The 143,547-nt window shown below is 48.4% G+C and overlaps 2 protein-coding genes across 2 annotated transcripts; one reads left to right on the top strand and one right to left on the bottom strand.

Moving 5' to 3' along the window:
• Positions 1-66,799: 66,799 nt before the first annotated feature.
• Positions 66,800-67,564, bottom strand: HMGB4 (high mobility group box 4). The gene has a single exon (XM_012928799.3). The coding sequence runs from the start codon at positions 67,404-67,406 to the stop codon at positions 66,840-66,842; it is 567 nt and encodes a 188-aa protein (XP_012784253.1). The 5' UTR covers positions 67,407-67,564; the 3' UTR covers positions 66,800-66,839.
• Positions 67,565-98,627: 31,063 nt separating this feature from the next.
• LOC131479659 (CUB and sushi domain-containing protein 2-like) lies at positions 98,628-142,329 on the top strand. The gene is made up of 8 exons (XM_058661035.1): positions 98,628-98,670; positions 101,176-101,253; positions 105,865-105,952; positions 106,656-106,780; positions 115,623-115,744; positions 135,938-136,041; positions 139,068-139,180; positions 142,274-142,329. Exons 1-8 carry the CDS (start codon positions 98,628-98,630, stop codon positions 142,327-142,329), a joined length of 729 nt encoding a protein of 242 aa, XP_058517018.1.
• Positions 142,330-143,547: the final 1,218 nt, after the last annotated feature.

Here is a 143,547-nt window from a genome sequence, read left to right as displayed (position 1 = left end):
ATTTGGAAGGCACAGTGACAGACAGAGATGGGGTGAGATAGAACAACGAAGAAATCCCCCATATGCTGGTTCGCCCCCGATGTGCCTACCACATCCAGGATGGGACCAGGCTGAAGCTAGAATCCAAGAGCTTCATCTGTGTCTCTCATGTTGAATGATGGGGCCTACGTGCTTAGCCCATCCTCTGCGGCCTTCCCAAAAATGCCTGTCCTGTGGAGATTGCATTGCGGCAGTGTGAAACAAATGAATATGTCAGGCACAGTGTATCATATAAGGTCAATTATATGAAATGCAGGAGATATTAAAATTGAAGTACACTATACATCAATTTAGAATAGTGCACAAGGTATGTATTATGTGAATACATAACATACTTAGCATAGATGCATATAGTACGGAATGTATACATATAAATTTATATAGAGATTAGAACATAAGCTATCATGCATCAAATATATTATAGATTACAAATATGTACCAGCAAGGTGCAGAGGAAGTGGAAACAGCAATGGTTGGGTACTCTTTGGGGATGGAAATAAATGCAAAGCACTTGACACTGACAATGGCCCAGAGTCAATGGACAATAAATTATGTTTAAAAGGCCAAGCAGCTGAAGAGAAAGGAGTCTTAAGAAGTGAGTGAGATAATGTGGGATGCAGACATGCCTCTCCCAGAGCTGCCTATCAGTGCACAGTGATTTTTATCCCTCCCTCCCCTGGCCCTATCCACTGCTCCTAGTCACATCCATGCACGCACACCTCTAGCATCAACCCTCCTCCTGGTGAGGGCTGAATCCTCTCCCCCAGCTCTCCAGCTACTTTGCATCAATGGTGTGGCCATGAAGCTGGAGCCAGGAGCTTGATGGGAGATAAGAAATCAAAACATATGGAGGGTGCTTGTCCAGGGAGCATAAATGACTCTTCATTATAATACGGGAGCCAAAGTCTCAAATTAAAAATAAAAGAAAGCATGAGGTAACTTTCACTGCACGGCCGTCACAGAGGACAGTCATTGTCATGCAATCGTCAAGAACATTATGTTGATTGGCAAGAGCCAGGCTTTGTAGAAGGGACCAACTTCCCCACAGCTAATCTGCAGTGGAATTGTTCAGTGTTAGGCACAGCGTTAATAATATTGTTCTGGGCTGCGCTGGATGTAAATATCCCACTCTTCATTTTGTAAGCAATCAAAGGGACGCTTTGCAGACAGGAGCGTGTGAACGGTTGTATTATCTGTGCCGAGAAACACATGGGCAAGATCGGGAAGATCAAAGACGGCTATGGTTTAGAATGCCTTTGCTTTCTGGCTTGTCTCCAATCTCCTATGTCTTCCCAGCAAGTTGCATATTAAACAAGTAACAAAAGACCACACTTTCAATGTTGCCCTTGACACTATTCAGATGTGCAGGATTTGCAATCAGACTGGAGAAAAATGAAAAATGTTCGATCTGAACAACCAGCGATTAACCTTTGTCTTGTCGTGGTTCCTTCTCTTTGATGAAGTACCTACTATGTGTTTCAGCGCTTTGCCTCCATCAAAAGCGATATCCAATGCTAATCAGAAGTGCTAAATAATGGGGCCAGAAGACCCCCATGTGTACCTGTGGCTCTGCCAGTTTTGACCTTGTTGTGGCTTTGGAAAACAAGTTCCTTAAGCTCTCTGTGCCTTAGTTTTTGGTTTTGTTTTTCTCCTATTGGAGAATGATGCAAAACTCACAGCATTGTCTTGAGAATTAGTTCTTTCTAGCCCCTTCCACATATGGCTTTATTTGGAAATAGGGCCTTTGCAGATAATCAGGTGGTGACAACAAGACTAGGATGTGCCTCGTCCACTGTGACTGGTGGAAAAGAGGGACTTTGGGGCCAGAAATAGGGTGGGAAAGCATCCTGTGGACACAGAGGCTTGGAGTGATTCACCTACCAGGCAAACAGTGCCAGCAGCCACCAGACACTGGGACAAGAAAGCAGAGCCTCTGCTCTGCTTCTGGGTTTCAGAGGGATTCTGGCTCTGCCACCACCTTGATTTTGAGCTTCTTGCTTCCACTAACTATGAGAGAAGAAGTTTGGGTTGCTTTCAGCTGCCCAGTTTGTAGGAGCAGCTCTGGCAAACTAATGCAGGAAGAAAAGTATGCTCATTGTCAAGTGAAAAATTCAAGCTCAGAGGTATAATTTATGGCTCCAAAAGCAGGCAAGGTGGACCTTGAACCCCCTCCTCTCTGAGCCGAGGTCTCCCCTCATTCCATTCCCTGTGTGGCCTGCCAGGGGCAGGACCAGGGGCAGGCAGGGCACTGAGACAGTGGATTTGGAAAGGAGTGCCCTCGGAGTCCCCTGCATTTGTGTGGAGACAGGAGGTCAGAGGGCTCTGATTTGGAACAGCTCATTAAGTAAAGAGCAGTGAGCATTTGAGAGTGACTTTTTAAAGAGTCGACTTTTATTTATAGTGACGTTCCAGTCATTAATTTCGAAAGAAGAAAGCCCAAAGCAGAAGCAGGTTCATTAAAAATTTGACATTAGTAATTTAATTAAATTGGGTCTTTGCGTCTCGTGGTGGAAAATGAAACGTTAGTTCTACACCGGTTCTCAGCCCATCTCCCCTGGCTGGCCCCCTCCCGTCCCCTGAGCTTGTTTTCTTCTCCAAATGTTTACCTGAGCAGCCCCTCCCACCCTTAACACTCAGTACACAGGCACGTGTGCACACACACATCACACTTACTGCTTCCACTGTCGACAGCAGCAGGGAATCCTGGGAAACACGAAGTGAAGCAGGGGAGCATGGGAAACACCATGTGACCCAATGGCAGAAGATCATGGAAGATTCTGGGTCCACAAGGTGAGGCAGATAAATCTTGTCAAAGGTGAAGACTAGGTGGGGTGGAGAAGAGCTCTTTGGTCCCCCATAGGAAGTAGGCCCCTCAGCACAGGTCTGGCCCTCTTTTACATTCCAGTACTAAGCACTGTGGGCTCGTAATAAATGCTTGTTGCCAAGGGGATTCACACACACTATAACTCTTTAAACTACTAAGAAATGAGCCCACAAATATGGGGTCTCCAAAAAGTTCATGGAAGGGAGTTGGTATTGTGTTGTAGCAAGGAGAGGCCACCGCTAAGACACCGGTATTCCATATAGGTGCAGGTTCCAGTCCCGGCTGCTTCATTTCCAACCCATCTCCCTATTGATGCAGCTGGGAAAGTAGCAGAAGGTGGCCCAAGGCTTTGGGTCCTTGCACCCATGTGGAAGATCCAGAAAAAGCCTTTGGCCTGACCCAGCCCTGGCTGTTGTGGCCATTTGGTGAATGAAACAGTAGTTGGAAGATTCTCTGTTCCTTCCTCTCTCTCTGTAACTCTTTCAAATAAATAAGTAAATATTTGAAAAATGGTTGGTGAAAAATGCATACTAGCTAGTCATTCCATTTTCCATGAGTTTTTTAAAGTTCCCTCACAGATGCCCGTAAGTGCCAGCTGCTGCCAAGGCCCCTCCCTCATGCCTCCTGGCTCTGTGGGAGAACATCTGCACATTTTGAAACATCACATTTTTGTTTGGGAGGTAAAGAGAACATTCTGTCATCTGCTGGTTTACTCTGTAGATGCCCACAGTGGAGAGGTGTGGGCCAGACTGAACCCAGGAGCTAGAATGCAGTCTGGTTCTCCCGTGTGGCTGGCAGAGACCCAGTGACTTGGGCCATCAGCTGCTGTTGCATTCAAAGGCCCTGAATACAGAGCAGAATCCAGCACTTTGGTATGGGACATGAGTGACCCAGCTGGTACCTTAACTCCTGGGTCAGAAGCCTGTGTGGCTGCATGTGTTGGGCACCTGCTGTGTGCGGGCGCCATGCTGCCCTGCAACCCTGGTTATTAGAACCTTTTCAACTGCTGTGTGCTGTGTGCTGTGTGCTGGCAGAGACCCAGTGACTTGGGCCATCAGCTGCTGTTGCATTCAAAGGCCCTGAATACAGAGCAGAATCCAGCACTTTGGTATGGGACATGAGTGACCCAGCTGGTACCTTAACTCCTGGGTCAGAAGCCTGTGTGGCTGCATGTGTTGGGCACCTGCTGTGTGCGGGCGCCATGCTGCCCTGTAACCCTGGTTATTAGAACCTTTTCAACTGCTGTGTGCTGTTGTCCTCACTCCTCTCTCAGTGGAAGCAACTGAGTTTGCATGACTCAAGGTATGCAAAACGACACCGGGGCGACATCTGACCTTAGATGCAGATCAGGCTGGTTCCAAAGTCTGCCATTTCCCTCCACCTGGGCCTGTTTCCCACCCAGGTGAGCATGAGGAGGAGATGCGGGTGAGACGGCCTTCTTTGTCGGGATGCTGGGATGCTCAGAGCTGATAGAGTCCGGAAAGGCAGGCTCCAACAGGACCATGGCCAGAAGGAACATCTGCGAGGGTTGGAGAAAGTCCAGTCTGCCCATCCTCTCTTCCTCACTGTTGTCAATCCACCCTCGAGCCACAGGCTCCCTGAGATTCTTGATTTCTCTGACCCCAGTGCTTTTGCACATGCTTTTTTTTTTCACTGCCCAAATGTTCTGGCCTTGCTAGCTCTTGCTAATATGTCAAAATCTTGTAAAGGTGTCACTTCCTCTGTAGAATACTTCAGCCCCTGCTGTCCCAGACAGGGTTTGGTCCACTGCCTGATCTGTTTTAGCACTCACCAGAGTTTTACTTGTGTATACCTTCTCATGGCATACACAGGGTACTCCAGACTGTAGTCTGAGCCCTGTAACTACCTCACCTTACTTAATTCTCATTACAACCCCACGAGAATGACACTCTTGTGGTTCCTGTCTTACCAGTGTGCCTCATTCCTAAGGCCCAGAGAGGTTAGTGAAGGGACGATTGGCGGCTCAGAGCTGGGGAGCAAGCTGTGAGGCTGAGAGGTGAGCCAGCCACGTGGCACCCAGGTCTGTACTGCAGACCTGACTGCTCGGCCTTTCTGAGACATCCTTGCTGGGTGGATGAAGGGAGAGACACATGGACAGTAGTCTGAGTTGGGTGGGACCCTGGTGCTTGCTCTTTGAGGCTGCCCTGGAATGGGGGGAGGTGTGGCCTTCAGGGCATAGCGGGTTCATACTGAAGGAAATGGCATAGCCAAGGGAGCTAGGTCAGGTGGAACAGAGGACTCACGGGCCCCAGGAGCCACATCCTGTATCCCTGTGTTCTTCATAATTGGCGGGTTGTGGTGCTCTGGCACCCTTGCCAAGGCCGTTTCCTCTGGATAATGAGAGTGCTCTCCCAGCAGCCGTGATTGCCCTGGCTCTGACCACAAATGGTACGCTGTGTTCCCCAGATCCTAACATCCCCCTCTCCGTGTGCAGTTCAGGCTGATGACAACCTGGGTTCATCTCTTGCCTCCTCACTGTCCATGGCAGTGTGAAAGACCTCTTTAACTCTCTTGACCTCCACCAGATAATAATAGTAATAGACACTTCCATTCTGGCAGCTAGATGGGCAGACCATGCGTGATGGAAAGGACACGGGGTTTAGTGAGCATTTGTTCTTTCCCATGCCCTGTGGTATCAGGGAGAAGGAGTGTGGAGTCTAAGACCACACCCAAGAGACGGGAGTCAGTTCCCAAGGACGAGAATGGACGTGATTCCAGAGCTGCACAGTAGGAAAAGCATTGACCTGAATTGTCACATGCAGCTCCCTTCTTGGGGAATTGGTGGCTTTAAGACATGAGAGGTCTAGCTAGCTCCTGTCTGGGAGAGGTGGATCCGAGGCCCCACGGCCCAGGGAGGTACTGCTGGGAGCTGGGAGAGGGGTGCAGCCCAGCTCACAGGTTGCCTTCTGTGTCCTCACAGTTCTCCCCAGTCACACCTGTGGGAACCCTGGGAGGCTGCCCAACGGAGTCCAGCAAGGCTCAACCTTCAACCTTGGCGACAAGGTCCGCTACAGCTGTAACCCGGGCTTCTTCCTGGAGGGACACGCCGTGCTCACCTGCCATGCAAGCTCTGATAACAGCGCCACGTGGGACTTCCCCCTGCCCTCCTGCAGAGGTAGGTGGCCACAGAAGTCCCCAGAGCAGCAGCAGCAGCAGGAGAGGAGGCTGAGCTTCCAATGGGATCCTTCCTGGGGACTGGTGTGGAGGGGGTGTGGGATCCAGCAGAGAGCCACACCCCTCTACCTAGCCAGGTGTGGGGTTTCCACTAGGGGGAGCCAACTTCCAGGTCACGCTGGGTATTTGGTGGATTTCAGGGTATTCCAAGGGTTGTTCAGTCACACCTGAACTTCCAGCTAGCAGGTACGTTCTCCTTTGGCTTCTTCCTTGATGGCAAATGACATCTTTTGGGCCATGCTGCGCCCCTGTCCCAGAATAGCCAGTTTCCCTGGCCATTCCAAACCACCTCTCCTGGGATGTGCCACCTCACACCCAGCCATGTCCTCACCCCCTCACCTGGTGATTGGACTTCTCTTTGCCCTATTTGCTCATGTGCTCACCTACCTCATGGCTCCTTCCTCTCAGCTTCCAAATATGCTAAATACCCATGAACCCCAACAACTCCACTGCTACCTCCCATAAACACCTGTGCCCAGTGCCGCGTCAGCCTCAGCCCCCTGCAAGGACCTTCTCCCAGGACCTCCCCAGTTCTATTACTGGAAGTTCTGTGCTCTAGAAACTCTCCAGTCCCAAACAAACCTGAACAACTGGTCACTCACCTCTAGGCTGCCCTCTTACTGCTACCCTCACTTGCAACAGCCACACTTATTCCTGAAATAATTTCTGGGTGGGTGTTTGGCACAGTGCACAACATGCAGCTTGGGGATAGTAGGTCCCTGGGTTTGTGTCCTGGCTCCAGCCACAGTTCCAGCTTCCTATCAATGCAGACCGCAAGAGGCAGCAGGGAATGCCTTGATGCCACCCCCAGGAGAAACCTGGGTCGAGTGCTAGTCTCCTGGCTTCATCCTGGCCCAGCCCAGGCTGTTCCAGGCATTAGAGGAGTGAAACAGTGGATAGATCTCTGAACTCTTTCTTTCTCTCCTCAACCCTTCTCTGGCCTCTGTCTTTCATATAAAGTAAATAAATTTTGAATCACTTCTGTCTGATGATACAATTCATGTATGATGATTTTAGCATGAGCAAGAATAGGAAAGAGTAAAGGGAGAAATGAATCTATTCTAGCTGTAATTTTTATGGACAGGTTGCACATCCATTCTATGAAAATTTAAAACCTGAAATGCTCCAGAATCTGAAACATTTTGATGTCCCAAGTGGAGAATCCCACTCCATGAGGCTTTGTTTCATGCACAGTATTTTTTGAGATATTGTATGGAATTATCTTCAGGTGACATGTATAAGATGTGTACGAAGCGTAAGTGAATTTTGTTTAGGATTGAGCTCCATCCCCAAGGCATCTCATCATGCATATGTAACATACTCCTAAATCAGAGAAAATTTGAAATCCAGAATACTTGTGGTCCCAAGCATTCTGGAAAAGGGATACTGAACTCGTGTGTCCTGCCCATCTTTTCCTGTGCACATGGCACAGTTAGTGACAAATCGGTACATGCATTAGGATTATAACATGGGCGGATTATGTTTGGCCGCCCTGGAAGAAACCTCGCATGGCATGTATGATGTTCCCTCGTTGGCCTCTGAGCCCTGTATCTCGGCAGCACCCTTCAGCCTTGGCCTCTTCCCTTCTGTCCTGTTCTCCCCTGTTCCTCCACCCCCCATATTTGGCTTTATGTTACCAAATCCCATGTGCGTTTACCACTGACTGTGCTTTGCTTCCTGAAACTCTTCATCTTTCGACTCGGTGGATCCTGGGACACCAGAGAGGGACCTGAAGAGCGTTTCCAGGAACTGAGAAATGACAAACGAGGAACTCCTCTTCTTACTTTCTATCTTCTACTTTCCTCTTGGAGGAAGTTTCTCTGTAATAACGATCAAAAGCTGAGCCCCTGGGATCCACCGCGCCTCCTCCCACCATATGCGCTCACTTTCTCTAATTGACAGCAGGGATGGAAATTACTTGGCATGTGCACCTAATCTCCCTCCCACTCTCGTGGCAGGCATAATTAATTGATCATATAGCACCCTTTCTGCTGGAGTCCAGACAAAGCTGAATCCTCTTCCAATAGACAAGCCACAGCCAAGCAATCGAGTTGCCACTTGACTCCCCCTTGCTTTACCCTGCTCAGCCAATAGAATCATCCTTAGTCATGGTGTTCCATCTGGGTGGAGCCCAAGAGAACTGTGTCTGGCTCTGGACCTGTCTGCCTGCAGGAGATTGACAGCAACAATGACCAAACCAATCTGGGGAGCTCACAGCGGGAAGCTGTCTTGGCTCAGAGCATCCCTATCCACCTCCTGCCCTGCGGATGTCACTCTTAACATTCTGACCTTGCCGGGAGGGGATCCCAAACTGTGACATGACAGCAGATCAGGAAAATAAGATCGCAGGAGAAATCACATATTAAAGTGAGGAAATAGAAGAAGCAGTACCCTTTCTTTGTGTGGCACTGTCTGTAGCATGCTCTCGCCTTATAGATAGAAATTAAATACAGATCGTCCAAGTGGCAGAGGCAGAGATGGCATCACACTGTCCTGGGATGTACAATTCACATCAGTGTCCTAGGCTAACACAGTGACCCCCACTCTCACCTCCCAACCTTCAGGAATCCTTTCACACCCTCTGGATCTTGAACTCGCTTCCCCAGGTCTGCTCTGCCAACCAAGGCGGGGAATTTGGTCCATTGCTCTTAAGCCACACACAAAATCAGCTTTCTGCCGGACAACCCACGTAAGGTGTCTGCAGCTATGCAGGCAACTTTGGTCCCTGCAGGTTCCACTCCTGACCCTCAAAGCCCATTCTCCCTGTAAGCTTCTCTCTGACATCAGCCCTAGGGGCTCCAGCTCCCCCCCCCCCCCCGGTGGTGTGGCCTGGAGCCTATTTTCTGCCAACTACCTCTTGCACCTCGGCCCCATCTTAGATTTTCCCTCACTTTCCTGGGCCGAGAAACCTATGTTCCACTTGGTGTGACCACCTCACAGGGTTAAGGGAACATCTAGCCCGTGGACCATATAAGACTAGAGAAGTCCTGCCAAGGCAACCATAGACAGCACACGGAATTCAGTACAGCCCTAACAGGCTCATTTGTGTGGCCCATGAATGGTGTTGCAACTATCTGATTGGCCCTTGGCAGTAAAACAATTTCCTTATGTCTGCCTCTGAAATCTTTGGGGCCTGCCCCAACAGGCAGAGCTGAGCCACGCGCTGAGCCACGGTAAGATCATGGCATCCATATGTTGAGCCATGGGGTCAGCTCGGAAGGGGTGAGCCGACTCAACCTGCATCACATTGCAGTCAGACACCATGACCACGGGGGCCTAGAGCTGCCTCTCAGATCTCCCTGGTTCTCTCGCAGCTCTGACCCTGAAGACAGTCCACCCCTTCGTTGTCTTTCCCTGACTTCACCCCATTCCTTCCCTTGCAGTTTCTCCCACCTCTTAGTTTCCCACCTCCTGTTCTGATTGCCACCTGTCTCCGATCCCACCCCCCTGCCTGAGCTACAGGCCCATGTGGGTGTTGGATGTTCTGTTTCCTTCTTGAGACAGCCAAAATCAACTCCTGCTGTCAGCCCAGACCCTGTGCCTTCAGCCAGGTGCCGCAACTCGGTGGGGAGTATCACCACCCAAGGTGATCCAGCCACACAGCAAGAGCGTCATTCATGCTTGCTGTCCTTATTCTCTCTGTGCCAGCCCAGCCTGCCCACCTTGGCCACTCTTTGGGGGGTGGCATATCCAGTAACCACCGCCTGTTCAGCTGTCTCATCCCTCCCCCTTCATCACTGACAGTCAAGTTCAGATTCCTTGGCATGGAGCATGACGGTCCTTTCAGATCGCCAGTCTCCCCATGTTCTCTGAAGTGGCATCTGAGTCACAGCAGAGCCCCAGGGATGCCTGCCGTGGAGGTAAAAACTGGCTTTCAGAAGGCCTGGTCCCTGGAGGCTCCCTGGCTGGCTGCAGGGTCAGCAGCTGCTGCTTCTGCTTCCTGGCTGATGGGAAGCAACAGGGCTGTGCCAGAGCCACCGGGGCCCCAGCCTGCTGCGCCCCTCGTCTCCAGCCCACTGCCTTCTTCTCATTCTCGTGAGCTGCATGAATTCCTCGAGAAGCATCCTCGGTGTGGACGATGGTATTTCAAGACTGATTCTTTTAGGTTGTTCTTCTTTAGGAGTCCAAACTAAACAGGAGCTCCCTGTGCACACCCTCCGTGCCAGGAGCTGTGGCCATGCCAGGGTTAAGGGCTTTGTGCTCAGGGAGGCTTTTGGCCTGTCTTCCTCTCTAGGGCTGGCATCTGTGAGAGAATAAACCTCATCCACTGGGCAGTGGTCCGTAAATATTTGCTGAATGAGCGGCTGGCTGGCCGACTGGGGCTGACTCACGCCCAGGATCGTGCAGGCATTGGCGCCCAGAAGGAAAATTACCAGCCTGAGCCACTCCACCTGCTCTGCAGCTCTAGGAGGCCTGATTGCTTTCAGTCTGGAGTTTCTTGGAGTGTCCGTGAGAGCTGTGTGCCTCTGTTCCATCCAGGAAATGCCAGGTGCCCTGTCTGGGAACATGACACAGACTAAGGACACTCTGGGAGCCACTGGAACTGGAGGCAGAGTAGGTGGGAGGTTGAACCCCAAGGGAGGATCCTGGCCCATGGATTCCCAGTCCAGCTGGCAGCAGGCAGAAAACAGGGCTTCTGACCTGCGTTCCCTTTGTGTCACTCCAGGCACCTTTCCAAAGGCAGAGGTTCCTAGGAAGTGCTGGCTTTGCGGTGTCTCTTTGATGCCCAAGAAAGCAGACTGTGTGGACCTCAGCTGCTGGCCTCTTACTCGCAAGGGGCACTGGCCCTGCAACAAAGAAGGCTGCGCAGGGAAGGAAGACAGCATGCAAACTTGCTGGAGGCTAAGAGGCAGGTGGCAGAGAGGACATGGGGAGAGCTGGCAGGAGTGGGAGCTGCTTGGCCACGGAGACTCACACTGAATACCAAAGGCTGACACCAGGCCCAGGGAAAGGGGACATTTGGCCTGCGGGGGGGCGGGGGCTGGGACTGCAGGTGTCAAGCTGCATTCCAATTTTGTTGGTCCTGGGGGAATGGCCTGTGCACTGGATAGCAGCAGTGACATCAGGTATGGGCAGCGTACAGTCAAATCACCTTGGTTTCAGCCTCATCCAGGTTGGCTAGTGCTGTGTGGTCACCAGCATGTGGCTAAACCTCTGGGAGGTTGAAAGTGGAGAGGGAGCTGATTATTCACTTACTCATTCACTTAGCAACTCGGGCAGCTTTCTGCTGAGCACCTGCAATGCGTCAGTCAAACCATAGACCCAGTGATTAGTTATCAACAGCCTGTTAAGTGGCAGATATTCCTAAATACAGAAAAGCAAGGGGGTGATCCAGACAGACCCATCCCAGAATCTCATGGAGTATTTGTTCTTGCAGCCAGGAGGCAACAAACCAACTACTGAGGTGAACACACAGAAGATGGTGTCAGGAACTAGTTAGGAAACAAAGTTGCCGATGGAAGACTAAGAGGGTTGCTTAACAAGGGCTGGTCAAGGGCCCTTGGGGAGGTGACAGTGTACCAAGGTATGAAGGCATCTGCCATGTGAAGATCTAGGAAAGGGCTCTCCTGGCAAAAGGAGCAGCAAGTACGAAGGGCTGGGGTGGAAATGAGACTCCTGGGTTAGAGGAATAATGGAAAGCAGGTCTATGTGGCAAAGTGGCTTGAGAGATGGAGAGAGACCAGGGCTATGGGGTAGTGGGAAAGTGGCTAAGAATTTGGGTTTCCTTTTTTTTCCTCTTGGTAATTTTATCTCACTTAACATTTTTGATTAGCAGGTAATATTGCATTTTTGTGGGGTACAATGCAGTATTTAAGTGCGTACACACCAGATGAACCAGTCAAGTTAGCCAACCAGCCTCTCCTCTTGCTTCTTCTCCAGTGTTCGGCAGCTTCTTCTCCTCCAGTTCTTTGTACTGCATAGCATGCAGTGTTGCAAACCATGTCACCCAGTGGGCCATGGAGCACCAGAGGCCAGTTCCTGTATCTGACTCATTGTCTAGCTGCCCACTCCCCTTCCTGTAGCAACCACTCTTTGAAGTTCAGATCTACTATTGTTTTTAGCTTCCAACTCTGCAATGAGACACACAGTGTTGGTTCGTCTGTGTCTGGCTTATTCTGCTTAATATAATACACTCCAGTTCTGTCCATTCAGCTGCAGTCAGGATTTAATTCTTGTTTATGACTGAATAATACATGTGTGTGGAGGGGGTTCACCTGGTCTTTATTCATTTATCATCAGTGGAAATCTAGGTTGTTTCCATAGCGTGGCTGTTGTAAATCGAGCAGCTATCTCTTAGACAAGCTCATTTCAGTTACTTTGGATTTTCTCCCCGAAGTGGACCAGCTGAGTCATATGTAGACTCCATTTCTAAGTTGAGGAGACATACAGGGGAGAGGCTGAAGCAGAGATTTGGCTCCATGTAACTCAATATTTGAGAAAGATCACATTGGGTGCTGTGAAGGAGGGGGACTGCAGTTAGGCAAAGAGGCATATGGGGAGGCTGTCAGAAGGCAGTTACTGCAGATGTCCAGGCGGGAGAGGATACTGCAGGTGTCTAGGTTAAGGTTTTGTGGTGGCTATGGTCATGGCTGAGACGAAGCACTGTAGGCATCGGATCAGGTCTGCAGTTACGAGGTGCGTCTGACAGGTCTTTGTAACGGGTTGGAGTTGGGTGCTGATAGAGCAAAGGATCTGGGTGACTCCTTGTCTCTGTCAGCAGTGCTGGCTGGGTCAGCGTGCTGACGAGCACAATGGCAGTGATGGGATGGGGACCATGAAGAGAAACAAGATTTTTCCAGGTAAAGTTTGGGGTGCTTGGGGGTACATCCAAACAGGAAGCCTGGAACAGTCCTGAGCTACGTGGATCTAGGAGAGGAGGGACATGGGGCAGCAAGCAGGCTTATACACCCAAGAAGGACTGTGGGTCTGGCATGCCTGGCCCCATTGCCTGAATCAGAATGAAGAATACACAGAAGTCACAGGACACTGTGCCAGGCACCACGAGGACCCTGAGCGGCTCTGAGCACTGAGGCCCTAGATGCCCACTGCCACTTTGTTGCAGGCATCTCTGTTACTCCTGGGATCACAGCTGCTTCTCCTCCCACCACTGTCACCACAGCAGCATAAGTGACATAGGAGCTGGCATCTCATCTCTCATATCCCCTGGCTGAGTGGCTTGAGGCCACTTAGCCAACCATTCTGAGCCTCAGGTTTATTATCTATGTAGGAACCCCTGCATGACTGAACTCCAGAGGTGGAAGTGAGGTTCAAGTTGATAGATGCTAAGCCTGCAGCAGGGGCCCTTGCTCACGGAACCCACTTGGTGAGATTTCACTGCCCAGTGTTGACTGAGTCCTCATCATGTCCCACTCTGTCATCTAATTGAATGCTTACAAACATGTTCGGAGGTTAAGGCATTGACTTTGCCTGTGAAAAAACAGGGCTGGGAGAAGTGAGCTGCTTTGCCTGTGGTCCTGCAGCCAGAAGGAGGTAGAATCAGGATTCAGCTCTCATCTGTGTGCCTACCTTTAGGCATAACTGTTTAAAAAACTGTTTATTTGAAGGTCAGAATTACAGATAGAGTCGAAGAGTCTTGCATCTACTGATTTACTCTCCAGATGCCCCCAAGGAATAGGGCTGGGCCAGACTGAAGCCAGGAAACAAGCAGTTTATCTGGGACTCTCAACTGAGTGTAAGGGGGTGAACGCGTGGGCCATCTTCTATTGCTTTTTCCCAGACCATTAGAAGGGAGCTGTATCTGAAGCATGCAATAGCCAGGAATGAACTGGTTCCCATATGGGATGCCAGCACTGCAAGTGGCATCTTAACGCACTACACCACCATTCCGATCCAAGCTGAGAGTGTAACATCACAGTGTAAGGCAGGCAGGGACAGTGGCCCATGATCTGTAGTGAGATACTGAACCACAAGGACACTGGCTTCTAGAACTTTCCCAGCCTGGTGGCGCAGGACTCACATGTATCCCTGAGGTGACACAGTGACTTCTTCATCTCCCATGGTTCCCCTTGACCTTCCCCTTTCCCCTGTGCCTCGAACACTTTGGGAGAGAAGTCCCCAGGAAAGGGTCTGAAGTCATTCTGTTGGCAGAGTCAGCTTCAGGGTGTGTTTGGAACCAACCGAGGGGCTGCTGTGCCTACTCAGAAAGGGGGGCCAGCTGGAGGCTCATCCCCCGGCCTCCCTCCAGCTGACTCAAGCATTACATTGGTCAAAATCTGGGAGGCAACAAGTACCAGAGGACTCCGAACAGTTCATGGAGAGCAGACTATAAAGCTAGACATATATTGCTAGTGCACCAGTTTCATGAAATCCATACATAGTTTTTTCATTAAAAAAAAATTTATGAAAAATGCCTGTGATGAAATGCTGTGTTTAGAAGCTGTTTTGCACCAAAATAAGCTGGAAGTGCCCTACGAAGTGTTCAAAGTCCCCTCCTCGGAGCTGGATGTGGCAAATGCGTTGAAGCCAGCATTTCCTGGGTGGAATCCTGGCTTCAGCATTCCACATCTTTGGAGTCTTGGGACAGTTCTGTCTGAAAGCTCCCTTTCCTCATATGTAAGTAGGGATGATCCCACCTTCCCTTCCAAAACGACTGAGGACTATAGGAGAAGGAGCAGGCACAGCAGGTGCCACGCCTGACCTGGAATGACAGCTCCACAAGAAGCTGCCTAGTCCAACACCTCCCCTGGCGACATTCATCACCTCAGAAGGAGATCTTGGGGAAGCATCTGGGACAGAGACTATGTTCTCCTGAGACGGGATTTCTTCTGTTGCAGAAGCAAAGACTTTGATAAAGCCAAGGAGAGAGGAGCAGAGCCCAGAACTGCTCCCTGCCCCCCCCCCCGCCCCCGAGAAAGGGGGCTGAGGTGGCTGTCAGGGCACCAGCAGGGAGAGGGGCTCGGAGCTCCATGGTGCTAGAAAATGGGAAGACTGCAGCACTGGGCATCGAAGGCCTGGCTCTCCCAGTTCTGGCCTTGAGTTCCAAGATAACAGCTTCTCCTCCAAGACCTGTTGGCGTTTTGATGGGGAGGTCAGGCCATGGGCAGATTCCCAATGCTAAGAGGCTTCGTGTTTGTTCTGGGCAGCCACAAAGGTGCAGGAGAGTTGGCCTCAAGGATGTGTGTGTGTGTGTGTGTGTGCGTGTGTGTGTGTTTATTGGTGTCAGGTGGGAGAAGTGTAAGGTGCAGCCCCTGCCATCCCCAACTGAAATCTGTGACTGGCTATAGAGTTAGTAGCCATCAAAGGGAACTGTAGGATCCTTCTCCAAAAATGATGGTTAAAGTCTGGAGACCTTAAAGCCGGTCGTAAATAAAGCCATAAACTCAGGACGGCTGCTATGGGCTTCACACACCTACGACTTGGAATATGCATGACATCACGGCAGGACTCAGAGCCCATTGCCAGGGAGGGCTAGAGCATGCATGCGTATTTTAGTCTTGCAGTGTTGGCTGAAGGTTATATGTTATGACTTTGGAGTTGTAACCATGAAATACAGCACCTTATTTAAAGTGGGAGAGAATCTCCAAACAGCTTTTACAGCATCTTCCATCACAGCAGGACAAGGCAACTAAGCAAGAGCCGGGGTGGCAGAGTGGGCCCTGGGGGGCCAAAGTACATCTTCGGAGCCAAGTGCTGACCCTCAGCCACAAGTCTCAGGCTCCTGGGTCCTTGTCGCTGTGCATGGTCTACACGTGAGGATTCGAACATCCAAGTTAGCACCCCAGTCGGCTTTCAAGTGGTACCTCGTGGTGCAGGAGACTCCAGTGAATCCCAAGCCAGCCCCTTCCTGGTTGTCATGGGAAAGGTTCTTAACCTCTCAAAGCTTCCATTTCCCATTTTGCTGTCCAGCAGTTGCTGACTGAGTGCCCAGTTTATCCCAGGAAGTGTGCTCGGTGCTAACAACAAAACTGGTATGCAGAGTGAAGGCATAAACCAGTTATAGGAACAGTGGTCTTCTGACAGCATCGGGGCAGGGGACATCCTGTTTCTAGAAAGATTCTTAAAGAAGTGACCTTTAGATTGAGAAGTGGCCACCAGGTGCAATTAAGCCGAGGAGAAGGTTCCAGAATGGGAAAACAGCACTTAGAAAATTCCTCCAGCAGGGGAAGGTTTGGTGCATGTGCTAGGTGAAGGTCCGTGTGGTTGAGGGCGGCCAGAGGCTTCAGGAGGTGAAGGTTTGTGAGGCCCCTGTCAGCCACAATATAGCCTATTGTCCACTGACTGAGCGTGGGAGCTACAGAAGTTTCGTTGAGAGGGTGGCCTCACTGGGTCTGTGTTTCCCAGGATCACTCTGGGCTCTGTGTACAGGATGGATCTGGGGAGATGATATCAATGACAGCTGATGTGATGCCAAGTGTGGCTCAGAGGCCAGCAGGAGCAAGGTCAGGCGACAGGCTCAAGAGTGCCTGGGCAGGAAGGGACAGGGTGTGTGAGAGGCCGAGGGTGTCCTGGAACTGTTGCTGCTCTCTCCAGGAAGGAAACTCCAGGAGACGGGGCAGGTGCAGTGGGAGGAGAGGGTGAGAATGGTCTGGGTTGAGTTGAGCTGCTTCTACCCTGGACTCCCCATGTCCTATCTCCTGCCATCCCCCCTGCCTGGTAGAGCCCACCCCAGTCTTCCTCCCAGGCCTTCTCTGATAGTCCTTTTCTGTGTTTCTCTTCCTCCCCTGTGCTACTGCTTTGTCGATGATTCAAACTCTCTGCTCTCATCATCATCCCTGGGCTCCCCACCACATCTGTCCATGGCTGGGGGCCTGAGTCATCTACCAGAGATATACCAGGGCCTCTCCCTGTCCACCATACCTGCCACAGTTTCCTGCAGATGGAACAGAGACCTGCAGGACAGAACCCAAACCCTCCTCCTTCTCCTCTTGTGTGTCCTGAGCTGATGTGACTGCTGTCACTACAGCTCCCCTAGCCCAGTGCAGCTGAGATTAAGCCATCCTAGCTAGGACTGCGGAACGTTCCACCTGCATAGACATGACTGCTGGCAGGACTACTGGGGACTGATGGACCAGGGCCTGCTGGGAACGACAGTGACAGGTCTCCCTGCTACTGAGTGGCTCCTGTAGCTTATCTCCCTGGTAATGCTCACAGCACAATTATTTACATCAGGACACAGACTCTACCCCAGATGTCAGACTGCATAGCCTCCTACCAGGTACATACCTAGGGTGAAAACAGCATCCACCTGATAAAGCAAATAGTACTGCTGAACTGAACTGAAGGCCAAGCAAGGCCAGTCTTGTTTGTCTTCCTCCAGGCCTCCCACCCGAGGCCAGGGTACCTGCACTAGAGGGTGGCAGAGGAGAACAAAGCCTCAGCTCCTGCAGGTGGCACCACTCAATCTTCCCAGGGCACCCAGGCCTTCCAGCCTAGCCCATCTCTGTCATCTCTGCCTGTCCCAGCAAGATCAAATGGTCTGGCTTCACAACACAACCACCCCTGCCAGCCACCAGGCTGCTGTCCCCCCTCTGTCCTAGCCTCTTCTGCTCCAAGGCTGACCAGGGAGATAACCCTGTGTGTCCTGCCGCACAGTTCCAAATGCTGCCCTGCAACTCTCACCTGGATTGGAGTGATTCTTGGGTCTGCTGTGAGCATGGCAGCCACAGAGCAGGGTCCTGCTTCTACGCAGCTCAGATCACATCATCCACCATGCTCAGAATCCTACAGCGGCTTCTCACCTCTCTCAGAACTAGAGCCTGCATTGTCATGGTGGTCGTTGAGGGTTTCCTTGGTCCCTGTTGAACTTATCCACTTCTGCCCTCCTGGTTCTGCTGCTCCAGCATCTTTGTTCTCTTGATAGTCCCCTCACCCCTTTGTTTTAAAAAAAGATGTATTTATTTGAAAGGTAGAGTTACAGGGAGAGAAAGGTAGAGACAGAGATCTTCCATCTGCTGATTTACTCCCCAAACGGCGACAACAGCTAGGGCAGGATCAGGCCCTGCAAGGATACTGGTCCTCTGCGCACCTGGACTCTCATACCTGTTCTTCCATCTACCCAGCTTGCTCTTCCCACAGATAACCGCCTAGTTCCCTCTCATCGTCATGGCTCAAATATCACATGGCACTGCGGCTTTCCCTGACATCCCTTTCCGGAATGGCCATGTCCTCACCCCATCCCCCTTGAACTCACCAGCACCTCTCTTTACCTCTCTGAGAACAGGGAGAAGTGATACTATATCCACAGTTGAGTTTCCATCACATCATGTGTCACTTTATGAAAAGTCCTCTGTTTATTTTAGACTTGCCTTGCAGTTTCGCCTTTGTGTGGTTAGCCATTTGGGGTCCCTCCTCCTTCATACACTCCTATCTCTCCTTCAAAATCCAGCTCCCATGGTCCTTGCTCTGTTCAGCCTTCCCAAACTGACCCACCCAAGAAAAGCTATCTGCTGCTTTACGTGGATCGAGTCTGATATTGTGTTCTCAGGAGCTAAAAAGCCACATTAAGCAATAGAGCAGCTCTCAGAAGACTGTAGAGCTTTAGGATTTGGAATTAAGTTACAATAAGCTGCATCAGCTTTGGCAAGGGAGCGTCTCATTGTGTTTCGCTTTCCTCCTCTGTAAAATGGGACTGGTACTTTGCAGGTCAGAGCAAGGATTAAACCCACTTTTTCCACACCACTGAGAGGCATGCCTGGTATACCCTAAGCACTCAGAAAGTGGGACCCTTCGTTGCTGCTACCTGCTACCTCTAAGAATTCTGTTAATACTGATTGTATCCCGCCTTCCTTCACATTGTCATAGCACACGCTATGGTGCAGTGTAATTATTTGCCTGCAGAGCCCAGAGAAGCAGGCTCAGAAGACCTGAGCAGCTTAGCCTGGGTCACCAGGTGACCCATGGCCAAGGCAGTATCTGCACTAAGGCCCACTATGTCCCAAATCCACATCTTCCTGGGCTTGTTTCTTCCACAGTCTTAACTGGAATTCAGGCTGCAGTGGTAAGGGAACACCAGTTTACACTTCATGGGGAAAGCTGGACAAGGGAAGACAGACCTGTGACCACTGTGGGGCCCTAGGCTGTGGTCAGAACTCATCACTATGACAGCAGCCACTCTGAGCCTTGGCTTCCTGGATACACTATGGTATCTAAGATCCTCAGAGCCAAGTCTAGTATACATGGTCTGGATCCCATTGGCCTTGACAATGTGCCTTCTTTCAGGACCCTTTCTGCCTCTGTTAGATGAAGGCCACTCATCCAAGCCTCTCACCTCTGTACCCACAGCTGATGACGCATGTGGTGGGACCCTGCGGGGCCAGAGTGGCATCATCTATAGCCCCCACTTCCCTGCCGAGTACCACAACAATGCTGACTGCACCTGGACCATTCTGGCCGAGCTGGGAGACACCATCGCCCTGGTCTTCAATGACTTTCAGCTGGAGGACGGTTACGACTTCCTAGAGGTCACAGGCACCGAGGGCTCCTCCCTGTGGTAAGTGTGTGCTTCCCACTCCCTGCTTTCTACCTGTGTGCGGCTGTGAATTCCTGGGGTGCACGTAGTTTCCTCAGGGTGAAGACCCCTAGCTCAGAGTCTCATGGCTGCTCCCCTCCACCATGCCCTTGGAGCCCTTAGTCTCATCACAGCAAGAAATCACGGCCTTTTTCCCCACACCGGGGTAAATGTTATGCTCATCTTGCTCTCTGATTCAGTGTGTGTCTTTGGCAGACTTCTGTATGGGTCTCAGTTGAGAGACTGGCATCGGGACTAAAAACGTTCTAATCTCAAGGCATGGATGGGGTCTGGATTAAACCATCTGAACTGGTTGTACTTCTGAAAGACACATGTGTAACACCCAGCAGAGGGACTGGAGCCCTAAGGAGAGGTTGCCAGGCATAAAGTCTGATCTGAAAAGGGAAAGACCAACCTCATGCCACCTGTCCTGGCTTTACTAGAAAGTGCTCACTCTTCTATGGAGTACTCTGATGCAGAAGGTAGAGGGGGGAGGTGGTGATAGAGGACTTGGCACCCTCATTGCGCATGGTCTGTCTGCATCCTTGGGATCTCTGGCAAGCGTCCAGTTTCCTGGTTACCCAGTGGTGGTGTGGCATTTGGAACTCTGTCCTGGATCTCTCTGTGGCTGTGAAGGAGGATGGATCTCACCAAGTGTGTGAGGAGGATGAGAGCATCGGGGAAGGCATTGGGAACCACGTTCCAGGCCAGGAGGATGGTGTGTCCCGATGTGCCTCCTGGGCTGCTGCTATGTGCAGAGGCAGGGAGTCCTCAGTGTGTGGGACTGGAGGGTGCAGATGGTGTCACAGACAGCTCTGGGCAAAACAGGAAGTGGGGGCTGCAGGGGCCAAGCAAGGCAGTGCCAGGGCAGGCAGGGGCCGGACACCAGAAAGAGAGGAAGTGAGCAGGGAAGGGACACTTTGATTGCATGCCTCCCGTGTACCAGGTGTGGGATGATGGCAGAAGCAGCAGTTGAGGAAGATACGGTTCTTTGAAGAACTCATCATCTATCAGGTGGTTGATTCACACAAACTCCTGGTAGGAGCCAAGTGTGGCTATTGAAATGTGAGAAAGGAGCATGGACTCTTCCACCATAGAGACTCAGGGTCAGGGGCCACCGTACCCCTGGTAGGTTTGCTGGCACAGTGGAAGTCATCTGACCTTTTTGGTGTGCAGGAGTCTGGATACATGACTGTGATTTCCTCTTGGGAGTGGGATTGGATCATCTAGATGAGCCCTCACTAAACCAAAAACCCTGTGGTCTACCCAGCCTGAGCCTCAGCCCTCAGTCCCCTGCTTCTTTGGGTAAAAGACTTGTGGTAGAAATACACACAGCTGTGGAGAAATAAATAACCATTATGACAGTTCCCTGCACTTTCCCTTGGCCTTTTTGCTTAACTCCAATCTGGTTAGCTGGTTTCTTGGCTATGTTTTAATATTAGAGTTAGGATCTTAATATATCATTAGTCATTTATTTATTTTTTCCACCTAGCATTGTATCATGAAAATTGTTCTTGTGTCTTCATAGAGGCTTCCAAAATAGAATAGGTGTGGTAATAGTATCCTTTATTGGAGCATTTACTCTCAATATATGCCAGCCAGTAAATTGTTCTTTGTAACTAAAATTTCATTTGTTATCTCCCTAAAAACTGGGTAATCTGCTTTTCCTCCTCCACAAAGTGGGGGATGAAGCCCAGAGAGGGTATGCAACATGCTTGAGGTTACACAGGAAGGAGCAGGGCTGGGCAAGGGGCAGAGCTGGGCAGCAGGCTGTCTTAGCTGCCATGTCAGTGATGGCCATGTCAGAGCTGTTCACCAGCTCTCTTCCTGGGCTGTCCCCAAGCTTTCACATCCATATCCGGATGCCAGGATGAATGTCATTCCTATTCCGTCTCCCCAGTCCCTAGTCCTCCCGTCACTCACTTATTTATCCCGGGCTACATTGCCTCTCACCCCTTCTGCTCCCCACCACCCAGAGCGTGAGTCTTTGCCTTATCTGAACTTCTGGACTGAAACAGATCTGAACGAGTATCCCCTTTCCTATTAAGTCCGTCAGTGGGGAAGGAGTGAGGCAGAGGAAATGGTTTGGGGAGTTCTTCTCATGCTTTGCTGTAAGATTAAATTATAATTATTTACAGGGCTGGGGTCTCCCTTGCCAGGCAGGGTGCATTTGTGTTCTAATTTATACCTGCCTGGCAATTACAGATAAACAAACTTAGAGGCTCAGCACGGGGGCGTGGGAAGAATCCCCACACTTTCTCGCTCAGCTCCTTGATGGATCTCAGGATTCCTGTGAAAATCCAATGCTGCAGGCTTAGGAGGATCCGGCTAATAAAATAGCAGCCATTAAGATTCCAGGCTGTTCTCCTGGTTCTGTGCCAGGGTGCCGAGAGCCCGCAGATCCTGTTAGAAAGATGGATTGGAATAACCGAGCATTTGTTTACCTGTAGGGAAGACAGGAACTCCCTAAGCAGAGAGCAGATGCACACTGCTTCCAAAGGGAGAGCAACACAGCGTCCCTGACTCAGTTTCCACATTCTTTTCCTCCCCAGCAGGACAGCTTTAATTAGGACCTTCCACTTGTTTGTGTTTCACGAACCGGTGATAAACTAACCGTAGTCACATAGAGTTGATCCTTTTTTCCCCCACCAAGCCAGGCTATTAGAAGAAAACCTGCCAACTACTCAGCGCATTATTTCATAAAACAAAGGACAATTCAAAGCCAAAACTGTGGCAGGGGATAATCATGTGATAACCTTGCATTGACACCATGCAGACGGCGGGGGGGCGGAGCAGGGAGAGCACCGGTCCACGGGGAGCCTCGTGACACGGACATGGGCCATCACCAGCCTCTGTCGCCCAGGGGTGCTGGCCCGTGGCTGGCCTTGGGGGTCCACAGTCGGTGTGTTGTGCTGAAAAGGGCTGTTTCTATGGTGAGCACTGAACCCTGGAGCTCTGACATGTTGTGAGAATTCCCTAGCATGTTAGATTCACTCTCCCTAAAGTTAATTGCTTTTTTGTGTGTTATTGACCATGAGCGAAAGCCAGCCTTGAGCGAAGAGTTACGATCCAGAGAGTAGATTTAGTGTTGCTCTCACACTCGCCTCATTCGCTGCCCAACCACACTGACATACAGGCCACCAAGTCACAACTGTATTCACATCACCAAGTACATATCCCATGCAGGCCTTCCCCCACCGACACACACGTGCACACTCACACACTCATGAACACACATCAGCTCCAAATCAGCAAGTCCCTCAGCTCAGCAGAGGAGCCAGCTCTTCTTCCTGACCCTCTGTGATGGAAGATGTCTCTGCTCTGACCCTTTCAGTGGGTTCTGATCATGACAGGACCCTGCCTTCCAGCCGATTCTCCCCATTGCCCAGATCCTTGTGGCAGTCCTGGTCTGTTTGCAGAGGTCTGGGACTGGGGGCAGGGGATGCAGAAGACCGTTTGAATCCACAGGGGTTCGGTTCCCTGGAAGTTAGCAGGTTTAGGTCGCAACAGGCACAATGACTGTCAGCCCATTCCAGGGCCAGGCTGTGTCAGGGGAGAAGATCAGCAAGGTGAAGGCCACTGAGAAGCCCTCGGCTGGGGCTTCACCCCTCCCACCGCTGCCACCTGCTCAGCACCTCTACTTGAGTGTCTCTGGGATTCAAGAAAGGAGAGGACCCTGAACTCCCCTCTGTGCAGCCTCACTAGGGTCCTTGGCATCTTGTGTCTTGATGTCTGCCTGGGGTGATTGAAGGCTTGGGACTCACAGAGACTTGAACATAAGCCCCTGCTACGCTTCGTAGTAGCTGTGTCATGTAGGAAGGCTGACTTCCTTCTCAGAGACTTAGTCTCCACATTTGGAAAATGGGATTTGTCAGGCCAACCTAAGAAGCGTGTGAAGAGGGTGACCATGTCAGCTGCTGCGTGGCAGTCCTCGTGGGTTGGGGTTGGACTACCATCAGGGGTTCTCTCTTTGAGGGGAGCAGAATAAGGAGAGCCACTCCCAACCTCCTGGATGCCATTCATGATGTCCCACTGAGGCCATCAGACAAGTTTTTTAGCTTAGTGATATCTCACCTGGTATACACACAGAGCCCACCAGCCCCTGTGAATCCAGAGTCCAGGGCAATCGCCTGGCACCCAGGTAGAAACATTGCTGGGGGGCCCTGGGCCAGACAACAGGTGCCCTTGCAAAGGTCTGAATGGGGGCAGTGGTTTTGATGCCTTGCCTTGCATGTCGTGAGCAGCAAGGTTCTATGCCAGAACCCGCCCATGGTGGATTCAATTAGAGAAGCCAAAGAGAGCTCCAGCAGCTCCGGCTGCCACTGGTTGCTCTGTGCAAGGCAAGAGGTAGGGGAACTCAGATCAAGTCATGGTGTAAGGGGCCGGCAGAGTAGAGGAAGTGGGCAGGGATATGGGAAAGTTGTTCAAGGGGTCAGAGAGGGGCCAGGGCTCTCTGCCAGGTCCCCTCGCAATTTGTGGTGCCTGGGCCTACAGGGCCCCACTGACCTTTCCTCCCACCTCTTGCCTGTTCCCACCCCCACCTTGTACCCCCAGAAGCATTTTCTTCCTCCAGTGCCTGCCAGAGCCTGACCTATGTTCAAGCATCATAGCCAGTCTTGTCCTGGGGGAAGAGCCTGCCTCTGGGGTGCAGTTGATGTGTGGGGACAGAGGGGCTCCAAAGCTTCTCCCACACATGGGATTTCTGTGGAGACCCCAGTACCAGCCCCACTTCCACCCACCCCTACCCATCTTCTCATGATTCCATCTTGGCCATTGATTTCTCCACCCCCTGCAAGCTACTTCAACTCTGTCTTCCATTGCTTCACGCTGATCATCCAGGTTCTGTGGTGGTTCTCAAAGTGCCCTGAGCCTGCCAGAGCTGTGACGGGGAGGCCTGCCTCCACTCAACATTGGAAGTGAACACCAGGGCTCCAAGTGAGGGCGTTGTCTTATACTGGGGGCTACAGCTTCAAGTAGAAGCTGCACATGTGCCAGGCCTCCAGGAGTGCCTGGGAGTCCTGATACAGACAATGAGGGGACAGGGACAGGGACAGAGAGGGCAGTTGCTGGAGCTGTCGCAGGGTGACCAAGGCATATCCTGGAAGTGGCCCCAGGTGTTTCCAAGGGAACATGCTCCCTTCTGTGCCTCCTTCAGGATTCTGGGGTCAGCCTGAGTGTCTGGGCAGTTCTCTGCAACTGGGACTAGAGGTATGCCTCCTGTGCCTGTCTCTGCTTCGCTGCCCCACCCCTGCCCTAGGCAGTTGTCTTCGATGGGGGCTCCACCTGCACACTGACCGTTCCACATTTCACCCTTGTAAGTCCCCATCCCATCATTGCTCATTACTGCATCAGAGGTGTAAGTAATTCCATTCCAGTTCATTCCATTGTGTCTGCTTGCTTAGGTCAACATATAGGTGGGAGACATGGAACCTCTCCTCAGTGTCCAGAAGTTCAGTCTGCTGATTTTGCTGGCAACGCCTCTGTCTGCTCTTGAAAGATTTCTTTGTAGTTATTGGGCATATTGCTGTACAATCTGAGCCAACTAGAACCAGTAGATCATAATAGCAGCCATTAAAAATTATTGATTTTGAAAGTCACTACAGAGGCTACAGAGACAGGGGGACAAACAGAGAAGGATGTCTTCCATCTTACTGGTTCACTTTGGGAACACTGACCAGGGCGGCCAGATGTCATCTCTGGCTGCACTTGGGGAGGTTGTTGTTGGTATGGGAGTCATCTTTATGGGCCTCCTCTCCCCCTTGTCCTTATGGTCTTACTACTCTCTCCATCTCTGGGACCAGTGCCGGCCCATCTCAACTGCCTCACCCAGCAGACTACTCAGCTCTGCCTCTTACGTGTCACTGCCCTTGGCCCTTGGAATAGGACAGTGGAAAATACGAAGAAGGCTTCTGCCTTCCTGGCCTTACAGTCTGATTGGGGGAAGCTGGACATTGACAAAATAATCACAAGACAAATGCAAATCACAACCCATGATGATAGCAGGCAAGCATTTGATCGGGATGGGGAAGAAAAACAGTGGGGACCCTGTGATGGGGTGAAGGGATCAGAGGAGAGCTCTGAGGTTGTAGTGTTTAATCAGAGACCCAGTTGGGGAGAAGAAATCCCATGCGGAGAAAATGGGGACCTTTAGTTGAGGCACAGGGAGCCACAGATGTAAAGGCCCCTGATTCCAGCATCCTGTGTTGCCTTTGATCTTGAGACATCAAAGTGGCAGAGGCCTGGTGTCTGTCCCCTGAGGTTCCAGCCTCTTTGACTATCAGGAGCAAGGCAGGGCCACGTTCCATAGCTAGCAGGTGTGCCCAGGAAGCAACTGGCATGATGCATGCTGAAGGATATCAAACTCATTTCATGAGCTGGTGGGCAAGTGGGCTGGGATTCACAACTCCCTGCTCGCTGGAGATCTGGGTTACCCTTGTGTTTCTCCCACAGTCAGCCAGATCATAGTGCTTTACCCACACCAGGAAACTCTTCGCTTCTGATGGAGCCCATGAAATTACATCCGGATCCAGGCCGTAATTAACCAGTTTTTTTTAAGATTTATTTATTTTTATTGCAAAGTTGGATATACAGAGAGGAGGAGAGACAGAGAAGATCTTCCATCCAGTGATTTATTTCCCAATGGCCACATCGGCTGGAGTTGCACCAATCTGAAGCCAGGAGCCCGGAACCTCTTCCAGGTCTCCCATGGGGGTGCAGGGTCCCAGAGGTTTGGCTCATCCTTGGCTGCTTTCCCAGGCCAGAAGCAGGGAGCTGGATGGGAAGTGGGGCTGCGGGGATTAGAACCGGTGCCCATATGGGAATCCCGGCGTGTGCAAGGCGAGGCCTTTAGCCACTAGGCTACTGCGCTGGGCCCTAACCAGCCTTTTTAAATCCTATCTCCATGTCTCTCTCTAAGTTGGAAATAACATCACAAACTCAGCTGCTCAGCTACAGGAAAGGATCAGTGATTTGCTTTCTCTGACGGGAGCACATCTGCCAGGCCAAGGGCTAGCCTCCTGTGCTCTCCACGGAGGATCAGCCTGACTTCCTTGTTCCTGTGGATGAGAACTTGTCCTCAAGAATAAAACAAAAGTCACAGTAAGGAGAAGAAAGGCATGAGCCTGTGATGACCACAGAGGACATGATGGCTCTGTTGAAGCTTGCAACTCGGCAAAATTCTATACATGGGAAGCTGGGACTGGGCAAGCAACCTACAGCAGGCTAGCGCTGAGCATCTCACCTGTGAGGCTGCCTGGACCAGCACAGCTAAGGGCACCAGACAAGGCGCTGGCCTTCACCTCTCGGGAGGGGCTGCCAGACACTTGATGATGCTGCTAAGACAGTTGTTCTGGGGACTTCCGGAGGCCCCTCCCGCAGGCAAGACCTGTTCCCAAAATGCTGTTAGTTCATCAGGTCTCTGTTTCCATGTTTGACCACAAATATTGGCCTCACTCATTCTTTGCTTAATGGAAATGGTGTTTTATGTTGGTGTTGTCGCTGTTTTGCTCTTGCACAAAATGGACACGGATATGGAAGGCAAGGCCCGGCAAGAAAGATGCTGCAGGTACACAGTTGCCTTCAGGAACTTGTGTGCAGCCTGTGAGAGGTCTTGGGAGGGCAGTGCCATGACACCAGCAGCCACACCTGCGAAGTTTGGCCTCCATTCACTTCCCATATTGCTAAGACTAACCCAAGTCCTAGGTTCTATCCCTAAGTCCACACTTCCTTTAATCTCAGCTTCTCCTCCTCCAGGGCCTTGGGTGTGATATCCACAGGCTTAGCAGGGAGGACAATGTTTCACACCAGAAACTAAAATTGGGCCTAACTGATGATGAAATGGTAAAAACAACACCTTTGGACTTAACCACTGGGCAAGGTTGATCTAACAATACAGGGAGACTGTATGAAGCAGGTGGACCCCTACTGTCTCTGAAACTTTCTCATCCCATCCTCTTGAAGAGGGGTCTACACTGCTTGCTTCTAGTCTTTGCATCCACTCCTTGCCTGCTTCACCCTTCTCTCTCCTCCATTATAGCCATCAACTTAAGATTGCTGTCGGGGAACCACTCCCACACCAACCCCAGAGTAAACACTACCTCGGCTCATTGCCAAGTTGTGAAGATACTGTTCTGCTGTCATGCTACTGGAAGCATGACAGCACTTCACAGGGTGGGGCTCTGTTTTGTGCTATTTTTCCTGTTCCTTTCTCAGCCCCTCCGGCCACTCCTTCTCTGTCTCCTTGGTGGTTGCCAAGGCCCTCACTGCTCACACTATGTATTCTCCCTGGGCAATCATTTCTGACATCATGGCTTCAGATGCCACCTGTTGGGGTTAACTCCTAAATTGGGTTCAGCGTCACCACTGAGCATCAAGCCATAGAACCTGCTACCTATTGGGCATCTCCACCTTGATATACCACCAATATCTCCAACTTGGCTTCCCCCAGTTTTGCTCACAACTGACCCCTCCTTAGTTTATGGCATCAGCTTCTACCTAGTTACACCCAATAGTGAGGATTATCTTGTTTGACTGATTACTCAGTTAATGTTAAGTTCTCCAGTGTCTCTCCTCTGACATGAATTTCCATCCTTACTACGATTTTCTAAATTCAGTCTGCCATTGTTGCTTCTTTGCGGGTTGCAGTAGCCTCCTCCTGATCTCTCAGCATCTTGGCACTCTCCAATTCATCCTCCCCACTGCTGCCAGAATGGCTTAATTAAAATACACATCTAATGTGCTAAGCTTCAGGCAAAAGCTTTCAATCTTCTGTTGCCTACAGAGTAAGATTCCAGCTCTTAATAGGACATAAAAAGCTCTACTAGATCTAACCTTTTCCCACCATCCCAGTTTCATCTCTTGCCACTTTCTTCTTTGATTATCCCTAAGACTCAGCATACAGCACCATAAAGTTAATTTCTTGCTCATGTCACCGTGTCATAGGTCAGAATGTCAGGATGTATAGCTCTGATCCACCTCTGAGAGCTCCAGTTGAAGGGGGTTCCACCATTCAGAATGTGTGGGTTTCTCCAGTGCCATGGAAGGGAAAGTGAGTGGAGAATGCAACATGAGCTTTTCATGATCCTGCCCCAGATATGGTTCACATCCCTTATAACTCATTTTTTTTGGACATTTTACATTTCTTTTTTTTTTAATTTATTTATTTTTATTACAAAGTCAGATATACAGAGAGGAAGAGAGACAGAGAGGAAGATCTTCCATGAATCATCTTCCAATGATTCACACCGCAAGTGAGCGCAACAGCTGGTTCTGTGCCGATCTGAAGCCGGGAACCAGGAACCTCTTCCAGGCCTCCCCGCGGGTGCAGGGTCCTAAAGCTTTGGGCCGTCCTCGACTGCTTTCCCAGGCCACAAGCAGGGAGCTGGATGGGAAGTGGAGCTGCTGGAATTAGAACTGGCGCCCCATGGGATCCTAGTGTGTTCAAGGCGAGGACTTTAGCCACTAGGCCATGCCGCCAGGCCCATAACTCATTTTTCACTCATCAGAAATTATTCTATGACCCAGCCTAGCTGCAAAGGGACCAGTAATTGTGGACGAGCAGATGAAATGCTCAGTAAATCAACTTTGTTTCACACTTCATATTTCAGCAGATTAGATGTCCAGGATCTTGTCAAAGGCCAGCCTTTAACTGTGCTCCGGACAGCATCTTTTCCACTAAATTAATTTCTTCTTTCTTATTTAGATTATTTAGATTTTTTTTGTCTCTGGCAAGAACTCTCAAAACCCTGGAGGCGTGTTCTAAAATAAGCCCTCTAAAATCGAAACCATAGCACTCATCAACGCCTTCATTGCTGCACCCCATCCAGCTACCATCCCATTGTTCAACCCCCAAGTGCTGAAACAATCCGCAGATTGTTGCTCCAACTGGCCACCAACAACTGACCTTGCTGTGGCTTCCATGACATCCGTGTTACCAAAGCCAGAGTCTTATCTCCATCTTCCTCTGACTGGGCACCACATGCTGCTGGTCCTGTTCTTGAACCATCTGCTTCTCTCAGCTAATGTAATATGATCTAGCTAGCTACCATGGCCATTCCTTCTTGGTCACCTTATTCACCCACTACTCTAACCTCTGTCCAGTCTTTACATCTGGACTGGCCCAGGAGATCCTGGGACCCTCCCCTTCTCCATTGGTAGCCTCAACTGATCACAGGTTGGTTTTAATATCTTCTACATTCTAATAGCTCCCAGTTTAATCTGATGAATCTTCCATGTATATTAACAAGAATCTCAAAATAAACATGTTCAAAGTAGATTTATTTTTTAATGATGTAAAATTATATATAACATAAAATTCACCATTAAATCATTTTAAAAATAATAATTATTACGTGAAAGTCAGAATTATAGAGGAAGAGGGACAGACAGACAGACAGAGACCTTCCATTCACTGGTTCACTCCCCAAATGACAGCAGTGGCCAGAGCTGAGCAGATCTGAAGCTGGGAACCAGGAGCTTCTTCTAAGGCCCAAAGGCTTTGGTTCATCCTCTGCTGCCTTCCTGGGCTACTAGCAGGGAGGCGGATTAGAAATGAAGCAGCTGGGATGCAAATTGTCACCCATATAGGATGCTGGCACCCAGGTGGAGGATTAGCTTGTTATGCTACCATGCAGGCCCCACCACTTAGCCATTTTTTAAATGCATAATTTAGTAGCATTAATGATATTGTCTACTGGACCCAGAGTGATAGTGTAGCAGCTAAAGTCTTCACCTTGAATGTGTTGAAATCCCATATGGACGCCGGTTCTAACCCCAGTGGCCCCGCTTCCCATACAATTCCCTGCTTGAGATCTGAGAAAGCACTGGAGGACGGCCCAAAACCTTGGGACCTTGCACCCCCATGGGAGACCCAGAAGAAACTCCTGGTTCCTAGCCTCGGATTGGCTCAGCTCCAGCCATTGCACTCACTTGTGGAGTGAATCAACGGACGACAGATCTTCTTCTCTCTCTCTCCTCCTCTGTATATCTGCCTTTCCTATAAAAATAAGTCAATCTTTAAAAAAAGATATTATCTACTTAATAGGCGCATAACATCTCTGTCCATTTATTCATCACTAAGCACTTTTTTTCATTTCCCAAACTGTGGTCCTCTACCCATTGCCTTTGTTGACAATGAGTCTGATGCTTGTAGCTACCTCACATAAGTGGGGTCATATAGTGTTTGTGCCTTTGTGTTTGGTTTCTGTAACTTTAGCCTGTGTTATCTAGGTCACAGCACGTGTCAGAATGCCATTCGTTTTTGTGGCTGAATAGTACTTCACTGGATGTGTACACCACATTTTGTCTATCCATTTGGGGTCCTTCCAATGAGTGCTCTTCATGACTCCCAAGAGGAGGAAGCTGCTCCTGTGCCACCAGCATCTTTGGGATGCTCAGGCACTCGTTGCTGTTGCTTCTGCTGCAAGTTTTCCACACACCAGGCAGAGCATCTGATGTTTGTAAATCAGGACAGTTGTCTCCCCTGCTTCAGACTTCCCCTCACATGTAAAAAAAAAATCCTGCAACAAGACTGCCCTATGCAGCCACCATCTCTCTCTAGCACATTCCTGCGTCACTACTTCACGCTTCGCCTGTCTGCTGAGCCCCAGCCACACTCGTCTCCATCCTTTTCCTTGGATGGCCCAAGCAGGTTGCCTCTTAGTACATCGGCACCGCCTAAGATCTGCCTCTGTAAAAGTCTTCACATCCTCTTCCTTCAAAGTTTAAAAAAGAGGCAGAAAGGAAATAAAAAGAGAAAGACCTGGCTTTTGTGAAATGCAGGGTCCAATTTGAATCTCTACTGCTGAATAAAGCCTCATTCTAAAATAACCCTTTGTTCTCATCCCAGCATCTTGTTGTATCCGAGGCAGTTTTCAGTACCTGATCTTTTCTTGCTTCCTTCTACAGGAAGGATCTTAAAAAGTTTATGGGAAAATGCATCTTAATAAGAAGAAATACATGGATTTCAAAACTTTCTGCGCTAGCAGTTGGAGTTTTCATCCCATTGTCCATGCATTTTTGCTGTATTCTCTTGTTTGCCTTGGTTCTGTGCCCATTCCACCACCGCCCCCTGCTCCCACCAAAGTGGGAATACTGAGAAGTCCTGGATGCAGGTCTGAGGACTTGGTCAGCCTCCCAGGCTGGTTCGCTTGCCCTGGGCTCGCCAAAGACCGCGGAGTCCTGTGGCTGCTGGCTTGGCTTCACAGAATCCTCTCCACCAAGTATTTTAAGTGATAACCTTCCAAGGGGACACTTGCAAATTAGCCCTGACTCTCGCTGATTACTCATCCTAAACTCAGTCTGATTAATAATTAATCAGCAAATGGCATGGCCAGAACAGCTGATCCGAGCTGGAGAAGATCTTAAGTTTCACTTGGCCATTTGGGGGTGAAGAGGGAGGAAAAAAGTAAGAGCCCAGCGGTCTCGGCAGAACTGTAGAGGTTTGATTGCAACGCGAACGAGGTGAGGTTTCTCAGTTGTTTGTGTTTCTTTTTTTTGTCTTTTTTCTTCCTTTTGACTAAGAAATCAATTAGGCTGAAATTTGCACAGAGAGAGACTGGGTAGCACAGAAATAGAAATGTGTTAAGCATCATTTTCCTTTTTATTCCTTCTCTTCTAAAGGGTTTGTGTCCGGGAGGCAGAGGTTAAAACCAGCCAGTTCGCTTCGAAAGTGCCTGTCTGGCACCCCCAGTCAGTGTCTCCAGCTCCATCCATTTCAACTCTCCTCATTTCCTCTGAACAGGCACTCCCTGTGCTTGCCAACAAGGAGGAGAGAGGCGCAGTAGGCATTGCCATGATGCTGGTCTCTGGGACAGAGGGTAGGACTGGTGTGGTCAGCCTATGCACTACCCAGAGCCTCAATGGAGCCAACCTGGTGACAGAGCAGTGCCCCAGGATGATGAGTCAGGAAGCCCAAGGCAGGGGACCAGCAGGCATCAGTATTTTTTTAAGCTGGCCCTGGGGTCCCAGTGTACATCAAAGTGGGGGACATGACTGATCCAGCACAGGAGAACTTCAGGGAAGAGATTGTAAGGAATGCCAAAGGGAAGAGCAAAAATCAGGCTTTTCATTAGTTGACTGTCTTCCCAGGAACCAAGACTAAGGACTAGCTGGCTCTCCTGGGATGTGCCAGGTTCAGAGAGAAGAGGTGGGCAGGCATGCAACTTCCAGGAGCTGCACATCCTATGTAATCCCTCCAGGGAGTGGCATTGGGCCACAGTGGGTTACGCAGCCACTTAGGACACCAGCATCCCTGTGGGCTGGTTCCAGACCCCGCTACTCTACTTCTGATCCAGCTTGTGGCTGAGGCATCTGAGAAAGCAGCAGAAGATGCCCCAAGTGTTCAGTCCGCTGCCATCCCTGTGGAAAACCCAGATGGACTTCCTGACTCCTGGCCTTGGCGCGGCCCAGCCTGGCCGTTGAAGCCATTTGGGGAGTGAACCAGCCCTTGGATGGCCTCTTTCTCTGTCACTCTGCTTTTCAAATAATAAAGTAGATTTTTTTTAAATGTGCCTTTTAGAACTTACCCTGCATTTCTGCTTGGGATGCCAGGCCTTGCTCAGAAGACTGGCCAGAAGGGTGTTTCACAATGCACATTGCTGGCTCCTGCCTCAGACTGTTAAACCTGAATCTTGCATGACAGTTTAGTCCTTCTCTTGGGCCTGCTGAAGCAGAGGGGAGTCTGAATGACATCCACAGGGCCTAATCAGAGCTCTTCCCACTGCAGTACTTTGGAAGCTTGGTTTCATTGTTAGGACGTGATCTGTCTTCTGGTGAATGGACGGTGTATTGGATTTCTCAGCGTGAAAACCCTCCCAGCTGTATTTAACACATGCTGGGCTAGGATGTATGTACATATTTGGGTAAGTACTTCTATTACATAAAACCAAGCATACCAATTCCTAACACACATGACTTACTGCATAAATATCAATGTCTGCCTCATCTGGGTCAGTGTCCATGATAGACCTTGAGTTGCAATCTGCCAGGAGCCATGGGAGCCTACCCAGCCTCACCTGCTCCCCCAGTTGGCGTAAGCCCATGCAAAAGAAGGCTTTCACCTGAGACCTGCAGAAAAGACAGTTTCTCTGGAGCCCAGGCCTCTTCCCCAGGCTCATTCTGTGCTACCTCTAACTGCCTCGCTTTTCTAACATCTTCCTGCTCCTGAAACAAACTCTCAAAGAGCATGGGCTTTACCCATCGTCTGTGAATCCCTAGTGATCAAAGTGCTGGTACAGACAGATACACAGTTCTGCTGACGCTTGATTAGATATAGCGTCTCTGTGTCCCTGCTCCTAGTCTCATCTCACTGCCCCTGGAAGGGAAAACACATGTCCCTTGGCTCCCCTAGCCTGGTCTCAGTACCCCTTGGCCACGGGACTGATATCAGCCTCAACTCTCTTGTTAACTGTAGTCCTGTGTTGTACATTGGATCTTTGTAACTGTCCAGCCCATGCATTTGCTACTTTGCCTCCTTTGACAGTCTGCACTCCTCCCACTTCAACACTGTTTACAAATGCTGTGTTCTCCATCTCTGTGTGTCTGACCTCTAAAACAGCATCCAGTCCACCTGTAAATGAAAACACGCAGTGTTTTTCTTCCTGCATTGGACGTGTTCTATGGGGGTGGGGCTGGGACTAAAATACCGAATTCTATGTTAACTTGGTTAATTGTTATAACCATTTTTCCGTATATAGGGGAGCTTTAAAAATTACAGAAATGAAACTAACAGATAAGTTTATTTAGGTATGGAAAAATTTTAATCCATAGAAATAAGGGATCTTCAAGTTTATGCAAACTGTGTATTATGAAAAATAATCTCATTTTCACAGCAAACCAAACTTACCTTTCTTTCACTTTCTTGTGGAATTCAGTCCCCTCATATGTAACTTACAATGCCATGCTTATGTGCCACAAATATACATGACGAAAGGTATTTTCTAGAAAGATTGATACAAGGCAAATGAGTATTGCCTGCTGGTAGGTTGAGACCTTCACTTGGCCGGTGGCGCAGCATCACCACAGCCTTTGAGTCAGGTGTGGGCATACATATCCTGCTGACAAAGAAACAGTCTCAGAGATGACCACTTCCTCTTCGCCCGTACTCACGCCTCTCCTCCTGGGATTTGCCCGTCTCCTCCTTCATAGATGCTAAGCCAGCCCTTTCTAGCCCTTTACCCTTAGAGCCATCTAGCACAGGCTACTGGGCCTCTTGAAGTCTCAGATCACTGCCTTTACCCTGCTTTAAATACCTTCAGAGGGGCGTGGTCGTCTTGAAGAGAAGCTGTGTGGCAGGCCCACTCTGAGCATTGTACATGCAGTATCTTTCCACATCCTTATCAAACTCAGTGGAAGGATGTCGCATCGCACCCAATTCTCAAGTACAAAAGCTGAAACTCCCAAGCGATACAGAAACCCACTAAATGTCATACTGCTGGTAAGTGTCTGGGCCAGAAATTAGGCTCCTGGCCCCTGGACTCCAAACCCTGAACTTCCCCTGCCACCTCCCGCTCCTCCGGCTCTGATGGCATCTTCTGGCTCGACACCAAGGAGGAAGGTGTAGCTTGGCTTTCTGTGTTCTTGTCACAGTCAAGTGCTGATTCTGCTGTCATGTGCTTACCTATGCTGTCAGGGTCTGATGGAGTTACAGGAAATGAGTTGGCTCAGAAGACATTGAACAAGCCCAGCGTCCTGGCTTTTACAGCCTGCTGGCATCCTTCCTGTTGACCTTGCGTGGTTGTAGCCCCGGTTACCCTCCCACCTCATGCCAGCACCTCCCAGTGTGTGCTCTGTGCATGCGCTGCATGCTGCTTTCTCCAGAGGATTCTTGGCCTCCACACTGATGAGGCAAGCAAGCAACTTCAGGCTGGTCCAGGGTGGAGGCCGCAGCAGGAGACTGCCATGTCTGCCTGGGCCAAGCAGCTCTGAGATGCTGGTGTTGCTTGGCAGTCCCCTGCAGGCATACAGAACAAGTCAAGTGTTAACAATCGTGGCTGAGTCTCTTCCTCCTGTGCAAGTCACTCAACTTTGTGAACTTCTGTTGCTCAATTTCCTAAGGCAGGTGATAGATCCTTCCCACCTCAGCCCTACGTGCTGGGAACTTGGTGCACAGAGACGTCAATTCGTTTCCTTTCTAAGCACAGCCCCACAGAATCCCTTGCAGCAGGAACTTCCCCCTACACTGCACTCTTGTCTGGAACCAGGAGAGTTCAAAGAAGGAAAAATAGTAAGTGTAAAGTAGCAGTTACATACCAGGCTTATACACCAATTGCATCTTCAAGCATCTGTAAGAATCAGACAGCCAAGTCTCGTGCACATGGTCACGAACTCAGCAGTTGCAGGGTGAAGCCAGGGCCCGTGGATTCCCATTCTCACACTCTTTCTCCCCCCCGGGACCTTGGGGTGGGAGGACATGGAGAAGGTGCTCCAGAGCCCTGAGCTCTGGGCGTCTACTCTGACACCTGTTGTTTGTTGTTCCCTGGGGTTGTGTGACGCTTTGAGCTGGCCTTACAGACAGCCAAGCAGCCGGAGACTTTGCCTGCCATGTGCTGCCGGCTCCCTAGAAGCCAGCTGCCCTGGTGAGCATGGCACGGACTGCTGAGCGCCCTTGTCATTGCAGATAAACAGCCCGAGTTGTTCAGTCATGCCCCCTCTTTGTCCTCCTCCTTGCCGTCTGTGTCTGAAGTGCTCTGGATAACCCTTCACAGTTAGTAGGGCTGTGATGGTGCCCTAAGCGTGGCCAAGCCCTGACAGCCCAGCTTTCACTTCAGTCAAGATGAGTGGACACAGGCAAAGGCCTGTTCTGGGCCACCGTTTTTTCCTACTCAACATTCAACAGTGATCAGAATCTGTCAGGCCCCTCAAGGGACATCTTCACCTGAGGACAGGTGTCTCCTAGGCTCTGCTCTGGGCTTGGATGGACAGCGACATCCCAAGTGCTGACAAAGCTTCTGTCCTTCCAGCTGCTGTGTGTCTGCCTGACTGTGGTCTAACAATGTCCTCCCGAGTTCCTTGCCACTGCCCCCAGGTCCGCTCCAGCCCTCTGCTTCTCATTCTCCTGCCCAAAGCACCTTCCCCAGCTCCACCTTCTTTGAGGCACCCCTGCAGAGCAGTTCCCTTCCTTGGGGCGTTGACAAGCCTCTGGCGACTGCTAGTCCGGCTGGAGAAGATTCATTATTTTGTATCTGGAAATAACCAGCCCCATCAACTCACGGCCGGAGATCGCACCAGTGTAAAAGTTCTCCATTCAGGGGAATTAATTAGGATTCCTTATTAAAGATCCAATTAAGCAAAAGGGCATTTTTTATCTGTGATAGTCAGCTGCTCCTCTTTTTTTACAAAGCCATAACTCCCAAGATTTCTTTCTTGAGACAGCAAAAAAGCAAGGAGCTGCATTTCTTTAGAACAATTCAGTCTTTCAGTGTCAGTTATGTCTTCATCAGGATGTGAAAATAGATTTTCTCATTCAATTTGCGATGCTTTATCTCTTCCCGGTCTGGTAATGACTGCGCTCCGTTCCTCAGGCGAGGACCACAGCCTAGATGCGGTGAAACATGGAGGATTTTAGCGACCTGGTTGCCACGTGACGTCTCAGTGCACCGGGGCGTGTCACTTCACCTGTCCCAGCTTCCATGTCATCCTCGCTATTGTGCTCCCCTAGAGTCAGGGTAAGATCAGGGTAAGATCAGAGGGAGCTGGTACAGCACTGGAAAAAAAAAAAAAAAGTAGTCAAGAATCCAGGCCATAGATCAGGGCTACCTTACACCAGCACTTACAAGCCCCATGGCCTTAACCAAATTCACCTGTGAAGTTCAGGTTCTTTGTCTGCAAGGGGGGTAGGAAATCCCCCTCCGCAGAGCCCCTGGGAGGTTGTGTGGCAGGGTGGGGCAAGTGCATAAATGAGATGTGAAATGTGAGAGCACCAGCAACCTGGTGCCCTCCTCATCCAGGCGCCTCCCCAGACCTTCCGCTCTCACCTTCTGCACGTGCCGCCGCTGGAGTTACCATCCCAGCCTGTCTTCCCTGCCCACCCACTTAAAATGACAAGCACCCGCCCCGAGGCCTGCAGATGGTCACTTTATTCTCAGCCGGATCGTTGGCTCTGAAAGAGGGTCTGCATAGAGGAAGCCTAAAACGTATCAGGTCCTAACCTGTGTCCTTGATGTAGTCCTGGAAGCTGTTGTTTGACAGCCATCATCTTCCTCCCCTAGATGATGACACTGAAGCGTGGGGTGGGGGTGTGACTTGCCCTCCTCATCCTGGAGCCAGTGTCACAGGAGTGACTGCACTCCTGTGATCATAGGACAATGGGATGGAAAGTTGTACTTGTGGACTTACTTGTCTCTCTCTACCTGGCCTCTACCCTGCTGGCCTTGGAATTCCAGTGGGACCTCACGAGGCTTCACCAAGGCCTCTGGGATGTGTCCATGTGCAGGAGCCACATCACGGAGAAAAACTGCTCTGATGCAAAAACAGTTGCTGGAAGAGGATGCAGCCTGGGCTGAGAACCAAGAAATCCTCTCCTCCCCCTCCCCCGCCTCTCTTCCTCCCCTTTCCCCCCTGCCAATTCCCCCATCAAATAATTCCTGATAATGAAGTTAGGATGATTCATTGGTTTTCTGATGAGCGTGAATTCATCATCAAAATCTACATATTTCAATCCCTTGATATGTGCTCTCAGATTCCTAACCTGATTAATATGTAAAGTGCTTTATCCTGTGACTTAACAAGAGAAAAATCCAGCTTGGTTTTAGGGACCTGCATGGCTCCCAGACTCTGGAGTTCAGTGCAGTGTGGGAGCTGCTGCAGTCTCTCCATCCAGGGAGGTAAAGGAAGCCCCGCGAGGTGGTCACGGTGCCAGCATAGTCCAGGTTGCTCAAGGTCAGGCTCTGGTTTGCCCAAACACTACAGCTCCAGTCTCAGAAAGATGTGGCTGCAGAGTTGCCCAACCTTTCTCCCTCCCACAGTTCCCTGGATCTGGGAAAAGCTCCTGGGCCCTGGTGCGCACCAGCAGAAGCCCCTCTGAAGCAGTTAGCCGTCCATGGCTGTATTGGAGCAGCCAAGGCAGGTGGTGGAGAAAGACAGGGAGGATTGTTAGCTCATTGTTCCCGAAATTCACAGATGTGGTGTTAGGCACAGGCTGAGCACTGGTGAGGGCCCTCTTGGCTCAGCTGTGTGACATCATCAGGAATGGCAGTGGCAGAGCGATGTCCGAGTCAAGGGTCACATCTCACACCGGAAGCCAGAGTGACTGGGTGGAGAACCAGGCTCAGCTTCTGTAGCAATCCTCTTGGGAAAACTCACCAGAATCCCTGTTGGTCTAGAGGGATTTACAGTCAGAGGGGAGTCCACACCTCAACTCTGGGCCTTGTATCAGCTGCTTCACCTCTCTGAACCTCTGGTTCTCTATGTCTACCGCCAGTAGTAAGTTTAAACTTGTGAATTTCACAGATTCACCAAGCTGAGCATCCAGCCTATAGGTGACACTTAATATTATAGCCATTCATTGTTTTCATAGCTACAGGCTGACAGGGCAGCTATTGCATCTGTTAGGTGGTGGGGTCAGGACACGGTAGACTGGATTGTGATAGCACCTGAGAGAAAAGGATTTGGGACCTGAGAAGATGGGGTACCTACCAGTGTCCAGGTGGTGATCCCTGAGTCCCAGAGGAGGGCTTCTTCTTGGCACAGCATTGGCTGATGATTGAGTGCTTGCCCTCTGGCATCATGGTATTGCCCTAGTTTGGGTTGTTCATAAGCACATTTGAGACCAGGGTTTGAGGTTAAGCACTTCGTCAGGAGGTGTGGGACGTGCCAATGGAGAAAAAAGAGGACAGGACTGGGGAGGAACAGTAGCTGGTTCAGAGTGTGTGTGTGTGTGTGTGTGTGATCACCCAGTTAGGGCACGCAGGGCTGGGATTACATGCTATAGGAATGCCCTGTGAAATTCCAGTGCACAAAACTCAGGTCTTGAATTATCCCAGTTGGTGCACAGGGAGCTGGGAATCCTAAAAGTCATTGAATAAGGGCTGTTCCTAAGGCAGGTGGTGTTCAGTTTCTCAGCCCTTCCAGTATGCTGCAGTAGGACGTGGGGGATAGGAAGAAAGCTCCTGGACAAGAGGGACAGGGATGCTGGCAGCTAGCAGTCAGCAGGCCCATTTTGAAAGATCCAGGGTTTCAGGCAGTGCACTAGCTGCACCTGCCACAGCCATGAATCTGTATCAGGGCAGCGTGCAGCAAAACTGCAGGTCTGTAACACAGGGACTCCCATGGCATGACCCTGGGGAAGAAATATCTTTGCTTCAGCCTTGGGAAACCCTAACACTGGGGCAAATCCAAAATTACCTGCAGGGGATTGAGATGGCTGGGAAGCAGGGGCAGATGACAAGAGTCAGTTATTCAGGTTGCCCCCTGACTGTGAGGCTACGGCCCTTTCCCCATCACCATTGCGAGACTACGACGCTAAAGACTTCCCAGGACCAGAGAGGTGGCAGACCCAAAGTCGGGGTGTATTTGGGATTGCTGCCCTTCCAGCAGGCCGCAGCAGCTGGCAAGCAGCTGGACTGTTTCAAGGACTAGTGTTCTCAGCCCCTGGAATCCTGGGGGAAGGCTAAGCTGCTTGTTAATGTGGCAGTCAGGCACTGAGACTCAGAAAATCAGGGCTACATGAAGTTCTGCAGATTTAGGTCATGTACAGACACACACACACACACACACACACACACACACCAATTATTCCCTGAAATGCAAGAGAGAATGCTGTCAACATGCTAATATTTTTAGAAAGTTTCTGCTTCTGTGACTGTGCACTGAGCGTCACAGTGTTATTTCCCCGTGTTGTAAGAACCAGGGGTGCAGAGCTGCAGGGCTGATGAGGGACGCCCACGGGGGTGCTGTATTTAGAAACCCCCAGAATTCTCTTCGTCGCTCGCTGAAGCCTGCCTGGGAAGGTTCAGACCTCAGCCTGGGGAGAAGCAAAGGGCTCGGAGTTAACGTGGGTGGAAGTTCCGCCGGCTTCACTTCGCCATCCTCCCTCTTCTCTCCTCTGCCTAGAGCCTGGTGGCAAGAGCTGCAGAAGCCCTCTTCTGCTGGGCATCCTTGGCAAGTGGCTCATCTCTCAATCTTCCCATTTGTGAAGCGAGCGTAACAGTGCCCCCCCCCCCCCCGCCACCACAACCGAGTGGTGCTCAGGAGATAAGCTGCACATAACAAATGCCCAAAGCCACTCCCCTTTGCTTTTATCTAAGCAATGTTTATTTTTTTTCTTTATGTATATATCTGAAAGGCAGAGTTAATACAGAGAGAAAGGAAGAGACACAGAGGTCTTCCATCTGCTGTTTCACTCCCCAGATGGCCACAATGACCGGGGCTAAGTCAGACTGAAGCCAGGAGTCAGAAGTTTCATCTGGATCTCCCAAGTGGTTGCAGCCCAAGCAACCATTTCCCACTGTTTTCCTAGGTGCTTTAGGAGTGAGCTGGATAGGAAGTAAAGCAACTGAGATTCAAACTGGTACCCATTGGGATGTTGGAATGGCAAATGATGGTTTTAACACCATAGACCACAGTGTCGGCCCCATTCTCTCTGTCTTTATGCCCCTCCCTTCCTCAGAAGCTTGAATTGTACCAGGCAGAGATGTGATTAGGGTGTGGATACTGGCATGAGGACTAGATGGATAGACAGCGTGATGATCCATTCACCATCATTGTAAAGCAACGTCAATTTATTACACACATGCTATTATGCTGGGAACATCTCATTAATCACTTCAAATGAGGTATTGTGAGGCCTTTGCCAAACCCCTTTGTTCTCGATCTTCTCATCCGGCCATCCACCTCCTACAAGCGCATTGTTATCAAATGCCCACCCCTCACTTTCTGCTTCAGAATCACCCAACCAACATCTGTGGAAAAGAAAGAGTGATTATTTTATGGAATTGGTTTCCAGTAGAAAAAGCAGGCAGAACTTAAAATCAAAAAGAAAGTGTGCATTTTTTCTTTCCATTATAAATTGAAGGCATGATCATCAAAGATAGTTTCCCTCCTTTTACAGGTATTTTATAAATTTGAAGAGCTTTGTTCAGAGAGTGTTATGTGTATGCCTATGTATGAATACATACATGTGTGTATATTATGTGTGTGGGTGTATGTACACATCCACTCCCCCTTATATACATAAACATACACATCTCCATCTGATTTTGCGGTTTACAAAATAATTCCAGCTCATGGTGAAACCTTCAAAACATCCCCTAGAATACAGATTTCAGTGTCAGAGTCTTCTGTTTGCGCTTCTGCTCTTGCTGCTGTCTTCCCAGAAACTAACATGAAGGGGTTGGTCGATAGCCTTATAGGTCTGCATCCCCAGGTGTTCATTCACACACTCAAAGGACGGGAGCTTGAACAAAAACGTGTGAGGCTACAGCTTGCTTTGGCTCTCTTAAATGTATATATTAGATATTTTTTGGTCAGGGTGTGTATATGTGTATCTATATACAGTATCATTTTTAGTAATTGCTTAATGTTGCATTGCTCCAGTATTTCAAACATTGCTAGTGTTGATATCATCATGAATATATCTTGGTGCACATTGGGGCCTTTCTAACTTGGCTTCCTTAAAGTGGGATTTCTAGGTCAGAGTATATATTATTTTTAAATTTAGAGTCTGCCGAAGGATTCTCCAAAAAGACTGCCTTCAGTCATGCGTGAGACTGGTTCTTTCCCTGTGTCCTTCCTAATGGAAGGTTTTGTTACTTTTATCCATTTAAATGGATGAAAAATGAACCTGCGCTCCTTTGATTTCCGTTTCTCCAGTGATTAGTGTGGTTAATGGTCCTCCTGATTCCGCAGTGCTGTTTGGCTCTACACTGCCTGTGCTCTCTCCTCCCCCTTTTCCTGTGGGGTTGTAGGTGGTTTTTCTTTTCTATTGATTTGTGGGAGTTCTTTGTATCGTACAGGTATTAATATGTCTATATGTATATATATATACACAAGATTTATTTACTTTTGAGATTTATTTACAAACACACACACACACATATATATATATATATGATTTATTTACTTTTATTGGAAAGGCAGATAGATATACAGAGAGGAGGACAGAGAGGAAAATCTTCGAACCGATGATTCACTCCCCAAGTGGCCACAACAGCCGAGGCTGAACTGATCTGAAGCCAAAAGCCACGAGCCAGGAGCCTCTTCTGGGTCTCCCACACAGATGCAGGGTACCAAGGCTTTGGGCCATTCTCAGCTGCTTCCCCAGGTCACAAGCAGGGAGCTGGATGGGAAGCAGGGCCACTGGGATTAGAACCGGTGCTCACATGGGATCCCAGACCATGCAAGGCAAGGACTTTAGCCACTGTGCTACTGCAACTGGCCCCAGTATATATGTTTTAATAATAAGGTTTGTCAAACAGTAACTTCTCTCACTTTGTTTTTTCTTTCTCTTTCACAGCAGAAATGTAAACTTCTATGTGATCACATGAGCCGATCTCATAATTCGATCACATAAGTTGCCTGACTCTCGCATCTTAGCTGCAAATATCTCCTCACTTGGAGATCATAAAAATAGTCTTCTCTGTTTCTTCTAGAACTCTGAGCTTTATATTTTACACTTGGCTTTTTAATCTGAATGATGTTTTTGTACCAAGTTTGAGCTATAGGTCTAGCTTTATTTTAGCTCCCAATGAATAATGAATTTTTCCCAAATCTATCCTTTCTGATTTGAAATAGCCCTTTTCTCATGCACTCAGTTCACATCTACCCATGGTTCTGTGTCTGGACTTTCTCCTCTACTTAATCGGTCTCTTCTATTTCTGTGATATAATTGTATAAACTCAACTCACCCACTATTGGATGCCATTTTTTTGTCTTCAAGTTGGAAAAGACTTCCCTCATTATTTTCAGTTTGAACTTTTTTCTTAGTGATTCATTTTTAAGTTTCTTTTAAAATATATTATTTTATTAAAAGAGAGAAAGATGAGGAGAAAAGAGAAAAGAAATCTTCCATCTGCTTGTTCACTCCCCCAAAACCAGCAACAGCCAGGGCTGGGCTAGGCTAAAGCCAGGGGCATCATGCAGGTATCCCATCAGGATGGCAGGATTCCAGGTATTTGGGCCATCATTTGTTGCCTTCCTGGCGTGCTAGCAAGAAGCTGCACTCCAAGAAGGGATTTAATCCATTGTGCTCCAGTGCCTACCTCGGTGTTGGAAATTCTTTTTCAAAATGATTTATCTACTTAAAAGGCAGAGTTACCTGGTGGAGGGGAGACGAGAGACAGAGGACTCTTTCACCTGATGATTCACCCCCTTATGGCTGCAGGAGGCAGAACTGGGTCAGACCAAAACTAGGGACTATGAACTGCCTGCCCAGGTGAATTGGTAGGGAGTCAGCTTGGCAGTGGAACAGGTGGGACTTGAACCAGTGTCTCTATGGGATGCTGGTTTCGCAGGTAGCAGCTTTACTGGCTATGCCCCAGTGCATTTTATGCACCTAACTCTCCCAGATGAAAATTAAACTAAGTTTCTCAGGCCTGCTGCCCAAAGAGATTTGGGCTGGAATTTCTCTGAATCAGTAGATGAATTCTGAGAGCTGACATTTTTACAACAGTGACTATCCCTCTCCTGGACCCTACCATGCCTCTCATTTTTCAGGTCCTGTTTATGAAGTTTAAAAAATTTTTATAGCTTTTATCATGAGGGCCTGATAAATTTCTTGTAAGGTTTACTCCTAGGTATTTTTGATAGCTTTTTGTTTTCTTTGCTGTTGTGAATAGAATCACTTTTCTGTTGCATTTTCTACTTGCTTATTGTTGGCAAATAAGAAACTACTGCTTTGGGGACATTTCCTTTGTAGCCAGGCATCTGATTGGATGAACTCTGTCTTTAGCTCTAATAATTTTAAACTTGATGATTTTATGTTTTCTGGATTAGACGATCAGATAAGTTGCAAGTACAAGAATTCTCTTTTTTCCTTTCCTGTATGGATTTTTTCCCCTGAGCTTTTTATAAGCAAGTGCTTCCTAACCTGTAATAAAGAGAAGTGAGAGAGACCAGCATTGTAATAGAGTGGGCTGAGTGGTCTAAGCTCCTGTCTGTAATGCCAGAATCCTGTGTCAGAGCACTGGTTCGAGTCCTGGGTGCCCTACCTCTGACCTAGCTCCTTGCTGATGTGTCTGGAGCAGCAGTGAGGGGTGTCCCACGTACTTGGGCACCTGCATCCAAGTGACACCTGGAAGGAGCTCCAGGCACCTGACTTCTGCCTGGACCCCAGCCCTGGCTATTGATTTGTGCAGTGAAGCAGCAGATGAAAAGATGGAAAATCTCTCCTTTGTCTGTCTCCTTCAACTAAGTAAGAAAATATAAGGAGTAACAGCTTTGGCAGTGCCAGGATTTCTGCGTAAGAGGAATCAAATGTGACCATACTTTACTAAATTCTGTATTGCAGATCAATAAAATACCAGATTTTCTAGAGACATTTTTATTTGGAAGCCATAGGTTGTACACATCCAACAATGTTATTTTTTTAAGAGATTTATATTTTTGAAGGGCAGAGTGACACAGTGAAAGGGAGAGACAGGGAGCGAATGAGATCTCCCAACAGCCAGGTCCATGTTAGGCCAAAGATAGGAGCCAGGAACTCCAGCAGGATCTAACACGTGGGTGGTAAGGACCCAATGACTTGAGCATCACCTACTGCCTTCCCAGGTGCATTAGCAGAGAGCTGGATCAGAGGCACAGAGTGACCAGGACTTGAACCAGCACTCTGATAAGGGATGTGGGTGTCCCAAGCAGTGACTTATCCCACTACATTATGGTGCCCTCCCCAAATGCTATTTTAAAACTTCTCCATTGATTTGGAAAGGAAACCCCCATGGCTCTGGGGCACTACTGTTGAGTGGTGGTGTGTAGACCTTTGTCCTGATAAACTGGGAGTTTTGACACAAGTGTTCCTTCTGTTTTACACTCTTGACCTCACAATATGGCATTCCCTGGATATATCACAATTTACTTAACCATTCCTGTTTTGGGTCCCGGGATATAAATATTGCTGTGAGGAACACTGTTGTGTGTTAAGCATTTTTTCCCTATGAATTTATGATTATTTCTTTAGGAACAATTCCCAGAATGAATATGTCTTAAGACTCTTGATTCTTATTGCCAAATTGCTTTCTAAAAGCATTCTGTCATTTTACACTGCCACTGGCAGCGTGTGCCTGTCTGCAGAAGTGTGAGTTAAAAATTAAAGACTGTGAAATATGTTGTAGAGAGAAGAGAGTGGACTTTGGCAGGTGGGGAAAGGAATTGACTCCTCCACTGAAAAATGGGGCTTGCCCTGGAAATGAAAGCGCAACCCAAGCCTCAGTTATCTGGGCTCTGTGATCTCCACAGTCACGGTGAAGGGTGTCAGAGAATGAACTGATTTTGGTCTAAAGTGGCCCTGAACCAATGGGCGTCCCTGCCCTTTATCCTGTAATGGTGGTTAGAGGGATTTTTTCCTAACCAGCTCTGGACGTTCCTTGAGGAAAGCATGCTGCCCTTCAGAGCCAGCGCTGTGCCTTTTTGTTTTTTTAAGGTTTATTTTATTTTTATTGGAAAGCCAGATATACAGAGAGAAGAGACAGAGAAGAAGATCTTCTGTCCGTTGATTCACTCCCCAAGTGGCTGCAATGGTCAGAGCCGAGCCAGTCCAAAACCAAGAGCCCAAGGCTTTGGGATGTCCTAACTGCTTTCCAAGGCCACAAACAGGGAACTAGATGGGAAGCAGTGTTGCCGGGATTAGAACCAACACCCATATGGGATCCCAGCACGTGCAAGGGAAGGACTTTAGCCACTAGGCTACTATGCTGGGCCTAGCACTCTGCTTACTCACAAGCCCATCTGCCAAGGAAAGGATGAGGTCCTTGGCTGGTAACTGACCACAGACTGAAGTCCCTGAGGCCTGTTGTGTAGACCACTTGCCCGGGGCTGCTTACCATGCCCTGCTCCAGCTGTAGCCAGAGCTGAGGGAAGAGCAGCAAGCCCGGTACCCCTGACTAGAGCTCCACGGAGGCCATGTACACCCCCCTGATTCTGCACTGGATCCTGTCCCGTATGAACACTGCACAGAGCAGGGCATTTGTTGCCTGCTGCCCGCTCTGGTTTGCTCAGTCCTGACGCTTTGACCTCCTGGGCATCTTCCCCATCTGTTCCTTCCTTCGCACCAGCAGTCTCTGGACCTTGGGCAAGTGCTATCATTCCTGCCACACTGAAGTATCCTCCTGGACTCCAGAGTTTCTCCCTGCCGTCCACACTCTACCCTGACTCCTTTCCCTGGCTCTCCCATCTCCCTTCCTGGACCCCCCAGGAGGGCAGTACAAACCCAGAGCTGAGTGTCCAGGGTCTTGCAGTAGGGACTGCATCCCCTCCTTCCAGAAGCATGCGTCATGTATTAGTTAGTGTTAGGGATTACATCTCTGATGATGTTGATTTTTTTTTTTACCCAAGTACAGCATAAAGCTGACACTTTCTGCACTCTTTCTAGACCCTGAGGGTTGTACTGAGCACTTCATAGGACTGAGCTGTCTCCATTATTTCAGTATGCCTATGAGGTAGACATTGTTTCCAATCTGCTTTTTTTTTTTTTTTAAGATTTATTCATTTTATTACAGCCAGATATACACAGAGGAGGAGAGACAGAGAGGAAGATCTTCCGTCCGATGATTCACTCCCCAAGTGAGCCGCAACGGCCGGTGCGCGCCGGTCCGAAGCCGGGAACCAGGAACCTCTTCCAGGTCTCCCACGCGGGTGCAGGGTCCCAATGCATTGGGCCGTCCTCAACTGCTTTCCCAGGCCACAAGCAGGGAGCTGGATGGGAAGTGGAGCCGCCGGGACCAGAACCGGCGCCCATATGGGACCCCGGGGCTTTCAAGGCGAGGACTTTAGCCGCTAGGCCACGCCGCCGGGCCCATCCAATCTGCTTTTAAAGATGGGCAAACTGAGGATCAAATGTTTAGCAGCCTGTTGACCCAGGCACACTGGGAAGAAACAAAGCTGTCTTCTCCACACTCTCAATCACACTTCAGTCCTAATTGTTTCATAGGTTTTATGCCACCAAACTCCCTACAAAACTGATGGTATCTTCGTCTGTCTGCATAGCTTATAAGAAACACAGGCATGGAATCCACAGTTCTAATTAGCCACTAATCGCAAGACTTGCCTCTGTCCAGGGACCAGCACAGAAAGTCAGCAAATTCTTATCATCCTATGTGCTCTACGATTGTGCACAAGGTTCATGCTTTGAACCCCAGTTCCCAGCACCCCAGTTCCTACCTGGGTTCATTATGAATTTCCCAAAGAGCCTTCTGCCTCTCTCTGGACCTTCCATAGCCCCAGTCATTACAGGGCATATGGTGGATACCCTATAACTGTACTCTCTTTAATTGGATTGAATTGACCCAAATTAAATTCAAAAACAGAGATTCTCCAGCGGTAGCTGGGATTTAAGTTCATTGTTGTCCTCATCATCTTGTGGTAGAGAAGGACGGCTCTTCCGTGAACCAGGCTAAGTGCTTGGAGTTTTGAGGACGGAAGTCTTAACAGGCTTCCTCCTGGGTGAACAGCTTTTTCTACATAGATCACTGGAAACAGATCTGATTTGTGCATGGTTTTTGATGTAGTTTTCTGATGCATCTGAGAAGTCAAGCAGTCTGGGCTTAAGAGTCCTCTGAGCCACCGCCATCACTGTAAGACCTTGGGCAAGTTGCTGACCCTCGCTGGGCTGCAGTTCTTCTTCTCATCTGCCTTTGTCGCAAAGGGGCAGAGAATTGAGGAACTGAGAGTCCAGATCTTAACATGGACGACGCAGAATAAGAGCACACAGGTCTGGGCAGGGCTCACCACTCCGTCACATCTCAGGGATAAAACTGACTGCTGGGAACACCATGAGTTCATGCTAACACCATGGGGTGCATTTCCACAAACCTGCAAGGCTGAGCCTACTGCACAGCTAGGCCCACTGTCATATCTGTCATGCCTGCAGTTTGTCATCGATGGAAACAGCATGCGACTGCAATCATTTTTCTTTCCCTGTCTCTCCTGCTTGTGCTGAAGGGGCCAGTGGTGTGGATTGGGGCAGCAACAAGAGGGAAAGGACAAAGGCAGAAATCAGAAAAGGTGGTGTTCCCGGGGATACGTCAGCCCAGGGCCCTGGGGGAAAGTTCCCAAGTCCTATGCCCGAGAAAGGAGTGAAGCAGGTGAGAGGGAATAGATCTGGCAACTTAGATGGAAGACTCATTTAGGTTATTCTGTGGCCAATAGGAAGCCTCTCAAAACTGTATAGCAAGGGGGTAACAGGGCCAGCTTTGCAGTTTTGAAAGCCCTTTGGTGCTGCTAGAGAGCAGGGTAGAGGGCTGGTTGCAGGTGCAGACACAAGCTGCCTGTTGCTACAGCCAGAAGGGAGTCAGTGGAGACTGAGGAGTTGATGGAATTTAGGAGCCCAGAGAATGTTATTGAGTAATACAGGGGCCAGGTAGGAAGGAGACTCAAGAGGGCTACCAGCTCTTTGCTTGGGTGGAAGATGGGTAAGATGACAAGAGGTGGAGGAGGAGATGCTCACATCTTCAAAAACTTGAGGGAAAGGGAGGACCCAGACTGAAGCTCTATTCATTGGGAGTTTGAGGGAAGGGTATGAGCTGTCAGCAGTAGATGCTTGGGAGTCAGTGGTGCTAGGGAACATGGGAACAGAAGGTGCACGACAGGACCTGAGGACACACAGGACATCCTGGAGGAGTGGTGGCTGGTCTCACCAGCAATGGTGAGCGATTACCCAAGCATTTCTGCTGTCCATGCTGTCTATCGTCTTCAGCTCCCTGCCTGGCCTGAGAGCCCGTGCCCCGTCCTGCTCCACCCAGAGGCAGAGCCGTCCCTTGCAGCCACACTGGAGATTACATTACAGACACACTTTAAACCCAGATCTATTTCCAGCTCCTCAGTTCTCTCCTGACCCCACACTTCATGTCCCTTAGCAAAGCGAGGCTTCTGGGAGAAAGCCCAAGAGTGAGCTGCTTTGAAAAGGGGACCCCATCTCAGGATCGAGGGAGCTCTGGATTGTGGACCCCTCTCCTATAGCCTTGGGGAATTCCCCTACCACCCTGCCCCACTCCTGGGTGTTAAAGGACTCCTGACAACCTGGCACTGGGATGCTACTCCGAACTTGGCAAATAGAACCCTCTCACTGGAGGTGCCTAAGTAGAGGAGGGCAGGACCCAGTTGCCATCCCAGACACTCGGCCCAGGTCCTTTTAAAGCAGTGGATCAGACCACCTTTAGGAAATGCCAGCTGGGGTAGAACAATTGGGAGGGAACTCAGCATCTAATGGTGCCTTAATATTTATCCCACCATTGACAGTTTGCTTTGTCCTCACTACTCTGCACTTATGGTCCAGATCATCTGAGCCTTGGAGATATTTAGGAACTTTGCCCAAGGACCCACAGCTGATTGCCAGGAGTAAGAATTGAAGCCTCAAGTCTGTCTGGCATTTATAGAGCAGCATATCACCTGCTAAGAGGAGATGGCACCTGCTTTTAAGCTAGGGACAGGTCCACACCTGTGGAAACTAGCAGAAGCTGAATTCCTGGGTGGTTGCAAGAGTGAAGCCTTGTGTTTCTAATAGAATTTGTCTAATAGAAGGCAACAGCTTGCTGGGGTAGGGCAGTGTTGGAGTTGAGTGACAGCAGCAAGGGAAGCATCATAGAAGCATTATGGACTGGAGCTAGTGTGCCTGGATTCATCCCAGGCCTGTGGTGTCTAAGATGGGGAGCGTTGATGGGTTGCCCCCCCCCCCAAGTAGGGTTCTTGTGTTGGCCTCAGGTGTGTGTGACTTTATTGTGTCTTGGACAGAAAGAATAGAGAGAAGGCAGTCGTGAAGGAAGGGGCGATGGAGTTAGATTACCGTCCAAGGTGACAGTCACACACCCTGAAGCTTGGCTCCTTCATTTTCTTAATTGAGGCGACTGAGAACACAGCTGGGAGCCCCGAGGGTTGAGAGCACCACCAACTCACCCACCCCCATTTCCCTTTTCCAGTTTTGGAAGAGCCAGTAAGTTTTCACACATGCCCTTCTTGCAAATGCCTACCCAGTGTCAAGAAAAGCCATGACCCAAGCTGACAGAGGGTGTGAAACCACATGTATCCCATGGCTGCCAACCCTTTCACACTCACTAAACCACCCATCTTCTCCAGAGCCTACTTCCTCCTCCAGTTACTTCTGGCCATGTCCCCACCACCACCCAAATTTGTCTTCAGCCATCAGGAGTCGATGCCCACGTTGGCATCCCGGTCTCCACTCACAGGCTGTCAAATCTGAGCCCAGTTTCTTGACCTGTGTGACCTGCAAGCTCTGGGGTTATAAATTGGCATCACCTTTTTGGAAGGTAATTTCAACAGTAATGACCGCAAGATTAAAAGGTGTGCATTGTGTCTAGGACTTTACACTGAGGGACAAGAGAGGTAAGGGGCGAGCATCTGTACACGGATGTTCACTGCAGTGTTATTTATCGTAGTCAGGAAAAGGGAAGCAGTTTACGTCCAACATAAATGGCTCAATAAACTGTGCTGCCTGGGGCTAATAAAACATGTGGCAATTAAAATTGTAATTTCTGAGGGTTTCAGAGAAACTGGAAAATGCTTAATATATGGCCATAAATATAAAAAAATCAGCATACAAAACTAAATGTACAGTATAAGCTGAAAATTTTATATACGTACATATTTACTCGTCATAAAAGCGAAACGTGTTAACACGCTCAGCTCTGAATGGGGGTATTAATGTACTTGCGCTTTACGTTCTTGTGTATTTTCTGAAAGTATTACTTTCTGGGTACAGAAAATCAATACCAGTAAAAATGCAGTTTGATATTTCTCACCACAGAACAAACTTTCTCATGGAAGGTTTCTGGAATCGGACGCATCCTGCTCCCGTACATTTGTCTGCTGCCTCTCTCTGCTCACCGTTCTCCCCACCCTCACCATGCCCATGCGCCTCGCCATGGCCACCTCCTGTTCTCCCTACATCACAGCCATCCCTGCTTCTTCCTGTTCTCCCCACCTGGCATGACCTTCTCCACACTTCTTAAGAACCAATTCAGGCATCTCTGCCTCTCCCCTGACAGCTAATTGCTTCCTGCCCCATTCCTCTACAGAACATTTGCTGTATCTGCGATAATTACTTATGTGGTAGTTGGCATCCCAGCTTGACCTTTCTCTTAAGATTTTTTTTGGGAACCCCAAGGAGGGATGATTAACTCTGTCCTGGAGAGGTAGGAAAGGATGCACAACGCAGAGTTCCTAGTGAATGAACGGAAGTTTTTCTGCTAGACAAAAGTTAGTGGACGCTGTAGAACCCATCCCAGTTAGTAGGCTCATGCATGCATTTCTCCCATAGTCCTTATCTCACTGCACAGTGCCCTGTGCGTGGGTACATGTCTCTCTCCCACCAGCCAGGGAGGCCATCGAAGACGGAAAATATACCTGTGTGCCTTGGTGCTGTTCAGCACATGCTGGGCAGTTGAAGTGCAGTTCTGCCCCAGAGTAATGAAGGTCTGAAAGGGTCAATAAAGTGGTTGCTTTTGTCCCTGTCTTGGTGTGACTAGGGAAAAGATCATATTCTTGTTATTACCACTTGTCATGATTTCAAGTATGCACCCAGAGATACTGAAAAATCTTTATCAATAGGCTGTTGATGTGAACCAAATTGAAGAAGTTGTCCACCTGGCAGACATTATAAGTATATTTTGCTGCATTTGGACTTTATTTCAGTATAGGAATTTTTACAAATATGAGCTTTGCTTCCCCTTTAAACAACAAATCCCGGTTTCAGGGTGATGCCTTTGAAATAAATCCTGTCTGAAGAATATTTCTGTTGGACTCATAAAATCTTTATGGCAAACTTTCTCATCTCATAGACGACATGAGAAGGGAGAGAGAGCCAGAATCACTGAGCTGGAAGTGGAGAATGCAATATTTTCTCATATATGGGCCACATATTTAATGTGAATAGTTTTAAAATGCAAATCCAATACTGACTGCATTTTAGCTCCAAAACCACAGCTCTGTCCAAAGTTCTGAATTCATGAGTTAAGATCTCACAATCTTTGGTTAAAGAATAGGTGGTATGGAAAGATATCCATTTGAAAGAAAAGGTTTGAACATATTAAAAGACTGTTAGAAATAAGGCAATGAATGCTCCTATGAGAGAGAGAGAGAGAGAGAGAGAGAGAAGCAATAAGTTAATAGAGCTGAGCACTCCACCAAGGTATGCAAAGGGTTACTGACTTTGGAGGCACGTAAGCATTCCGCACACATTTTCGAGCACCCACCATGTAATGAATACTGTATTAAGACATTAAATTAGATAAATTGTAATCATTGGTGTCCATGAGGTCATAATCAGTGCTGGCTCAATCACTGAGCAGCTTTTGATACTGAGCAATCTACTTAGCCTTTGAAGCCTCCAATTTCTCATTGAAGAATCTGGGATCACAGGAGCTCACAAGATTATTGTACAGATTAAATAGAGCAATGCTTGCCAAGTGCTTCGCACAGAACTTAGTAAATGGTGAGCTCTCGATGTCCGTAACATGTTAACATTAGATGAGATGCACTGTGCTAAGTTCTTATCTGCATCATCTCATTTACTGTTTCCTGTATTCGACACCAGGCATGTTAAATACATTTTAACATTCCTTCACATGGGAGAGGTAAATGCGTCACTGAAGGATGGGATCTATGAGTTGCTAGTAATTGTAAACAGATTGCACAGACAGTCCTTTGATGCTGCAAAGTTGGATGATGGAGCATGTTGATGGAGGAAGTAAGATGAAACCTGTTGTCATTAAGGCTGACTTTTTCTTTGAAAACATAACAGTCCGGGGGAATGAGGTGGGTGCAGGACTCAGTTTTACGTCTGAGTTGTTTGTGAGTTAATAGCAATGTAGAGGGTAAATCCCAACTGTCCAGGGAATGGTCCATAAACCCAAGCATCCAGGAGGAATTTTACCAAGGCTTTCAGCCTACAGCAGAGTGATGAGGGAGACCTGAGCCTGGAACGGAGCAGCCAGGCAGATGGGGCAGGCTTAATTAAGGGCTTCACCGCTAAGGCTCCGGGGACTCAATCCCTTGCCCCATGCCATATGAGATTGGGGTATTGGGGGAGAGGAACAGACTCCAGAATCCACTTGACAAGAGAGAAGGAGGCCCAGGATGAATTGCCTGCTGGAGACTCTGACCTTGGGGATGTGGATAAGCCAAGGTTGAGCATAGGTTGGCATTTTCAATGCCACTATCCCACACAGTGCACTTGGGACCCTTCAGCTGTACCAGCTCTGCATTGATACTGTGTCTATGGAGCAAGGACTGTAGGGGATCTGAACTTGTGACAGTACCTTGCTACTTTGATAATAAGAATGAGCTTTTCTCTTACCCCAAGCGCCGAGCTTCCATCCTGCAGACAACCAGAAAATTCTGTTCTCTTTGCTTCCTTCCCTGTAGGAAACACAGGGCTTACCCCTTTCTCTTCCTTTTGGCTGCCCCACAAACAGTGGGAGCTCTTTGGATTCCTATGATTGAACCTGGAAGAGCCAAATCTCAAGAGCATCTTTGGGGTTTGCTTTTATCATCTGTAGCAATCCCGGAATGTCTTGAGCCCTCCCCAAGGTGTCCTTCCCAGCTTGCTCTGTATTGGCCAGCGAAGGGGCAGGCAAGCGGATCAATGTGGGCTATTATGTACCTGTGCCCCCTGGGCCTGCCTGTGGCCTTCAGCCCTTTCTACTGTTGTCAGATCAACATGGGGTACAGGTGACTGTGCTTTGTCATCACAAGAGAGTCTCTGCGGGAATCTTGCTCAGTGCTTTTCCTTCAAGCTGGGGAGATTAGGGGGCAGCTGTGCTCAATACCCCAGCAGCTCCAGGGAAGTCCACGTTGACCCCTCAATAAAGTCAGGGGTCTCAGGAATGGCCAAGGCACTGATGGTCCATGCAGCAATGATATTTTAGCCTTACCTCCATTAGATGTGAAGTGTAGCTGATCCCATTGCATACCCAAAGACACCAGGGGATGCTGACCTTGTCTTGTACTGCAGCCAAAGGGAAGACATGTATCCAATAAGACAAAGCTGCAATCTACAGTTATCTTCTTGCCCCCATTTCCATACAGTAATGGCCTCATGAGTTGACTTTGGCCTTTGGAGTCTATTTATAGAAGAAACACACAGGGCAGAAAGTGGGGTGTGCCTCATCAGGTGCTGCAGCTACTCCTCTTCTCTCTGTTTGTCAAAATGCATAGCCCCTGTGCGACACTCCAGCCCCATGAATCTACCTGACCTTGAAGTTCAAGGGGGCCCATTCCACTGAGTCCTTCACTACATTCCTTAAGTCAGATGGCTGAAGAACAACTTCAATTGACTGTGCTCATTGGTCAAGTGTTCCCTCCCTATTCAGTCAACTGATGCTCAGTATAGGCAAGTTCACCCAATGCAAGAACACTGAAGGGAGCCCATCCCTTAATTTGCTGGAAAGAAAAGACCAAGGCAGTTGCGAGCAGGGGGCACAGGTGAATGAGCCAACCATGGCCACCCCTCCACTTTCTCTGGCCTCTCTCACTTGGCAGGTCATGGAAAAACTACTCTTTCCGCTCCCCTCCTTGAGCTCAACCAAATAATATGGATGAAGGGCCTGAAGTTCTGTGGAGAGAGAGCTTGAGAGTCATTCTGGGCTATTCTCGCCTGTGGTGTTGTCTTTGGCGCTCACAGTCTGGAAAGGGGATCTCTGCAAATACCCAGGATTACTGAGATTGCCGTGAATCCCCTAAGCGGCTCAATTTCCCAAATTCTGCACGTTGTAATGCCCTGGGATTTAGAGATATAATTAAGAACAGACGAGCCACAAAGCTGTTGATGGCGAAGATCTAGATTGTATCAAACAGCAGGGAGAGCCTGGAGATGCAAGCCAGGCCTCCATCTCGAAGTGGAATAGGGGTAGTGACTGGCAGGACCAGCAGGGCAGGGATCTCAATTGCTGGGGTCACCAGACACCGTATTCTTCGGCCTCCTATTCACCCAGACCTCATGACATCCCATTATCCCCCTTTGCAGGTGTCGGAGAAGCAAAACTGAGTCAGGATTGGGCTTGCACTGTGGCCATCAGAAGAGCCTTCTGCTCTGACCGGATTGGAGGCTTCAGTCGGCCCGTTCCCTGCTTTCAGCCCACATATCCATGCTGCCCAGAGAGGGCTGGAGCTGCCCCAGCATGGGGCACGCCTCCCCCGCTCTGATCTTGACTCCTTTCCCAGTGTTTGTCTCTGTTTTTCGTTCTCCCTGGAAGGTGTGGAAATACCAATAAGGCAATACTCTTTGATTTGATTTATTGACTGCAGCGACCTGAATCTATATTTCTGTCATGCCAAGAATGTTCTGACCTTCTAAAGGAAAAGGAATGCTAGTCTGGACCAGAGCCAACACGAGTGTCTTAGACAACCAGCAAAGTCTGGGGCCGGGGGCGCTTTTGGGTGCCACATCGCCTAGGGAAATGTGTTAGAGCCCAACTGCTCGGAGCCCACAGCTGCCAGGAGAGGCTGCAGAGAGAGGGTGTTGCAAAATAGTAGGTGTCTGAGCTGTGTTCTTGGATCACAGTGTGACCTCAGACACATCAGGCTCCCTGTGCCCCGCCTTCTCACTTGCGAGCGGGTGTTTAGGAAAACATCTGCCTCCTGGGGTTGCCAGAAGCACCGGTGAGTTAGCACAGGCTTGGGAGGCTCGTGGTACCAGTCCTGCTGTGGTCTCTGTTTCTCAGGTACCACTGTCCTTTCTACTCTGTGTCTGTTCAGGTTTTCCTCACGAGAACCTCAGGAAACAGAATTTTGCATTCTGCCTAGGCAGAGGAAGAAAGGGAATCAGTGTGGTCTCTAGACCCAGCCAGTCGCCTAGGCCCTGTAGCTAAGTGACAGCGACAGATTCTGCCTCTAAGCCCTGTGTTTGGTCGGTTTCACTGCTCTAGCCAGATGTTCCCACGGTTCACCTGGCTCCCTGTAATCACAGACTCTTCCCTCCAGTCCTGCTGCTTCATGACTTCGTGTCTCCTAAGTCTCAGTGAATCTGGAAACCTGAACACAACTTTCTAACTGTGACGACATGAACCAACTGCTCTGAGCATCCACTCCTGTGATCGGGCACTGGAAATTAAAAAAGAGAATGGCATCCCCTGATGGCCACAGCCAGCCCCGCACCACCAGGCCCCCAGAGATCTGGGAGCTGGCCTGGCTCCTTTATCTAGGCCTTGAGACTTTCTTGTTGATCGTAAAGATTTCTACCAAATGTCAGCAGCAGACAAGCCCACTCTATGTAGTCAGTGGATGAAGTTGAAAATAAGACCACTTCAAACTCATGTCTGACCTCAGACAAAAGCAAGACTATTACCACACCTACACAGTGACCTCATGGCACCTCCCTCGCCATCTTGTCTGATGACAGCTCTAGTCTTGCTTCTTGCTGCTGCCCTTCTAGATAACATGTATGAAGTTGCCAGTCCTAGAGTGACAGCTGTGTCTTAGCAGCAACCATCTGTAGCCGGGCTCTGCTTCCCTGAGCCGCCCCCCCACACACACACACTGCCTAACACAAGTGCAAATCCTATAGTGAGTTTCTTCCAGCACCTTCTTAAATAAAGTTACTTTTATTGGAAAGGTGGATTTACAGAGAAGGAGAGACAGAAACCCAAAGATCTTGTGTCTGCTGATTCACTCTCCAAATGGCTACAACAGGCCAGAGCTGAGCCAATCTGAAGCCGGGAGCTTCTTCCAGGTCTTCCATGTGGAAACAGGGTCCCAAGACATTGGGCCATCCTCGACTGTTTTCCCAGACCACAAACAGGGAGCTGGATGGGAAGCAGGTCTTCTGGAATTAAATCGGAGCCCATATGAGATCCCAGTGCATGCAAGGAAAGGACTTTAGCCACTAGGCTGCCACACTAGACCCAAATTTATTTCTTACTTTTCTCTTTTAGGCAGAGCCATGGAGTTCTCCTTCCCCAGCTACATGTTTTGCCTTTTTACAGAAGTCCATACCAGTCCCTAGCATGGTGGCCCTGGGCGCCACAGCCTTCCCTTGGTGCACCTTACGCTTCCTCCTCCTTTTTTTTTGTTTGTTTTTTTAAAGATTTTATTGTTATTGGAAAGCTGGATATACAGAGAGGAGGAGAGACACAGAGGACGATCTTCCGTCCCATGCTTCACTCCCCAAGTGAGCCGCAACGGCCGGTGCACGCCAATCCGATGCCAGGAACCTGGAACCTCTTCCGGGTCTCCCACGCGGGTGCAGGGTCCCAAAGCCTTGGGCTGTGCTCGACTGCTTTCCCAGGCCACAAGCAGGGAGCTGGATGGGAAGTGGAGCTGCTGGGATTAGAACCGGCACCCATATGGGATCCCGGGAGGACTTTAGGCGAGGACTTTAGGCGAGGACTTTAGGTGAGGATTTTAGCCGCTAGGCCACGCCGCCGGGCCCACGCTTCCTCCTTCTACACTGCAAGCATCAGACCCATGAAAACTTTGTTTGCCCCTGGTATTCAAGAGTGTAGTCTGTTTCCCTTGCTACCCACTGTGGCGGCCATCCTCTCTGATGTGTGATACAGTGCAGGGACATAGCATGGGCGCTGAGTGACCAGCGGAATGGTCATCAAGCTTCTGTGGGCCCCATCCTGCTCCCTCGCAGTATCAACTCTCCTCAGATGCATGCTCTCTTACCCCCTGGCTGGGGCAGCACAGGCCAAAAGAGTCCTGGCAGACCCTGTCAGCACAAATGTCCTGGGAAGCTGCCTTCACAAGGGGCATCCCCCTGGGACCGTGGAGGGGCTCCATGCCACTGTTACTGATGGCAGAGAATGCCTTAAAAATGCAGGGCCGCATCTGCCTGTGCCCAAGTGTGCATTGAGGCACTTGGTGGTTTCTCATCACGGGTGTGAGGAGTTTGCAAGCCAGAGGCCCAGCTGTGAGCCTGGTGTGGGAGGCATGGTTTCTGATGCGAGTCCAAGTCAGGGCACTAGCCAAACCCTTCCTTAGAGGCACCAAGGGAGAGATGAGTTGTTCCTCTGGGTAACCAGCCAAGCACAGAGTGTGTGTCCAGGGCTCCAGGAGGTCTTCTGTTAACTTTACTGTTTACACAGCTCCTAAAAGAAAGGCACAGGAGAAACCGTGTGCGCCCCCGACTCTCTCATTTCCCAGCCAGCATGAACTAAGCCTTTCATCCCGTGTGCAGGTTCCTCATGTGTAAAATGAGGCGTGGAAATTATCTACCTCCCTGGAATTGTTTTAAGTGGGATAATTACATGGAATTGCTTCAAATAGTACCAGGCATAGTGGAAGCATTCAGTCAAAGTTTGCTACATCTGCTTTGCTTTGTGGGAAATAGTGTGTTGTATCTTCGGGCACTGCAAGTGCGTAAGGCAAGGTCCCTGCCTTCCTCTGTCAGCTGGGTATGCCAGGTGATGCCAGTGTGTGAACTTGCCCAACATGTTGTGGGAACACAGAGGGCAATAAGAACTTCCTGGAGGAAGGTATTCCTGATCTGGATCCTAGTTTGCCGGATCTGAAAGCTCATAAAGGTGACCCTGGCCTGGAGTAGCGTGTGCAAAGGTCCTGGGGAGATGGGGCAAGGCCAGTGTTCCAGGGCAGGTGCAGTGCAGCAGGGCCTCGGACTGGGTGTGTTAGGAATCTGTTACTATGTCACACATTGCCCCAACATCTAGTGGCTGGAAACGTTTATGGCCTCATAGTTTCTGTGGTGGCTGCTGTTGTCATGCAGACGGCCAAGCTGCTCACATCCCGTATCAGACTGCCCATTCAAATCCTGTCTGCTCTGCTTCCAATCCAGCTCCCTATTAAGGTGTCTGGGAAAGAAGCAGATAATAGCCCACTAACTGGATTCCTACCACCCACATGGGCGGTAAGGATAGAGCTCTGGGCACCTGGCTTCAGTCTGACACAGTCCTGGCTGATGCAGCAATTCGCAGAGTGAACCAGCAAATGGAAATTTCTTCCCCTCCCCTCCCTTCCCCTCCCCTCCCCTCTTCTCTCCCCTCCCCTCCTCTCCTCTCCCCTTCCCTCCCTCCTCCCCTCTCCCCTCCTCCCCTCCCCTCCCTCACTCTCTCCTCTCCTTTCCTCCCTTCCTCTTCCTTGTCCTTCACTTCCTTCCTCTCATCTTCTCTCCTCTCCCTGCCTTCCTCTCTTCTCCTAACCCCCTTTCCAATTCCTTCTGTCACTCCACTGTTCAAATTAATATTTTTCAAAAAGTGAATCAGAGAGCAACTGGGCTTGATGCTATAATGTAGGATTTCTCATATTGGCTGCAGTCATCTTGAGGCTCAAGTAGGGGAGAGCATTGGCTTCTAAGCTCATTCACAGGGTGATGGTGTGTGCAGGGCTTAGGTCCATGGTGATATGAGTCAGGGACTGCCCTCACTTCCTCTCCCCAGGGCCTCTGTCACATGACTGCTGTCTTCATCAGAGCAAACTGGAGAGAAGAACCAGAGAAAGAGATTATCGTGTTTTGTAACTGAGTCAGTCACTAGGCGCTGAATGAGGAGACAACATTCAGCAGTGGCCCATCACATTGATCCCCAGATTTCTCTTCCTGCAAGAGCATCAGCTAGAAGCCCAGAATCTCATACTCCCTATCAGGTGCATATATGGATGGGGTAGTCCTTGAAGCATAAGCTCTAGAACACTCTTCCTCCAGATCTGCCATCTGCAACACCATAGAAAAATTATGTCCAGCAGATGGTTGGATGACAGCGCAGGTTAACAGTGTGGACATTTCTACCCAGACAGGGCTACAGTGTGAGGCACAAGGAAGTCACTGACCCTTAACAATGTTGAAATCGATCTAGAAGTTTCTCATCTGGTTCTCATAGCCTGGGAAGCACTCTCCACAACTCTGAGAGCCTCCTCCTTGGTTTGTCCCCCCAAGCCCTTCTTGCTTCTCCAAGGATGTAAGCTCATGTTTGCAGCTCACTTGTTTTGTAGGTAGTTTCTTGCTGGAGCTTTGGAAGCTGTGTCGGCTGCCTTGTGGTTTGTACTGTCTCCATCCCCTTCTGTTCCAACTGTCAGTGGGTCTTTTGGTTGTGCTTTTCTCAAAAACTTTGTGGGGCCTCTGTAGAACTCTTTGAGATTTTTCTCTGTTTCACAAAAGCTGACCCCACAATTCTCTTTGAAGGAAACCTTCTCTTCTGGGTCTCCTGCTAAGGTGCCCAGTGCAGCGCGGTGCCTGTGCTTCCTGAGCCCCTTCAGGGGCCTCTGTGTGACTAAATTATCCCACCTGTAAACGTTTCATCTTCCTGAGGTCTTTAAAAAAGCCACAATCACACCCTTGACTTTATATTCTGACCACCCCTTCTTGGCAGTGTTCAAAAGCCTCTTCTTCATTTTAGCATCGTCTCCCAACTTGGTAAGCTACAAGTTTTCAAAACTACCAAGTCCTAGTTTCCCTTGGCTTGACAATTTTGTCTCTCTCTTCCCAGAAGCCTCCAGGAGAAGTCAACCCTTTGCAGGGATGTCCCTACAGTTAGACCAGGGCATTCTAAAGTGCGTTGCTCAGCTCCCTGCCTGCCTGGCGTAGGCAGGCAGGGTGCCTTCGCTCTGCCTTCCAGTCCCAAGCGCTTCACTTTTTTTGGAGCCCCTGACCCAAGGCAGCATCTTTGAGGCCCAGACTTCTCAGTCTTTCAAATCATGGGTGACTTCTCCAACCAGCTCCTTGCAATACTCCTGCCCAGGTCCATGGCTCTGTCCCTGCCCAGGTCAATGGCTAACACTATTTCTCTTTTTGAAGGAAGATTTGATTTTTATTTATTTGGAAGACATAGTTATAGAGAAAAAGGGAGAGCAAGAGAGATGGTCACAGTGGCCATGGTTGTACCAGATCATAGTCAAGAGCCCAGAGATCTTTCCAGGTCTCCTATGTGGGTGCAAGTGTCCAAACATGTGGACCATCTTCCACTGCTTTTCCAGGCACATAAGCAGGGAGCTGGATTGGAAGTTGAGCAGCTGATAATGAACTGGTGCTCATCTGGAATGCTGGCATGGCAAGTGGCAACTCTAACTGCTATGGGGGCCAACAATTGGACCCCATGCTATTTTTCTCTTGGTACCCAAAGCAACAGCCATTGTCTCATTATCTGTTTACAACGAATTACCTCAAAGCTTCACAGTGTGGAACAACATCTGGCTTGTGTGGATCTGGAGTCAGTGTGGCTTACCCATTGGACTGTGGCCTAGCGATGCAATGGGTCTGTGGGAGTCCTGGACTCACTTGGGGAGGATCCAAGATTCAGCCTCACAGACTCTGTTCCTCACCAGGCACTGGCCAGGAGTTACTGGCCCCACATCTAAGGGGCTAGCCACTAGAGCTGCTCTCTACAAGTGAGCAGAACTGGGAAGAGACAAGGAGACTCCAAAGGCTTCCATAACCTGGGAGCAGAGATAACATCTGCTGTGTGTGTCCTGTTGTATTCATCACAAGGGGAGGGACTTGCACAAGAGCATGGATTGTAGAAGGTGGAGGCCACTGGAAGCACTTCTCAAGCTGCCACCAACATGAGTGACAGAAACAGTGCCACTGGAAAGGCCCCAATATCCTGATTATGCCGTTTCAGACTCCATCTCCTAGGCCATGGACAGCAACTGGCCTCTCTCACTTTTGAGATGGGGGAATTTCAGAGACACCACTCAGCCGGCCAGGACAGACAAAGAATGGAAATGGAGCAATGAGTGGAGAGCATGATGACAAGATGACTGCTGCCAGGGTTCAATCCGCAGAGCGTTCTCCGTGCCTCTGACAATCTCCCGCAGTGGTCTGGGCCAGCCTGGAAGGACACAGTCCCCCAGAGGCCTCTAATCCAGTTTTCTCTCCTGCGTGGAACTGTTGTCAATGCTGCTCTTGTATGGAGCATGGCATGCTTCCTTCACACCTCCCTTCATGTGCAGCAGCATCCTAGACGTCCCATTGGTCCTCCCAGGACACCTGTGGATGGCAGTTGTTTGTGACAGCAGGTCACCTGACAGGACAGAGGGGACACCATTGCCTTTGTCACCTCATCCTGATGACCACTGCCTGTCCACAGCCCTGACCTCCAGCCTCATAGGCCTGGGGCCTGGATGTTTTTGCCCCCAGGTGGTTGGTGTCTCCAGGGAGGCTGAATACAGGCACAAGATGCCAGCACTGCCTGTAAGACCCAGATGCCAGTTGATGCCATCCGAGCTCCACCTCTGTGTGAAGATTTAAGGGAGAAACACAGTAAATAAATATAGCTCTTCCCCCTCTCAAGCATAATCAGTGAGCAGATGTAGGAGAAATGTGAGGATCCATGTGGCACCCTCATTGCTGGTGAGCTGGTTACAGGGCATGTTGAATGCATGGTACAGATAGGGAGAGGAGAAGGGGCGGAGAGAGACTGAGCCCCTCCTGAGTGTGGTCAGGTGGATCTCACCCCTCTTGCAGAGTGAATGAGGGGCTGTAAGAAGAACTCTGGGGTCCAGGGGACCCAGAATCAAGGTTCCTTGGGAACTTTTAGAAAAGCATTTTATAGGTGCGAGTCCCAGAAACTCTGCGTATGTGGCTGAGCCATTCATTTCCATGAGCCCCACAGGTGGCTTTGTGCAGAAACCTTGATTGATCTGTCTATGGCAAGCTATTTCGGTGGAAACATGAGACCCAGGAAGAAGAGTGTCCCTGGAATTGTCTGCCACCCATCCCCACCCACTACCCTATTCCTGGAAAAATGAATCACACACATCGCAACCCTTGGTTTTGAGCTTGCATAGCATCCAGAGGCTTCAGAAGGGAAACTATTATGGATCGGGTGTTTTCTAGCCTTGCCTGCTTCTCTTGGTGGCACTTATGGTATTAATATGCCTGTGTTGACAGACAGTAGACTCGAAAGACACCTCCAATAACCACTAGACAGCAAGCACATAGCTCCCCACTGGTGAAAGCTTTATGACTGTATTGGTCAGCTTTTCATCACTCTGAGTAAAAACTTGGGGTAGACTGTGTTCGCAACAGGTGTGCTGTGGCCCCCACTTCAGGAGCACAAGGTCCGGGGCTTACAGGCAGTGGTGCTTCTTGCTCCCAAAGTCTCTGAGCATCCTAAGAACAAGGTAGGGCATGTCTGTCTATCCACGTGTCTCCTGAGTGGGCTAATGTCACCAGATTCAGGGAGGCTCTTCCCCAATGACTGCTCAGAGACTCTCATGCTAAACTCCCTAGTGGCTCAAATTCCCACCCTCTTAGGATTATTCACAAGACTTTGAGGACTAAATTTCTGAATTTAGATGGATAAATATTCAAAATGTGACATTCCCAATTGCATTTAGATTTCAAAATAAACTCCGTACTAAGGCTCATACTTTTCCTACCGCATCTCCCCGCTTGTCACACTTCCAGGCCCTTGTGGATCCCTTCTGTCCCCTCTAAAGTACCAAGCTCTCTCCTGCCCCCAAGGCCTTTGCACCTACTACTGTGAAAATTGAAGAACTCTTCCCTCAGACCTCAGCATGCCTGGCCTCCTCCAGTCCTTTAAACTCGACCTCAAATGTCACCTTCACAGAACATCCTACCACCCACTTCAAGTACCCTCCCCAACCTGTTCATCTGCCCCAGGAGCCCTGCCTCGTTGGCTCTGCCATACATGACAGTGCTGGAAAGTGATTTGCTTTTTTTTTTTTTAAAGATTTATTTATTTTATTACAAAGTCAGATATACAGAGAGGAGGAGAGACAGATAGGAAGATCTTCCGTCCGATGATTCAGTCCCCAAGTGAGCCGCAACGGCTGGTGCTCACCGATCCGATGCCGGGAACCTGGAACCTCTTCCGGGTCTCCCACGCGGGTGCAGTGTCCCAAATGTTTGGGCCGTCCTTGACTGCTTTCCCAGGCCACAAGCAGGGAGCTGGATGGGAAGTGGAGCTGCCGGGATTAGAACCGGCGCCCATATGGGATCCCGGGGCTTTCAAGGCGAGGACTTTAGCCGCTAGGACACGCCGCCGGCCCAAAAGTGATTTGCTTTTTAAAGGCTGAGTTCCCATTGCCTGAGCACTCTTCATTGGAGCGTAGTGGAATCAGGGACCTTGCTGTGTCCCCAGTACCAAAACTGTTACTGATACTTTGCCGGCATAGGATTTACATAAATATTTGTGGAGCAGATGAATAAATTCATTAGTCATTTTACCACATGGGAGAGAGAAGCAGAGTGGAGTGATTCCATCACCAAGACAGTCTTCCCAAGGACAGAGCACCTGAGCCCAGCAGGGCAGGCCTGAAATGCTGGCAGCACATGAGCTTTCCACCTGCTATTTCCTCACCCCTCTTAGCTTAGGTCTAGCTTCCCCCGACTTGTCCTGCCCTCCCTCCACCATCATGACCTAGCAGTCCTTAACCACCAGCGGAATCATGCCCTCCAGCCGCCTTTGTCATAAAGGACTGTCAAGGGAGTTCATGATCACCAGGGCAACACAGAGTGTTGTCCAGACTTTACTTGGCCTCCCACATTCATGAAATTAATCACTCAAGAGACTAGAAAGGAGTGCCATGAGGGCTCAAGGGCCACATGTAAAGGCCAGAGGGAGGCAGGCAAAGGAAGTAGCCAAAGGAAGAGGGGTACAGCTCCCTGGGAGATGTGCCAGCAAGAGGCAAGGCTGTAGTGTGCACTGCATTTGGAAAACTGGGAGCGCTTAGGTCTGATGATCTCTCTTTTCTCAATGAAGCAACAAATGAGAGCATCTCTGGAGAGGGTGGAGGATGGGCAGAAGGGAAGCAGAGCTGGAATAGCAGCTTTGGGGAGTGAAGACTGGTAATTTTGCCAGCATGAGGACCATTGTACTGAGTTAGATATGTCTGCTTCTTCCATGAAGACTTCTCAGATTGACTTGGTAGGGGTTCCACCTGCGCCCCAACCCTTACATGTCCACTTTCATCATCATTGTGCTTTAGAGTACCATGTTTCATGTCCATGTGTGTCTCCCTCACTTGAAGGAAAAATCTGGAAGGTCAGGGGCCTAACTGTTCTGTGTTGTATCCCTCTTATACCTATTCCATAGGACTTGCACAGGATTCCCTCCATCTGCAGCCTGCCTTATTCCATTGTGTGACCTATGACCTCCCAAAATGCACAAAGTTCTAGAAATCTTTGCAAAACTGTGTTTGTGCTTATGTTTTATTGGCACGTTAAAGCAGAAAGTGGGGTTGAAAGTAGAGCTAGGGAAGTGTGGTGCCTGAGTCAGGGAACAACAGGAAAGCAGTTTGGACCTCGTCATTTTGAGGTCAAGGAGTCCAAAGGGCCATATTCCATCATCTGGCAACAATCACTGCCTTGTGGCGACTTGAGGCCCAACAGCCCCATCTGTGAGAAGTGACCAAGAGGTGGTAGGAAACCCAGCCCAAACCAGTCAGGTAAAAAGTGAAACGCAAGTAAGCTCATCTTCAGCACTGTGTGCAGGAAGGTCCTGATGTCAAAGGGACTCTGCCCTGGGCCATTAGCCTCAGAAATTCACGTAGCCATCAACAACAAATCAGTGCTGCACCAGCCCCGGGACACCACCAACAGGCCAGAAATCCGCTCGGACTGGGCCAGTTTGGGTCGCATGCCCATCATCCAACCAATCACTAAGAGGAGTCGGGAGGCTTTGTGATTGAGAGATAAAGGGATGCCATATGGCCACAAATTCCATCGTGTGTGTCAGACTCTGGTCCACAATGAGAGGGTGGGTGCTCCAGGCCTAGGTTTTTTGTTTTGTGAAATGAGCCTCCTGGGTATAGCCCCAACAGGGGACAAGCCCAACAAGTTGTCTTAAACCCTACTGGGGGAACTCAGACTCCAGAATGAGGCGTTCCCACAGGCTCACCCAGATCGGGCTGCCCAACCTCCCCTGGCTCCATCCCACACATGAGTGTCTAACTGGGGCCATGGGATCATCCCTGTGGGGAGGTCTGACTTGAACTCTAGGCCCTCTGACCCTGGCAGTCCATCCAGCTCTCCCACCCTCCTCACCAGCACTAGGACTGTGTTCCTAAGGTCATACCTACCTATGTGACTTCTCCCCATACCCCTCCTTCCCTTCATACTACAGCCATGACTGGCTAGACATTGCTGCCCTCCACTCCGGCAGTTCCACTTCCCTCTTGTATTCAGTTTCTCAACCCCCCACCCACCTACCCACCTTACTGCCACAGCCACAGCTACTATCACACCACAACACCATTCTGGGGATGGTTGAATGGCATTTTTATTTTCTCATATTGGATCCATCATCTCTGCCTGCCTGCTCTCCCGCCTCTCCGTTTCTTAGCCAGAGCCCGGAGGCTCTTCTTCCTGGCGTGGCGCTGTTTGCGGTAGTCCTCCAGCTCCTCAAAGTACTTAGCTCTCAGGTAAGCGGCTCTGTCTTCATACGGCTGCTTGTCTTTGTCCGACGCTGCAGCCCACATCTTCCCCGTGGCCTTGGCCACCTGCACCACAGACCAGTTGGGGTTCTCCCTCTTCAGCTGGGCATAGTGGTCTTGGCAGAAGAGGACAAAGGACGATGGAGGCCTTCGGGGTGCCTGAGGGTCCCGCTTTCTCCGCTTCTTCCTCTTGCCAACGTAATTCATCATTTCCTCCTGGTACCTGGCTTTGTCGAGCTTAGCCAGGGCTTCGTACTTGGCTTTTTCGTGCTTCGAGATGGACTTCCATTTTTCTGAACACTTTCTAGAGAACTCTTTAAAGCCAAGGTAGGTATTTGGCTGCTGCTCCTTGCATTTGTTTCTGTAATTCAGCAAAAAGTGGATGTAAGAAGATACATTCGCCTTCGGCCTCGGTTGTGGCGCTTCTTTTCCCATGGTTCATAAGGTCATTTTTTTGTTCTGGGTTCAGTAACTTGGACAGCAGAGGCTACTGTCCTTACACTTCAGGAGCCAACCTAGAAGGTTCTCTGCTTGTGGTGAATTTTTCTCTCTGCAAGAGCTGCTGCCAGGTACCTGCCTTTTTAGTGCCAGTGACATTGTTGGGTCAGAAGAGGGATAGTGTGAGGTCACCCACAAGCTGGCCAATCCCAGCCAACACCTGTGGATATTTGCATATGGTGATCCCATTGGCTGGTTACTGGAGGGTGCATTTTTTTTTAACCACTCATGGGAGGTGTGGGAGGGGGTATTAGTTTACCTGAGGCAAGTTCTAGAACAGCTACTTCTGGAGACGTTTCCTCTTGGCTTCCTGGAGGCAGTGGGTTTCATGGCTTGGCTCTGGGGGCTGCTAATCCCTTAGGTGTAGTAGCAAGTGTCATGGTCTGCCTGCCCTGGGTGGGAGCACCAGGATGCCGTGTCATGGTCCTTCAAGGCCAGACAAGAGGTAGTGCACATGGGGAAGCGGCTGGCTGTCATGATAAAACGGGGAGTCATTCTGGCTCCCTTCAGCAGTGGCAGCTCACGCCGTATGGAGGGTTTAGTAGTAACTCTAAAAATAATCAGCAATGACAGCTGCGACTCGGCTCCTGTCAGGACCAAGTTGTCTAATTTAAACCCCGAGCGTTTGGGTGATGAGTCGGAGCTCTTTGTGTGTCTGCAGGAAATGTGAGGGGAAGGAGGGAGGAGGGGGCAAGAGATGAGTGACACTGGAGTCCAGGAGCCTGCAAGAGAGCACCCCAGGAGGCCTCCCCCTCACACGCCAGGGGGTCCCCATCCCGGAGAGTTAGCCTAAGGAGTGAGCATTGTGCAAACTGGTGGGCTCCTGGCTTCATGACAAAGTGATTGTAAACATGTCTCTCCCTAGCCTTTCCCTGGAGGTCCGAGACAGCAAGGAAAGCACCGTGCATTGGACAAGGCAGGGCATGTCATCATGTGGTATTGGGTGTCACACAATCAGAGATTGATGGCAGCCCTTGAATGAATAGAACTGGTAAGGTTCATCCATATAGTAGGCAATGTGTTCGACGTCTCATCAGCCACTAGTATATTGGAAGGTAGACATAAGTGTGTGGTCTTGGCAGCTGATCTCAACAAGCTGATCATGCCTGAAACTGGACCACGTTACATTTTTGCCAAGGCTCTCCCCAGGGTGCAAGACTGACCTCAGCTTTGCTCTTCTATTTAAAAACAAGGTGGAAGCTGCCAAGGGTCTCCAGGCCATTCAGTTCCAGCCGTGGCTCTCCTGGCGAAGCTGCCACCATGCCTCCCTCTCTGTGACACCATGAGGTCTTGTCAGCAGAACCTTTGGAACTGGCCACAGGCGCCTCTCCAGATGAATTCACTGGCTGTATTTGGGGCTTGGAAGATACTAGATGCCAGCTAAGGAAGTCTAGTTGCCCTGAACAGAGGGTCTAGCCAGTGGGAGCAGTTGATTCTAGGGGCACTTTTCAGTCCAGGCAGCTTTTTTTTTTTTTTTCCGCAGAGAGCCAGAGGCGAGCTCACCTGCTTGTAGGCTGGATAGAGCTGATCTGCTGCGATGAATGGGACCCAGCTCCTTCTTGACATCAAAAGACAGGCCATGAAGAAGAACTTTTAAGAGTCTACACCTATTTTTCACACTTTGCTCAGACTCACCAAAACCCACAAACAGCAGCTTATCTGTGCTTCTCATAACCTCTGCCCTTTCCTGATTCTAAGATCTGGGAAGATTAACTCCATGATAACCATCTGCAGACTAGCAGACACAGGAAGAAAAGCAATTTAAGTGACAGTTGAGACAGCCTTTTTGTGTTCCGGTCGAACTCCTGACCTGCAGGGTTGAGGTGAGGGCTCAGGGGTGTTGAGGGAGGTGGCCCATGTACAGGGGACTTTGCAGGAGGCACATCAGCCTGGCCATCCCAAGTGAGTACAGCAAGCTCTGGGACAGAATCTTTGCCTCTCAGAGAGGCCCTTCCCAGGCTCTCTGCTCTGGGCTGCTGACCCCAATGTCCACACCATCAGGCCTCGGGCCTCTGACCTCTGTTTCAGGCCAGTCAGGGGACCTTCAGCAGGAGATGCGAGGAAGGTGAGGTCAAGGCATTCATTGTCTTGGCACCCTCTCCGGAAGTCCCCTGGAGCTGGCTCAGTGCTGACTCTGCATAAGAGATCCACCTTAAATGACCCTCTCCTTCCAGACCCAGAAGGCTCACTCTCCCCTGGCCCCTTGAGTGTAGGCTTGTCCTGGCCTGAGGGTTCTGCCTCTTTCCTACTTCCTGTGAGGTTGTCTCTATTAAACACTCCTTGGATGAGTGTACTATAAGCTGCCATCTGCCTCTTGCTCTCATCCTGGCCAGAGCCCAGGATCTCCAGCCTTTCACCGGACAGGGCTCAGCGCAAAGCAGCTGAGTATGGAGATCCTGGACACCCAGGGGCCTGGGAGCCACACAGTCAGTCGAGGCAGTGCCTGCAAGAGGTAAGACGAAACTCTGCCACAGGGCCTAGGACGAGACCTCCAATATCCCTTGTGCTAGGGGAACAGCTCAAGGCAGGGCCATGGGTCCAGAGAAGCAAACAGGAAACAGTAGCTGCAACAATTGTAATTGATCATGGGTGTGTTCTAATAAAACTTTACACAAACAGGCTCTGGTCAGGAAGCTCTTAACTCTGCTGATTCCTGATTGAGAAATGCAAATTCCATGATTTAAGCATTCCCGTTGCCAAAGTCATGCTCCTTTATCCTGTGTGTGTAAAGCCTAGTACATGCATGCCTTTTAATATCTGTTACACCTTCCCTCATAGTAACACCGTGAGGGAGGTGGGATCGTCTGGGTCCCCCTTGTGGGGGTAAGTAGCTAAGCACAGAGGAGTCAAGGGAACTCTGTTTCCTGCTGCAGTGTTCCGTTCCTGCTGCCCTTCTGTTACAGCCCCTCCTTTATAATGCAACCCACAGACAAGCTGATGAGCCACACAGGGCTGGGGAATCTTATTTCCCCATACAAAATCATCACCTGAAAAGCTAACCTGCCGGAGGTGCACTGAACGCCAAGTCCTGCCTGTGACAGCCTTGGCAGGGCCAGGCTGGATCATTCCATGGGTCTTCTGCAGCCTGCAGGCAGGACATTCTCCATTCCTGCTGACATGAAAAGTTCTCAATGCCATGGGCTGATGTGAAAGGCCAGCTGGCAAAAACACGGGCGTGAATTAAGAGACTTTTGAGGCTAGGCAGCTATGAGTGTGCCCTTTATGGAGTAACTGTGGCCAAGTCTAGCTCATGCTAACCAGGGCTGTAAACAGCAGCGAGGGATTGAAGACACAGGGAACCACCAAGGGAGAGGGCTGGGATGAAAGCAGCTGCCACCTGTGCCCTGCAAAGTGGGCTGGCCATGGGGACTCACATCCAAGACCCAGAGCATGCAAGAGAACAAGGACTTTGTCTTTGTGGAGGAAACAGTTGGCAGACACTGCGACATCCCAGTCATCAATGCAAACATCATTGCCCACCCTTTCTGATGACACTATAATAACAGCAGCTCAGCCTGTAATGTCCTCCCTGAAATCCAGGCCTCAAACTCAGACAAAGGGGCATTCTATAAGGAATGTGTCAGGAGCAGGTGTTGTGGTGCAGTGAGTTAAGCCACTGCTTGGGAAACCTCCATCCCGTATTGGAGTGCCTAGAGTCAAGATCTGCTTCCGCTTTGATTCAGCTTCCTGCTGCTGTGTACATCCTGGGAGGGAGCAGGTGATGTCCCAAGTAATTGGACCCTTGCCACCCTATTGGAGATCCTAACAAATTTCCTGGGGGTAGAGGGAGTAAACCAGTGAATGGAAGATCTGGTTCTTGCTGTTGCTCTGCCTTTGAAATAAATAAAAACAAATGCATCCAAAAATCAGATCACTTTAATGGGTACTGTTCCAGAGTGTCAGCATCTTGAGCAAAGGAGAGAAGCCTGGGAATGTGATACAAGTCACATTGGAGTAGACTAAGGAGATGTGAGAGGTGCTGGGATGGGTCCTGAAACAGCAGCAACCCAGGGACATCGGGGAGAGCTGGGGACATCTGAGCAAAGCACTCCAGGCAGTTAGCGGTAATGTGGCCAAGCTGGTTTCTTGATTTTGAAGTGGGTGCCCTGGTTACATAAAATGTTAACACTGGGGAAGCTGGGTAAGGGGGCTACAGGCTGTTTTTGCACTATCTTTGTAACCCTCTTCTTCCAAAGCGAAAGGTTTTTCAGACGTCCCCAGCTGATAATAATGTGCATTAGGGCAGAGACAGCTTGTTTTCCATCTGTCACCTTCAGGAATCCTAAGGCCAAACGTCACTGTCACTGCAGCATTGGATGCTCTCGAGGTGTCTCTGTTGCAGTGTTTCTAAAATCTGGGGCCATGCAGGGCTCACCTGAGCTTTGGGCAGTCTTGGGGCTTGGGCCACAGCAGCAAGAGTGAAAGCCCCTGGCATGTGAGGTGTACTGTGGAGCTTCCTCGTCCAGCTCCAGCCCCTCCCTCCCAGGGAAGGGAGTCAGTGGTTGTGTTGCCTCCTGGGCAAGGCTGGTAGCTCACCAGTGATGCTCATATCGCAAACCCTGAAGTCTACACGTGTTGAGCTCACCCAGAAAGGGGGTTTCTACAGAGGAGTGGACACAGAAGATATTTTTTGAGAGGGAAAATTTGTCGTGGAATCCATAGCCTGATGCAATCACATGGTCTTTACAAGAGGAAGGCAAAGTCATGGGTGTTACGGCAGAAGCAGAGACTCAGAGTCAGAGAGAGGATTATAGATGAAGAGAGAGGCCACAAGCCAAGAAATGCCAGCAGCCACTGGAAGCTGGGAAGGGTCGGCCAAAGGATTTCCCCCAAGACCAGCAGAGGGAGCGCAACCCAGCCTGCATCTTGCTCAGAGTCCAGGAGTAGCCATGTGGGACTTCTAACCTCCAGAGCTGTACCGCAAATAGATGTATGCAGTGTAATCCACTCACCCTGCAACAATTTACGTAGTACCAATGGGAAAGTAACATGGTGTCCTTCTTTCTGCCAGCTGGTGGGTCTGTGATTGTTTTTCCTGAGCTATTCTTAACTCCTGCTGGTGTGCAGAAAGATGAAAAAAATTATGTTGCTGCTTATTGGATTAGTTGAGGGGGCTGAGAGCGTGATCTATTCAATTTTACACAATCTCTCTTGCTGACTCATTAAGTCACTAACGCACTCACTCTCCTACTAATTAATTCACTAGTACATTCTTTCTGTTCATCCAGTCACTTGTGCACGTACACACATTTCAATAAATAGCAGGGCGGTGAGACTGCTGGAGCAATGCAGTTACTGCCTTCAAGGCCAGGATGAGCAGGGTTGAAGGATGGAACTGGCATAGGAAAGAGGGTGGCAGCAGGGTGAGGCATTTGCACTTCCTTGGAAATCCACACCTGTGAACCCAGGCCAGCAGGTTGGTAGACCATTGAGGTAGTGAGGACTTGAGGGTGCTTTGCCCAGTGGCCCTGATGTGTGTGGCATGCTTGGTCATTGCAGCCAGATCTGAACCCCTCAGCACTGATCTCTTGCCAAGAGCCCAGGCTCCTTCAGATGAGACCATAGTATTTTAAATATAAGTGATGATCCCACTTGAAGTTCGTTGTCTCTGAAAGGCTGGAGAGAGATGAAATTTCCCAGGACCATGCATTCAAACTGGGCTCTACGTTTAGCTGAGCAGGACTTCAAACTCATGGGCCATGTGTTTAGCCTCTGCTTGTCACATAGAAGTTTCCTTGGCTGAGACCAGGGAGAGAAGGCAACTGGGAAGAAACAAGGCTGTGAGCATTTCAGGTGAAGGAAAGCAAGTTGTCTGTGTCCCATCAATTAAGGGGAGTCAGGTGCGTCTCATTCCATGTGGATCTAGCAAATGTATCTTCAGAACATGTGGTGTTCTGTCTACAGCAAATAGACTGGCCGTGGGGACCAACCGAATGATACTGGCACCTATGCAGTTTCACCAAAGGCAGAGGCCACCAGAAGCTGGGCCAGCTCTCAGCACCCAGCCCAACAGTCCAGTGAACAAGTAAGCAGGAAACAAGGGCTAAGCATCAGCAAGACAGGGGCTGGACTAGAACAGTCTAGAACCAGTCTGGAAAGGTGCGCCCCAACCACAGTGACCTGTGGATACCCCTTACTGACTTTGGGTAACTCATTCCTTCAACCACAGAGCAGGAGAGTGGTCCTGACCATTCAGTCCTACAGTATGGGGCATCCCTTTTATCTGCCTAACACCGCCTGCCCCATTGTGAACATGTTCCTGCCCTAGCACTGGGATTCTTTCGAGGAACATGCCCTTGGGCCCAGGAATGGCCGCATCTCACTATTGTATTCATTGGAGGCCTGGGAAGAGCTCTTCAGTGGTGAAAAAAAAAAAAAAGAATGAATCCAGGAGCTAGGAGAGAGAGGTGGCCACAGCTCGTCTCCACCTGCTGCCTCTTGCAGGGGCAGACAGAGCATAGTCCAGACTAGGACTTGAAGAGGGTAACCTGGTGATGCTGGACAAGTTCTTGGTTCTGGGCATCTCTAGGGGACAGCTACAGCTGGGCTTGTCCATGTTTTCTGGCAGATAATCCTTTTTCCTCTAGTTCAGGCAGGCTTGATCTGGATTTCTGTCATCTGCAAGCAGAAACATGAGGCACTAACCTGACATGAAGGGAGTGGGGTTTATGAGAAGACACGAACTCCCCTCTCTCCCTCTCCCAGTTCTTTCCTTCCCTTCTCTCTGCTTCACTTACCTGCACAGTACTGAGGCCTGGCTCCCAAGTTTATAATCATGAACCCTTGCTACTAATAGCAAGTGCTTGGGGAGGGCACTTGCTATGTGCCAGGCACTGCAATGAAGGCTTCTGTCTGTATTCCCCTACTGAAACCTTTAAACAGCTCTAGAAATGAGTAGTCTTGTTGTCCCATTAGATGGATGGACAAACTGAGGCTTCCAACAGGTCAGTTCCCTGCCCAAAGTGGGATGCCAGTAAGTTTGGAGCTGGAACATCAACGGAGGCAGGCTCCTTCAAGGTCCTCTACCCCAAGCTCCTTTCTACTCAGCACACATGCCCCCAGCTTTAAACATGATGTGGCCTAGCATTATCACTGCTGTGCCCAGGGTCCTCAGTGACAGCTCTGGGAGTGCCCCATTCTCACCTTTGATACTCATAATCATGCTAGGAGAGATTGGTGTGGCAAGAGGAGCCCAGAGAGATGTGGGAAGCCTCCCGCTCCAGGTCACATGACCGATGGATCAGACTCCAGCCCCATGTGATGTGTGGCCCTGATGTGTGTGGGATGCTTGGTCCTGGCCACCTGCCAGCCAGACTCCACAGCTGCTGCCCATTAGGCAGGACCAGACAACTGATTTCTGAAGTGGGATGGGAGTGCCAGTGATACATGGATTCAGAACTGTGGAAGAGCAGCCAGCAAGCACTGACTTGCGTGGTTCGACCCTAAGCAGTCTGTACCCACATTGTGTGCATTGGAAGCAGCACCCCCGTATCATCCCCTGGAGGCCCCCACAGGAGTGCATCGTCGCACTTTCTGGAGAGAGCAGACCCTTCTCTGAGGCATGTCAGCCAGTGACAGGCGTAAGATTGGCAATGTAGAGGAAGCAGAAGCCGGAGAAGGCCAGCCTGGAGTTACCCAAGGGCAGAGAGAAGGTGATGGCCAAGAGCCAGCTTCTCTGGATGCCTGAGAGTTCCAATACTGTCACTAGAGTGGCTGCAGGCATCCCTGTGTCCCTGGGGAATCTCTGTGTCCTTGGAAGTGGCAGTTCAAGACACTCTTGAGATGGCACCCTGTGTTCCCAGACATGGCCTGCCCGTTGTCCCTGGGACCAGCCTGCTGGGGAGAGATCTTAACTTTGGCCATGGAAGCTTCCAGGCCTTGAGACTGTCATTATAGACAGTACTAGAGACTGAAGCCCCTGCTATGTGATCAGCAGAGGCTAAACACATGACTCATAAGGGTGGAGACTGCTCTTGGTGTCCCAGTAAGCCTGGAGCAGGGCCTAGAGGAAGATGACATCCCATTAGACAGACAGGGACAGGTGGAGATGCAGAAAGTGAAGTGAAGCAAACAATACTGACACTCCTGCCCCGATTCTCCGCACCTCTAGGGAGCCAGGCCTCGGGGCCTTTTCTTCACTGAAGTGACTTTTCAGCCCTTATCTGTCTCAACTAACTCAAACAGAGGCCCCAGGAAACTACCTTCCTGACACAAACTCTATCAGCTGATTCTACAGCTTGCATCACATGGCCACTGCCATCCAGTCAGCTGTGACCTGATACACATAATGGTGGGGAGGGGAGAAGTTGTGGACTTCTAGTGCTCAGGGGACAAAGGCCCTGCCTGGCTTAGACATGGGCATTGAAGAGGAGGAGTGGGGTAGTCTCCCTGGAAAGTCATTAAGATCCACCCAGACCCCTTTGCCCAAAATGTGGCATTCAACACCAGATCCCACCTTCCAAACCCACCCCCTCCATCACGGCAGCATCAGGCTCATGCTTTCTGTACGGAGGCAGGACGTGCCTCAGCCACCAGCCATTCTGGGTGCTCTACAGCAATCCCTCTGTCCGTTAGAGAGCTCTAGTGCTTGCCTAATCCTAAGCCACACCCAAACCTGCCCCTTTCATCACTGCCCAGCACACAACATCCAGGGCACTGGCAATGCAGCCTTCACTCCAGCTGAAGACATAGCCAGGGGCTTGTGCCTCATCCCTCTCAGATGTACACCTGTCTGCATGAGATCCAGGCGTCTAGAGGAAAACCCTTACCTGCCATGGTTTGTAGACACCTCCCCGGGACTGACGATTAGGTAACAGAAAAGAGCTCTGATTACTGGCGTTGATTGAGTTGGTCCCAAGGAAGAAGGAGCATTTGCCCACACTGGTCACAGGGCTTCACGTTGGCTGTGTTGGGGGTAGAACTGCATTATCCGGGTCCCCTGAGCTGCTCAGTGGAGGGGTTGCAGCCAGGACTCAGACACAAAGATCTCAAACAGCATGTCTTGCTTAATGGGATTTGGGTAATGCCAGGAAACCAAGATAAGCCCAGCACGGCATTCAGGTCTCTCCCCACACTCATTGCTCATGCCCAGTGCTGTCACCAGCAAGATCTCACTCTTTCCTTCCTTCCTTTCCTTCCCTTCCTTTCCCTTCCCTTCCCTTCCCTTCCCTTCCCTTCCCTTCCCTTCCCTTTCCTTCCCTTCCCTTCCCTTCCCTTCCCTTCCCTTCCTTCCTTCCTTCCCTCCTTCCACTGAGAAATATCTGCTGAGTCCTCTTCTGGTGTCAGACATGGTGCAAGGAAACAACTGGGAACAAGAAAAGGGAAAACTTGGGATCAGCCCTGTAGTACAGCACATTAAGTTTCTGCCTGCTATGCTGGCATCCCATATAGGAGCACCATATAGGACTTCCATGTAGGAGTCCTGGCTGCTCCACTTCTGATCTTGCTTCCTATAATGTACCTAGAAAAGAGCCAGGAAGCGGTCTAAGATCTTGGAGCCCTGCCAACCATGTGGGGCTTAACCCAGGCCTGAGGAGCACTCTGCGTTTCAAACAAATAAAACAAAATCTTTAATTTTTTAAAAAGGAGAGAAAATACAGTCTTCAGGGAGCTCATAATTCTGTTGATAAACCAGAGCCCAGAATAGTGCATGGTGAGCAAGAGCTGAGACAGAGGACATGCCCAGATCTTGGGGTTCAGGATGGAAGTAAACCAGACTGAGCAACTAAGGACAGGTTTCCTGGAGCCAGTGACTGGCCATCTGGCGTATGAGTAGCAAGTAGCTACTTGAAGTAAAAGCAGATCCAAGTGGGTATGGAGAGGGTGGCAGGGAGTTGATTCCTTGATTGTGGACCATAGTCCTCAAGAATGCTGTGGTTGAAGCTGGTGTGATGGCATCCCATATGGGTGCTAATTCAAGTTAAGGCAGCTCCACTTCGAATACTGCTCCCTGCTTATGACCTGGGAAAGCAGTGGAGGCTGGCATTGTGACTCAACAGGCTAATCCTCCACCTCCAAGTGCCAGCATCCCAATATGCCCACCATTTTGTGACCAACCCAGCTGCTCCACTTCTGATCCAGCTTCCTGCTTAATGCCTGGGAAAGTAGTGAAGGATGACCAAGTCCTTGGGACTCTACACCCACGTGGGGGACTGGGAAAAGCTTCTGGCTCTTTGCTGTGGACTGACCCAATTCTAGCCATTGCTGTCATTTGGAGAATGGATGGAAGATCTCTCAGTTTCTCTCTCTGCTACTGCCCGCCCCCCAATTCACTCTCTCTGTGTGTTCTTCTGCCTTTCTAACAAATATTTTTAAAACTAGAGGTTGGGGTTAGACCTAAATGATCTCTGAAGTCCTTTCCAAATCTGAGCTTCTAAGACTAGCTGGTCACCTCTCCTGAGAGCGAAGGGAAGGGTGCTTACAGAGATGCCTCATCTCTGAAGCAAACACCATGGGTTTGTTCATTCGTCCCCAAATGTATGTAACTCAAATGTTGTGAACCAGCTTGCTATCAAGTAACCTTTTGGGTTCACTGATGCTCCCATGGCCTTGGTAGATCACCCTGTGTGCTGCCCACAGCACCCTGTGCACCTGCTGCCAGCAAGCCGTCTCTCACCCCCACCCTCCATGCCTGTGCACTTCTGCTCCCATCAGCTGAGTCTTGCACTTTCTGAAAATCAATTGGGGTTGTTGCCAGCTCTCTCTGTGCCAGTCATACTTGTTATTGTAATTATGTGATTTAAATTAAACATCACATAAACTGATGAAATATGAGTGTGAAAGGAAATATAGTCGCAGCCACGGAGGCGAAATTGAATGCTTTGGAATAACTCCATGAAGGAGAGAGAGAACCTCTACCCGGATGTGAGGTGTATGTAAGATCACGGTGTCCACTGGCCATTCCCTGGGGACAGGGAAGCTAGACAGAAGCATACCCAGTGCCTGGCACAATGCCTGGCACACAATAAGTGTCTCATAAGTACCTGTTAGCTGCAGAAAAAGACTGAACTGTGGATTGATGAGTTATGGCAATAGCTTACAATATAGCAACCAAACCCATGATCATAGGAAGACCTGGTCTTGTTTTGCCTTAAACGGAATGGCAGATAAATGGACACTGATGCATTTTACATGCTTATAAAGTGTTTAATCTATGCATGTGCCCCTTCATGATTCTCTACTTGGAAATTAAATGTTCATTTCCAAACTAACATCATCTGTTAGGTTTCTATGGTAGGGGTCAACAAACTTTTTTTTTTCTGTTAAAGACAAGAAAATAAATATTTTTAGCTTTGCAAGCTGTTATCCCTGGCACAACTACTCAGCTCCACCACTGTAGCATGAAAGTAGCCACAGATGATTATAAATGGATGGGGTTGGTTGTGTTTGGCATCACCAGCAGGCCTGTGCTACGGAGCTGATTCCTAATGTGCATGTGCCACTGTGCTCTGTCCTAGAACATCGAGCCAGAGTCCTCTTCAGGAGGAGATGGTCAAGTCCAGAAACAATCTATGATGCTGGAAGGTGACACATGGGGTGGGCACTGGTCATAGGACTTGAATTGGACTTACAGCCTCAGGGATATTTTCCAAGGTAGTCAGGCAGGGAGACAGGAAAGGGCACCTGGCAAGCAGAAGGAAGAACAAAAGCATGGAGACGTTCCAGTCTGGACCAGCCACTCTGTGTCGCTGGAACTCAAAGTCCATGGAGAGTGACAAGTTTGAACCTGATTCTGCTGGGGTCACTGATTCGCCCTTGGCTGCTGGATTTCCAGCATGACAGGCATTTAAATACCCACAGAGAGTATGGAAGACACACTGGTGATGAAGTGCGGATCAGAGGCTGTCTATGCACTAACACAAAATACAATGAGGTCCTGAGGTCTTGGCCACACTGGCTGTGGGGACCATGGAGGGATGGGAGTTGAGAGCAATTGGGGCCTGGACTGGGTAACTGTGGGAAGGGATTACTAAAGTGCTGGAATCATTGACAAGTATAGACTTGTTCAGAGCCTACCAACCAACCCCAAACACCAAGCAGGTGATGGAGAGTTGGATCTTTATGGTGGCTCTTTCTGCCTGTGCATAGGGGTGGGCAGCCACTGCCAGCAGGCAGAGCCTTGGGAACTGCTTTTCAAAGACAATGTCCATGTCCAATGGAGACTTGCTTTATCTCAGGCATTTAACCAGTTCCTAGAAAATGTGTAATCCCTGGATTCATCTTTACTTAGCAGGGTCCTATTGGAGAGCTAACTGAGGAAGCATTTGTGATGAGACTGGGCATCAGGGCTGTCAGTAAAATTCAATTTATTTCGGCGGTAGCAGACTCAAGGAGGGCTGGAGCAGAGGAGCCAGAATCAGCCTCCAACGATGGCCTTGGCACCTTTAGCCTGCTGCTGACCAAGACATTTCCTTCATTACATTCCAGTGTCCTCTGTGTGCCAGGGAGGAGAGCAGGTAGCAGGTGGGATGAGACAAGAGCTTGGGCAAGGGATAAAATGGCAAGCAGCTCCCCTTCTTCGCATTCTCCGCAGTCAGCCTTGGTGACGGCTGGTGCTGGGTACTGGAATATACAAATGCTTCACTCTGAGGTCAGACCTATGGCTGTGTTCAGAGAAAACGCTCTTGGGAGACACTGTAGAGGCACAGATGCTACTACTGAGAGATGGAGACTACTGGAGAAGGAGACGCTACAACTGCATCATACAGCTTACAGGCTCTGCAGGACCACACACTGCTGGGGCACCACAATAGGAGCAGCCCCAGCTGGCAAGCACTGGAGCTCGTAAGCGCCATGAACTTGGTGAGGGGATGGATGAAAATTCTCCAAAGAACATTAGTTTTTAGGGATTCTGGGATTTAAGTTGAACTCTCTGGATGCTCCTCTTCCATGACTTACAATCAGGCAAAAATTCCTTGAGAGTCACTTGAGCCACACATCTTGTGCCAGGTGCCTTTCAGCACCCCACAGTCCTGACTGCACCAGAAGCCTCTGGGAAGCAGTGTTTGCCACGAAGTCTGTCGCCAAATTTTCCTGTTAGGCAGTGAAGGCTTCAGAGCTTTTGGCAGAGTTTTCTATAGAGGACCTCAAAGCCACTTTTTCCATAATCAACTACAGGCATTAAAGGCAGTGATGTTTTGTATCCTCCCCAAGCCAAATTCCATTAATGAAGGCCCATTTAACAGAAATCAATTTACCAGAAAGAAAGGTGAAAAAAAAAAGAGTAATTGCTTAAACACATTTTATGTCATACTGCAAGAACAATTTACTGGGCTAACTTGAAATTCCCCAAGCCCCCTATAGTGAAGTTAATGTGGACAGAAAGACTTGGAGGGGAAGCCTCTCTCTCTCTCTCTCTTTGTGCTTCTCTTCTTTAATCATGATTCTAAGAGCAAGCAAAATGTAAGAGGACCTTGTGAAGAAGGAGGGGAAGAGCCGGATCAGAATGGGATCCAGCCGTAACTGCCACCCGGACAAGTGTGTGTCCCAGTGTAACAGTGGCCCAGGGCAGGGACATGGAACCCAAAATCCATCGCTGCTGAGCTGTGTGGTCCTGAACAAGTTGCTTTACTTTCCAGGGCAGCCTCATGGCATAAGGAGCTGAAGTACAAAGGCAGAGAAGCACAGAGGGGCAGTGTGTGCTCCAGGACATGGAAGCTGCTCTCCTGTTTGGGTGGAGGATGTGTGTGTGCCGGCAGAGGGCTGGGTGTCCACTCAGGATGGAGAGGCTGTCAAGCCACAGACCAGGAAGGTGCCAGTGAGAAGGTGTCGTTTGGTCCAAGGCTTGGAGGAAGCAGGGGTGAGCAGGTAGAGCTCTGGGTGAAGAGCCAGCCTAGCGGGCAGTGGAAATGTCCTATGCAAAGGCCCTGGGGCAGGAGAGACCTGACAGGTTTTGAACAACCAAGAGATAGCCACATGGCCAGAGTATAAAGTGCAAAGAGGTGAAAAGAAGAGGGAAAAAAAGTGGTAACAATGCCCTGACTTTCTGAAGACCACTAAAAGGACTTTTCTCCGAAAGACTGGGGCCATTGGAGGTTGGTTTTGGTTTATCTTTAATTAACTCTATTACAATGTAAACTATAAAATGTTAATTTCAGATGTACAGTTCTTTGGAGCTCTGATAGACAAGACCCTCCCACGTGGTCAATAGCTCACAGGCCAGAGACAGAGCATGTCCATCATCCCCAGGGTACCCAGCCCTCCTTCACTTCCCACTTCTTATCTCTGGAAGCCACTGCTAAGTTCCCTTCCTGAAGGCCTGGTTCATGCCCAGTGGATACTCAGCATGTGTCACTGCAGGAATCTGTGCCCTGAGTCAGAAAGTTCCAGCAGGTGTAGCGTACCATCTCAGCAGCGGACTGTGCTGGAGCCATTCAGCTGCTGTGGGGCCAGATCCACTATGCAGTGCGCATTGCCTCCGAGGTCTGGATCTCCCCAGATTGCAGATTCTCAGCGACTTTCAGGCCCAGCCCTGTCCCTTCAGCCTGTCCTGCACCTGAGCATGATTCATATCCAGCACTATCCCCTCCCCTCCACACACACGCGCGCGCACACACACGTTTTGCAATAAAGAGCTGCTGGTTCTGAATTATTCAGATAAATTCTTCCTGTTTCCACTGCCCTATGTAAATAGCCGCCAAGCTTTGTGAATGAGATAGAATTGACTTTGGCTTGGAGGTGAAGGGAAGCCCTTAATACAATCTGTGGTTCCTTGGAGCACTTAAATGACTCACCTTATAATAAACTATTTTAAATGGGATACAGTGAAATACAGTAATTGGTTTCTGTAATAGTTCTTACCATCGTAATATGGCTTATATTCCTGAAGTTTGGTGTGTGTCAGCGTTTCTATTATAGTAAAAATTCACTTTTGCAGGGTGTGACTCTCCCCAGCTAGTTCTTGGGTTTAATACATATTTATGAAGACCAGCTCTGTTGGGTCTCCTCCAGCTGGGCCTGAGATCTGGGGGACTCAGCTTTCAAGCCAGCACCAGCATGCTGTCTGGCCTTCTGGCTTCCATGTGGGGTAGATCATCAACAGCAGGAGATGGGAGGAGGAGAATGAGGAAAGTGAATGCTTCTCATTCAATCTTTGTACCCTGCTTTTGGGATATTTAGAAACTACCACAGCCCCAGGGTGATGGCTTTTTCCAGGCAGCCTTCTGTTTATAGGTAATCATTGTTTCTCCTTGTCACCCCAGGGTGAGGAGTGGTAATGAGCCAATGAGCCCTTTGTTCCCAGGCCAAGGATCGTGTCCCTTCTCTGGAGCTCCCCCCACAGCCTGCCCTGTATACCCGGGCTCATCTCTTACAATCATGCCTCCTGTCTTCTGCTGGGGGCCAAGATCAAGCCTGAAATAGCACTTGTGCCACCCTTTGAGGGAGGGGGTGCCACCATCCCCCTTTTACAGATAGAGTCGCTGAGTCTGGAGTAGATCCCTTCCTCAGCACTAGGCTCCTTTGCCCCCTTTGGGGAGCCACACACCATGACAATTGAATTATAGCCAGAATAAAATGCAATAAGATCGCCAACGAAGAGGAATGAAAACTGCACACGAGCTAATGTGTGCCAGGTACAGGGTTGGGGCTGTGCTACCGGGGTCCTCACTGACTCCCACAGACTTTTAGGAGCAAGTATCCTTCTTCCCAGGAAGATTAAATCAGTAGCCAAGGTCACCACACCAAACTTGCATCTGAATCTAGTCCTGGTGTGGCTTCAAACCCGGGAAGGGGGATGGGTGTTATGGTGCAGCTTATGCCACCATCTGCAGTGCCAGCAGGAGCTCCCTGCTGCTGCACCTGGGAAAGCAGCAGGAGATGGCTCCAGTGCTTAGGTCCCTGCTGCAAACACGAAGACTCAGATGGAGTTCCAGGCTGTTAGTTTCGCCCGGCCTTGCCCTAGCCGTTGTGGCCATTTGAAAGATGAAAAAGCAAATGGAAATTCTCTCCGTCCTTCTTTCCCTCTCTCTCTGCCTTTCAAATAGATAAATGAATCCCAACAAGAGTAGGTAATGTTTCATCATGATGAGATGTTGTAGGGGTTTCTGCTGCAGTTAACACAATGCCATAGATGAAGTGGGTCATAAAGGGAAGAGGCTCGTTTTGGCTCAGGGTCCTGCTCAGGGACTACATCTTCATCAGCCCAGGGTACAGGGGTGTGTGTGTGTGTGTGTGTGTGTGTGTGTGTGAGAGAGAGAGAGAGAGAGAGAGAGAGAGAGAGAGAGAGAGAGAATAGTATCGTCTGCTCTCCCTTTCTCTTTTATAAAATCTTGAACATTCAACCACAGTGACCCCACCCCAACCACCTACTTATCTAAGGTAGTAACATGCTAAGGCCTTGCCTCTAACCACCTGCACCCCTAGTACAGTACCTTTCCACCCTCTTCAAACCTCCCACTGGAAGTTAAACTCCAGGTGACTGTCAGAGGTGACATTGCAGTCAAATACCAGCAAGGAGTTTCCTGACGTTGTCTTAGATGGTGTGGCTGGTGCAGGAGAAGGATTGCAGGTGATTCTGTTCTGAGCAGAAAAGGCAAAAACTAGAGCCTGGCGTTGTGGCACAGAGAGTTGAGCCTCCACTAGGGAGACATCTGCATCCAATGCTATAATGGAGTCCTGGCTGCTCCACTTCTGATCCAACTCATGCTAGTGTGTCTAGGAAAGCACAAAAGATGGCCCAAGTGCTTGGGCCCCTGCACCTACAGGGAGACCTGGATAGAGTTCTGGGCTCCTGGCTTTGACTTAGCTCTGCCGCAGCAACTATGGCCATTTGGGAGTGAAAGTTCTCTCTTTCTCTGTTTCTGTCACCATGTCTATCATTATGATCTTAGATCTGCATTTACACATCACATTGAGTCTGTTAAAAAAAAAAAAAGCTAATTGAAAATTTAAAAATAAATAAAAAACTAAGATCTATAGTGAAGCGAAAATAGAATATGAGGCCATCCAAGGCCGTTAAAATCTTGGCCACACACCTTGAAATGGATGGCACAGGAATTGCACTGGTTCAGAGACCATGAATGGGGAACATCTTCCCCACGGGTTCCTTCCTACTCAACAAGGAGTCAGGGAGCCCTTAAAAACCCAAGAACCTTCTGAAAGCCTTGGCGTCTTTATCCTTTCAAGAGGCACCCTATCTCCCAGATCCTCCCAGGAGATGCATTCCTCTTCCTTCTTTTCTCATTTGACAGTTCACATCACAAATAAAACCTTGTCTGCAACTGATGCCCAGCTTTTTATTTTTATACTAAGCTGAGGGAAGAAAGCTTTGCCAATAACAGAGTGAGTGGGGATGCTGTACTTCTGCTCCCAATGGAACACTCAGAGCCCTGCTCATGTATGTCAGAAACCCAGTGGGGTGGTGAAGCCCTATGGGATACCACTCAGGCAGCTCAGGCCCCCAGACCACGGGAGGTGGCTAGAGCAACCAAGTCCTCCCTTCCTCCTCCAGGGTCTGATTGGATAGGAGATGGGGAGACTTCCGGGTGCCTATGCCCCTGTCTTGCCTGGCTTTGGTGCCTGACTCTGCTGCTTCCTGTCCTTGCAGGTTTACTGGAGCCAGCATCCCAGCCCCTGTCATCAGCAGTAAGAACTGGCTGCGGCTACATTTCACGTCGGACGGCAACCACCGGCAGCGCGGCTTCAGTGCCCAGTACCAAGGTGGGTGGTACCCAGTGGGATGGGCTGACTTAAAGCTGAGGTGGGAGTGGAGCTACAGACACAACACTGGAAGGCACATCCTGTCCCCAGACTTGGTCTGATGCAATTCAGGGCTTCCTTGCCCTGGTGGCTGTTCCTCTTTTTTTCTCTGCATCGGCCTTATGGCTTTTTTTGCAAAATAAAGTGTTTTCTTAAAAAGATTTCTCTATTTATTATTCCTTAAATGGCCACAGTGGCCGGGACTGAGGCATGTGGACATCAGGAGCCTGGTACTCCAGCTGGGTCTCCCATATGGGTGTCAGGGACCCAAGCACTTGGGCCATCTTGTACTGTCTTCCCAGGTGCATTATCAGGGAGGTAGATTGAAGAACAGCTGAAACTCAGATTAACACTCTGATATGGGATCCCAGTGTTGCAGGCAATGGTGTAATCCACTGTGTCACTATGCTATCCCCAGAAAGTGGTATTTCTGGGTTCGTATAGTGTGTGCTGCCTTCAAAGTGTGAGGCACAGTGGTAGGCATTTGTTGAACATTGTCTTGTTTTAATCTTCATTGTCACCTTGCTAGGTCAATATTGTCACCATCCCCATTTTATGGGCAAGGAAGCTAAGGTTAAAGGTTAAGCCAGTTTCCCAAGGAGTTCCAGATAGCGGCCCACATTTGAGCTTGTTCTGTTGTATCTGGGTCCCAAATGCCTTGAAGACATCAGCAAAGTCACTTCAGGGCACCTTGGAGCTTAGAGGCTCCAGTTGGGGAGAGCTGGCTGACAGCAAGGGCTTGGATTGGGAGTGGCAAGGGGAGCTCACAGGTGAACAGATTTCTGTTGTTAGATTGAAGTGTATGCTTAGCCAGGAGCCCTCTGTTACACTGAGTGAGCGGATCTCTTCAACCAGAGGAGAGCCCCCAAATCCGTGGATGATGGCATAGAGGAGGATGTTCCTGTTCAATCTGGAGTTTATTCAAAGTGATCAACACTGAAAAATACCAAGTACTGGCTTCATGATGTGCCCATGACACCTGTAACCATGACCCCTCTTAAATCTGTGTGGGTTTTAATGGACTGACCATGAACTTGTGTTTTGTCTCTATTAAGCATCAGGCCCCATGCTCACAAAGCCCTGGGACTCTGAAGCCAAGTGCCTGTTGGTCCATTCCTGATGTGGTATAGAGCAGAAGGAACCTCCTTCCATGAATTGCCTGGTCAGGCTGTCTGGGTAGAAACTGGGATGAAAGCAGTTCTAGGGGCAGAGGCAATGATCTTCTAAATCTGACCATCTATGAGCAGCCTCAGTTGATTAGACTTGAGTAGCAACACACATTTGAGATGTCTAAGAAGCCAGCAGGAAACCAATTTGTCCAAGGCCCTCAGGCTGAGGACTTTCCTGCACAGGGTTTCCAGCTGCTGAGGTTGGACCTCCTTCATGTGAGTGAAGCACCTGTCTAAATCTTTCAGTTGAGGTTTCCAAAAACAGAAGAGCTCAAATCAATGTGTCAGTCTCATCTGATTAAATAAACACAGGGTGTGTATAACCATTCAAGTCCATTTGTCATTGAACTAGCTTGAGGTTCAGGGCCAGAAAGGAGATAGCAAGAACTCAGTTCATGCAGTCCCAAAGTTACACATACATTGCATACCCACAGTGCAAATGCCCTGTGCTTGGCATATCTATTCCTCCATTCATTCCCCTGCATAATGCATGTATGTTTGTTTCTATTTTGTTTTTCATCTAAGGCTCAGAAAGTTACCCAACCCAATATCACACAGCCTGCAAACTGTGATACTGGAATTCCTTCACAGTATCACAGAGCCTTCCATTACTGCGCTCCGAGTAACTTCCCTTTCCTGACTGGTCAATAGGTTTTCAACTTTGTTTTGTTCATCTGTACCCAATGCAAAACAAAAAATGACATTGTCCGTCACAATCGCTGTACACTTGCTTCTGTAGAAGGAAAAGGAAACAGCACCAGTGGAGCTTGCCCTTACTCAGTAAGGCACCTCGAAAACACCTTTTCCTTTGTTTTAGTGGTAGTTGCTACCTTGACATTACCTTCACAAATCTATAGCACAAATCACAGCTTGAATTTACGTCAGTCTCTTTCCCACAGTGCAGACGGGCTTCTGTGAATCAGTGCATGCCAACATCTCAGGAGGCCTTTCTAGAAGTCAGGCACTTGCCTTCACAGCTCTGCTCAGTCCTAACTGTGGTGTATGGAGTGGATGCCATGTGTTCCCATTGTGCAGATGGGAGAAGGGAGTTGCAGAAAGGGCTCACCACAGGCTCATGACCTCACTGAGAACACAGTGGAGCCAGGATTTGAACCAGAAGTCTTGATCTGGAAGACTTCATTATACTGTGATGGTGGTAGTGAGTGATTCTCCACCACCCACTCACCCCAGAATATGCTTTTTCTAGCATTTTCCAAATAAATAGTGCATGGCAAGGGTAGAACATGTGGTTATTTAGTGATTTCGTTGGTGACTCCATGAAACAGAGGTCCTCTAATACTATAGACCTGACAGCCTGAAGGATTCATAGCTTTAAATGAAGGGGTCATTTCTAGAGTTGAGGAAAGGTTCCAGGAACTCACAGGCATGGCCAAGTCCATGGGACTACAGGGCAGCACAGCCTCCAGGGTTGGAGTGACAAACTGGGAGCCGTAGAAGAGAGGCACCCAGGCAGTGCCAAAGAGTTACTACCAACCCCCAGAGCAGGTGAAAGTGCCAGGAGTCAGTGGCTAGAGCAGGAGGAGGATTACAAGGTGATCTCTCCCTCTAGTTCATGTGTTCCAGCCCAGGTAGAAGCCAATGAAACAGAGTCCATGCTTTGCGGTTCCAGACTCAGGGAGGCGGCTTGGCATTACCAACAGTTCTAGTGGCCCTTAAGCAATTCATGGAATTTAGTCTTCTGGGGCCCAGAGCAGGACAAAGAAGCTTGTGGAAAGGGCAAGTAAAGAATGATATGCTCTCCTCCCTGGTCCCGAAGGACGTTTATTGTTCTTCTGTTTCTGCGGACCGCTCAGGGCTTCTGGTTGTCTTTCTGATGACGTTGGTTTCTGCACGGTAGTGTTTGGACTTCTTCCATCCCCAGCGGAAGCTCCGGTTGGGGGTGGGTGACCTCAGAGTACTCAGCCTCCGAGGGCATCCAATTCCCTGTGGCCTCCTTGGCAGTTGGGATATAGTCCTTGTTGCTCGTATTAATAGTTTGTGGTGAAGGTCTGGGAATCTTCATGGTTGGGATCCAAGCTTCCTCCTTACCACCTGCTCCACTCTGGAGTGCCCCCCTGCTCCACGCACATGACCTCCTGTTAAGAGGTTGTCAGGATCACACCCGATTCCCCCCTCATGCATTGGTATAGTAGTTTTACTATTGTTTAGTGCCGCTTTGAATCTGTTGTCTATGAATTACCAGATTTGATCTTGATAGGCTATATTGTACTTTTTCCTCACTCTTTTTATGGTCCTGAAAGGCTTCCCTGCACTTCCCCCCATTACGGATTAACATAGCGTATTGAGGGTATATAGTAGGTTTTACAGTTTTTCGATGTAGATCTTAAGTATTCTGACATTAATTGTTGGTTTATAGATTATATTGCATTATCTTATTGTATTGGATACAGGTTGTTAGAGATTGCAATAATATTACAATATACAGGTACTATCTTCCAGGTTGTCATCTTTTCATCTCAAATTAAGGCAAACATGTGGTATTTAACCTTTTGGGATTGGTTCATTTCTCTTAGCATGATGGATTCCAGTTGGGCCCATTTGTCCACAAAGAACTGCATTTCATTTTTTTTAATAGCTGAGTAGTATTCCATAGAGTAGATGAACCATAGCTTCCTTATCCAGCCTTCTATTGATGGGCATTTTGGTTGCTTCCAGGTTTTGGCGATTGTAGATTGTGCTGCTATGAACATAGGTGTGCATGTTGGTTTCTTGTGTAGGAAATGTTTTGGATATATCCCTAGGAGTGCTATTGCTGGATCATATGGCATGTTGATTTTCAGTTGTTTGAGTATTCGCCAAACTGATTCCCATAGAGGCTGTACAAGTCTGCAGTCCCACCAGCAGCGGAGAAGGGTTCCCTTTTCCCCACATCTTCGCCAACAAATGTTGGTGGTATTATGTATGTGTGCCATCCTTACTGGAGTTAGGTGGTACCTCAAGGTTGTCTTCATTTGGATTTCCCGAGCCTGGCTCCACCTCTGGACCCCCACCCTCCCTTGCAATGACCATCAGGATCGCTCCGAAAACCCCTCATAGCAAACAAACAATCATACAAACTAAAAAAACCTAAAATAAATAGACAAACAACAAAAAGTAGAGCTTGGAATCTGACAGGAAAGAGCTGGCATGGATTTGCTCATGCCTCGCTGGGTGGGACACGAAGATTAGTCACTCTTCACCGTGGTGTTGGGGACTTTCCTGCACACCCCCCCCAAAAAAAAAAATGTTCTGCACCTTAATTGTTGACAAATGTCTTGTTAGAGTTACAAGCCAGTCTAGATTATCCTAAAATCTGCCAAGATCAGTAAAATTATACTTCAACACAACAAATGGCTAAATACTAAAATGAAATAGACACGAGACAGCTGAATGGTACCTTATAGCCATTTTAAGGTATATAGCAGCCGGTCCTGTATACAAACTAAAATTGAAATGTCAATGAGCAAATCATAGGTTGTGGTTAAGAACTTGTTTTTTGTTTTTTTTTAACATACTGGTTATGCAAAACCATGTCAATTCCATAATGTTACAAATTGCTGTTAATGTTATATCGGGACTCTTAATTGACTGGGATGATATTCTACCAGCTCTAACTTTGGACCAGAAATGGTCTCCCCAAGAAACTGTTCAACCCACCTGGACAATAAGTAGCTGGACTCTATGTTTGGTATATGTTTGCAAGGAAAGAATCTTGATTGAATTTGAACTGTAATACTGCACCAAGGTGGAGGAATCCACCAGGGGGGAGGGGGAGGTGTGGGGGGATTCCCAGAGCCTATGAAACTGTCACATAATGCATAATAATTAATAAAAAAAAAAAGTCAAAAAAACACACAATGCTTTCAAAGGCAAAAAAAAAGAATGATATGCATAGCGTATGTTTCTTCCATGCTCAAGTCTACAGACTTAGAAACGCAAGTGATTAATGCACTTCAGAGCTAGTAATTGCCAATGCCTAATTATATTGATGGGCATTTTCCCCCCAGGAACAACAACAAAACATATTAAAATGAAAGAAAAAAACAGCCTACTGACATAGCATCTTCTACTCTCATATCATTTCCAGTTGAAACTGAAGTGTATGTGGCCAGACATGGCTTTATTAACTAATATCAATGGGGACAGAATGTCTGAGGTCTTGTTGGACTCCATCTCAAGCTAATACTGGAACATCAACAGTTGTATTCTGTTGAATGAGCATTTTTGTCGTGTTGTTCCTGGGTGACAGCACAGAAAGGGGAGCACAGCCAGCCCCATCTCTGCTCTCAAGAAGAACAAGTTCAAAAGGCACACACCTAAATCTGTAACTTCCATACAACAGAAGAGCTGTAATTAGGGTCTGATTAAGAATTTTATTGATAAAGGGGCAGTTAGTTTTGCTGCAGGGACTTGAGGAAACCAGAAAGGAAGAGAGGGAGAGAGGGAAAAGAAAAAGAAAGAAAAGCAATAACCTAAGTGTGGATCTCAAAGACATGTCAGATGGACAGCCTTCCAGACAGAGATCAAGAAAATGTGAAATAACTGCATCAAAGGACCCACCAATATCTATGCATGTGAAGAGCAGGAGCCACAGGCCAATTCTAACCCTGCCCCTTCCAAATGAAGGATGGGTTAACATCCTTAAAGAGCTGAAGAAGAAATCAAAAGAGCAGTAATATTTCATGACACATGAAAATTATATGAAATTCACAGTTCAGTGTCCATTAATGAAGGCTTATTGGAACACAAGTGCTCCCATTCATGTGGGTGTCATCCATGGCTGCTTTAGTACTCACGAGCCAGGCTTGAGGCCCTTACGGCTGGAACAGGTGACTTACAAGCCTGATTTACTCACCGTCAGTCCCCTGTACAGAAAGCATTGATCTCCTGATGTCCAGGTATGTCTGCTGTTGAGAGCAGTCAACAGTGTGGTGTTGTGAATCCAAGGCTGGACAGTGTAGTGGGGATCAGGTTATTAAATGCATCAGGTGGGGATGGAGATGACCCTGTAGGTCATCCCCAAGAGTGGACCAGCTGAGATGTAACCACTTTAGTTTCAGGAAGACGTCTGCTTGAGAAGGAAAGCGAGGAGCTGTGCTGAGAAATCTCGAGGCTTCAAGGTCTGCTACCAAAGTTTAGGCACCAGCAGGAGACGGCCAAGCAGAGTGACTTGCAGGGGAATCCACACTCAACTCAGGGTTGCTTAAGGCTAGCGGTAGCTCAAAGGGCTGGATGTAAGGGGCTGAAACTTATATTTCCAAGTTGAGTGGGTGAGTGGACAAGTTATGCCGCTGAGATGCCCTGGGCACGCATATTGCTTGGGGCCACGGGGGACTGCTTCAGCAGGCAATTGGCCATTCTGTATGTCTGTAGCTCCGGGGACATGGGTCAAGGCTTCAGACAGGTGCAAAAGGTTCAGTAGTGGAGTACAAGCAGAGACCACCATTCCCCTCACTCATGTTTAACATAAGCCGATGGAACCAACAGAATGGTTTGCATGTTCTCTGAAAACAAGTGATTCTTCCAGCAGCTGATTGGATGGAGGTTGATTGGTTGGGCTCCCAGGGTCCCACCTGCACTTCACTCAGAGCCAACTTTCTTTGTCTGACTTTGTGAAATGGATATTTGCTTAAAAGTCAGTTGAAATGAGAGATTCTTAAAGGCAAAGTGTCCACCACCACAGCATTAAATCTCATAAGCTAGATCAGGGATGGTGAACCATTTTTCTGCCAGAGGTCATTCATATATTTATAACAGGATTCATGGGCCCTATAAAATGATCAACTTAAGTTCATTTGCTGTTTAGTTTTATCAGATTTCGAGTTCCACCTCTGGTTGACTTGACAAGACCAGGCCAAATGATTCTGCGGGCCTTAAATGGCCTGTGAGCCAGAGGTTCCCCACTCCTCAACTAGAGCCACTGAGGTTATATAATCTATTCCTCTTCCTCCAGGTAAGGGGTCTAACCCATCCTTCTATGGTGCTGCCTCCTTTGGGGAATTGTTTCCAAGACTACAAGGAATAACTGGGAGAAGAGCCTCTCCTAAAGGCACCCAGTGGTTATCAGTCATCGCAGTTGCTGAGGGACCTTCTCTTCTGCAGAGGTTGTTGAGAACACACAAGGATCCTGATAAAATACCTGGCATGTGGTGGGTGCCCACGGCATGGAACACTCAACCCTTGTGGCCCACCAGTCTCCTAGACTCCCTGTTAGCTGGTGAGATCTTCTACAGTAACAGGGAGAAAACTGTTACTCTGGCTCCTGCTCACACACCTGCCTCCCAGGGCTGATGATCATCACTCAGTGCCTGCCTCTCCCAACAGCCAAATTCCAGCAAAGTCCTGCAGTCCCTCTCACTGCCTGTCTTGCCAAGCCAATCATAGGGACTAAGCTCTGGAAGCTTCTTTGTCATGACAAGTATGGGCTCCTTGGCCTTCCAGCTGTCTCGCACCTAGTCTTGGCTGTCTCAGAATGACTTACCCACGTGAAGACACTTTACATTTACACGATGTTTGAGCCCTTTTCCAGCATCAACAGAAGCTTCTGCTTTCCACAGGGATATGTTGTGTTCTTGCTTGTGCCTTCCACGCCAGCTCAGGCTGAAGAGAAAATGCCTCTGGCTCCCCGTGACCCAAGCTCTGACTCCGTTATCCTATTCTTTTCACCTGCCCAGCTGCCAAGCTCTTTTCAGGCCCTCACTAGTCATCCATACCAGGCAGCAAGGCAGGGAAGGGGAAGAAAGGAATTTCCAGGTAGAGAAACAGCACTGCATGGGCAACAGCACTCTGTTACTGACAGATGTCAAGTGTCCTTGGAGCATCTTCCTCATTTCCTGCAACTGAATTCCCTGAAGCTGTTAAAGAAGTCATTCATTAGCAAGGACCAAACATTCCAGGATGCAGAACACACCCTCATTCCCCCACCCCCTGCTTCTCCTCCACCCCAGCCACTCTTCATCAGGACTTCCAGTGCCTGCCGCCTCTACAGGGCCTGACCAAAAAGCCACACCAGTAACATCCAACACAATACTTCATACAGCTTTTACTGGGATGATTTTTTTAATATACCCCGTTCATAAACCTCCCTGAGCTTGGTGTATAATGAGTTCTGCATAATTTTCTCAACTCTGTGTGCTCCTTCAATACCTACATCCTTAGCAGTGATTATTGCAGGAAGTTTGAGTGTTTTAATGATTTGTATTCCGATTGTTTGCTCTTCAGAGGCGAGGGCTCTGAATCCGAGGCAGGGATGCGCCAAAGCAGAGCACACAGGTGCTATCTTTGTTCGCCAGCAGATCCTGTGGCACTCAGTTGCTCAGTGACTATTTTCTTTCCTTTCCCTTCCGCGCCACTTGCCCCATCAATCTGCAGCACAGCTATTGCATCTGAAGTCTCGCCAGATGTTCTCTTGGCATAGACACTAGTCATGGTATCTAGCTGCTGTTGTGATTTCTTGCATATGTTGGAGTCTTGTCACCTTTTCCTTGAAAGAGCACGACATTATCCTTGACCCCAATGACCTTTCCAACATGTTCTAACGTATGAGGCAGATGTCCTCCGGAGTTGGATCTACTGTCTGGGGTAATAATTTTGTTGCTTGTGTGTTCCTGAACCTTGTAGTTTGGCCTGCTGTGACATGAAAACCAACTCCTAACCTATTCAAAATTAGCATCCAGATGAGTGAGAGCTTCTTCAGCAAATACAACCCAGGATCTATGGGGACTGGCAATTTTAAGAGTCAGTACAATGGCTAGGACATCAGAAATTCTACATATCCTACAGTTCATCTCTGAATATTTGATGTGTTCAGATAGTGAGAGATCTAAGCTTGGCCAGTGTCTGTGCCTTCCATTGTTAATTGACCATTCGATGTATTCCTATGCTTTGCTATGATACCACCTTCTAGTCCTACTGATTGCATCGGAAATGCTGTTGCTCATTTCTGTCTCCATTTGCAGACATGCGGTAAATTGAGCCTTCTCTTCCGGGGTTGTCACAGATTTAGGCTGCTTCTGGAGTTCAGTGATTACAGCATCAACATGCAACGGTGTACCTTTCCTAGTTTCCACTGGATTAACATCTTTATTCATCTTTACTAAGCCTTGCATTCTGATTGAGCATTGCCAGTCCTGGAGCAGTGGTGGCGCCATCTTTTCTCCTTCATCTGTGTGTTGGCAACATCCTGACCAAGTCTGGTGCCTACATTCTTCCGTACATCCTGCAAGTCTATTGAGCAGACTGCACGCATCCTCTTCTGTTACTCTGAGGTTTCCTCAGTCCTGTCTGAGCGCCACTTTCTTTCCTTTGGCTGTATGTGGCATCTGCAAGAAAGTCTGCACCTTGAAGAATTCTGACTTAGGTATCTGTGCCAAATTTTCTGTCTACATCTAAAATCTGAGTGAGCTGAGGAGATAGGATGCTACACTCTGGCCTCCTCTGGCAGGGGACTGTGGGTAATTGAAGCAAGTCTGCAGGGTAGGTGACCCTGTGGTCTAGGGGGGATAGAATGTAAGATGCACTCCCAACAATTTGAAAGATTAACTATTGCAGCTTTTCAAATGATGGACCAGAGCAGGATGGGCCCATGAGCAAAACCCGAACTGAGGAGGATGTTCAGGCAAGTGTGGCTTAGAATAATGGAAGAAGGTTGCAGATTGGAGAAATCTGAGCGTGAACACACTGAATTTGGTGAAGGAGTGGGTATCACTGGAAGAGGAATGGGTAGTTTAGCCAGTTTGGCAGAAAGAGAGGAAAGACTGGTCAAGGTTAATGAAAGAACTCACCCTTCAGGAGGGAGTTCTGAATCTGCTGGAGTGAAAGGAAGTTGCCAGTTCAATCTTGTTCATGACTCTTGGAGCCTTTGAAGACAGGTCAAGTTGTTCTTCCCTTTTCCTCCCCTAACAGGTCCTTGTCTTCTGCCTTCTCAGCCTGATAACTCATGCTACAGACTAGAGAGCCATTTGTATTGCCAGGTTCTTCTAGCTAAATGTGTACCATGTGTCCCGCTAACCTTTACAACAGCGGGGAAATGTCTTGTAATTAACCAGAATAGAAGGGATGAATGGAGCAGCTTGGCAGCCTCCTGTAGTCATTATCATCCAGAAGAGATGAATGTACCTAGTAAGAGCTCCATCAGCCAATTAGAGGCAGTTCTCTTCTCTTGGGAATTTTGACTTTGTTCACATACAATTAAATTTTTAAAAATGCATATGTGTGTGATACATGCTTTGTATGGGACTGTGACCAGGTGTTCACATGTGTATGAATGTGTACTTGTGAGTGCACTTGTAGGTAGGAATGTACACATGTGTATGGCTGTATACACATGTATATGCATTGGGGTGAGAGAGGCATGCACCCAAGTGTATCTAGAACCATGGGGAAAGCCCAAGCCCCGTTCATCCCCATTGCATAGATCATTATAGTCTCCTCTTTAGAAGAGCTTCAGTGTAATGTGATCAGCACAGGGCTGGTAGATACTCCATGGATGGGTGAAGGTACAAACACATCCTGGAAATGCTCTAGGCTCTTGCAGTTCCTGCTAGGTTGGACCTTGCTTTCTAGCGGTGACTGTTGACAATGCATTCAGGGGATCCGGTGGGAGTTCTGCCCTTGTGCTCTGACCCTTTTTGTCCAGGTCTGTTCCTGTCTATCACATCAGCTCTTCAGTGAGCTCATCTGGTGGCTGGTTTTCTGTTGTGCTCCCCGTCTCCTGATCTGTTAACATCTTCCTGGGTAGACTGCTTAAACAACAGAGTAAGAGGTGTGTCTACCTTCCTAGGGTTGCTCACAAGCAGAGGTCCACCATCTGGAGGTGGATTCTAGAAGCTAACATATGGCTCTTGCATAGAACTTTCTTTTTCTTTTTTTATTTATTTATTATTTTTAATTCATTAATTACATTGTATTATGTGACACAGTTTCATAGGTACTTGGATTCTCCCCACCCCTCCCCAAACCCTCCCACCATGGTGGATTCCTCCACCTTGTTGCATAACCACAGTTCAAGTTCAGTTGAGATTCCCCCATTGCAAGCATATACCAAACATAGAGTCCAGCATCTTATTGTCCAGTCAAGTTCAACGGCTTCTTAGGTACACCCGCTCTGGTCTGAAGGCAGAGCCAGCAGAGTAGCATCCCGATCAATTAAAAGCTCCAACATACCATCAGCAAAAATTTACATCATTATGGAATTAATTGACATAGTAATGAGTAACCAATATGTTAAAAGTAAATGCAAGTTCTTAACCACCTTCTGTGACCACCTCATTGACATTTCAATTTTAGTTTATACACAATGTATAACATACATAACATAACATGTTATACATAACATCATATCATCTTAAATTAAGGCAAACATGGTATTTAACCTTTTAGGATTGGCTCATTTCCCTTAGCATTATGGTTTCCAGTTTGGCCCATTTGGCCACAAAGAAATGCATTTTGTTTTTTTTTAATAGCTGAGTAGTATTCCATGGAGTAGATGAACCATAGCTTTCTTTTTTTTTAATATATTAATTATTTTGCATTATGTGACAGTTTCATAGGCTCTGGGAATCCCCCCCTTCCTCCTCCCCTCCCCCCCCTGGTGGATTCCTCCACCTTGATGCAGCATTACAGTTCAAATTCAATCAAGATTCTTTCCTTGCAAACATATACCAAGCATAGAGTCCAGCTACTTATTGTCCAGATGGGTTGAACAGTTTCTTGGGGAGACCATTTCTGGTCCGAAGTTAGAGCTGGTAGAATATCATCCCAGTCAATTAAGAGTCCCAATATAACATCAACAGCAATTTGCAATATTATGGAATTGACATGGTTTTCAGTAACCAGTAGAACCATAGCTTTCTTATCCAATCCTCTGCTGAAGGGCATTTTGGCTGCTTCCATGTTTTTTTTGTTTTGTTTTGTTTTGTTTTGCATAGAACTTACCTGAGTCAAGGAAGTCTTAATATATTCATCAACTTCTGCTCAGTGTGGCCAGACTCCGCCTCCACAGAGCCTGAGTCAGTGTCAGATAGGGCTGGATGGGCAAAGGAACCTCAGAAAACTCGTGGAAAATGGAAATTAAGAGATACATTTATTTGAGTGCAAAAAATTTAGAAATTCATGCATCTGAGAGCCATCTTCAAAAAGTTAAAGGGACTATATATTATGGGAAAAAAGTGTGGATTTTCAACTTTTTATCCTTGTTTTTTTCTACCACCACAAACTTATCATTTGTTCCGTGTTCTATGGACCTTGGGAAATCTCACACCCCCCCACTGTTAGTAGGAAGAACCCCAGTCCCAAAGCTGTGGCCCCTGCATTTTTTCAGGCCAAGGACATTGTGAGGACACTGTTGTAGATTCCACTGTGTGTGACATGATCACGTGGTACCATCATGGGAGACAAAGCCTCTCAGAAACAGCCCGAAGGAATAAACAGCAGATACTTTTGTTAAAGTTGGGGGAAGATCTTCCATCTGCTGATTCACTCCTCAAGTATCTGCAACAGCCAGAGCTGAGCCAATCCCAAATCTGGAGCCAGGAGACTCTACCGGGAAACCCATATGGGCAAAGGGTCCGAAGCACTTGAGTCATCTGTTGCTGCTTTCCCAGATCATAAGCAGAGAGCTAGATTGGAAGTGGAGTAGCTGAGACATGAGCCAGCCCCCAGCCACAAGGTTTATGTGTAAATTAAGGAGACCCAGTTGTTCCTTCTCATTCCATTCCCAAATCCATGATCAACTGCTGCCTCTGGTCAGTTGCAGGAAGTAAAAGAGAAAGAACAAAAGTTAGTTCTGCTTAGGAGGAGCAATGAGTCTTCAGCATTGAGACATCATCCCCTACCCTTCCCAATGTCTTCAGCATTGATGCATCATCAGTTTAGACAGTTACTCCCTGGAGAGGAAGAAGTAAAGAGGCTGGATAGAGGAGCTGGAGGAGGGTTTTGTTTTGTTCTGTTTTTTGTTTTATTTTGTTTTGTTTTACTGCATCCTCGGGAGAAAGCAGAACTCCTTGCTAATGATCGCCCAGTCTCCAAGAGCATCTCACAGTGCCCCAGCAGCAGCTTCACAGGACAAACCCCAGCATCAGGTGCCACTGGCAATGGCATCTGGTGCTCGGGTCCCCATCCTTATCTCCTTCCCCCAACCTCTGAAGATTGTGGCTTCCCCCTTACAGCTTGGCCAGCTGCCCTGAGCCATCTCTACAGACCCGACCTCAAAGGAGCTGCACCAGGTCACAGAGAGCCCTCCTCCGCCCCCGACCCCAGTGCCGGGACATCAGGGAGAAGAGGTCAGTGAGGGATGGCGGAATCTGAGGGCTTCTTTCCCGCATTCCACTGTATTAGTGAGACTTGAATGATGCGTGCTTCCCTACCAGAGCTGTTTGCTCATGGATCTACATTAGTGTTCACTGGAAATGTTCCTACCGGATGCAACTGGAGAGAGAAACCTGACTTGGTGGTGTGACTGAATTTGATTAGGCATTCAGCCGAGCCCTGTACTGGGGGACATGCTGTTGGAAGACACAGTGGTGAAAGCAACATGAGAGGGATTGGGAGATCATCGTCTTCTGCTCCCGCTGGCTGCAGGCTTTGTGCTGGGGACCGATGTGTCTCCTCGAGTCCAGAGTGAGTTATCAGGGCCTGAAGGAGGGGCAGGATGCTGGGGAGATTTGACAGGGACCCTGGAACCACAGTGGGCTCGGAGCACAAGAAAGGAAGGTGTGGGGTCCATAAGAGCAGAGCTGCTTCCTGGTCTTGAAGTCGACACTGTGGAGTGTTGGAAGTGTAAAGACCGAGTGTGACCGTTGTGGAGGGGACGGCTGTGCCCCGAAGATTGAAGTCATGGGTACACAAAGCTCTGCCATCCTCCACGGGGCTGCCCTTGTGCTGAGGAAGACAAAAATAAGTACACTTTGCCATGGTGGGGAGATGAACAGAGGAAAAGGAAGAACTGGGGTTCAAGGCGTGCTCCTAATGGAGTGGTGAGGGGAGGCCTCGGTGAGGAAGCGGTGCTTACAGAGGGGGAGAATGGAGTGAGTCCCCGAGACAGCTGGAGGACAGCATCCCCCAGCACTTGCAGGCAGAAGCACTGTGGCTAACACACTGAGAACAGCAGGAGGTCGGCAAGGATTGAGGTCAAAGATAGGGTCAGAGAAGTCATGGGAGAGCAGGCTGCTCCTCAGGGGGCCATTTAAAGATTTTAACTTTGATATGAAGAGAGCTAAACTGCCACCGAAGCGTTCTGAGCAGAGATGTAATACAGTTTTATTTCTGTCTTAACAGGATCCTTCCAGCTCTTATACCCAGACCAATCTACACAGGGGCAAGGGGAGGCAGACAAGAGGTCATGGCAATAAGAGGAGTGGGATTGGAAATGCAGATCAGAGCCTTGTCCACATGGGAGCTGCCAGAAGAGGCTGCAGTGGGGATATATTTGGGAAGGTTTGCTGATGGATACTGGGTGTAGGTTTAAGAGAGGAGCCGAGGATGCTGACTTAGTAAAGAACTCATGAAGCACCCAAGGCCTGGCAGATGTTCATGGCATAGGGCAGCTGAAAGATAGTGTAGCAGACCTGGGCATTTTCCCTGGGATGGGATGAAGCCCTTGGATGCCAGTATAATGTCCTGACAGACAGAGATAGCAGGACCAAAGGACAACATGGCCTTGGGAATTGTCAAGTTCTGTCCCTGGACCCGTCCATGCTGTTTGATGAACTCGTGATGAAGTGTGAACAGGGTCCAAGTCATACTTAATCTATCAGGGTCCCATCTGAGGCAGGTGCCATCCACCCTGGTGACCCCAGGACTCAGCTTTCTCTGCCTACACTCTACACTGACTGATGTATGCTGGGTGTGACTAGCTCATTTGGCTCTACCCATGTGTTTCTCGTCCTCCTGGAAAAAAAGTAAATCATCTCACAGTGAAGCCAGAGATGCAGGGGGCAAGCTCGATCCGGAAGGTGTTTTTTAAACCTTTGGCCATGTCAAGACCTACACATTTTTAATGTCCAAGGCAAGACACTTGAACAACTCCAAAGCTAAGGGGGGGCAGGGAGGCATATTGCAACTCAGTAATGGGAAGAATCACGCAGTCGCATTTTGTAAAATGTGTGAACAGTGCAAAGGGTGACATCTTACCCTCCCCTGTTGGGTGGAGGTATAGGGTGACCTTTTTGGCTCAGTGGATAACATGTTTTGTCTTGGAGTTCCTGGATTTGATTACCCAGCTCCAGCTCCTGATTGTGGCTGCTCAGTCTGCAGACCCTGGGAGGAGGCAGCAAATGATGGCTCAAGTATTTGAGTTCCTGTGTCCCACATGGGAAACTTGGACTGAGTTCCTGGCTGCTGGCTTTAACCCCCTTGCCAAAGCCATCTCGAGCACTTGGAAAGTTGAACCAGTAGGTGGGAGCACGCACTCTCTCTCTGTATCTCTCCATCTTTTTCTCTTTAAAAAAGAGAGGGAGCAGAGAATAATTGACGAATCTATTTACAGGTAGGAGTATAGAGAACAGTGCACAGCTTCATGTGCGAATACTCATGAAGTCAGCTGGGGGGGGGTGCAATTCTAGCCATGAAAACTCGGGCATTTGGAGAGGCCCCTGGGGGAACTGCAGAGGCTTTCCAAGCCACAGGTGGAACACCTGTTACTTTCTCTGCCTCCTCCAGGGGGCCTACCCTGATAGCAGCTTTCCATCCTTGTGTGAGACCCTCTTACACTCGGTGTATGTGTGTGTTCCTGACCAAAGGAGCTCCTGGCTTCGATCCACCATGCCATGTCCCACGCCCTAAGCAGAAATTGTTCTTGCAGGTAACAATTCACACTGCTTCCCCCCTTTCCTCCTCTCTAGTCAAGAAGCAGATCGAGCTGAAGTCTCGGGGCGTGAAACTGATGCCGAGCAAGGACAACAACCAGAAGACATCAGTGTGTAAGTGTCTGCCTGCCCACACAGGCCCCTTGCTCATTCATGGTCAGACCCGCAGCAGGTTGCTACAGGAAGCCGCCGATGCTGGAGCGAGTTCCCTCCACCCAGGCGTCTGCACATGGGTGCTCCGCAGCAGCCAGCAGCCCAAGGTCTGCCCTCTGCCTTCTCCTCCCATCTTCCTGCCTTTCCCTCTTCCTCCCTCACTTCCCATTCGAACTGCAGTCCAGGGGCCATTACTGCCACATTTCTCTTCTTTATTTTTCCTTTTGAATCACTTCCACCTGCTAATTCGGGCCTCCTTCTTAACTTTGGCCTGGGATCTCGGAGGTTCTATGACCCCAGTTTCAACTCCCAAGGCTAGATTGGGAAGGGGAAGGAATGAGATAGCTTCAACCTCCTCCAGGGGTCCCTATGCTGGTTTGGCAAAAAAAAGGAACAGCTCCTGCCTTTTGGGCTGGTGAGGAGGGAGGTGCTAAGGGCAGGCTGTTGTTTGGGGATTTGGGGACAGGAAAGTTGGCGGCTTTCAAAACATGTTCCAGCCATGTGTGTTGGGAAGGTTGCCAGGGTTCTGCTGCTAGAGAACAGGACTGAGTGTGTCATCACAGATGTGCTCAGGGACTCTGTAGGGAGACAGGAAGAGATCCAAGAAGGTGTTGGGTCACCCCAGAAAGCTGGACTGGAAAGCAAGGAACCTGTTCCATTTGTAGCCTGCAGGCAAATGAGGCAGCCAGCCCTGGTGCCCACTGACGGACCCTGCCATCTTCCTTCTACCTGTCCTTCACCCTCCCTTCCTGCCTCTCAAGTCCTGTCTCTCCCTGCACACTTCCTCCCCCCCACCTCACTCACTATCCCCATGCCTCCTCCTCTCCCTCTCTGTCCCCATCTCTTTCTCTCTGTGTGTCTGTCAGTGCCTCCTTTGCTCCCCACACTCCCACCCTCTCTCTGCGTGCTTGTTTACCTTATGATGCCAACAGTGCCTGTTGAGAACAGAAATCAGGTGGCCCCAGATCTCCGTGCTTATGACTTTGGCCAGGAGAATGACGAGTGAAAAGCTCTCGGGACCTGGGCCTGTATGCTGGGATTTGTACTGGCTTTAGGAGTCTTCCGAGTGGAGATGAGGGACCACAGGCTCATGGGTGTGAATGCAGCAGGGCACCCATATCTCTGGTGGCCCAGCCTGAGGGGTGGGTGGCAGAGGGCAGCCAGAAGACCTTGCTTCTGTGCCTGCCCAGGGTGAGTCCAACGTCAGGCTAGGAATCCACTGATAGGGTTCAAGCCTTGACCATGACCTTCACAAACTACCTGGCCACAGGAGACTAGATGATCCTAACTCTAATCCTATCAGACTTAAGGAAATGGCCTTAATTTAGGGGTGTTTATCTGAATTGTGTTCTGAGGTAGTTTTATTATTCCTAGCACTCTAGTCGCCACATCCATAGATGAGAGTGGCAAAAATCTTACCCTGCCTTCCTCCACTGAGTGGGTTGGATCTCAATTGGACCTTCTTAACCCAGGGCTTGAGCAACACGTGAATCAAATGTTGCAGGTGCATTTTCTGGAGAGTACCTGGCTTTCATTCACTATTAAGAGGTGTCCATATGCTCTCTGAAAGATGAAAAATCTTGTTCTAATGAAACAGTGCACACACTCGTTGCAAAATATGTGTATCTCTCCTCCACAAAGGCAGTCGTCTCCCCTGCTAGGATTCCGTTGTGTGGGATTCAGATTGGAGGCAGGAAACAAATGTGTACAGGTATCTACTCATTGTGTTCTGCCCAAAGTTTCAGGTGAGGAGTGGACCCTGCCTACTACCTGTACCAGTCAGTGGGCACCCCTGGCTACTGGTCCTGGACACGCAGCTGTCTGAGCTCCCTTCACTTTGGGAAGAAAACATGACCTTTCCTTTACCTCCGGACCCCACTGGGGTGGGATAAAGATTAACATAAAGCCAGAAACACAAGGGCTAGTTGTGAATAAGCAGTGAAGATGGGGATTCACCAGAGAATGGGGGAAATGTAATTCAAAAAACCGTTCTTAAGTTTGTGTTCCCTGGGGTCTCGACCCTGCCCTTAGGATTGCCGTCGCTTGTTCAGTCCTCCACAGAGGGTGGTACTGACTGGATGTGGACACGGTCACTGCTGGGTTTGTAACTCCGTGATGATGAAATGGGAGGTTGTGGGAACTGCCATGTGGGTTGAGGGTTGTGGCTGGGTGGATGGAATTTGCCATGGTCTATCTGATTTAGCCCATTCTTGTCTCCTGGCCTCCTGCTCTGTCTGCCTCTTAGATGCTGTTAGTATTGTGAGAAATGGGCAAGAGAAGGGGACAGAGTTGGCTGTGCATTCTTAACATGCTCTGGGGCAGCTGGGTTGGTCAGCAGGGACTTGGGGATAGGTGTGGTTTATGGACAGGGTTGAGTAAGCAGGAATTCCAGAAGATGGGCACTTAGCCCAGAAGCCCCCAGTGTGGACTGGCTACATGAGGCTCTAGGAGTGGCCAGGTAGGCACCAGATATACCAGTAGGCCTATTTTCCTCACCTTCTGAAAGCGGAACCTATGTTCTGCTTCATACCCCTTAGGGTTCTTTGGCAGCCCCATTTCCCTCTTCCTTGCATCACTTGAGCTCCCAAGAGGCAAGAGCTTAGTCTGCTGTGGGGAGGGGGCGGGGGTCTGCTGCTTCTATCTTGCATTCCCTGCCTTAGGTTTGCTGAACAGTTTAGGATGTGAAAACTGTGGCAGTAGAGGCTTGGCAACGAAGGGGTTGGAGACAGGGGACAAGGGTCCCATGGAAGCAACTGGCACTAACTTGGCAAGAGGGCAGGTTGGAAAAAGGAGGCAGTAGAGGAACTTGTACTCTGGGCCTGTCGTGGGTGCGTGGTCTGTCCAGAGCCTGCTATTCCCCAACTGGTCCTACCCTGGTTGCCTGCAGGTTTGAACATGGTCTCCGAAGGTGTTTGCAAAACTGAGCTTTGGATTCAGCAAGCGGAAAATAGGAGCCCCAGCCCTGCTGCTGTCCTGTCCACTCCTGCCACCATCCCTTTCAACCCCAGTACTTAGCCTTTCATCATCCTTACCTTGGATACCCATTACCTCCTGATCATGTCATGTGGTTCCCAGTCTATACTTGATCAGTCTGTCTCACCAAGCCATTCTCCAACTCAGAACTTTTCTGTGGGTCCCCTTCTTCTTTTAGGAACAGACTCAAACCCTTTCAAAGTCTACCTTCCAGAACCTTTTCTTTGATGCCCCCTTGTCATTAATCACCCTCTTGCTTCCCCTGGCCACACAGAGACATCCCCAGCTCTCACTGTGTGTGTTCCTCTGCCTGCTTTAATCCCCTCTATCACCATCACTCCAGATCCTACCTCCTCAAGGCCCAGATTTAATGCCATTGCTTCCACACAGGCATCTACACTTGTCCCAGCAGTGAGGCTGGGCCTTCCCTCTGGCAGTTGCCCTCACTCTCCACCATGGCTGAGTGGTTTGTTTCCATGTTTGATGTCTTCACTTGATTGGCTGCTCCTCAAGGAAAGTGGTCTTATCTCATTGTATCCAACAGCAAGCTGTGTTTGCACGAGGTGCTTCATGAATGCTTGCTGTGTACCCACATGGGAGAAAGACTGAGTGGGTGGTTTGGTGCTCACTATGAGACTTGGAAAGGGAGGTGGGTGGGAACCTTGTTCCAGGTGTTCCATAATCCCTCGGGCAGAAGTTACTGTTGGAATCTTGGGGTTGATGGGGTGCCTCTGGCCAAAGCTACTGGTCCACCTCAGAGGAAAGAATGCAGAGGTCTGAGGGCTTCCAGGCTCAGCACTCTAAGGACAGTGTTGTCCAGGGCCCCTTGCCCTCTCCACTGTGTCTGTGTCTGCCACCCAGCCCTAGCTTCTCCTCCAGCCCAGACAGCTGTGCATATGGTTCTTAGGAGCAGGACTCTGGCACTGGCAGATGTCAGAGCATTCCACCACCTTCCAGAACCATCACAGATGCCATCTATGTCAGTGCCCTTGGCAGTGGGCACTGCCATGGCTGGGGGAGGGTGCTCGGATCACTGCTTACCATGGTTTGGGGAGTATCTGATGGAAAGTGGTTTTTCAGAAGAAATATCCATGTATGAGCTCAAGTCCTTGCTATGAACTCCGGATTACAGCTTTCTCTTACATTCTTTACTGTTTCTAATCATGCATCCACCTTTTGTTTAACTTTCTTTGAATCATTTCTCCATTTGGGTCTGGGGTCGGGGCGTTCATCCCATGTAGTCTGCACCCCTCAGGTCTGAAGCACAAGGTGGAGAGCTGGGGACAGCCAGCCTCTGGCCACTGGTTTGAATGAAAGGACATAGTGGCTATTGATGTGGGGGCTGGCCTGTCTCTGAGCCACACGGTCTTTGATGAATTTCAGTTGGTCTTGGCTTGCAAAGGAATCTGTAAAGAGTTGCTCTCCCTCCCAACTTGCACACTCAGGAAACCCCAGTGGGACAGACCCAGCCACCCCACATGGTCCCCACAGATCAGGGTCTCATTCTGTCTCAGCCTCCAGCACCCACCCTGACACGTTGCCCCAGCGGGTACCTCCCTGTGACTCTCCGTCTCTGTATGTGCTGTTCTTTCCTTATAGTAACTCAGGTTGGTGTGTCCCAAGGACATAATATGTGTCCAGACCCTGGCATACCTGAAAGGGGCAAAAGACTAGGCTCGGATTTCAGGTAAGACCAATTTGGGAACTTTATGATAACAAGGCGGGTGGGGTGGGGTGGCCTGGTTGGGGGATGAGATAAGGGCCTTCCTGCATGGGTGTAGAGGGGTAGTGGATGGAGATAATGGCATGGAGACAGACATTTCGAGAAGCCCTGTGGCCTTGGACATTCTGTCCTGGTCCAACCCTTGGAGCAGTGCTTTTGTGTTATGGGGTCAGGGGAGGAATAGACTGCCAAATGCTATCCAGTAAACCTATGTAGCCAGGGTACAAAGAGCTGCCACTGTGAACAGTGACATTCTGGCAGACCTGTGGTCACCTAGAAGATCCCAGGTCCTGAGATGGTGCACTTTGCAAAGTTTCTGACTCAAGACGTTTTTCCATAGCCCTCCATTTTCATTAAACTTAAGGGTTTCAGCCACCCACTCTTAGGTGCCCTAATTGGTACTTATCTCAAAGGATCCCTATTTTGTTCACAAAGTCACCTTTTAACTCAATCCTAAAGTCATTAAATGGTCAAAAAAAAAAAAAAGGAAGAAAAGAGAAGATGTTTCCTCCAAATGGAGATGTAAAATAATTAAACAGAGGAATAGAGGTAAATTTCAGATGGAGTAAGAATGACCCATGAGGATTTCTTTATAGAACCAGAAAGGACTTAGGCTAGGACCTATCAGGCCTGGGGCTCGAGCTCACAGACACACCTTGTCTCCCAGGTTAGGCTCCAGCGTCCAGTTCACCTGCAACGAAGGTTATGACCTGCAAGGTTCCAAGAGGATCACCTGCATGAAAGTGAGCGACATGTTCGCGGCCTGGAGTGACCACAGGCCGGTCTGCCGAGGTGAGAGGTGCCCTGGAAGAGGGAGCTGGCCAGGAAGCCAGGCTGGGCATGGAAGGTGGTGATGAGATCCCAGCACCTAAAACCTGGACTGTCCTTTGACTGGCTCACCTGATTCCCTTATGATTCCCTAGGCCTGGAATCCTGCATCTGTTTACTAATTAACATACTCATTTAGCACCTCCTTTTTTAAAAAAATTTTATTAATCACATTACATTATGTGACACAGTTTTATAGGTACTGGGATTCCCCCCACCCCTCCCCACACCCTCCCCTCATGGTGGATTCCTCCACCTTGCTGCATTGCCACAGTTCAAGTTCAGTCAAGATTCTTTCATTGCAAGCATATACCAAGCATAGAGTCCAGCATCTTATTGTTCAGATAAGTTCAACGGCTTGTTGGGGAGACCATCTCTGGTCTGAAGGTAGATCATCCCGATCAATTAAAAGTCCCAACATAATATCAGCAACAATTTATAACGTTGTGGAATTAAATGACATAGTAATGAGTAACCAATATGTTAAAAAAAAATGCAAGTGCTTCAACGCTATAAAATGCTAAATACTATAATGAAAATAGACACGGGACAGCTGAATAGTAATCTTTAGCCATTTTAAGGTGTATAGAACCCAGTTGTATATGAACTAAAATTGAAATGTCAATGAAGAAGTCACAGGGTGCGGTTAAGAACTAGCACCTCCTTGTATTAAAGCCTCCCCACCCGCATGCTGCGACCTAGAGGAGGAGGGATGAGAAAAAGAGCCATCTCTTCCCTGACTGGACCTCCCACTGTGGAGCAGGTGGCTAGCTCATTACACAAACATATCCCACCCTACCTAGACAGGAAAGGAAGTCACCATTTTTTTCCATTGTTACCTGGAGTCCTCCGTTGGAACATGCATACATCCTGTCTTGCCCATGCTTTTTTCCCCACACTGCAAACAAGGAACACTCCCTTTACTCAGTGACATAGACCACGGCATCAGAAGTCTTTTCTGCAAGTTTCTTCCCACCCCACACCTGTGGACAACCTTGTCCTCAAGGCCTCGTTACCCACAGTTTCCATGTCACACGGGTGAGCTGGCCCCATCCCCACACCTTTGTCCCACCAATGATCTTGAGATCCTGGACCTGGGTGTGTTCTCGGGGGACAGGACACCAGGTGCTTCTGCCATCAAGGAGCCCCTGGCTTCACCCTGACCTCGTTCCCTGGAGACTGGCAAAAAGAGCCCTTGGTCGTGGGGTTTTGATGTGCTTTCCAATGCCCACAGGTGCTCTTTTAAACACCCGTTGGAAGAGAAGGTTCATTTCCCTCCCTAAAACTTTATTCTGAAATCTTCTGATCTAAGGAGAATTTTACCTGTCCCCAAGCATACACCTAGATGAAAGTCATGCAGCATGAGAAAGGCCCAAGACAGAAATCCTAGGTCATTATTATATATCAGGATGATAAAGTTAGAAATGAATCCCATTCCTTTTCCTTTAATGTGTCAGTAAATATCCTGGAAGGTCACGGGAATATCTTTCCAATGAATCTGATCCGTACTTGTCACTGCTCAACCTTACAGTGGCTGTGATCCACAGTTCATAACATACTTTGCTTTTTTACTGATTTTCATTGCATTACTTCAAGGATTCTGTGTGGCTACCACTTTTGTAAAAAAAAAAAAAAAATGCAAGGTCTTGGTATAACTCCCAGGAGTTGGGCAAACTGGCCTAGTCTCTTACCTGCAAATCAGCTGACAGTACCTGCACTGCCCTGTGGTTAACATGGATATGTCAACACTTTGTGGACTGACAAAGGCTAGAAGGGAAACAAAAGAATAGAAGCTTTTTTAGGGCAAGAACTGCAGTTGTGTTCACTTCCTAGAACTGGGCCTGGCACTCACAAAGTGCTCAGTAATGTGTGTTGAATGAATGATTGGAAGGATGAATGAGTGATCAGCACCCCACCCCCTTTTCAGGCAGTTAAGAGGCCAGCTGTGGCTAAGGACCAAGAGACCTTGGCCAGTCTGTCCTTCCAGATTCCTTTCTAGAAGCTGACATAGCAATGCCTCCAGGCAGTGGCGAGATCTGATCCCTGTCTCAGCTCTCTTCGTGGGCACACTGTTGTTTCCCAGGGGTAGTAATTGTTCATGTGAACACCCTCAGGGTGGGGAACTCTGGTGCCTTGAAAAGAAGGCACCCCAGTCCAATAACGGACTCTGCTGTTTGTCCAAGCACGTTGTGAAACCACTTCAGTCACTTGCGGTGACTCTGACCCACTGGACTCTGCAGTCACTACCACACAGTCACCAAGTGCTGGGGTCAGCTTGTTCATTGAGCCTTCTCGCATCCTCTATCACTGTGAAGAGGACAAGGGGATCGAGTTTCAGATCCAGCCAACATCACTGTTTGTAGCTGTGTGCCCTTGGAGATTTGCGTGCATACATGTATGACCTGAGAGCTGTGGGTATGTCCCATACCAACCTTGGCCACATGCCTGGCCCAGGCTGTCTGGTTTCTTTCACACAGGCCAGTGGGAAAGAGAAAGCTCCTGAGTTTGGACTTGATGACCTGTGTTGGACTCACCCATAGGCCCAGGGCTGAGATGGATATGAAATTCAAGGTATTCTTCATTTTACCAGTTTTTTTTTTTTTTTAAGATTTGTTTCTTTTTGTTGGAAAGGGAGATACCCAGAGAGGAGGAGAGATAGAGAGGAAGATCTCCCATCTGTTGATTCACTCCCCAAGTGGCTGAGCCCATCTGAAGCCAGGAACCAGGAGCTTCTTCCAGGTCTCCCACATGGGTCCAGGGTCCCAAGGCTTTGGGCCATCCTCGACTGTTATCCCAGGCCACAAGCAGAGAACTGGATGGGAAGCGGGCTGCAAGGATTAGAACCAGTGCCCCTATGGGATCCAGGCATGTGCAAGGCAAGGACTTAAGCCACTGGGCTACCGTTGCCAGGCCCTATTTTGCCAGTTTTATAGATTTTTTTTTCAAACATCTTTTGGTTTTAATTAATTGACTTTCCCATTATAATGGTGATTCTTAACAGAGTTTATGCGAACTCCACTTTAAGAACAAAAGGGGATAGAATTCTTTGAATTCTGAGAAGCTCTGCTCAGAAGCAAGCCACTAAAGATTATGTTCTAGGAAAGACTCCCGTCTTCCACAGTGCTATTATTTTTTCCTCTAATGCATTTAAAATATGATTTGATTTCAAATATTCATCTTTCCACACAATTAATTCCACTAAAACACGAAGCCTGGCAAATAATAGGTTCCCGACAAATGTTTGAGGACCACCTGAATGAATCAGTGATTGAAATAAATGAATAAAATGGGACCTTATCATCATTCTGGAATTCTAAGTTAGGTATTCATCAGGCCTTCTTTCCTTCCCCTCCCACCAGAAGACCTGAGCTTCTAATATGACTCCTAGAATGTGTGGACCAGAAAAAGGAGATGGAGAGCAGCAGGAAAGAAACCTACTCCCCCAAGTCGGTGTGGCCACAGGGAAAGGCAAGGTGCTATAACCTGGCCTTGCCAACATTACTCTTCCATGGAGCCCAATATCTTAAACATTTGCGGAAACCCAGTATATAAGACATGCAAGTGCAGCCCCTCTGATGAACACAGAAGTAGATTTGAAGTCACCCTTCCCTCCATCACTCTGCGCAGTCCATTAGCATGGATACCTTGGGGATCCGAATAACACCATTCATATTCCACTAGCACAGTAAGAGGACCCAGCTGACACCCAGGAGACTTCTGTGTGTGTGTGTGTGTGTGTGTGTGTGTGTGCGTGTGTGTGTGTGTGTGTGTGCGTGTGTGTGTGTGTGTGTGTGACCACGGGTTGGAGATGTTGAAGGGAAGACATGGACCAGCTCCAAATGAGACACTTACAGTTACTGATTCATCAAGTAAATCCTCATCAGAGATCCATATATTATTTTGCACTTGGGCTAAACCTGTGTACACATGCAAACAGCTCATAAAGTTTGTAGAAAAATAGAACCAGGGCCTGGCACAGTAGCCTAGCAGCTAAAGTCCTCGCCTTGCATGCACCAGGATCCCATATGGCCTCCAGTTCATGTCCCCGCAGCCCCACTTCCCATCCAGCTCCCTGCCTGTGGCCTGGAAAAACAAAGCCTTGGGACCTTGCACCTGTATGGGAGGCCCGAAGGGAACTCCTGACTCCTGGCTTCAGATTGGCTCAGCACCAACCATTGCAGCCGCTTGGGGAGTGAATCAGCAGATGGAAGATCTTCCTCCCTGTCTCTCTCCTCCTTTCTGTATATCTGACTTTCCAATAAAAATAAGTAAATCTTTTTTTAAAAAAAAAGAGCCAAAGATCGATATTGGTGATTTGAAATACATAGAGCTTTTCATTATGCATATTTCCTATGAGCTTTACAGATATTTATAATGTATACAACCATAATCCTTGCAGCAGAGTAAAGTTTCAGATTTGGGACTCAGAGACCCACGTTCAAGTCCTGACATTAGTATTAGCAAGCCATGTGGCATAGGAAGAAACATCACTAAAACTTTGAATCTTTCTTCTCATCTGTACAATTGGAAAGAAACACAAGAAATGCAAGCACCAACAATGCTGCAGTCAAGGACACGAAACTGATAGCTGGCTGGTTGCTGCAGTCCAGGACATGATTCTGACAGCTGGCTGGTTCCTGGGCCTGCTGCAGAAACAGTCCTGTGGTCCAGAGTGGTGCTTTCATCTCTTCCGCACCTCTTCTTTTTTCTCTCTTCTGTCCTCCTCTCTCTTCCGTTTCTGCATTGTCCCTTGGTGATGGACACTGACAGCTCTAGACTCCATGGCCCACTGCTCCAGCCCTGAGAATGTCCCTGAATCCCACTGGCTAACCACTTTATACTTGTCTAAAACATTGTACCACACCTTTTTCATAATTTCTGGATAGAGAAACATAGTAACAACCGTATTTTATGTTTAGCTAAAGCTTAGATAGCCAACTTGCCCAAGGGCACAAAGCTAAACAGCAGAGCTGAGCTTCAAACCCTCAACCCCAAGGCTCCTACATCTATGCAAAATTGTACCTGCACATCCTTCAGGATGGGTCTGTGCAGAAAAACTCCCCCTCTACTCGTTCTGTTTCTTGGTAATTCTTTATTTTGATGTAATTCTAAACTTGCAGGGAAGTTGCAATTATGTTTAAAGAATGCCCATGTACCCTTTGTTGAGATTCTTTTAAATGATTTTATTTTAAGGCATTAATAAATAAAAAAGAATGAGAAGGGCCCATGAGAGAGGTAGGAACAAAGCCAAAGGCATCACTGAAGCCAAAGAAAGTGAGTTTCACAGAGAGAGAAAGGCCAGTAGGATCAGATCTCCAGAGAAGTTCAAGTGTAATAATGACTAAAATAAATTATTGAGGTTAAATAACTCAGCCAAGAACCCAAGGTTTGAAATTATCTCTGCAAAGAATTAGTGAAGAAGATGAAGGAAGGGACAATTGACTTGGGCTAAGGCTTCCATTGTGATGACAAAACGTCAATCCGTGGCATTCCTAGTGGCTTTTAGGCACAAAGAATTAAGAATAAAAAAGGTGGATGATAAGCAGAGATGTCCTTTTAGTGGAGATCTTGACAGGAAAAGAGTGAGTTCTGGGTCCCGCAAACATTTGCAGAAAGAAATACTGGGGAGTTGGGAGTAAGATCTCTCCTACAGAAGGCTGGGGTAGGCACTGTGGGCTTCAGCCAAGGCAGGGATTAGAGCAGGATGAAAGACGTGCAGCTCTAAGGAGGTGTGACTTTACCTTGGAAATGGCCAGGTGCAGAAGGTGGTTCCAGAGGACTGAGGACAGGGCATGGAGGGAGGTCAACAGTAAGAGAAGGCAGGAAGACAGCATAGACTGGGGGAGGGGGGCGGGATGAGATTTGGGGAGAAAATAGGAAACCAAAGGTACTTATATGGGGAGCGCTTCTTAGGAGCCCCATTGTTTCAGTGTCAGAAATGGCAGTGGGTCCAAGGGATGTTTCCTGGACCAGCCTGGAATATGCCTCCCACGCTATAGTCAGGGACACTCAGAGAAAGCCTGCATGTAGCTGCAAAACTCAGGCCTGGAAGGTCTCAGCTGCCTCACCTGCCTAGGGGAGCCTTGAGTGAGAAAAAGGCAAGCAGAGGCAAAGCAAGATGCATTCATTCATTTATTCAGAGATTGTCAGAGCACCTGCCATTCTGTCAGCCAACCTGCACCCGAGCAGTGAGCTTTCCATCTGGTGGTGGAACCACAGAACCCTAGTCTTACCCAAATATTAGAAGGGAAAAAGGAACTGATGCTCTAGCCAGAGCATTTTTAAGGTGCCCCGTGCTATCTGCAGATTGTGATATTTTAATTAAACCCTTCTATACTCTTAAGTGGGAAATGCCTTTCACCCTGTTCTCTCTAATTACCTTCAGCATGTGTCAACAGACTGCAAAAACCATCTGATTCTGGGAAACAAGTGCAGGATAAATGGGGTCTGAAGCTAAGTGCTTTGGCAGCAAAACCTGACTTTACAGGCAAGGAGGAGGAGATTTGTAGGGTTCTTGGCAGGGCTACAATTCTGAGGGCCCAGGTCCTCTGGCAAAGGTGGGCTGGGCTCATGATTGTGGGTTTGACGATTTTATTCTGAGTTGTTCAGCACTGCTGTCAATCTCAAGTCTGATGGCAAGAAAAGAAACCAAGAAAGGCAGGAAAACATTGCCAGCCTTGAGAGCAATCTTGGGTGTGGAGAAAGGGAATGAGCATGGCAGCTGGAGTCCTTTGTAAAATGTTGACCACATCCTAGCGCTTGGCTGAGCCTTCACCTCCCTCAGCTCATAAGAGTTCCAATATCCCTGGTTATAAATCCATGAAGTGGATTTATTTACTTATTTAAAGGGGAGAGTTATAGAGAGGGGAGAGATCTATCTGTTGGTTCACTCCCTAATGGCCGTGGCTGGTCCCCAATGTCTGGAGCTTGGTTCACTCCCGAATGGCCATGGCTGCTTCCCGCTGCCCAGAGCTTCTTCCAGGTCTCCCTGTGGCTCTCAGCAGACACTTCCCCTGCTTTCTTAGGTGCATCAGCAGCAATCTGGATCAGACTCTTACTGGCACTCTGCCTTGGGATGCTGACATCACAGGTAGTAACAGCGTAACTCACTACCCCACACCCACCCACCACCATTTTTGAAGTACAAGGATGCAGATTTTTCTAATTCACCCAGACTTAAACAACCACAAAGGGATTTAAATGTAAGAACCTGAGAGGGTGCACCAGAAGCCCACGCACCATTTGGGCACACACCGACCTTTGGACCCACCTGTATCCAATGCAAAACACCTGTGTATCTAAGTGGTCCTCCACATGGAGTTATAGGTGCAAGTGAGGGGAGAGGCCTCCTCCCAAGATGTGTCTAAACTCAACTCTGGACGGAGAGACGTAGCAACTCAGAAGAGGGAGCCATCCTGACCCAGGAGCGCCTTGACGACACCTGTTCTGCTCCATCATAAATGTTTTCCCACCTGCTTCCTGCACTTGCCAGAGCCCTTCAGGGAGGATCAGTGGGTCAGAGGATCACATCTCTCTATGCCTGGCCTGAACAACCACTTAATAAATATTGGAATGAATGAGCACAGGATGAATGCGTGAAACTGGGCACGATTCACGATGTCTGGGAGCTGTGGAACCTGCTTCCCTGGCCCTTCTAGGGAGCCTGTCCCAGGAAGGTTTATCATGGCACTGGCCCCATGCGAGCAGGTGCACCAGGATATTTGCACTCATCAGTGGAAAGCAGATTTGACACAACTTCCATTTTATATGCGCAGGCATGTTGCCTTTGCTTGCTGCTCCTGTACCGTGAGGCAGTTTGTCTGCAATTAGGATGAATTGCCTAGTGGGCAGCCTTGGAACAGGCTCATAGAGCCCTTGATGAAAATAGCTGAACGCTAACGTTGAAGAATGAAGTGGCCAAGACCACAGCACGCGTCTTGGAGGAGAGCAAACACCTAGGTACAATGTGGTACCTTAACCGTTATCAATCACTACTTAATCCAATTAGTTTAGAAGCCATTTTAAAGAGCTTAATTAGATTAAGCTGTGATTGATACCACTTTATATCTACTTGAGTAGAGCACTTCTTCTAATTCACCTTGAATTTTTTTGCTTCCAGTTGGAAGGCCTGACATAGGCAGGTACTGAGTGTGGGAAATGGTAAGGAAAGGATGGGCACCAAACTTGCCCTGGGTACCTGACAGGTACAACCTCAGGGCTCTCAGTGGAAGAAACCTTGGGGCTAGGTATTACGATGTCCATTGGGGAGCTTTGACAAGGACAGCCTGAGGTTCCATTCCAGGTGTCCTGAGAGGTAGTTAAGAGAGGAGCCGAGGCTGGCAGGACCTGGAACGAGGTCAGCCTCCTGATTGATAGATTTGGGTGAAGAGCAGCATCCGCTGGTTTGGAGAACTGGAGGATGAATAAGGAAATGCAGGCAGATCTGTAAAGTGAGGTGAGGGCTGCTTAAGTACCCAGATCCACTTAGCTTTAGAGCAACTGGTATTACTCTGTACTCAAAATGAAATTAGAGGAGTGGGTGGGTGAACAGGGACTGCAGGGGTTTCCTTTACCTGCCTTGGAAGCTTATCGTGGCCTGCAGAACAAGGCATGACATGAGAGCTCTGCCCCTCCTCAGGCTCCAGGCACCGTGACCTGCAGTGAGCCTGCTGAGGACTGTGCAAGAACACAGGACTTCGGAGATCATGTGTGGGTTGATCTCTTCAGGGCAGAGAGGGAGCAAGAGGCAGGAAGAGGCTGCATTGAGTCCAAACTGAAAGACTGGTTTCTCCTCTCCTTCTGGCAGCCCGCATGTGCGATGCCCACCTCCGAGGTCCCTCGGGCATCATCACCTCCCCCAATTTTCCTATTCAGTATGACAACAATGCACACTGTGTGTGGATCATCACAGCGCTCAACCCTGCCAAGGTAAGGGTCTTGGGGTGGGGCACAGTGTCCTGTGGGTAGTGCTGGGTTGGGGGTAGTTGGTCAACCAGGGTTTTCCATTCACAACTTGCTGGTGGTAGAGTCTGTGCAGATAATTCTTTGACATGGCTTTGGTTAAGTACTGAATAGATAAAAGCCATATTGATCAAATATGAGATCGAAGGAACATCAAATACAACAAACACCTGTATAGCCATCTCCCAGCGTAAGAAATCTCTCAATTTCCTTAGTGGTATGTGACTCTCATCAACCTTGCTTCATTCCCTTAACCCCCAGGGATGACAATCCCTTCAATTGTGTGTTTATTAAATTGTGTACTGGGCTGGCATTTGGACTCCATAAAATGCAGGCATGTCATATATGCAAGTGTTCTTGACGACATCACTCAAAATTAAGTCCCCAACATCGATCTGTTATTATGAGGGTTTTTGCATTGCTGAGACATCAGCTTATGTTTATTTTTCACTTAGGTTTTTTTAATACCATGCCCTAATTTTACAAGTATCTTGCTCCCAGATCCACAGAATATCCTATTGGAGTCTTTATTTTCATTGTATAAAAACAATTGGAGCAGAATCAATGTCTTCCAATATTGAATCTTCCAGTCCATGAACATGGTAAATCTCTGTTTGTAAAGAACTTCCTCAAGGGTTTCAAGAACCATGTACTGTATTTCCATGACAGAACTAAAAGATGGATTCATATTTAAAGAAGTTTGTGGAAAATGCATATTGTGGAAAAAAATGCTACATGATTTCAAAATTTTTTGCACCAAAACAAATATAACTTTCAGTATCTTTCCCCACATAATTTTTGGAGTACTCTGATAATTACTTCTAAATAACTTACGTATATTTTTTGTTGATATAAATAACATCTTTTAAAATTGCAATTTTCTACCTGTCTCTCAGCTGACATTTAGAAATGAAACTGATTGTTATACATTAGATTTTATACGAAGCAAAAATCTTGTAATAACCTGTGAATTCTGTGAGGCTTTCTACATAGATGGTATTCATCTGTGAAGAGGGAGGGCTGTTCTGTTTCTTCCTTCTGGTCTTTGTAGCCCTTCTCCTTTCTTGTGTCTCACTGTTCTGGCTATAACCCCCCATTTGATGTCATGTCATTGTGACAGTGGTGGATATTCTTGTGACTGCTATTAAATAGTGTTTTATTTTGTTTGTTTGTTTGTTTAGTAGTAAATATAGTGTTTGCTCGAGTTTGTTTAAAATTTCATGATACTCCTTCTTGGGCTAGGAAAGGTTTTAATCCTAGCTTGCTGGTATCTTTTGTTAAGAATGGATGTTGTCCTCAATGTGTATTATGTGCGAGATTACAAACATGTTGTTAATAAATGCTAGATTTTAACATGAAAAAAAAAAGAATGGATGTTGAATTTTACAAAACACTTTTCTGCAACTATTGATACAATCATACTTTTAAAATTATTTTATTATCATTTAATGATACAGTTCCATAGGGTCCTGATATTTCCCTAATCCCAGCCACAATCCCCTCCACCCAGTTCCTCTATATCATTACTAAAGTATAGTTCTTCATACACAGTCATATGTCCATCATTGCGGGCATGGACAATGGCAGAGTCCAGCATCCTATTGTCATGATAGAGTAAACAGTTTCATTGTAAGTCCATCTTTGTCTGGAAGTAGAAATGCATACTACATTGTATACTCACATCTGGATGTTAGTCTCCATTTCACAGCTACTGTACATCCCCTCAAATGAGAAGTCATAATACAAAATCAAACCAGGAGAAACAAAAATAGAAATTTACAATGCCATGAAATTAAATAACATGTTACTACATATGGCAGTCTCCATTACACAGTTACTATACATCCCCTTAAATGAAAAGCCACAAAACAAAATCAACATCAGGAAGAAAAAAGAAATTGACAACACCATGAAGTTAAATAACATGCTACTAAATGACTAACGTGTAGCTGAAGAAATGAAAATCAAGAACCCTCTTGAAGAAAATGATGCTACTGTCTAATCTATGAGTCACTGAGGAATTTAATCAGAAGAAAATGTTTTGAAGAGATGAAACTAACAGAAAACATCAAAACCCATGCGATATAGTTTCCGCTGATTTTTGTTGGTGAAATGTGTCTCTTCTAGACAACAAATAGATGGAGTTTGTTTTTTAATCCAGTCTACTAATCTGTGACATTTGATTGAGCTTAAGCCAATTACATTAAGGGTTAATATGTATGGGTGGTACTTTGGTCCTGTCATTTTAGGAATGGGTTGTCCATTGATTTAATCTTCTGTTGTCATTTTACTGGGATGTTCTTCCCATTTGCCTTTGGTTTTGGTAGGTGCTATTCCTCTTCTCTGTCAAAGAGAACATCTTGAAGTATCCTTTGTAGGGCAGGTTTGGAAGAAGCAATTTCTTCTAACTTTTCTTTACTGTGGAAGAATTTTATTTCATTTTTCAAAAACAAAAGAAAGCTTTGCTGGATATATTATCCTAGGCCGAAAATTTTTTGCATTTAGCATCTGGAATATGTCACTCCATTCTCTTCTTGCCTGTAGAGTTTCCTGTGAGAAGTCTCCTGTGAGTTTAATTGGCATTCCTTTATGTCAATTGATTTTTTTTTTCATGTGCACATTTAAGGATCTTTTCCTTATGTTCAATTGAAAAGAGCTTGATGATCATGTGTCTTGGTGAAGATCTCTTTTGGTCAAGCCTGTTGAGAGTTCTGTGCCCCTCCTGGATCTTGTTTCTCAATTCTTTCTCTAGATTAGGGAAATTTTCCTTTCTTATTTCATTAAATATATTTGTAGACCCAGCTTCTCTTTCTGCACCTTCTGGGACTCCCATAATTCCTATATTAAGCCTCTTAATAGTGCCTTTCAATTCTTGAATACTTTTTTTGGCCTGATCCAGCTCTGCTTCCAGCTTTTTGTTTGCTTCCCCCTGGTGACAGGAAATATCTTCCAATTCTGAGATTCTTTCTTCTGCTTGCTTCATTCTATTTTGGAGACTCTACTGCACTTTTAATTTGCTCTACTGTGTTCATAATTTCTGATATATCAGCCTTGATTTGTTTTATTGCTGCTATTGCTTGTGTAAAATACTCCTTAAATTGTTTGAACTGTTGCATGTGCTTCTCATTGTTGATCAAAAGCTTTAAAATGAGTTTTCTGAATTCGGTGTCCCCCATTTTCTCGATGTCTTCCTCAGTTAACTCTGAGGTTGGCATAGGGTTTTTCTCCTTTGCAGGGGAGTTTTCAGTAATATTCATTGAGCCTTTGTCTCTTCTTTTGCTCTTGGTCATTGTACTTCTGGTTAGCAGAGTATTCTCCTTGGGGCAGGTTTCTAAGCTGAGTTACCCACAGGTCTAGAGTTCGATTTTAGTTACTGCAATTGGTACACAACTCTTTGCTTGCAGCCAATTGTGCCACAACCTCCAGTGAGTTCCAGGACTGGGTTCTTATGTTAGATTTCCAGCGTGGTCTCCACAGCCCCAGCTCCTGGCTCACCACTCTCCACCTCCTGTGCTATCGTGCTAAGGCTGCACTGTTGTCTCTGCAACCTCTCTCCCACTTCCAGTTGGAGCAGGTCCCAGGATTAGGGAGACACCAGGTGTCCTATCTAGCTAAGTTGTTGGTGGTGCTGATCTTGCTGGAACCTGTTGCTGTTAGGTCTGGGTGCCACATGGACCTATTTTAACGTGTACGATGCTACAGTCAGTATTATTTTCCTGTGGGACCAGTGCAATCCACGGAACTCAGTGAGTTCTCCTGAGTTCAGCACATGCGCAGTTCCTTGTTGTCCCCTGCAGTCCTAAAGCTATTGCCACAGTGCACAAAATGGCACCTGATGTGCTCCTACTAGAGTGCTTGTTCTGCTGGCCATCAGGTCTGAGGGCTACTCAGATCTGTCTTGAGTGGAACCTATAGAATTCCACATTGTTTCAGTTCACTGAGTCAGAAATGAGTTTACTCCCAGCTCAGCATATGCTCAATGCTTTCCCTTGCCTTTGCCTCCTTAGACAAAATGGCGCCCAATTCAGCTCTAGGGGGCTGACCGGGCTGTGAAATCCACCCCGTTCTCGCACTGCCCATCTGGGTTCTGCTGCTCTGTCTCTGCTCCTGGACAAATGAGACAGACCAGCAGGATGGACAGTTCTTTGTGTTCACCTCCCACGCTCCCAGTGAAAGTCCCTTCCCACCTGGTTGCTGGTGGAGTTCTGGCTGCTGGTGGAGTTCACATTTGCAGTTTGCTGAATGCCGCGGGAGTATCAGTCACTATAACACCAAACCATTGCTTTTGCTGCTTTCCTGTGTTTGTCAATCTCCAGGTACCCCTCTGCTGTTGTTCTGTCCTCTCCTATTTCCTGGAATGTGTCCTCTCTGCTTCATCCTGATTAAATGTTTCTCTGTCCATTTAAATGTGTTCTTACCCTATTCTGCCATCTTGATTCCTGATACAGTCATACTTTCTAAACATTTATTCATGGTCTAATGAAGTAAATGGTTTGACTTTTGTAATATTAAACCTATCATGCACTGGATAAGCCCGATGCATTACCTAGCACTGTTATTTTTATACATGCCTTTATTTGACTTGTTAGCATTTTATTTCATCAGACCCTTTTATGTCACCAGTGAGATTGGACTGTTTTTTGGTTGGTTGGCTTTGCTAAATTCTGTATTAATATTAGCTTCATAAAGTGATTTGGGAAGTGTTTCTTCTCTTTGTATCCTTTAGGGTTATTTGTGGAAAACTGGAATGTTGGTTTTCAAAATTTGGTGAAATTTTTTCAACAAAAGTAGACGGATCTGGCTTTGAAAGACCTGGGATGATAGATTTAAAGTCTGTAATGATTGAAGGTTTATTTAGGTCAGCTGTTTTTTTTTCTTGAGTCTGCTTCACTGACTTTTCAAATTTACTGCACATACAGGTTGTGCATATCGCCTCTTAGATTTATAATCCCTGCTATTTTTCTGTTCCTTTTTGTATATTTTTTTAATCAGTATTGTTAGAAGCTTCACATTCTTTATTCTTTTAAAAATGCCAATTTTTGCTTTATTAATACTCCCATTAATACATTTATGTTCTATTTCAGTCATTTCTGCTCTCATCTTTATTATCTCCTTTCTCCTGTAACATCTGGACTTATTCTGTTGCTCTATTCTGGCATCTTAACTTTGATGCTAAGTCCATTATTTCCAATCTTAACCATCCAAGACTATAAATTTCCCTCCATGGACCACTTTTGCTATATTCCTGCTGACTTTCAGATGCAGTTTTTCAGTTCTAGTTGAGTTTGAAGTATTTTCTGATTCTAATAACTGTCATTTATTTAGAAGTATTTCTTAATTTTCAAATAAAGGATTTTCTAGCCGTCTTTTTGGTGATTGTTCTGATGTTTGTGTTTAGAGAATATTGACTGTATCAGAAGCATTTGAAATTTGTTGAGTAGTGCTTTCTGGAACAGAAGATGTCATTTTCACATCTACTCTGTATATGTCTGAAATAAATCACAGGTAGCTTCTACAATTGTTGTCTTCTAATATACCCATTGCATCAAGCTATATCTTCATTGATTTGGGGGGTTTTTTGATTAAAAAACTAAAGAGGGAGGAATATTCAAATTTCTAACTCTAATGTTGTATTTGTTATTCTGTAAATGTTCTGTCAATTTTTTCTTTATATGTTTGGGAGATATTTTATTACAGCGTTTGAATTGAGTGTTGTACATCTTCCTAGTGAATTGAGCTGTTTGTTTCAAAATCAATTATGTACCAATTATGAAACTCTCTTCATCTGTAATAATGTCTTTGACCTTAAAGCTTTTCTCCCCCTTGCTTATTGCATCAGCTCTCTTTGGGTCTTTGTCTAATGAATCTTTTCTTTTCTCTTACTATTAGCCTTTCTACTTTCTTATGCTTTATGTGTGTTTTGTTGTAGCTGAATTTTTACAAATCCAATCTGACTATCTTTTAATAAGAGATTTTGGATCATTTAAATTATGCAACCACTTTTATTCTTTTAGGAATACCCTAAAGTAACCCCAGAAATATTAATATGCTTACTTAATGATGTCTCCCATTAAAGAGTAATTTTTTGTTCCTCCTGAAAAGTCAGTAATCTTAGAGGACAATGGTTTTAATTACCCCCTCCTGATTGATACTCTTGGACGTGTATGCTTTTATATTATCTTACTGAATCTCGCAAGTGATTACTGGTTATTTCATAGAGTCAGAGTCTGTTAAGATTTAATCACATCTTTACAACTTTTTCCTTCTTGCATTTCAGTCATGCTCTCTGGAACTACTTCGTTTCTGTTCCAAGTGCCTACTTTAGAATTTGTTTTTCTGTTGAAAGCAACCTTCCTGACCTCTCGTTTGTATTTCAATGGCTGCCCCCCTCTGTGTTTGAATGTTCACTGGTCTTCACTGAACTTTTGGTTCTTGGTTGGTACTGACGATCTCTGTGCGCATGGAGACACTGCCCCAGTGTCTTCTAGAGTCCATTGTTGCTGTCAGCTTCTCACAGGTCCTTTGTACGCATCCTCTGCCTGTCTTTGTGGTTTTGTCCTGGTCTGTGGTCTCCTGCAGGTCCATCATCTCATGCCTGCATGCGGCATGGTCATTGTGTGCTGTTCCTTCAGCTTCCTGAGTCTGTAAGCGCATCTTTCATCGGCTTTGCAGAATGTGTAGCCCTTACCTTTGCAGCTGTTGCCTCTCCTTTATTATCGCTTGCCTCCTTCTAGAAGTCTGACAGGATGTGTCAATCTTCCTTCCAGTCTCTTCTCTGCTTCCTGAGCTGTCTTCCTGTGTTGTCTTTCTTATTCTGCTAACATGCTCTTTGTTCAGCGGTTTCTACCCTCCAGTGGATTCATTCATTGAAGATTTGTTTTAACTTCACATGCTGAAATTTTCATGTTAGAAAGCCCTGTCTGGTTTTGTGTAAAATGCTGTTGGTCATACCTGAGAGTCTCTTTCCCCTGATCTCATTAAGACCATTTGTCCTACACATGCTTTTTTGTTATATTTTATTTTGAATTTGTGAATTTTGTAGTACAATTTCATATATACTGGGATTCCCCCCCAAAATCCCACCCCCCGACAGATTTTCTCCATATTGCTACAATAGTATAGTCCTTCGTGAAGAGTCATAATTCCATCAGTCTCTTGTTTAAGTGTGCCCTGACACTACTGGTACAGACAATGTCAGACAGTCCAGCATCCCGTTGTCTACACATCTCCAACACTTTCATTGGGAATCCATCTTTTGTTTGGAAACAGGGATTCATCTCGCATTGTACCCCTATACCTGGATATGGTGGACCCCAGCAATCCATCAAATACATTTCCATAAATGAGAATCCATGATACAACGTCAACAACTGGTATGAATTAGAACAGCAGCCACAACAACAATAAAAACAGCAAATTGCAGCACCATGAAAAAATGCACCACTTAGTAACCAAAACAAGGGTGACAAAAAAGAAACACTAAAGTCTCTTGGGGAAAATGATGCCACCGTGTAATCCATGAGCCAGCGATGAATTTGACAAGAGAAAACAAAGTGTTTGGAATAAATGAAACTGAAATCAAAAACATCAAAATACATGGGATGCAGCACACCCCCCCCAAAAAAAAACCAGTATGGTCAGGCTTTTGAAGTTACACTTTCCATGATGGTTTCCTTATACTAGAGAGAATATATGGTATTTGTTCTTTTGTGATTGACTCATTTCACTGAGCATAATGGTCTCTAGTTTGGACCATCTAGTTGTAAACGGTATAATTTCATTCTTTTTAATAGCTGAATAATATTCCATGGAGTAGATGTGCCACAGTATCTTTTTTTAAAAAAATTTATTTATTCTTACTGCAAAGTCAGACTTACAGAGAGGAGAGACAGAGAGGAAGATTTTCCGTCCGATGATTCACTCCCCAAGTGACCGCAGTGGCTGGTGCTGTGCCCATCTGAAGCCAGGAGCCAGGAATTTCTTCCAGGTCTGCCACGCAGGTGCAGGGTCCCAAGGCCTTGGGCCGTCCTCGACTGCTTTCCCAGGCCACAAGCAGGGAGCTGGATGGGAAGCGGGGCTGCAGAGTTTAGAACTGGCACCCCTATGGGATCCCGGGGCTTTCAAGGCGAGGACTTTAACCACTACACTATTGCACCAAGCCCACCACAGTTTCTTTAACCACTCTTCTTTGGATGCATATCTGTATTGTTTCCATATCTTTGCTATTGTAGATTGTGCTGCTGTAAATACAGGATTACAGATCCCCTTCTCATATGCATATTTCATTTCTATTGGGTATATTCCTAGGAGCAGGATGGCTGGATCATATGGCAGATTTATTTGCAATTCTCCAAGCACCCTCCATACTGATTTCCATAGTGGTTGTACTAGCCTACACTCACACCAGCAGTGAAAGAGGGTACCTTTCTCCCCACATCCACCCCAGCAGGTGTTGTTAGTTGAGTTCTGAATGTAGGCCAATCTCACTGGAGTTAGGTGGTACCTCAATGTGTTTTCCGATTGTATCTCTCTGATGGCTAGGGAGCCTGAGCATCTTTTCATATGTCTGTCAGCCTTTTACACCTGTTCTTTTGAAAAATGACTGTTCATGTCCTTTGCCCATTTTTTCACAGGGTTTTGTTTTGTTTTGTTTTTGCTGTCTCTGGGTTTCTGAAGCTCTTTGTAAATCCTGGACATTAGTCCCCTATCACTTGTGTAGTGTGCAAAAATTTTCTCCCATTTTGTTGGTTGCTTCTTCACTTTGTTAATTGTTTCCTTTGCTGTACAGAAGCTTTTTATTTTGATGTAGTCCCATTTGTTCATTTTGGCTTTGATTGCCTTTGCTTTTGGCGTCTTTTCTAAGAAGTCTTTCCCTGTTCCTATATCTTGGAGTGTGCTTCCTATGTTTTCCTTTAATAGTTTGATGGTTTCTGGTGTAGATTTAGGTCCTTGATCCATTTAGAGCTGATTTTTGTATAAGGTGACAGGTGTGGGTCTTGCTTCTTAATTCTACAGGCTGCTATCCAGTTGTCCCAACAGCATTTGTTGAGTAGACCAGAATTTTTGCCTGCGTTGCTTTCTGTTTTCTTGTCAAAGATTAGTTGACTATACATGTGTGGGCTCCCTTCTGGTGTTTCCATTCTGTTCCATTGATCTTCTCTGTTTCTGTACCAGTACCAGACTGTTTTGATGACCACTGCTCTACAGTATGTCTTGAAGCCTAGAATTGCGATTCCTCCAGCTTGGTTTTTATTCTTCAGGATAGCTTTGGCTATTTGTGGTCTTTTGTGATTCCAGATGAACTTTTGTATCATCTTTTTCTATTTCTGAGATGAATATTCTTTTATATGTGTCTGTTAGTGCTGACACCTAAAGTCTAAGCAAGTTGGGTTCAGTTGTAAGTTGTTTGTCCCCCTGTTGCTCTCAGAATTCCATTTCCTTCTTTGCTGTACACTTTGAGGTAATACCATTAGAATCACAAATTTTGTTTCTGAGAGTTCTTTGACATCAAGGTAAACCGGCGTCTCCCATGAGGGTTTGTATTATCTTCTGCCTGGTGCTGGGGGTTGCCAGCCCCAAGCCTCTTCAGCCAGCAGCTTGGTGAGAAGGCGTCAAGTCAGCCCTAGCTCACCTGGAGGCTGCAGTCCTCGAGCCAGGTGCACTCATAGTGGCGTTCCATCTTCTGTCCTCACAGGACAATGTTCGGACATAGTCAGCCCTCAGGTCTACTCTGAGTATTCTTCATGATGTTAGCTACAACAATAGGTGATGTGGGTTGTTTACAAAAAGACATTTGTTCTCATGACATGATACCACAAACATGCCTTTGGGCAAAGGCTCTCTTCCTGGCTTGTAGCTGGCCAGCTCTCATGGTTCCTCACATGGCCTTTCCTCTGAGCCAGTGCTCTCTGAAGCCCCGTCCTCCTCCTCCCATGGGGACTGCAATCCAATCTGATTAGAGCCAGGTCATTGTGACCTTGCTTTTTAAACCTTGGTGGGCCCCATAAGGGTGCTGTCCCATCTCCAAATGCAGTCACATTGAGGATTAGGCCTCTCATTTGTGAATTTTAGGAGAATATGATTTATTCCTTAACATTTTGTAATTTGTGAGAAAGATTTTTTTCTTCTTGATTTTAAGTTGTTTTCAACACTTGAAAATTATCTGATCCAAACAGTTGGGGAGTACAGTACTGGGACCACTGGAAACAGATTTTTGTCTGCACAGTGTTTTACAAAAAAAGATTCCATTGTATTAAACCACTTCATAATGAACCTAGGAAGGAGGAGGCTTCATTGACACGAGCAAGGATGGAGACTAGACCAAGCAAAAGGATTTTATACCTTGAGATTATTAAGGTACCTTGATACCTTGAGATTATTAAGGCTTTGCCTGTGATCTTTGCTCAGTTTCTTATATTTTCTTTAGAATTTGGCATGAGATCTAGCATAGTATCTGGATAATGCCAGGATTTTCTTAGAAGTGATTAGATGCAGCCCAAGAAGGCCTAAACTTGGTCCTCCTGGAGGAGGTACCTGGCTCCTGGCTTCAGATTGGCGTAGCACTGGCCGTTGTGGTCACTTGGGTAGTAGGTCATCAGACGGAAAATCTTCCTCTCTTGTCTCTCCTCCTTTCTGTATATCTGACTTTGCAATAAAAAGAAAATAAATCTTTAAAAAGAAAAGAAATGCAAAGTTACAGAAAAGGTAAGACATAGAGAGAGAGAGAGATTCCATCTACTGCTTTACTCCCCAAATGGCCACAATGGCCAGGGCTGGACCAGGTTAAAGCCAGGAGCCCAGAGATTCTTTCAGGTCTCCCATGTGGGTAGAGGGGCATTTGAGTCATCTTCCACTGCTTTCTCAAGCACATTAGCATGGAGCTGGGTAAGAAGCAGAACAGTCAGGTCTCAAATCTGCCTCAATATGAGATCCCAGCATCGCAGGCAGGGGATTCACATGCTGTACCAGAATTCCAGCCCCTGTGATGTTTTATGGAATTAGCACTTATCCTCTCAAATACTCTACATACAAGTTCTACCCATGCGGAACATGCACATTCCTGAGCAGTGAGGACAGACATACAAATATAAAACTAGAGATGGAAAAATGCTGCTGGAGTTTTGTCTGCAGTGCCATGAAAAACTCGGGCTGCAGCCACTAACCAGAAATTAGGGGAAATTCTCACAGATATGTGGCATTTGAGAAGGTCTTGAAGGGCAAGAGGGCTTAGAAACCAGTATTTAGAGTAGATATGTGTGCAAAGGCACTGAGGTCAGTGTACCTAGGTTAAGGTGAGGATGGAACAGTAAGCAGGTGCCAGACCGTGGTGACCCACATTCATGGCAAGAGGGCTGGCCTTTATCTTGAATAACATTTTGTAAGGCTTTTGTTAATAGCAACAGTAGCTCTTACTGGATGTGTACCTATACTGGATCAAATGCTGAGACGATCCCTCTATAAAATGATTTTATTTGATTATCTGAACAGGACCGTGAACTAAGTTTTAATAGGCCTCTTCGAAGAATGAAGACACTGAATCATGTATTGGTTAAAGGTTAGGAAACAGCAATAGCCAGTAGCCAGGAAGTGGCCGGGCTTTTTCTAAAACCCTGGCACTTCTCTCGCTGTGTCCTGCTGCTGCTGCATGCAGTAAGATCTGGTGTGGATGTGAGCATCTGGATTGTCCCAAAGAGGAGGAGGTCCATGCCTACTACAGAACCAGAGCAATAGCAGGAGTGCCTGAGTTCTTCAAAGGTGGTCTGGTAGCAGTGAGAGGAATGGAGGGACTGGGACAAGTTAGGGGGTTGCATCCATTAGCCACATATGAAAAAGGGTCATCAACCAAAGCTTTGGAAATGTGGAGTGGAAAATAAAGGAGAAGGGTTAAGAGATGAAATGGGAATTAGTGGTTGATTGGATCTGGGGTTCAGAGCACAGATTTATTCAGCACTATGTCCCAAGTGATGTTATTGATACTCTTCATAATTTTATTTATTTCATGAATAAATGAATGATGACTCAGTACTTTCTGGCTTGAGCCAATGGGACACGTAAAAATGAAATACAAGTGGAGGACCAGTCTTGTAGGGGCCAAGAGGGAAGCATAGTAAATTTGTAGTGTTTGTGATTCATTCAATGGGACTGGCATGCGCTAGATGGTTACTCTGCATAAATCTTGGTTCAAGAGAGAGATCTGAGCATTATCCACACACTGGGACAGAAATAGAAGCCCAAGAAGCCCAAGGAAAGCTCACGGTTTCTTGGAAATAGTGCAGAGAGTGAGAATTGGAGTGGATCTGAGAACACCATCCTTACAAGAAGAAGACTGGGATCCAGAGAAAGAAATCAAGAAGGGGCAGTGTGAGAGATACCAGGAAGGTTTAGGATGGAAAAGACTGCAAAGTGTCCAACTAGGGCACATCTGATCGTAGAAATCATGGAAAAGTCCTATTGGACAAAGTCTGAATGAGAGCCTTGGTTTTCACTTTGGAAGAAGACCTTCAGGGCAGCTCTTGGACAAACAGCTGAGAATAAGGTGAGAAGTGATGTATGGGGAATGAGACCTGATGCCAGCAGTGGTAAGCTTCATGGTGAAGAGAAGAAAGAGGTTAGGTGGTAGCATGTGAGGGAGGGAAGATGGAGGGAAAGCTCGGGCAGACCCTATAATAGCTGTCCACATAGAGGATCAGAGACTGGGGTATATAGGCTGAGTAGAAAAAGAAGAGGAAAGTGAGATGGTGGTGAAAGAAGGACCATTCTAGGGAGCTGAAAAGGAGAGTGCCCTGGCTCCTTTGGAAGCAGCAGATGGAGAAAGCTGCTGTGACACAAAAAGGCTCAGAGATTCGACACTCAGGAGTGTAGAGTGGGACACTTGTCCCTCGGTTTGCATCTGTGAATATGGCACTTCTGAGGTACTTCTTGCTTGGAATTCCACATCCCCCATCCACCTCTGCTGACTGAGCATGGGAGGGAGCAAGGAATGTCCCAGTGGCCAGGGCCCTCCAAAGTAGTCTGAAAGTCTAAAGAGAGATGCAAACATGCACTCCTGTGGGAATGGCCAAAAACTTGGATAAAGATTCCAGCATTAATTGAGCACTGTTAGGCTCCGCAGCTCTGCGCTGTGGGAATGATAGGGATTTACTGTCTTAATGGGGAGGCAAGTTAAGGACATGAATCTACTTGATAAAGGAGGAATAACACAAATAAATAAGAAATCTTGGTAGATCCAAGGAAAAGCGACAGGAGGACCCAAAGTGATTGATGCTGGCACCTCTGTGTACAGACTGCAGGGTCTGTCCTTCCTTGAGATGTGGTTGGGCGATACAATCCCATCTTGGGCTCTTGGAGTATCTAGGTCTTGATAGCATTAACATGCCACTAGCGTTAATATGATTTCTGCCTGGAGTGAAAGTCCCCAACGTCGGGTGGTCCTAAGAAATGGCCAGGGAGACCTGGAAGACACAGCTTCATAACTCTTTCCCAAAGGATATGCCGAGTCTGGAGTAAAGTCAGGAACCTTGGCTCTGAAAGAGCACGTGGTAGTTAAGACCCACAAACTTGAGTGACACCCAGCAACCCCTCCCCCAGCAAAATGCACAGGGCCAGGCATGCCCAGCACTCCACACTGGCAGTCCCTGCTTCAGGTCATAGCACACCTGACTCCTTACATGTTTCTCTAATGCACCTTCCCTGTTCTTCCAGAATTCTTGTCTCCCTTAAGACCCAACCCAACCCTCCTTCTAAGCCTTCCTGATTCTATCAAGTGAGGCCTTTTCAGTGTACTGATGACCCTTCTTTTGGTTATGCATGGGCCGTGTGGTGCTGTGTTTAGAATCTAGTGCCCTGTGGATCCCCAGGCCCTGAAAGCAGGGATGGCGTTTTGTTTATTTGCTCTGCCATGCTTCTAGTGCTTGGCATGATGGAGGAGCTCAGCAGGTGTTTAAACATGTGCATAACTGTTGGAGGAGATGGTTTTTCCTGTGGCTGTGCCCAGGTTGGGCTTCAGGTTGAGGCCATTGTCCCAAGGCTGCCTCCTGTCAAGACCATTCAGCTCAATCTGGGGGAAGAAGACACGGCTGATGAAATTTCCATGGTCGGGGCTGCAGTCCAGATCTGCCTTGGTGCCCACCTACCTGCACACATCTGCCTCTCCTCGGCAACCTCCCAGTATGAACTCAAGACATATGACCCAATTTGCATATGAGTATCGTTGGATTGGATTAGGAAAGTCAGTCCACCCTCAGTAGAAAAGAAGGAAAAGTGGGTCAAAGGAGAAAGAAATGCATAATGAGGATGGGAGGAAGAGGGAGAGGATAGCTCATTTCATGAACTTCAAAGCCAAAGATAACAGTGTTTCGATTATGCCCTGCTTGAGGACGGTGGCTGTCACTCCTCCCTTTGTAGACCTGGAGAATGGAGAAATGACTCTCCTAACAAGTGATCCCCAGCTGGTGCACATGTCAGAAGTGCATTTGTTGAGACGTTTGTTCGCTGACTTATTCATTCAGCAGCAGTGACTCACAGCATCTCTGCGCTGGCCCCGTGTGAGATGCTGGTGATCATAGAGTTGTCCCCCACTCCTCATGGCTGGGAGGATGTACAAGAACCCTTTAATAGTCTCTTCTGCACCCCAATACCAATTGCTTTCCCTCTTAGCATTGTTTCACTTGATGCCAGTGCAGTCCTGGTATCTGCACACATCCTCCTCTGTTGTTGAATCACTGTGAGCTTTTGCTTTTTTAATATTTAAGAATGTAAGACCCCTTCTTGACTCCTGGGGCTGTACCAAAACAGATGAAGGGGGCAGATTTGGCCTGTTGGTGAGGGTTTTCCCACCTTGTTTTAGGGGGCAGTCAGGCAATGGAAAGGTAGAGGGCAGGCAAGGGGCAGAGAGCCCAGTTGTTGGCAAGAAAGTAGCACAGGACAAAACAGCCTCAAACTAGTTCTCCTTGGACGGCAGCTCCCCAGACCAGCCCATTAGCCAGGGACTCCCCACATTCTCATCCAAACCGTGGGCACTGGTTAGCAGGGCCAAGAACCCGGTCCTCTGGCTGCTCCTGGAAAGCACTCAGGATGTAAGAGTGTTCTACAGAGCTGCAGATGGGCGTCCCCCCAGGCCTCACCCTTCCCCTACAATTTCCAGAATAGGTTCTGTGCTCCATGGGGTCCCACTGCCAGGACTGCTTCCCAGATCTGCCCTCTGCCATGAGCCTAGACTCAGCGGTCCCCCTGATCCCTCCTCCTATTCTTGGGTCCTGCCTGAACTCCCTGGGTCATTGCTGCTTTCGGGCTTCCCTTCATGCTGAGCCATACCTTCCCCAGATGACTTTTGATGGTTGCCAGGCAGAATCCAACTGCAGACTCAGCCACGCTCTCTTCCTGGCCTTCTTCCCTGCCTTGATTCTCTTCCCTGCTCCTCCTTCCTTCTTCACTGCTCACAGGATTGTCCACACCAAGCCCACACCTTTCTACTCCCTGCTCAGCCAAGTGCACCCACCTCCTCCACACCCTCCTTCCTTCTCCCTCTTCCTTGCAGTCCTCCAGCACACAGCGTCTGCAACCATGTCCTTGGCATTTAAATTCTGTACTAGATCATCAGGCAGGCGAGGTAACTCAATGCAAGCAGTGTGCTCGGTGCTTGGCACATGACAGGTGCTAGGTAATTATGTCCTAGATGATGAGTTTGTTTATTCATGTATCTAATGGGCTTGAATTAGGGAGCTGAGCTGTATACAAATGTGCCTATTTGATCATGCCTGTTTCATGTGCTGCCATCCTCCTGCCTCAGAAAGGCGCTTTGTGAGTCTGATTGATCTGCGTGTTAATGAGTCATTATAGGAGCCTGTCTTTAAACAATGGACAATGCAGGGGCGGGGGGAAGAAAAAGAGCAGCGTCAGTCCATGGTGCAGGGAGCCGTCCAGGTACCACAGTGCTGGGTGGGGAACACTCTTCGAGGTATAATTAGCTGCCACACTGGGGTCAGCACTCTGAAATGGGGTTCGTGTCCATAGCAGCTCTAACCAGTGATATAAATCCTTTTATGACTCTGGGTTCTGGCCTTCCGAACAATATTTCCCCATTACCGTGCCAATAACCATAAACCCCTCCATTTTCAGTACTCTGACCCTGGGTTGCCGGAAGGAGCTGCTGCGGTGGCTGTGTGTTCCTGCAGATCCTGGCCTCTCGTCCTGTAGAAGGCACTGCTTGCCCCAGGGTACTGTGTGCCAAGGTGTTTGGCTACCTGGGGAAAAAAATGTAAGGTTTGAGAAGATATGTGGTAGACCTAAGATCATGTTGGGATTCTAGAAGAAAACTGGGCAGAGTAGACAAGAGCCTGGCCTCCAGCGCCTGGTTGAATCCCAGCTCTGTCTTAGGCAAGTTTCCCAAACTCTGCCTGGGTTTGTCCAAGGTGGCCATTGTTGTGGTTAGTCCCTCAATGGATGTGTCACAAATGGAGCACACTATCACAGAAGATGGCAGAATCGGTGTTCCAGTTGGAGCACACTGACACAGAAGATGGCCCAAGACTGTGAAAAAAAATATCCCAGAGAACCTGCTAGAATAAGGGTCAATCAAACAGCCTACAGCCAAATCCAACTCATAACTTGTTTTGCCAATAAAACTATTGGAATAGCCAACCCAGCCATGGATGAAGGTATTTCCAACAGTGTGTAGAAACTGAAACGGAAAGAAAGGTTTGTTTTGGTGCAAAATTTTTTTTTCAAATTCATGCATAGTTTTTGAGTAAATATGTGTTTTAACAAACTTTTTGAAGATACCTTGTATGAATGGATTTCAAAATTTTAAGCCTATCTTTTCATTCCATTTATCATGAACTTTTAAAAAATGACTTGAAAGACAAGGAGAGAGATTCCATGCACTGGTTCACACCACAAATGCCCACAATGAAGCCAGAAGCTTGAAACTCAATCCAGGCCTCACCCAACCACTTGAGCCATCCACCCTGGCTCCCTAGGTCTCCATTAGCAAGAACCTGGAGGCAAGAGCAGACCTGGATATCAAACCCAGGCACTCTGGCTGGAACTGATAATCCCAACCACCAGGCCAAACGTCCAGCCCTATGAGCCAGTGAGGCTTCCCTCGGCCATGCTGTGTGTGTCTGTGTTAATGCTCCTACAGCAGAGATGAGCAAGGATGATAGAGACCCAATTCCCACAAAGCAGAAGTTATTCATTGCTTGTCCCATTACAAAATAAATTAGCCGACCTTGTCCTAGGTGTTCACTACCGGGAGGTCCCTGAGAGCCAAATAGTGTGTCCAGATTGAAAAAGAGATAGAGTGTTGGAAAACATATTTTTTAAAAATTGAGAGGCAGACAGAAAGACAGAGAATGAGACTCAATCCACAGGATTAACTGCGCAGATACCTACAATGAAACCAGGAGCTAGAAACTCAACCCAAGTCTCCTTTACCAGTCGACATATTCCAAGCTTCTAGTATGTGCCTGGAACGTGCATGGGCACTGTCAGTGCAGAGGCCGGGAGGCCTGACCTTGCCCTCCGGGAAGCCAAGGGGTGGAGGAGCAGGTCAACAGTAGGTAAGTTCTGAGACAGCGGTGAGAGAAAGGTATTGAATGAGGGTACCTCCTTGTCAGTGTTATCCAGAGAGAATTGAGACAAAGGGGGGCTCACGGGTGAGGGGGCACTTCCCTGGGGACATTTAAGTGTATGTGTGTGAATTAGAGGTGTGGATGGGCCACCATGATGGAAGCACCTAGGTGCTTGGGTGGCCACACAGGCAATGTGGCTAGGAGCAGGGGAAGTCATGGGGCTAGGGAAGAGGCCCCTCTTTCTGTATCAGATTGGGAAATCTTCTGAGTGGCAGGCGAGAGGCAGGGAGGAAATTCAAGTCCATTGAAATAACCCCAGTAACCATCAGGGAACATTCTGCATGGAGATCCAGAAGGACCAAGGAACCACACTCCATGGTACAGTTGGGTTCCGTCCTTTGTTGCCCCATTGCAGCCATTGCTTACTGCTGGCCTACGTTACCACCTCCCCTGTCTCAACCACTGCTTCAACCCAGGATCTGTCTCCTGCTTCTCACCCATGCCTCAGTGCTGTTGCTGTAGAAGCCATGCCTTCACTTACATCAGTTCCGTAGCTCTCTGTGTTCCATAGGACAGAGCCCAAAGTCATAACATGGTAGAGACCCTTTCACCATCTGGCTCCTCCTGTTTCTGTCTCATCCTCACCCTCCCATTCCCGCTCACTTTGGCAAGTCCGGGTGAAGTAGTAAGATTCTGGATAAGTAACACCAATCCATTTCCCAGTTCTTCCAAACTGGGTGGGGACTCACTGCCCCAGGAAGCTGCTTCTGACTTTTATCCAGTCAGCGGTGGACACACCCTGCATTCCCCATGTCCATCAGCAGGCCCACTGTTGTTCCTACTGATGGTCCCACCCAGAGATGCTCTGCTCTGAGAGCCCCATGCATGTGCAGGGAGCATAGGCATGGAGGTACCCAGGCCCATGACTGAGCTAGGAGACACCCAAAAGAAGGCACCTTGGGGTGGGCTCTCCTGGCAGCCTGGCAGCACGTGGGTGCTGGGCTATGGGTTTGGATGGAGGAAACTTGCAGAAGGTGTCAGTGGTAACAAGGAATGGTTATCCAAGGGAATTCTGCAGTTGTGGAGTTGTAGAGGAGCAACTCCAGGGTCCCCATTGAGAGAGAGGAGATCATCGTCAGATTGAAACAGACAAGAGACCCAGACTAGACATTAGGAGTGGGTTCTGTGTGCTCTGTCCTCATGAATGGCACCACCACCACCACCACCTTCCCAATTTTCTAATTCAAAAGCCTGCAGATCACCCTAGAGGTCCTCTCTCTGTAGTTTACACACCCATATAATCACAATATCACTCAGACCTGGCCTCTGCTACACCCACCTTTCTACTGCTCCATCACTCACCTGCACTGCCACAAGACCTAGAGCCAGGCTCCCCTGTCCATGCTCTGCACCTCACCTGCCTATGCCTTTCTCACCCACCCAGGGCACTTCTGCTCATCTGTCCATAACACACACGTCATTTACCCATGGCACTCTCTCCTTACTCCTATTCCAGGAGTAGATAGACAGGCTGGTGTCTTCTCAAACACTGATGTCCCCAGCACCCAGTTTCAAAAAAGCTTTTTTACTGCTCTTCCTTTGACCTATAGCTTAGTGCTTTGTATACATGTGTTTGTGGTGGGGAATGAGGCATGATACCTTTTAAGACCAAGTTCCAGGCAAACCTCAAGTTCTGGGTTCTCCTAAAGTCCCAGCCACATTGTCCCTCAGAGCGAGGCAGCTGGCAGAAATGCTCAGCTTGTACCTGCCATCAAGAGACACTGAACAGCTTGTTCTAGAATGTTCTATTGCTGCCACAGTGTGGGCTTGGTACACCTGCCTCCTTGCCTTTCTTTATCTTTGGGTGTGTATCATCTTCAGACTGCCCTCAAATGCCAGCACAGGGCCAGCCATAGCCATAGCCTCCTCTCCACACCATGGCCCCTGCTGGTGTAGCATCTGTTGCCTACTGCCATGGCTCTCAGTTCCCTTTGTTGTCTCCCCTTCTCACGGAGAGCAGGGATTGTGCTGTGCTCACTGTTGAGGCCCTGCTCCTACCCTCGCATATGGTGCCTGCTCCGTAAATATTTGTGGAATATAAGACTCAGACAAGCTAAGGGGTGGGGAGCGGGAGAGGGAAAAGACTTGTGGAATTCTCCTTCAGAGAGCATTCATTTATTCAACAAATAAACAAACAAAAGGGACGGCACAGAGCAGGTGGAAGAGAGGCTGTGAGAAACTTCTGCAGGTCCCTGGAGGCAAGAGAGCTGAGATTATTCCACATGTGGCCGCAAAAATTGCCACCGAGCCCGTGGGGACTTTTGTTCATTAAAGCATGAAGCCAGTGTCTGATCAGCTTGCAGGCAGCCAGATGTGCCTGGGATTGCTGTGCAGTCCCCAGAATGGGCCAGATGTGCCATGAACAGAGGCAGGGTGGGGGGCTGGCAGAGGCTCACTCAGAAAGGTGCCCGGGAAATGGCCAGTCTGGGCAGGAGGGAGTCACGAGGGGTTCCGGCCTTGGGGACATAAGGAGAAAAATATCCGGCCTTCCTCCCAGCCCCACCCACACTAACCCTGTGCCCCTCCCCAGGTGATCAAGCTGGCCTTTGAGGAGTTTGACTTGGAGAGGGGCTATGACACCCTGACGGTCGGGGATGGAGGGCAGGACGGGGACCAGAAGACGGTTCTCTACATGTAAGTCAAGCTCTGTATGTGGGCTATGGGTGGGGTGACAGGGTGTCCTGGGCCCTGGCAATGGGGATGGGCTTGCTGATCCTTCTTGGTCGCCAGACCACACTATAGCAAATGAAGACAGTGCTGCATGGTGTTTCTGCATCGGCTATAATACCTCTGCCTCTCTCCGTCTCTCTGCTCCTATCCCAGGGGGAAAAGCACCTGGTCAGGGTCTCACTGGGAAGTCACAGGAAACAGAAAATGAGTGACCTCCCCAGGGATATGGGCACAGGGAAGTGGTCTGTGCGAGCCTGGAGCACCCCTCTTCACTTCTGTCCCACAGGGAGCATTTACTCCCGCAGCTTGCCTTCCGATAGATTGCTCACATGTTTTGCCAATCTACCCTTACCCTTGGCACTGCCTGGGTAACGGCTGGTTTTGCAGAGTCAGAATCACATATACACACAGACCACATTCCCTGGGCTGGAAAAGGCCAATCCGAAGATGTAGTCCTGGGAGACACTGGTAGCCGGCTCCCCTGAGCATTGGCTCTGTTGCACCTTGGCTCTTGTGGCCGTGAATCTCCTCCCTTGCCCACCACCGGTACCCTGGTATGAGAGCCGGAAAAGCTCCCAGGTGGTGTATGTGCCCCAGTTTCAGAGACAGATGTGACCACGAATATCCCCCTTCCCAGAAAGGGGTGCCCCACATGTTGAGCACCTCCCAGGCAGCCAGTCCCTGGTTGGAATGTTTTGCATTAGTTATCTTGCTTAATCCACATGATGATCTTGTGAGAAATGTATTCTCGTCCTCAGTTAGCAGATAGTGAGACGGAGGCTCAGAGCTTGCAGAGAAGGTTGGTAGTAGTATGAGTCCCTGAATTCATGCCTTCTATTTCAGTCAAGGTCAGCGTCCCATGCCATTCCCTACCCCACTAGGCTTGCTCAAGCAGCTTACCCTCTGACCCTAATGCTAAGTGAGAAAAGGTCACTGGGTGACAGCTCAATGGGGTGTTCCTTACACCTTTTTCCAAACCCACCATGATGCTGTCAGCTCAACTCAAAGACTCATCTCATCCTGTGACACCTGCTAGGTCGAGTGACATGGCTGCAGTGTGGAGTCTCTCCAGACAGAAGCACAGAGTATGAGCCCAAAGGTTATCCTTTCCACCACTCTGTTGTGTTGTAGTTGCCCAGAGAGGTCAATCCAACAGGAGATGATAGGTGGGAACAGACAAACAGAAAGACAAATGGAGATGGATCAGGAGACGTTGGAGGCTCACAGGTCCCAGATCAGCTGGAAGAATTGGCAAGCTAGACACCCAAGGAGGGCTGATGATGTACTAATAATCCAAAGGCCAGCAGGCTCAAAACCCAGGGAAAGCTAGCATTTCAGTTGAAACCTGGAACCGGGAGATGAAGACTTCAGCCATTAGGCTACTGCTCTGAGCCCTGGTCTGTCTTGTTCTACACAGACTTCAGCTGAGGTGAAGATCACCCACCTCCTTTAATGCAGGGATGTAGATGTTAATCTTCTTCAGATATGCTCTGAGAACAATTCTGGGCCACATGTTTTGGCCAGGGGAAGTTGACATGTAAGCTCTTCCATCACAACCACTGCTCCTTACACATCCCTGTCACTCACCTTTAACCCTAGTTTGATGAATGTCATGGTGTATCTACTTGGGGTGCTTGAGAAGCCAGGGTCCCAGCTCCCTCTCCTCCTAAACCTCCCCCCTTCCCCAGTACTTGTCATAGAGAGAATTTAAGGACAAGGGCTGAAAAAATCTTAAGAGTTGTAGAACACCGCCTCCTCATGTAATGTGGAGTACAAAGGCCCAGAGAGGCACAACCATTTGTCCGAGGCTTCACTGGAAGTGAATGGAAGAGCTGGGGTGTGGATCCAGGACTCTAGATCCTTGCTTTTGGGTCCCTCAACAAGTATCCTCAAAGCCCGTGGGGTTTCCCAACACCTCTGGGTCTTTATAAGCCAACATTGGTCGCAAACCTTCAGTGAAACATATACAGAAGAGTTGGGCGCCTTTGTTGTAACTGTGTCAAAGGGGAAAAGCCGAGGTCTCTAACTTAGCCCCAGATCTGAGGCCAGCACCCACCTGACCTCAGTCTCTGTTCACTTCAGAATGTCAGCCCCTTCAGCTCTGGAGATCTGAAGCCCAGACCATCTCTCCCAGCTCCACCAGCAATGTGGTGAGATGATCAGCTCTGCAGCCAAGTCAGTAGCCCCCAATGCCTTGAGACCCCAGGGTAGACCAAGGACTAGGACCAGGGATTCAGTGTGCCCATCCACAATCCTCCACCTGACCTAGCCTCAGATTCATCTGTTCTCAACAGAAGGAGGTAGCCAGGCTTCTTCTGGAAGCCCTCACCTGCACAGCAGGTTCCCAGTTCTTCCATTGTCCTTCAAGTGACCTTGGGGAAGCCACTACTCATTCAACTCCTCTATCTTGTCATCTGTGTTTTGGGAGTAGGGCATGACAACTATGCCTTACTTCAGAGTTGTTCAAAGAGATCCAGAGTAGAACTCTGTTCGGTGTATTGTCTGCCTGAAGCAGGTGCTTGGCAGATAGAGTTGAGTCAGAAGGAAGTGTCCCTCAGCGGTGGCTGCACCAAAGCCTTATTGCTCATGCTACAGAAGCCAATCTCTGATGAAAGGGAGTGGCCAGGGAAATGACTAGGCAAACAAGGTTATGCTCGTGCGTTTTCTAGAAAACAGTTCCCATGGAAATCCAAGGTTGTGAGAGTATAGATGCTCCTTAATTAGGTTTGGCTCTAGCTGTCCCTGTGTGCTGAGCAAGCAAGGACAGAGTTCTCCCTCCTGAGTGCAGGATTCTGGACTAGAAAGGCAAAGCTGTGCCTGTGGCCCGGGAGGAAAGGAGAGGAGTCTTTCTGCCTGCAGGGTACGTGCTGCAGGACTCCAAGGTCAGGGAGCACTGTGGGGCTCAAAATCTGCCCTTCTGGTGGCATCATTTATGTGGCCATTCCCTTGGTGGAATGCACACCACTTAAAGATCTCTCTCTCCTTGACAGCCTGACAGGTAACTCAGTCCCGGATCTCATTGTCAGCACCAACCATCAGATGTGGCTCCTATTCCAGACTGATGGCAGCGGCAGTTCCCTGGGATTCAAGGCTTCTTACGAAGGTAACTGCTCCTGGGGAGCCAGATGCATCCCCCACCCACCCCACCCCCATCCCAGGAATCGGACACTTGCAGTCAGAAAGCCCTGGGTTCCTGTGTTCAAATCCTGGCCCTGCCCCTGATCTGCTTGTTCTCTTTTAGGCACATTACCTGACTTGTCTGACTTCCCAGCCCCCTTTGTTCTGAGAGTCCTCTTGTGTTGTCCCAAGCATTAGCTGATATAAACCTCACACAATCCTGGCACTTCATCAGTTACAATGCCAATTCCTGCTTGGCTCTTGTAGGCTTTTCAGAGGTCCTGTGAACTTTCTTGGGTATTTTTGGAATCCTTGCCCTGGGACAGTACCTTACTTGAGTGTCATAGTGATAAGAAAGTGACTGTATGCATTAAGCTAAGGGCAGACACCCAGCATCATTGGTAGCCCAAGAAAGAGGAGCAGGCCAAGGTCTCCAAGTCTTACTATATAGGTATGAGAACAGTGCCCCTGCTGGAGACCCACCACCTCCACCACCTTTGCATGTGTTTCTAAAATTCCTGCTGGTGAATGACTGCAAGAGAAGGAGAATCCACGAGTAGTAATCAAGGCTCTGTTAGGTTCCAGGCTCTAGACCAGTTCCAGAGGTACAGACACAGCAAAGCCAGGCTTCCCCTTGAGTGAGTATGAAGTCCTCTGAGTAACTAGATGCTACTGGAGAGACAGGCTGCACCTGCTCCTAGATGTCATGGGTTCTCCCTGTGCCAGGCATAGGGGATACCCAAGAGGTGTGTCAGCTTCTAAGCCTTTCCCTAACAAAGCACCCAGGTACTTGCAGCTGGAGCCTAAAATTCTGAGTCATAGGAGGCCCTGGGAAGATGCCACGTTTGCCTCATAGCAGGCAGCTGCGTCCCTGCAGTCTGCCTGTGCCACCACATGCAATCCTGGGGGTCTCTGCTCCGCTCCTCGCAAGGACACCCACTCTTAGGAATGAGTGCCCCTTCCTTGGTGACAGCCTCCTCTTAATTTGATTACATCAGCCAAGACCATTTGCTAACAAGGTCACATTTACAGGGTCCATCCTGAACGTCAGCCCATGCCAGGGCTTAGTCCCTGTCTCATGCACCAACATGATTATAGCACTGTGTGCCCTGGGCCCCACTGATGGTTGCCCTGGGAAGAGGCAGAGCCACAGGCACAGAATGCTTAGGGGGTGACGGGCGCTAGTTTTGTCACTTGTCAGGTTTCCTTTTCCATCTGAGAAATGGAGATAAACATGCCACCTTTGTCACAGTGCTCTCATGAAGACTGCTAGGTTAAAAAAAATGTGAAAATAAGAACTGTTGGAAATCACAAGGTGGTTTGTAACCAGTATATAAGGACCCAGTAATGAAATGAATGGGCTCTTCTGGAGCCTAGAATTAGACACAAGCAGCCGTGGGCAACGGAAAAGGCTCCAGAAATCAGAGAAATCAGAGAGCTGACTCAGGGCTGAGCTCTGCCACTCGCTGCTTTGAAATGGAAATGGATTTAGATGCGCAGCCTCTGCATCCCCCTCCCCACTCACTTCAATGCTGTGACTGTGTAGCAGGAATGTCTCCCAAAGTGGGGAGGCACCCTTGCGTCTCATGCACACACCTTCTCATCCACCTGTGGCATGAGGTTTAATTCAGAGGGCGTAAGCCAGAAAGGATGGGCAGTGCCCGTCAAGCAGTGTACCAAGTTCCTGACGCAGTGGAGCTGTTGGCTAAATTCACAGGATACGATGAAGTGGAGATAAATATCAAGTCCTGTTTCAAGATTCCAGAAAAAGTAGCTCCTGGGATTTACTCACAGTAAATTCGTTACGCTTCTCTTCCACCTCAACCAGGCATCAGAGAGTGGAGCTTAGCTGTGTGGATCTCAACTTGAGATAGATAAAGAAGAGGATTTAAGGCAATCCCTGAGAGAAATGATGATGACCCTGGGTGTTTATTTGAGGGGAAAGAGGACTCTGGAGAACAGAGAGCGGTGTGCAAATGTTTGAAGAGTCGTCATGTGTGAGAGAGGGATCATGTCTGCTTGGTGTGATTTTGTTGGGAAAGGGACAGGACGTTAATCCAACCTGCTGTGTGATAAGAGCTTTAGAGGCATTACCTTTGGGTTTTCAAGGAGCATCATGCCAAGATGGGAAACCCAAACAGTGCCACCCCCAACAAGGAAGGCCAGGAGGTGCCAGCAGGGAGGGCTGTGCCCCTGGCCTGCTTCCATTTGCTCTTTACTTCCAGAAACAATTGCCTCACCTCATTCATGGCGCACAGCTTTCCAAGGGCTGTTGTTTTGTAGCTGAGCAATCTATGATGCGGAGGGGCCAAGTCCCCTGCAGACGTCATACAGAGTGATGCGGGAAGTGGGAGAGCTGGGATCTGATCCATGTTTCTCTGGCCTAAAAGCCTGTGATTCTCCAGCCACTACTAGGAGAAATGCAGTTCCCCGCGATATCTCTGTAGAAGCCAGAACTTTGCCCCGTTGGGGAACTCCTATCTACGGCGAGCCTTGGCTCTGTTCCACTAGAGGTTGGGTTTTTGTTCATTAGTTCATTAATCCATTTCACTCAACCAGCATTGATTAAATTTGTTATGTGGCCAGTACTGTTCTGGGTGCTGGGATGTGATTTGAAAGCAGACACTGTGTGAATGTTAATCACAGGCTAGGCATCCATGTGACTCTCCATAGCAAAACAGGAAGGAGAGGCTAGACGTTCAGATCCATTGCTGGCATGCCAGGGTGCCCCGAGCTTCTGCACACAGGCAGCAGGGCCTGTGAGCACGGAGTAGTCACTTGGACGGAGGTAGACCTGGTGAATCCTGGCACAGCTATAACCATGTGACCTTGGAAATGTCACAGGGGTCTTACTGAGCCATAGTTTCTTCAGCCATAAGATGGAGTGATGATAGAAATGCTGTAGCATAGTAACAATGGTGAAACCGGACAGCAGACAGTTCCCAGTATACTGCCTGGTAGAGATAGCGACCATGCCTGGGACCACTTAAGTTCCTCCCCATCTAAATTTCCCAGGTGCTCTGTCTTCCTGGGTCTCCTCCAGATAGGACATGCAGGCTTTTGCTGACCCTTGTTTCAGATCCTTACCTTAATAACCACACTCGCCACAGGGACCTCACTCTCCAGATTGGCTGAGAGATGAGATGATTCACCATGGCCACTGCACAGTGGTAAATGCAGGATCTAGGGCACACATACCTTGCAGGCCTCAGGAGGCCTTGTAGTACATTTGAACTTGGTCAGAGAAGCTAGCCAAGGAGGGCTTCAGCCAAGTGGTCCTGCTTCCTTCTCCTGGTCTCTTCTACCTTGATCCTCATGATGGAGGGGAACAGCCAGTATGTCTCATACCTTCATGGCTGGTATAAAATGGGGAAGAGCTAAGAGCCTGAGCCCCGGCTGGCTCCCTACCTATCCCAGTCCCTGGGCTTCTCTTACCTATGCCTCCTCCTTCTCCTCCACCTGTTGGCTTCCCCCTCATAGCTCCTACATGGCTTCTCTCTGCCCCCAGTACTCAGCAGAGGCTCCAGCATTTAGGAAATGCTCCAGTGCCAGGATGCCCCCTGACCCTGCTTGCCAGGCCTTCTGCCAACGTGTAACATTGCCCAGAGCTTCAGCATGGCCTCTGTCCCTAGCTAAGCTCCCTATAACCCTAGCTCCTGGATTCTATGAAGGATTCTGAACAGAATAGACGTCTGAGGCTCAGGACCAGTTCAGTCATCTGACCCGTGCTTCTCCTTCCCCAGACATACCTGGTCACAGGTCATCATCACTATTCTCCCTACTTCCTTAGAGCAGGCAAATGACACTACAGTGTCCCCTCTCCCATTGCCCTGCCTCTTTAAAACCATGAGCTCTGATGGGAAATAGGGACATGTGCTTCCAAGAAATTCTACTTCCACTTGTGACAATTCCAGGCCAGAGCAAGGGAGGGAACTCAGGATCTGTCGCTCTTCTCTGCAGCGCTCTGAGCCTAGAAACTCCGTCCCCCTCCATGGGGGTGGCCAGCTGCAGGGAAACGCATTCATAGTTGCAATTGCTCTGCCTCCCAGTAGAACAAGAAATATTTAAGGAACAGGCAATTAGCACTTACCAGAAACATTATAAAATTACACACAACTTGCTAACAAGTTTTAGCATCAATCTGGAAGTCTCCTTGTCTCCTGCCTGGAGCCTAGAATCTGACAGCCTCCTGCCAAATCTGGAAGGCTGGCCCCTGGGGGAGGAAGGAGCTGGCACTTGACCTGGGAGTCGGAGGAAGAAGGAGGGGCAACCAATGATTAAGCAGCCATCCAGGGTTCCTGTTACAACTGAGGTCATCTGATTGCTCGGACTTTTCCAAGGTGCTGCTCTGTG

Source organism: Ochotona princeps, chromosome 2 (assembly GCF_030435755.1).
Source record: "Ochotona princeps isolate mOchPri1 chromosome 2, mOchPri1.hap1, whole genome shotgun sequence".
In the NCBI taxonomy this organism is placed as follows: domain Eukaryota; kingdom Metazoa; phylum Chordata; class Mammalia; order Lagomorpha; family Ochotonidae; genus Ochotona; species Ochotona princeps.
The sequence above is the reverse complement of the archived record's forward strand: the minus strand, read 5'-3'. Positions and strand labels throughout refer to the sequence as shown.

Excerpts from the sequence above, each read along its gene's own strand:
- LOC131479659 (XM_058661035.1), top strand. The coding sequence starts at position 98,628 with ATGGCGGAATCTGAGGGCTTCTTTCCCGCATTCCACTGTATTA. Across the intron at positions 106,781-115,622 it reads CCACAGGCCGGTCTGCCGAG|CCCGCATGTGCGATGCCCAC; the intron begins GTGAGAGGTGCC and ends TCCTTCTGGCAG. Across the intron at positions 136,042-139,067 it reads CAGAAGACGGTTCTCTACAT|CCTGACAGGTAACTCAGTCC; the intron begins GTAAGTCAAGCT and ends TCTCCTTGACAG.
- HMGB4 (XM_012928799.3), bottom strand. The coding sequence starts at position 67,406 with ATGGGAAAAGAAGCGCCACAACCGAGGCCGAAGGCGAATGTATCTTCT.